At 45.1% G+C, this 126502-nt stretch overlaps 3 protein-coding genes across 11 annotated transcripts; all 3 read right to left on the bottom strand.

The window, feature by feature from the left end:
- Positions 1-3935: 3935 nt before the first annotated feature.
- On the bottom strand, positions 3936-4906 carry LOC132348449 (large ribosomal subunit protein uL18). The gene has a single exon (XM_059895914.1). The coding sequence runs from the start codon at positions 4849-4851 to the stop codon at positions 3958-3960; it is 894 nt and encodes a 297-aa protein (XP_059751897.1). The 5' UTR covers positions 4852-4906; the 3' UTR covers positions 3936-3957.
- A 6409-nt stretch (positions 4907-11315) lies between these two features.
- Positions 11316-21638, bottom strand: PIGV (phosphatidylinositol glycan anchor biosynthesis class V). 7 transcript variants are annotated; one of them, XM_059916166.1, is made up of 5 exons: positions 21586-21638; positions 20490-20574; positions 18274-18408; positions 13952-15073; positions 11316-12142 (listed from the first exon to the last, which is right to left on the bottom strand). In XM_059916166.1, exons 3-5 carry the CDS (start codon positions 18349-18351, stop codon positions 11861-11863), a joined length of 1482 nt encoding a protein of 493 aa, XP_059772149.1. In that variant the 5' UTR covers positions 18352-18408; positions 20490-20574; positions 21586-21638; the 3' UTR covers positions 11316-11860. The 7 variants fall into 7 exon arrangements, with proteins under 7 accessions (XP_059772149.1, XP_059772166.1, XP_059772140.1 ...); XM_059916183.1 differs by having other exon boundaries at positions 20490-20579; positions 21586-21630; XM_059916157.1 differs by lacking the exon at positions 21586-21638 and adding an exon at positions 21105-21561 and having other exon boundaries at positions 20490-20579.
- A 6753-nt stretch (positions 21639-28391) lies between these two features.
- Positions 28392-97513, bottom strand: ARID1A (AT-rich interaction domain 1A). 3 transcript variants are annotated; one of them, XM_059916146.1, is made up of 20 exons: positions 96297-97512; positions 71799-72011; positions 70047-70499; positions 68922-69038; positions 46340-46580; positions 45985-46074; positions 45271-45438; positions 44231-44543; positions 42378-42523; positions 42181-42290; positions 40779-40988; positions 37925-38132; positions 36296-36428; positions 35946-36121; positions 35479-35629; positions 35246-35392; positions 35065-35161; positions 33698-34589; positions 33202-33332; positions 28392-31447 (listed from the first exon to the last, which is right to left on the bottom strand). In XM_059916146.1, exons 1-20 carry the CDS (start codon positions 97431-97433, stop codon positions 29717-29719), a joined length of 6864 nt encoding a protein of 2287 aa, XP_059772129.1. In that variant the 5' UTR covers positions 97434-97512; the 3' UTR covers positions 28392-29716. The 3 variants fall into 3 exon arrangements, with proteins under 3 accessions (XP_059772129.1, XP_059772138.1, XP_059772139.1); XM_059916155.1 differs by having other exon boundaries at positions 35946-36118; XM_059916156.1 differs by lacking the exon at positions 40779-40988 and having other exon boundaries at positions 96297-97513.
- Positions 97514-126502: the final 28989 nt, after the last annotated feature.

Here is a 126502-nt window from a genome sequence, read left to right as displayed (position 1 = left end):
CTGATGACCTACTGGACAGGCATTTTGGGGGGCCAGCAGGGGTGGGGATGGGGACACAATCTGCTTTGAAAGCCAGGGGCCTGTTAATTACTGTCTTGAAGTTCAAAGTGTCCAAGGGGTATGTGTGGCACATCCTCTGTCCTCCCTCACCCAGCTCTGTGACCTGGACCCAGACCCAAGCTTCCTATCACCTAATGCAAGGTTGATGCCACAGGGCCCCAGTGGTTTTTTGTTTGTTTGTTTGTTTTTTAATTTATTTTATTGATTTATTTTTGGCTGTGTTGGGTCTTTGCTGCGCGTGGGCTTTTTCTAGTTGCAGCGAGCGGGGGCTACTCTTTGTTGCAGTGCGCGGGCTTCTCATTGCGGTGGCTTCTCTTGTTGGGGAGCACGGGCTCTAGGCGCGCCGGCTCAGTAGTTGTGGCACACGGGCTTAGTTGCTCCACAGCATGTGGGATCTTCCCGGACCAGGGATTGAACCTCTGTCCCCTGCATTGGCAGGCGGACTCTTAACCACTGAGCCACCAGGGAAGCCCCAGCCCCAGTGTTTTTCAGGAATTCTGGGTGTATTAGTTTTCTATTGCTGTGTAACAAATCACCACAAATTTAGTGACTTAAAACAACACACGTTATATCGCGCAGGTTCCAGTTTAGGAGCACTGGGACTGCTTAGCTGAGCCCTTTGCTTAGTCTCAGAAGGCTGCAATCAAGATGTCAGCAAGGCTGCATGCTCGTCTGGGGACTCAACTGGGGAAGAAAATACCTGCAAACCCACTCAGGCTTTGTGGGCAGAACTTATTTCCTTGTGACTGTCTGACTGAGGGCCTGGCTGTCACCTGGAGGCCTCCCTGAGTTTTCAGAGGCCATCTGCAGTTCCTTGAGGTTACCACAGTTTCTTGCCACATGGGCTTCTACAACATGGCCTCTTACTTCATCAAGCCCACAAGGAAAATCTCTAGCCCCAGTCTGCTAACACAGAGTTTTACATAACGTAACATATATGTAACGGGAGTGGCAGTCCAACACCTTCACCATATTTTATAGGTTAGAAGCAAATCACAGGTCCCACTTGAACTCAAGAGGATCACACAAAGGTGTGAATACCAGGAGGCAGGAATCACTGAGGCTCACTTTAGGGTCTGTCCACCACACTGAGGTTACTGGAAAACCTAAGGAAAAGTATAGGAAAAGAGAGAGCTGGAGACTAGGATAGGAGAGAGTAAGAAAAGAAGTCAGAATACACGATGCAGAGGGGTAGAAAGACAGCAACAATGACCTCAAGGTTCTGTAATTTTTACACATGACAAAGGCCACAGAACCATGCCCTTGGTGCCAAAGATTCTGGATTTGATGAGCCCCACCTTGGAATGAACCATATTGTGGACCTCCTCCCCTCTTGCTCTTTGGCTGTGGAACAAATCCACAAAACTGGACATACTGGTTCAAATACAGATTCCTGCCCCACCTCAACTGGATCTTCTTGCAACCCTAATTCTTGCTCCTTGTCACTTTATAGAAACCAAAACTATCCTACTTGACTGTTAGCTACCCTCCTCTTGACCTCATAATTTCTCTCTATTTGTATCAATCCTTTCCTCTCATCTTAAAGATGTGGGCCTCATTCTGTCCATGGCCAACCCTCCACTCATGTCCTATCTCTCTTCCTGTTCTCTGAGACTACAAATGCATCTCAATTCTCCTCTGTCAATTAAAATGCAAAACTAAACTAAAAAACCAACAACAGAAACTGCTTTCCGTGTTTGGCTACCTCCTCACTCTAGCTTCAGGTTTATCTTTTTCTCTCTCATTAGCCACTCTTATTAAAAAGTAGCTACCACTTCCCTGTCACTTAATCATTTCTTAACTTTTTACAACTTGGCCTCTGTCTACGTCACTCCCTTAAGAATTCTATCTTAAATGTCACTAGTGACCCATTTAGTGTGGCATACACAACCCATTCTCACCAAAACCCACAGTTACCAGCCTCTCTTACAGAGAGGTACTGAATCCTGGCTAATGGAATGTGAGTGGAAGTGACAGACTGTCCCATAAAACTCTCAAGTGCTGATCTCCACTCTCCTTTCCATCTGCTGGCGGAATGGAGGAGACTCTGAGAACCTAGAAAAGAGTCAAACCACATGTCTCCATTCCAAGTTTTAGGGTCCCACTTCTTCTCAATCACAGGAAAGGCTTAGTTAGACTGAATTCAACTGATGAAATTCTACCACATGCACCATATTTTTGTTTTATTTGTAGCAAATAAGGCTGGTGGCCACAAGAAATAAGAGATTCTTTTATGGCTATCATGGAAGCTCTGTGACTCTCTGACCATGTCTTGAGCCGAGAGTTTAAAGACCCAAGCTTGGGACTTCCGTGGCAGCCCAGTGGTTAAGCCTTCGCCTTCCAATGCAAGGGGTGTGGGTTTGATCCCTGGTCGGGGAGCTAAGATCCCACATGCCTCGCAGCCAAAAAAACCCAAAACATAAGACAGAAGCAATATTGTAACAAATTCAATAAAGACTTTAAAAAAATTGTCCACATCAAAAAAATCTAAAGACCCAAGCTTGTCATTTTCTTTCTGCAAGGACTCTGATGCACTCAGAAGGATCCCTCCCATACAAAGCCCCTGTAGTCATCATCACTGCCATAACAGTCAAGTGCAACAACCACCTGGGCCCCCAAGGCACTTGCTTTAGCTGGCACTTCATCACAAATAACCACAGGTGATAATTTAATTAATCCTGTCGCCACGGCATGCCGTGGCCTAGCAGCATCACGCTTCTCATTGACAAGCAGCTTTAGCACATTCAAACCCAATGACACAACCGAACCAGTTCCCTAATCCCATCTTTTGAGGTCTGTTTCCTGGGATCCCTCCTAGCGCCAATTTCTGTGTCAGTCAGTGTCCCGCCAATGAGACAGAAACCACACCAGTCATTGGAGGAAATTTAACATAGAGAATGGTTAGAATGGTTAACTAGGTATAAAGTTGTTAACTAGACAACTGAAAGGGTGAAAAGAAAACTGAGATACCATGGAGGCAGCAACAGCAGGAAGCATCTGTAACTCCTAGGGCTAGGAGAACAAAGGAAAGAGTTTGGAATTACTAAAACTTAGAAACTTAGAAGACGGGCCCTGGACTTCCCTGGCGGTCCAGTGGTTAAGACTCTGCTTCCACTGCAGGGGGTGCAGGTTTGATCCCTGGTTGGGGAACTAAGATCCCGCATGCTGTGTGGCGCGGCCAAAAAAAAGAAGAAGAAGAAGAAGAAGAGGGGCCCTACAGAGCTGAAACTCAGACCTCTAAGTCTAGTGCTGGTGTCTGGTGTCTCTGAACTTAGAGGAGCGACCAACACTTCTGAGAAAAAGGTGCTATCCAGATGGTGCTGGTGTCTCTGACTGGGACACCATGAAGCTGGGTTTGTAATTTTTGGAAAAAACTGCAAAGTGGATTCAGCTGTTGCTATAAAGGCGCTGCTGCTGCTGGGGTGAAGGAGCATTGCTAGGGTGACCTCACACGAACAGGAAGCAGAAGAAAGGAGTCCTTTCTTCCTCCTGTGACCTCACTATCTCCCTCTAGTGGCCCCTATTGGCAGAGCCAAAAGTAGAGTCAGCTGACAGCAGAAAAGTGATTTGCAGAGTCCCAGCTCCACTATCTCATAGTAGAAAGTAGAAGGGTGGATTTGGAGCTGAGACAATAACTTAATAACTAGCACAGGTGTCTTTATAAAGTATTAGAAGAAAGAGGTGAAATTAGGTGAGAATTAGCTGATTTTCAAGCAGAGGTGGAAGGGAAATGGAGAAAGTCCAAAAATGATAGGCCTTTCAGGGTCAGAAAAGATGACTGCTTCTTTTTTTTTTTTTTTTTTTTGGTTTTTGTTTGTTTGTTTGTTTTTTACTTGTTCAATAAGTTTATTACTGTCGTTATCTGAAAAATCTTCATATAAATTGTGGTTTGGTTTATTAACTCTCAGCAGCCCGTTCCTGAGCTCTAAGGAAGCTTGCCTTCTTCTGAGCTACCCGATCTTTCTTCTGGGCAAGTGACATTTTGGCACGGTTCCACCTCTTCTTTTTAACTTCTCTCTTAGGCTTCTTCTCATACACTGGATTCTCTCGTATTGCAGCATGAGCTTTCTTATACATCTCCTCCATCATGTCTGCAGTTACGTTGTTCTTTATGTATTGAGAGAATTGTTTTTTGTAAGCATATTCATCTTCGTCAATCAGGTAACGCATATAATCTGCAACGTTCTGCCCCATGATGTGCTTTCGGTGTACCTCAGCATTAAATTCTTTGCTTTCTGAATCATAACCAGGGAACCGTTTTGTACTGTGAGGGATAGACAAGCCTCCATCGACAGCTCCCTTCAGGACCCCAAAAACTTTATTCCCAGTAGTAGTCCTGGCAAGCCCTGCATCCAAGTAACAGGTGAAGGCACCAGGTTGACCATCAATGCTTTCCACATTGTATTCATCTCCAGTCACCTCGACTTGGCCTTCATAAATTTTGTCCATACCAGACCTATTAAGAAGCCTGCGTGCCAGCAGCAGGCCAGTACAATATGCTGCAGCATAATTTGTCAGGCCAACCTTCACACCATACTTCGGGAGTTCGTGAGCATAAGCTGCACAAACTATCATATCTCCTTCTATACGGGCATAAGCAATCTGACAAATGATATCTCTGTTAGTTACACGAACTATCATTCTGTATTTGGGTGTGTTGTACTTATTTTTATCTTGAATTACCAATCGTTTCCGAGCATAGTAGTCAGTTTTGCCCTCTCGCCGTCTTCTAAATTTCACTTGGTATCTCTTGAAGTAGGCCTTATTCTTGACAACTTTAACAAACCCCATCCTGCAGAACAGAAGCTCTAGCCGCCACTGAGCTGCAGAACCAGCACGGCTCCGGGGGTGGGTGGGCGGGGAAAGCAGATGACTGCTTCTTGACTACAAATTGTATAAGATCGAAAAAGGTCTTGAACAACATGAGGTGAAAGATGTGATCACCTCTAAGGCAAATAGCAGGTGAAGAGTGTGGCCTTTCCACTTACTTCATATGACTTCAATGTAGCCACCATTACGTTGAGAGTGAGGCAAGGGGGTGATGAGGATATAAATATATCAGCTTGAGAATTCTATCTATGAAAGAACTTGAGTGTGGTTAGTGTCACATGGATCTGACTAGAAGCAAATAGAGCAGAAATCTGTTGTGTTAATTATGTGTGTCAACTCAGCTAGGCCATAGTACACAGATACTTGGTCAAATAATCTAGATGTTTCTGTGAAGGTTTTTCTTCAGATGAGAGTAACATTTAAAACAGTAGACTTGAGTAAAAGCAGATTATCCTCCATAAATTGAGTGGGTCTCATCCAATCAGTTGAAGGCCTTAATAGAAAAAAGACTGACTTTCCCTGAGAAAGAGGTAATTCTGCCAGTAGACTGCCTTCAGACTCAAATTATAACATCAGCTCTTCCACTGGGTCTCCAGCTGCTGGCCTATTCGGCAGATTGTGGACTTGCCAGCCTCCACAATCATATGAGCCAATTCATTAAAATCTCTCTCTCTCTCTCTCTCTGTACGTATATAGATACATACATACATATAGATATAGATACACACACATGTACATCCTATTGGTTATGTTTCTCTGGAGAATTCTGACTTATATACCAAAAATATATATATATATATTTTTAAAGCTTGTGTCTCATTACTTCTTTTTTTTTTTAATTTAATGTTTATTTTTTATACATTTATTTATTTTTGGCTGCGTTGGGTCTCTGTTGCTGCACGTGGGCTTTCTCTAGTTGCGGGCTTTCTCTAGTTGCGGCGAGCAGGGGCTACTCTTTGTTGCAGTGTGTGGGCTTCTCATTGTGGTGGCTTCTCTTCTTGCGGAGCACGGACTCTAGGTGCGTGGGCTTCAGTAGATGTGGCGCTCAGGCTCAGTAGTTGTGGCTCGTGGGCTCTAGAGAGCAGGCTCAGTAGTTGTGGTGCACGGGCTTAGTTGCTCCGTGACATGTGGGATCTTCCTGGTCCAGGGCTTGAACCCGTATCCCCTGCATTGGCAGGTGGATTCTTAACCACTGCGCCACCAGGGAAGTCCCTACTGTCTATTTTTTATTGAAGTAAAGTTCATTTACAATGTTGGCTCTTTTTAAAAAATATTTTTATTATTTATTTATTTATTTATTTGGTTGCGCCGGGTCTTAGTTGCAGCGGGGGGCTCCTTAGTTGTGGCATGCGAACTCTTAGTTGTGGCATGCCTGTGGTATCTAGTGCCCTGACCAGGGATCGAACCCGGGCCCTCTGCATTGGGAGTGCGGAGCCTGAACAACTGCGCCACCAGGGAAGCCCCTCCAAAAATACTTTGAGGTAATTGTATTGCCAAAGAAATTATGAGCCCAAAATAAAAAAGAAAAAAGCTTTGACTACCTAAATTTAATATGAAATCTCAAGGGACCCTGAATAGCCAAAACAGTTTTGTACAAGAAGAATAAAATTGGAGGTCTCATACCTCCTGTTTTCAAAACTTACTACAAACCTACAGTAATCAAAACAGTGTAGTATTGGCATAAAGAAAGGCATATAGATCAATGGAATAGAATAGAGAGCCTAGAAATAAACCCTTGCATATACAGTCAAAAGATTCTGACAAGACCTCCAAGACCTTTCAATGGGGAAAGGACAGTCTTTTCAATAAATGGTGCTGGGAAAACTGGATATTCACATGTATAAGAATGTTAGACCTTTACCTTACACCACATAGAAAATTTACCCCAAATGGATAAAAGACATGAGCATAAGAGCTAAAACTATAAAACTCTTGGAAGAAAACATAAGGCAAAATCTTCATGATTGGATTTGGTGATGATTTCTTGCATATGACACTGAAGGCATAGGCAACAAGAGAAAAATAGATAAATTGGACTTCAAAATTAAAAACTTTTGTGCATTGAAGGGCACTATCAACAGAGTGAAAAGGCAACACATGAAATGGGAGAAAATATCTGTAAATCATATATCTGATTAATATCCAAAATATATAAGGAACTCCAACAATTCAACAACAAACAACCCAATTTAAAAATGGGCAGGGACTTCCCTGGTGGCACAGTGGTTAAGAATCCACCTGCCAATGCAGGGGACATGGGTTCGATCCCTGGTCTGGGAAGATCCCACATGACACAGAGCAACTAAGCCCGTGCACCACAACTACTGAGCCCGCGCCCTAGAGCCCGTGAGCCACAACTACTGAGCCCATGAGCCACAACTACTGACCCCACGTGCCACAACTACTGAAGCCCAAGCGCCTAGAGCCCACGCTCCGCAACAAGAGAAGCCACCGCAATGAGAAGCCTGCGCACCGCAATGAAGAGTAGCCCCTGCTTACCACAACTAGAGAAAGCCTGCGTGCAGCAGTGAAGACCCAAAGCAGCCAAAAATACAAAGGGCAAAGGGGGACTTCCCTGGCAGTCCAGTGGTTAAGGTTCCGCACTTCCACTGCAGGGGGCGCAGGTTCATCCCGACCAGGGAACTAAGCTCCTGCATGTCACGTGGTGCGGCCAAAATAAATAAATAAAGGGCAAAGGATCTGAATAGACATTTCTCCAAAGGTATACAAATGGCCAATAAGCACATAAAAAGATGCTCAACATCACTAATCATTAGGGAAATGGAAGTCAAAACCACAGTGAGATACAACTTCACACCCACTAGGGTGGCTAGTATTTAAAAAAAAGACAAGAAGAAGAAAAAAAAAGGAAAATAAGTGTTGGTGAGGATGTGGAGAAATTTGGATCCTTGTGCATTGCTACTGGGAATACAAAATGATGCAAATGCTGTGGAAAACAATATAGCAGTTCCTAAAAAACAACAACAACATAGAATTAACATATGATCCAGCAATATATACTTCTGGGTATATACCCCAAAGAATTGAAAACAGGGACTTGAACAGGTATTTGTACACCAATGTTCATAGCAGCATTATTCGCAATAGCCAAAAGGTGGAGCTATCCAAGTATATCCCTCAACAGATGAATGGATAAACAAAATGTGGTGTATACATACAATGGAATATTATTCAGCCTTAAAAAGAAAGGCAATTAAAAAAAATTTTTTTTTATTGAAGTATAGTTGGTTTACAATGTTGTGTACAGCAGATAATATTTGTTTCTGGTTTTTTAATGATGACAATTAACGATGATGATGATGATAAAAAATAGCTACCATTCATTAAGTTCTTACTATGTACTACATGCTATGCTAGTGTTTTATCTAGTGCTTTATCTCATTTAATCTTCATAACTACTCTGTGTGGTAAGTGATGTCACCCCCCCATTTTAGAGATGAGAAAACAGGTTTAGAGAAGTTGAGTCACTTGCCCAAGGTTTTACAGGCCCTCCTTCTCTCTCTACATTTTTTTTTTGACAATCCCATCCAATATCATGGCTGCTATAATTATCATGTCTGTGTGGATGGCTCCCTGACCCCTCTCCTTGTCTCCTGGTCCACATTTCCTGGCATATGAATGTGCTGATGGCATGGTAAACTCAACATGTCCAAAATGCAGCTATTCTTGTGTTAGTACTGTTCTAAACATTTTTCATTTAATTCACATAACTCTGAGAGAGATAATATTATTATTCATATCTATGAGGTAGATAGTGTTATCCATGTTTAACAGATGAGTAAACAGAGGCCTAGAGATTCAGTATCTGGCTCACCTTTACACAGCTAGTACACAGTGGAGCTGGGCTTGGGGCTGATTTCAATGCTTAGACCACAATAATGACAATACCTCAGTTCCACTCAAACTGAGCTCTCCCTGTCCTGTTCTGTTTCCTGCTTCCTATATTCATTCTCTGCCCTTAACTTCAAATCCTACTGTTCTTCAAAGTCCAACTCAAAGGCCATTCCCTACAAAGTCTTTTCAAGTATTCCAAGCTGGGAGGGATCTCCATCTTGTGTGAATTTACAGAGAACTTACTCTGTACCACACTTACCTTTTCCCAAGCATACAAGTAAAATTTTAATTCATCCTCACCATAAAAAGTTCAAGTAGAGAATATTGAGCAAGAAGTTTAAGTATTTCTTCATTCCCCAGAATTTATTAGTTTTTTCCTTGACTAACGTTCCCGTGTTTCTGCTAGAAACTCTTATCAGGCAGCTATTTGAGGACAGGAGGCAGGGCGAGTCTTCTTTAGTCCCCTAAAACAGGCCTTACTAAACAATTGCTGAAAGAATCAATCAGTTGCAAATCCCATGAGCCTGCACACACTACATTTTTTGGATGAGGGTGAGAGGGTCTGTTTAAGAAAAGTGATTTTTTTTTTCAGGGGGACTGGTAAAGCCATGTCAAAGGCTCCCTCTCCTCCCACCTTCATTAAAGAACAAAAAAGCATCTACTTCTAGGTACATAAAGCGTCTGGTTTCTGTTTTAGCTGGGTCTCAGAAGGAAATGACTTTTCTCTGAAATTGTAGCCGCCCAACCCAGCTGCAGCATTGTTAGACCTCAGGGTAAACAGGAAGCTTCCTGCCTTGGGCCCTTCATATCCCTCTCGCAGGCTATTAAAGACTGTTAATAGGATAGTAAAAGGACAGCTGCTGGCCATAAAATCAGCCCATTCCTTAGATCCTTAGAGAACTAGATCCCTCCAAGGTCAGAGAGAAAACTGTGTCCATCTCCAGGTCACACCAGGTATGTCCACCTAGCTGGGTGCCTCACTTAACTCCTCTATTATCAGCTGTAACTGATCTTTGCAAAATACCAGAGTGATTTAGTTCCTTGGTATTCGTTGAGAAATGAGAGGTTCGCATTTATAGGGTTTCCGGTCCTTGAAATCATTCGTTTCTGGGGGTGACGAGGTCTAGTGTGAACGTTAAGCTGAGACTGCCAAAGCAGTGAAATCACCCCCTACCCTGCGGAGTTTGAGTCACCTCTTCCAGTAGGGAAACAATCAGTCCTGATTATCCCCCCAAAAGAGGCAAAGAGGTCAATCCATGAGAGCAAACAGTCTAGTACTCCTACCTCTGCAATAAAGAGCTGAATCAGGCTCTCAACTCTTCCTGCACACAGGGTGGAAGTCCCCAGATTTGCAGCTGTGGGTGAGGAGGGAGGGAACAGTTTCTGCCAACTGGAGGGACACTAGGGCAGGGGTGATCATCTTTTGCCAAGAAGGGCACTCGGGTGTCTTGGCAGAAGGCAGAGGGCTGTCCCGATCTGTGTGTACATTTTCAGAAGCATTTGACTCTGGACCAAATTCTCTCAGCTGTGCTAAAGCTGGGGCGATGGATGGGAAATGCTTATTGGCCAGGCTGACTAGGAGCTCCAACAGAGGGTGCTGGGGCTCAGCCAGGAGCTTCCCTTCAGCTGGCAAGTTTAGCTTTCAGTCATGGTCAGAGGGAGCGTGTCAATCCATCTATTTCCAAGTTTCTGCTTGTTGGAATTTTTGGCTCAAACGGGGAAAGAGTGGTGATGATGCAGAGCCTCTTACCTGGCTCAAAGAATGAGAAAAAATCGCTCAGCAGGGGTCAAGATTTCACTACAATTATAGAGACAAGCCCATTACCAAATGGGGACCAGGAAGATACCATTTCATTCAACCCTGGACTTACCTACAATTTATCAATTCCTGCTGCTGTGTTGGCTCATCTGACCCTTACCTACCAATCAAGAAAGCACAGGCACTCGGGCAGGGCAGGAAAACCAGTCACTGCTCACACATTGAACATTTAGTTGCCCCTGGGCAGGCTTACTTACACAGGACAGGGAGCCTTATTTGCCAAGTGTCACTGCTTTCCCTCATTCAAAGGAAACATCACTGAAGTTACTCCTCGGAGTGCTGAAAAGAGGGGAACTGGATATTTTTTCCAGTAGGATAATGTAATTTTCCCCTAGTTTCAGGAGAGGTAACTAAGGCTCTGAAAACTCTCCCAAGGTCACACAGCTGGTAAGTGGGGCTTTACGGGGAGGACCAGAATCCAGGCCTCCTGCCTCCTCATGCAATGTTCTTCTTACCATGACTTTTTTCCCCCAAGTAACTTGTATTAATTTTTTTTGCATCAATTGACCTTTAATATCCAAATGAAGTGTGGATGCAGAGTATGTGGCAGGGTCTCAGCCCTTAATTTGTATTATTTTTTTAAAAAGGTAATTTATGGGAATTCACTGGTGCTTGCTCCAGCTCGGTGCTTTCACTGCTGTGGACCGGGTTTAATCCCTGGTCAGGGAACTAAGCTCCTGCAAGCCGTGCAGCCAATAAAATAAAATAAAATAATTTAAAAAATAAAAATAAAAAGGTAATTAATCGCAGATATAATCAAAAGTTGTTTAATTTGCATATCTTTGTAAGGTTTTTCATATAAATAAGTGAACAAATCATGAAAAAAGTCATCAGAAACAATGTCCCATTTAGGAAAGATGGTCCCATCTTACTTATGCTACACTGTCCAGGCCTCCACCATCACTGTGTGGATGATGACCAGCTTGTCACCTAGAGCCTTTGATGAAATTCACATTTAAATAATTTACAATTAAATTTACGTGTGGGTAGGTGGTAAGTTTAAGACTATCTCTGCTATGGTTGATTGACGAGACAGATCCAGGTATGCTTTAGACCTGGAAGAATATTTCTTCATTTACAGAGAAAATAGTTACTACCTTAAAATCTGCCATAGCCAGGACCAGAAGGGGCTCTCTAGAGGCTCACACTTCTCCCATTCCTAACCAACCTTCAAGGAGAGAGAGGTTCTAACAGGGCAGAGTAAGGGCTCCAGGGCAGCTCAGGCAGCCCCAGCATGTATCTGTACTTTCAGACCCTGGTTAAGTCTGCTTCAAGCCTGTCCCCTAAGTCTCCAGGTCATGTCCAAGGTAGGAAGTTGCAATGCAGGAGTAGTCCCAGGAGCCAGTAAGTCAGGAAGTAGCCTAGAATGCATCGTGTGACCAGAGAACAAGTTTTCCACTTGTACAAGAGTCCCATGATAGAGTTTCTGGGGACCTTTTGTCCTGGTGGGGAGTCCCCTGAAAGAGGCTTCCAAGGCACAGTCTCTAGGGATCTCAGCAGCGGTTCTTGATCCTGAAGCAAGTGAGCTGAAAACCAGTACACGATAGGAGTGGAGGAGCATAAAAACCTGGTGAGAACCTGGAAATCATAAGAGGGGGAAAACCCACACAGTTACTGGAATGTCACTGCCTCAAACTGGATGAGCCTGGGACTTCCCTGCTGCTGGGTGAGCTATAGCTCTAAGACTAGAAATGTATTACACTGGAAAAGATATTCATTCAGCAGAGCTTAGGATCTGCCTTATAAAGCTGTGCATGACACCAGCCAGGTGCTGCAATGTTACAAATAAACATGGCTACACACTAATTACCACAATAATGGGCCAATTGATACTAAAAATTCTATGGGGGTTGTGGTCAGGGGACTTCTCTGGCGGTCCAGTGGTTAAGATTCCGCGCTTCCAACGCAGGGGGCGTGGATAAGATCCCTGGTTGGGGAACTAAGATCCCACATGCCACGCGGCACGGCCAAAAAAAAAAAAAGTCTGTGGGGTCCACTTTTAGCCCAGGGCCAGGACTCTTATCCCCTGCCCCGTGAAACGGTTCCCTCATCCCACGGGGATGGCAAAGCAGAGAGAAAGGGGGCAGGGGATCCTGTGGTTCAACACTGTCCCCCTAGGGAAAGTCAGAGCCAGGTCTCCAAATGGTCTCCCTCATCTATCCTTGAAACTCTAAGCTTCGCTGGCATTCACGCTAGTAGCTCATCCAGCTACAAACACAGAGTGCTCCTTTCTATTTCCCCTGTGCCTCTTAGTCACACAGCTCAGAGAACTTCACAAACAGCCAATGTGCGCCTCCAAGAGGCAGCAACTGCTGAGGGGTGGCCAGCATGGAGACAAAAAGACTTCCTCAGGGGCTTCCCTGGTGGTGCAGTGGTTGAGAATCTGCCTGCCAGTGCAGGGGACACGGGTTCGAGCCCTGGTCTGGGAAGATCCCACATGCCGCGGGGCAACTGGGCCCGTGAGCCACAACTGCTGAGACTGCGCGTCTGGAGCCTGTGCTCCACAACAAGAGAGGCCGCGACGGTGAGAGGCCCGCGCACCGCGATGAAGAGTGGCCCCCACTCGCCGCAACTAGAGAAAGCCCTCGCACAGAAACGAAGACCCAACACAGCCAAAAATAAATAAATTTAAAAAATAAATTAAAAAAAAAAAAAAAGACTTCCTCAGGGTTTATGGTGGACCTGGGGCCACAACCAGGAACCAAAAAAAATCGAATGTATGATCAAACCCTTCCCATCCCTCTCTATCCTCCCCACCAACCGAACATTGCACAAGATCGCTCCTCTGAAAATGGAGCACCTGCCAGAGCTCAGAGTACCTCAGAAAGTCGACATTCAAGTAGACATTCTGGGTATAGTTGTATGTTAGGGGAAGGTCCCAGAGATACCCTCTGTGCTATTCCTGTAACTTAGTCAGATCAGGTCCTTTCACAACTCTCGTTGTCTTCGCACATGCCCTTCCATTTGCCCAGAATGTTCTTCCTCTGCTTCTTAAATGGAATTCCTTCTTACTCTTCAGGACCCAGCCTAAATATGATGCCCTCCTCACCTCCTTCAGCCAGTTAGCCACTTATTCCTCTGTGCTTTCACAATACTTTACCTCAAAAATATCTCCAATTCCATCCCACTATACTATAATTTAAGCTGTTAAATGTCTGTCTCTCCATTTTGACCACAAGACCTACTAGGGCAGCAATCTTAACTTATTTATGTTCTACCCTCAGTGATCTGACCCAGGAACTCACACTAAAAACATCCCCAAATAGTTGTTGAATGAATAAATTAGGTACAGGTCACTCAAATGGGAGAAGTTAAATGCCCTCCCTGTCCCTGACTAAGGGGTTTGGCCTGTGTTCCCACCTTTTCCCAGCCAGGAGTCCACCTCACCTGAACATGCATGCACAGACTGCCGAACAGCAGCAGCACTGCGGCGTGGACTAGGTACACAAACACCCGAGGACTGAGGAATCCAGGACCAGGCTTCTCTGGGGTCTCTTTGTTCTTGCTCCTTTGCATCCCAAGTGTAAGGCAGAGCCAAGGATGGGTGGTCACATATGTCCAAGTTGCCCAGGCAACCAGTATAGCCATTGGTGCAGCCAGTAGAAAATTGGGCACCTGCTTGAGTTCATAGTATCTCAAAAAGCCAACATTCCAATAGATATCCTGGATGTAGCTGTATATTAGGGGAAGTTCCCAGGAGCACCAAGGCGGCTCATTTCCCTCTACGATTCGGTAGCCCTTGTCCACAGCTAACTGCAGCAAGGGCTCAGGAATGGGGTAGGCTGAGCCTGGCAGACAGAACTGGGTATAGGCGTAATATTGAAAGAGGGCAAAGGGAAGGCTAAGTGTGAGCACTGACAGGAACACAGAGCCCATCAGCTTCAAGAGCTGTCTCAGGGGATTCCGCACCACGAGAGAAGAGAAAAAGGCTCGGCACTGAGAATGCATGAGGAAGCCAACGTTGACCAGCCCGTTGGAGCGCACGCCAGTGGCAAGGGCAAAGAGGAGTCCACTAGTCCAGCTTCGGCCCCTTTCCAGCTGCCCCAGGGCGCTGAATGTCAGGAGGGCAAACAAAGCTTCTGAGTAGCCAGCCGCCAGGAAGACATTGGCGGGGCTGAGGCAGAAGAGCAGCGCTCCATAAAAAGCCTGGCGGGGACAGCGCAAAACCAGACAGCCCAGGTCATGAAGCGCAAGTGCGGCCAGCACGGAGAACAAGGAATTGAGCGATGCTACTGAGATTAGCAGGCAACTCCGTAGGCTCAGTAACCCCCACAGGGGTCTCAGCAATTCAGTCCCCACCAACAGGACCAGGGGGAAACCAGGGAAGAAGGCAAAGTTGTGCTCATACAGGTAGCCATGCTCAGCAATGAACAGGAAGTGTTCAGCATCCCAGTGAGATAGGCCGCCCAGGAGACTTTCCACAAGTTGGTCCACAGAGCCGGAGGGGGTGAGGCGAGGTGGAGAGAAGGCTTCTGCATGATGGTCTGGGATGATGGCATTGAAGAGAGCCTGTGGGATGAAGGAGAACTAGGATTTTGGTTGAGCCAGTGGAAGAATTACCATTTAATAAAATGAGGAGGAACAGACATGTTGGGGAAGAATCACAAGTTAAGTTTGAGATGGACATTCCAGTGCAGAGGTCAACGAGACAGTGAGATGAGTCTGAGGGTCAGGAGAGCAATCAGGGCTAGAGATACAAATTTGGGAGTCATAAGTGTATGGATGATATTAAAAGGTGTGAGACTGAATGAGATCACCCAGGGAAGAAGTGCAGATAGAGAAAAGAAGAGATCCGAGGACTGGGCCTCAGACATGTCAACATTTAGAGGCTCGAAAGAGAGTGAGGATCTAGCAATAAAGGTAAAGAAGGAAGGTCAGTGAGGTAGGGAGGAAACCAGGAGAGCATGGTGTCATAGAACCAAGTAAAGCAAAGGAGTGATCGGCTCTTAAATGTTGCTGATAGGTCAAGTAAGATGGGGACTGAAAACTGACCGCTGGCTTTAGCAATGGGAATGTCATTGGTGACTTTGACAAGAGCTACTTCAGTGGAGTGGAGGAGAGAGAAGACTGCCTGGACTGGGTTCAGCAGAGAAGGGGAGAAGTGAGACAGCAATACAGACAACCGTTTGGAGGAGTTTTCCTGTAAAGGGAAGCAGAGAAATGGGGTAGTAGGTGAATGACATTGTGGGGTCAAAAGAAATCTTGTTGTTTTTTTTCCAAAGGTGGGAGGTTAAGTATTTGTTTGCCAGTGGGAATATCCAGTGGAAAGGAAACCACTGAGTATGCAGGCGAGAAAGGGAAGAATTGCTGGAGCAGGCAAAAGGGGATGGAATCTGCTGTGGAGGTGGAACTGCCCTTAGAGAGGAGACAGACAGTTCATCCACCCTTCAGTAGTGAAGGCACAGAGGTGCAGATGTAGGTATGCTGATGGCTGTGGTGGAAGTATTCAGAAGGTTACTTCTTATTGCTTCTACTTTTCTGAATTTTCACTCAGGAAAACAAGCTGGGGAAAAGGTGCTAGAGACTTGAGAAAAGAGGAAAATGTGTAAAATAAGTCATCTATGACCCTAGTTCTCAAAATAGGCTGTGCACTGGAATCGCCCAAGGAGTTTCAAAAATACTGATGCCTGAGTTTCCCTCCTGCCACAACATTGATGACTTAACCAATATGGGGTACAGCCTGGGCGTTTAGATTGTTTTTAGCTCTCCCAGCTGATTCTGATGTGCAGAAAAATTTGAGAGAATGGGTGAGCAACTGGACCAGGGAAATACACGAAGATTGCCAGGTAGCACTAAGGACTCACTTGGGTTAATGATATTGAATACAAAGAGACTAGTTAACACAGTTGTGTGCTTTTCTCTGGGCAGATGCACGCGTGGAGTAGACACAGAATTGAATTTAACCAAGGTTGGGCTTTTGTCTTGTGATTAAGACATAGGGAGAAGGGAGCGAGTGAGTTGTACGTGTATGCATGGTGGACCATGGAATCTAAGCTGGGTAAGAAGTGGAGCTGAAGCCATGAGGTAGGTGAGGGACAGTGAAACCGTGGTAGAATCAATGGATAAGTCCCGAGGGAGTGGAAGAATCGTTAGAACTGGGGTAGTGGAGGGAGTGAACTGGAAAGATAGGAGATAGTGGTTAGATGTATCAGCTTTATTAATACTGAAACCACCAAGAAATATACAGTAGTGCTGGAAAGAGCAACAGTGAATCAGGAGCTAAAACCTTCAAGGAATGAGGAGGAATGAGTTGTAGCTAACAGAGATGACAGCAACAACAAAGGGTAACTGGGGTATAACCTGATGGCATGAGCTTTAAAGCTGGAAGGGGGGGAGGGGAGGATAATGAAATAGCATTATTATTAAATGTCTTTTTGCCCCATTAGATTTGGTCAGCTACTTAAGGGAAAAGAGATCGTGACTTTTTATACTCCCACCTAGCATAGTTCTTTGACCAGAGCAGGAACTTAATAAAATTTGGTTGTTGAGCAAACAGTATAGAGGAAACATATTTGTTTCCAAATCACCATCTGAATTAGAACCCAGCTGTCCTGGTACCCTATCCCAGATGCCGAGTCACAGTATTGCTCCCTTAGTTCTGTCAATCATTCAGCTGATGCTGGTTCAAAGACATCATCAAGTCAGTTTTCCAGCCTAGCAACAGGAGTATAACCTCATTTTTAAGGCTCTTTCCTTTTTCGGTCAGTTTCTTTATCAGGCCACTTCAAACAGTGAAAACAAGTGGGAAAGGAGTGACAGTCACAGGTAACACCCCTAGTCTCCAAGCTGAAGACACTTCTAACTAAACCTGGGACCCAGCAGAGGCTGTTATGCCTCATATAGTGGGGGAGGAGAGACAAAAGGAGTTTTCCACAAAGGAACCACCGATGAGCCTCAGAGAGAATGTGCTTGTGATGAAAGGCACGTATAATATGCTAATAGAACATCCCTAGGGTGTTGACATACATTCAACAATAACAGATACTGAAGACCTACTAAGCACTGGGCACTGTGCTAGGCACCATACATAGTTCATATATACCTGAAATTTGATTAAAATATGTATCAAGGGCAGCCTTGGAGGGGAAAGGGAGTTGTAAAATGCATTCTGGGGGTTGTGTGTGGGTGAGACAGCAAGGGGACACAGCTGGGGGAAGAGTAGGAGACATTGCTGACTAAACAAATATACACAGATGGTCTCAGGACAGTGCCACCTCTCTCCCACTCAACTGACTGATGCAACGCTCAGTCTCCTGGTCAGGGGACCCAGGGCAACGCTTTGAGCTGTCACACCCTAAACCAGAACACACCTGTTCTGGTTACAGAACATCATGGTCTGCTGGAAAGACCACTAGCCCAAGAGTAAGGAAACCTGGGGTCTGATTCTGGTCCTTCTCTAACTTGCCTTGTGACTTTAAGGAAGCCATTTATCCTTTCTGGGCCTCAGCTACTTCATGTGTAAAATAAGAGATTAATAAATCAAAATAAATAAATAAATAAATATAAAATAAGAGATTAATAGGTCATATCTAAGAGTCCTGTCCACTTTTCAGCTATGTGGTCTAGGTCTCTATAGTTCTAACCACATGGTCCGGGGGGCGGGGGGGGGGGGGCGCATCTGGGAAAGGGAAAGAAGATGAGGCCTATTCTTAACGTCTAGCCCAGTCATGTGGCAATGGCATGTTCAGGACAAAAGATCAGAGACTGACCTGCAGCACCAGAGTCAGGACACGGCAGCTGACTGCAAACCCCAGGACCTCTTTCCGGGATGTGTCCAGGGGCCACATCCTCTCACCACCAGGAATTCAGGGGGGCTGCTGCCAGGGCTGAACTCCCTCAGGCTTCTAAACTCCAAAACCCAAGGAGGAAATGTCACACATGGGCAGAAAGTAAATTCTTGAAAGCATTTTACATGAAAACATCACCCCTGCTTCAGGACTACTATGGCAAACTTAACCACCTTACTTTCCAGATGAGGGAAAAGCATCTTAAAGGCAGATGGAACCTCTTGGTGTCACTCTGAAGCACTGTATTCTTGTAGGGGAAGTTCCACACAGGTAGGCATGAAGCTGGAAAGCTAAGCTCACAGAAAACCTTTAAAAGCCTGTTGAGTGCCCCTATCCAGGAACTAAAGACCTGGGTTCAAGTCCTGACTTTGTCATTCATAAGTTCTCATTTTGTTCTTCTAAGCCTCAGTTCTCTGTGTATAAAATGAGATCGGGGGACTTTCCTGGTGGTACAGTGGTTAAGAATCCGCCTGCCAATGCAGAGGACACAGGTTCGAGCCCTGGTCCGGGAAGATCCCACATGCCGCGGAGCAACTAAGCCCACGCGCCCTAACTACTGAGCCTGCGCTCTAGAGCCCGTGAGCCACAGCTACTGAGCCCGCGTGCCACAACTACTGAAGCCCGTGTGCCACAACTACTGAAGCCCACGCGTCTAGAGCCCGTGCTCTGCAACATGAGAAGCCACCACAATGAGAAGCCCGCGCACTGCAAAGAAGAGTAGCCCCCGCTCACAGCAACTAGATAAAGCCCGCGCGCAGCAACAGAGACCAATGCAGCCAAAGATAAATAAATAAATTTATAATAAATAAATTAATTAATTAAAAAAAAATGAGATCGGACTATTTTGCCTGTCTCATGAAATTGTCACGGTGGTGAAATGGACTGAAGTGTGAAGAAGTACTACCAAATCTATATTGTGGTTGCTGTTATTTAGTGTGTGCCCGTTCTGTTGCCCAGAATAATAAACTAGGTCCCAAACCAGAGTCCCAAAAGTGGGGCATAGAACTGAACTGGAAGACCATAATGAATACACACTCTAGTTAAGCTCTCTGATGTGTGTTCAGCTGGTCTGTTAAATTAAGTGGAGAAGGAAAAGAAAACCACCACTCAGCAGGACTTCAGCCAGCTCACATTGCTAAAACAAACTTAGGGGGACGACAGAGTCTACTACTAGGGATGGGGAAAACTGTTATTTCCCATCTCTTTGTTGGAATGGCAGCAATGTATAAACAACTGCAAAGCCATTCTGAGGGAAGGAATGCACATTAAGGCTTTTTTTTTTTTTTTTTTTTTTTTAACAATTCCTTGTGCTAAAAGAAGTAGCAATGGCCCCTACGGAACCAGTTGGAAATCAGAAGGAAGGGCAAGAGCATCAGAGGCAGCTCCACAACTTGGGGTGAAGAACTAACCCTAAAGGAAAAAATACTAGAACTGAGAAATTAACAGGGAGGCCTGGAAGACTTTTCTTTCTTCTCTTATCTGGCTAACACCTATCAAACCTTTAGGTCATCACTTGTTTCTGGACTTCTCTGACTCTCACTAGACTATGTGATATGCTCTCATTACACTCTGCCTTGTCGTCTTTATTGCTATTGCTTATTTAGGTTGTTTGTGAGGGCAGGGCCTAGCACTACAAACAGGCATTTTAAGCCTGTGTTCTAATTGAGTGGAAGTAGCAAGCACTGGATATGGCTTCACCAGTTCATTGGCTCTGGATATAAAATCCCTGCTCCGGGTACTCCTCCCAGCATATCTCATGTTGAGACCAAAACGACAAAGTCACAGAAGCCACAGGAAAACACAGTTTCTCCAGAAAACTGGCCATAAGCAACAGTTCTCTTTCCTCTCAGCACAAGGGGGCGCCTGTTGCTTACTCCATCACCAGGAAGCCTGGAGGAAGGGAGGGGCCACAAACGCCACACCGGTTTGCTCATCAAAATTCAGTTCAAAGGCAAGCTTTTGAAATCCCCCCAACACTGCCAACATCTGACTCGCCGAATCGAGAGGAATCGTAGAAACAAGCACAGCCAACCTTACACGGCCGCTGGTTCTCCATCCTAGGGTGAATTCACTTTTTCCCTTCCTTCATTTCCCACCCACATGCAGAAGAGTTGGAAAAAGAAAAGCACGGAACCCACCTCTGCCTCTTCACCAGGCTTCCATTCTTCCTTTCCTTTCTCCAGAGTCACGCTCTAGACCCAGCGATCACAGAAGACTTGTAGCCTACACTTAGTTTACAGGTAAACCATGTGAAAACAAAAATAAAGCCAGTGAGCTCTCCCTCTCAGCTAATTGCGGGCTTCACTTCCCAACAACCCGTTTACGAAATCACAGACCCTCTGAACTGGCAGGACACTTACAGAGCAACTAGTTTTACTCTATTATCCCGTGAGATACATATGCCCCAGAGAGGTGAGTAATAAAATTCTCCAGAGTTTTTACATCAGAGATCTCATTAGACCCTGTGTAATTACCATCGCCATTTTATGGATGTGGAAACAGGCTCACTGGGGTCAAGTGGGACTCCCAAGGCTATATTTAAGGAGAATGTCTTTTTTTTGTTTTTTGTTTTTTGTCTGAAACATCAATCTTTCCACCAGCCGTCACTCCTGCCAAAAGGGATGCGCTCTTTCAGAGCCAGAATTACAACCAGGGTCTCCCAACTCCCAGCCCAGGACTTGTCCAATGACAGCGCATGCTCTTGCTGGCTATGCTTAGGTCAGGGAGGGCCCTATCTGAGCAGATAGGAAAACCTGTTGAATCGGAGCCCAGGACTCTCTGGGTAAGACTAACATCCTCGGGGGCGGGCGGGGGGTGGGTGGTGGTGTTCGGACCCAGGGTCCTCAGGACCAGAGGCCTTGCTGGCCGCCGCGAGGCAGGGGCCGCCTTCTGCCAGCCTAGCCGGGTCCGAAGCCCGTTCTAGCCCTTTCCTTTCGGACACAGTCCCAAGCGGGGATTGGGCATCTCCTCTCCCCAAAGGGGCCACGGCTCAGAGGTTACTCTCGAGGGGGCCAGCGAGGCCCGGCCCGGCCTAGGGCCGGAAGGCAGGGGAGGGCGGGAGGCTGTAACGGAAGAGGCGGCACTGGGAGGCCGCTCTGGTGGAGGGGCGGGGCTCCTCGCTTCTCGGCGGCCTCCGCCTCATTTCCCTCGGCCTCCGTTTGACAACTTCCCTCCCCCCCAGAACTCCGAGGCTCCCAAGCTGGCGCCGGATCCCCAGCGCCCGCCGGTCTCTACCTCCCAGGCGGGGCCCGAACCATAGTTCCTCCATCCGGGCCCCCGAGCGGCCGCGCCTGCGTACTGGCTCCGCTGATGGCGGCCCCGCCCCGCTCCTGCCGGGACTCGGAGCTGCCCCGCCCCCCGCCGCGGCGGCCATGTTGAGTCCTGGCGAGCGGGGTGTGGACGGCGTAACCTGGAGGCTCCGCACCCCTCCGCCTTGGCACTTTCCCGCTTTGGTGATACCAGGGGTTCCTCAGCGCCTTCCCCCCGCCTTCAGTTAGTCCGCTGGGACTGCTGTCTCCGAGTCGGTGCTCTTGCCCCAGTTGCACCCCACAAACATCCACTGAGTTCCCGTGTGGGCCAAGGCCCTGGGAGCTGGGGGCTGCCCCGCGGCCTCTTAACGGAAGGCAGAGCCGCACTTTCCCTGCTGTCAGGCAACAACAGCTCAGTACAGGGCCTGGCACACAATAGCTGTTCTCTGAAGGGAAAGAAAAGCCTGCTTGGGGCTTCTGTGGCCAGGAGCGGCCCCCTGCGTCCTGGGCGTGAAGAAAGTGGGGGTTCCCCCCGACTTTCCCCTCCTCCGGCTGCCCGGGACCTTCGCTCCCGCTGCAGCCCGCAGCCCCACCTCCCGTGGCTAACGAGGGCGATGAAGGAAACTTCAGAGAACGCCCCCCAGGACTCCTCTCTCCTTCCTTACTCAAGCAGTTTCTCTCTTGTAGAAAGTGGGCCCAAAAAAGCAGAAGAAAGAAAGAAGCTAACTCAACAGAACTGTCTGTTCGGGAGGAGCGGCCCGTTGGGACCCCTGTAACGGAAACTGTTAGAACAACTTTGCACCCTCCTTAAAGGAAATAGATAATAAATCCTTCTCCGTTGGTGGATTTCTCGTTTCTCAGGATTCCAAAGCCTTCTGTGGTTTCAGTTATCTGCCCTCCAAACGAAGCTAGGGTCTGGGTTAGCCTCTGGCCACAGCCCTGGCGGAGGGAGGGCTTTATCTTCCGCCAGAGCTACTACTGTGGGTGGGAACAAAAGAGGTGGTTGCTCTCGCTCCAGGCGAAGACAGCGAGCCCACAGCAGTTCTCTGGGGGCTGGGGACTGTGCCTTTTGATTCTTTATAGCTCATTTCAGGCCCTGGGGCCTGAACTGCCCTCAGGTATTTGTTGTGTGTAAGGTGGATAAATCACGTTTTAGTTGTGGTGTGTTGGAGGAGAAGGGGAAAAATGGAGTTTAGAACCCCAGGTTTTCCGGTGACACACCCTTGTTCTCAGCTCCGGAGGGATGTGAGTGAATCGGCAGAGCCGTGGGGCACACTCGTGCCTGGGGCCTAAGGTTGTGGCTTGAATCTCTAGGAGTCTGTGAGGCTCCAAGCAGTACTGTGTTTGCAGAGACAAAACTGAGAAATGAACTATCCTTCCTTTGTGAATTCACAAGGGAAAAAGACATGCATTCTTAAGGTTCCCTCTGTTCACAACAAATTCCCTCAAAAATCTGTTTGTAAAAAGGACAGGGGTCTCTTTTGACACATCAGAATGTTTTTTAAAAGCTCAACTGTCACCCTTTAGAGGTAGAACTTTGTCCAGCTCTTCAGCTCTACTTTCTTGCAATCTCTCCTTCCTTTCCTTCTCTACTACCCACCCCCCTTCTCTTCCGCTCTGTTTCCTGTTTCATTTTCTGGCTGCTGCTCCAACTGGAAAACAAGGAAGCTGAATCTTGTGCTCTCAAAGCTCTGGCTTGTCAGAATGGAAGAGGACTAGGTGGGATGGGAGGGGTTCTGGGCCTTCAAGGCTGTGAGTAAGTAGTGGAGGAGGCAGCTCTCTCCAGTCTGCTTTTAGAGTCTGCAGCTAAAATGGAGGCTGCATCTACACAGGGAGCCAGCTGAGCGGCCAGCACTGTGGGAGAGCCGGAGAGACAGGGACGTATCCCAGGGCTCCCAAAAGATTCTACACCGCCCAGCCACTTCCATAAAGAAGCAAATATGCCACACCACCAAGAAACGGTTTCATAATACAAATCCCAGACTAAATTAAACAATGTAAGCAGTGCATTGCTGTTTCTAGACTCCTAGAATGTGAGAGACTTACAGCATTTCTGTTTCTGAACTTGCCTGGCTCTGCTCTTGCTGTTTCCCCTGTTTGAAATGCTTCACTGCCGACGACTCTTTGGCCAACGCACTATATTCAGGTCTCAGCTGAAATGTCACCTCCTTGGAGAAGCTTTCTCTGTCTACCCAGCCACAACTGCCACCCTGTACTATTCCATCACCCTGTTCTGCTTTCTTCATAGCACTTATTATCACCTGGTTGTCCTGTCCATGAATTTTACTCATTTCATTGTTTTCCTCTTAGGGAATGTAAGCTCTATGAGAGCAGGGGCCTTGTTCACCAAAGTGTTACCAGCACCTAGAACAATGCCTTGCACATTGTGTGTACTCAATAAGGAACTAGTGAATAAATCCGTTTGTTTAACCTGATACCTGCACTTTATGGATGAGGGAACTAAGGCTCGGAAAGAAGTGACTGGCCTGAAGTTACACAGCTAGGGGCAGAGGTGGGATTTGAATTCAGGTCTTCAGCCTCCCTGGCTGTTTTGTTTTGTTTTGTTTTTTACCACCCCACAGTATTTTAATCTGTCTCAGGTTTACCTCTTTCCCTCTCTTCCTTTTTTTTCCACACAACTAAGAGTCTTTACGGGCTATGCTGAGAATTCTACATAAGGCACACCAAGTCTTAACAGCTCCTACCTACTCTTTCCTCCATTAAATTAGAGTTTTATCTTTTTGATTTATTCAACGAAATAGGAGTGCCTACTATGTGACGGGGATGAGGCTGTAACACCAAGCAAGACAGACACAGTCCTTGTCCTCATGGAGATGATAATATCATCCACCTTATGGATTTTATAGTGCTTGGCACTAAGTGCTTGATAAACATCAGCTGTTAGGGACTTCCCTGGTGGTCCAGTGGTTAAGAATCCGCCTTCCAATGCAAGGGACACGGGTTGAATCCCTGATTGGGGAACTAAGATCCCACATGCCGCGGGGCAACTAAGCCCGTGTGCCACAACTAGAGAGCCTGAGTGCCGCAACTACAGAGCCCACACGCTCTGAAGCATGCACGCCACAACAAGAGAGAAGCCTGTGCGCCGCAATGAAAGATCCGGCGTGCCACAACTAAGACCCGACGCAGCCAAAAATAAATAAATATTTAATTTTAAAAAAAGGTGGGCTGTTACAACTCCCTGAACAAAAAAGGGGAGCAAGTGATTTTCCCACTGAAGATGTGAAGGAAGTTTGGGAGTTCTCATGGAGCACTCACTTTCCCTGGAGCAACCTGACGACTCATTTTTTTCTGTAGCTGCCTTGCTCTGCTGCCACATCTGGAGATGGCCTTGGCCGTCTCTCAGTAACTCAGTTTCCAGACACCAAACTTTCCGTGGTCCTAATCCTAGGGGAATGACGGAGTAGCTGATCCTGATCTTGGCTTTGAGGCCAGGCCGTTATGGGACAAAAGTGAGCACACTGGCCTCTGATTCTGTCACTGCCAGCTGTTAGCAGGCAGGGCTAATGCCTGTGATGACAGGCAGCTGTACCTTACCCAAACTTTATGCTACTTCTTTTCGTGGGCATTCGTTGGCAGTTTCCAAGGATGCTAGATGACACTTAATCCATCCTGAAACTAGGGGTGGCACCAATCAGGTCTTGGACATTTACCAGAAGCATCCTTTTTGGCTCTGGCCATACATATCACTTGAGGATGCCCATCCACCCTGGGACAAGGACCCTGCCCTTCTTCCCAATTTCAGGAGCCAAATGCTGATCATTTAAAGGCCACGGATACTAGGTGTTTTTCACCCTTTCTTCGGTGTTTGCCTTTCGGTAGTTAGAAAACCTTGACCCCACCGAGAGGCCCAGTGGGAAGGGCCTTAGCCACTTGGGGGTGGTAGTGGCGGCAAGGCAAAAGAGCCAATGAGGTTGAGAGTATTGTTTAGGCTGGACTTGGCTGCTCTCCAGCCTTGAAAGAAGGTTACCGTCACTTGCGGGGCTGGGGAGGGAGGAGCCTGGGAAAAGAACTACTTACTGGCCACACCCCTGGGTTCTCTACTGGCGAGGTTCTATTTACTTCTCAAAAGCAAATTACTCACAGCTCAGTGGCCAGCAGCTCTTTCGGCCTGCGGTAACTCCAGTCAGAAACTGGACACCAGGCTAGGCTCCTCCTGCATTGCAGGAGAGCAGATGAAAAGAACCCAGGAAACCAAACTCCTAGGCAATGCTCCACACACAGCCCAGAAATGCAGTTTCTAGACTAGAAATTGGAGTTTCAGAAGCCCAGAGCAAAAATAGCCAATAGCAGTATTACTCACCAAAATATAGATATGAAAAGCTTGCCATTTAGCTTTTTCCAGAAGAGTCCTAGGAAGGCATCTTAGTTGACAAAGGTTAGCCAATTGTCTCTATTTCCCCCTCTCTCAATGGAGAAGTATGAATTATTCATTCCTGTCCCTGACCCAAATATTAACAACCACACTTAGTTTGATGAACACTTGACTGAAATTCCTGGGACAATTTTACCTCATGCTAAACACAGCAAAAAACCAATCTTGCCTGCTGTGCTCCACAGCTGTGTCCAGTTACTCCTGGTTGTCCTTCAACCCAGGAAGGAGGTGGAGTGTGGTGTATTAGGAAGAACACGGGCCTTGGAGTCAGGGGGACCTTTGTGTTTGAGCTCAAACAAGCTGCTTTCCTCAGCTGTAAAATGGGAGCCAGAATACTGACCTCACAGGCATGGGACTGTTGTGGAATTATTTGATGTACTATGTCTGGTACACAAGTAGGTACTTAATAGAAACCTTTTGTTTTGTTTTGCTTCTAAGTGTCCACAATAATAGCATTTTCTCTGTTACTGCTTCTGGTTTCTCCATTGTTTCCCTAAGGAAGGAGATGAATAGAGAAGCTATATATTGCAACATTAGCCTTATAAATGTAACTGCATCTGGCCAACATCTACCATTTCATTCAACAGCTACTTAGTAAGTGGCTACTATGTGCCAGGCTGTTCTGTAGGACAGGGATATAGCAGTGAACCAAACAAACCCCCTGCCCTCAGAGAACTTACATTAGTTACAGTGGAAGACAGTAGGTAAGTACAATATACAGTAAGCCAGATGGTAACAAGTGCTATAAAGAAAAATCAAGCAGAGAAGGGAAATGAGGCAGGGGAACAGATTGCTATTTTATTATTTTTTCTGGCCACACCACGCGGCATGCAGAGCTTCCCCAACCAGGGATCGGACCCGTGCCCCATGCAGTGGAAGGGCAGAGTCTCAACCACTGGACCGCCAGGGAAGTCCCAGATTGCTATTTTAAATAAGGTGGCCAGGGAAAGATTCACTGAGCTGATATTTGAGCAAAGACCTGAAGGAGATGAGGACTTGAGCCATGCCGTTATCTGGTGAAAGAGTATTCTGGACAGAGGGAACAATAAGTGCAAAGGTCTCAAGGTGGAAACAGCTCTGTATGGTGGAACAAGCAATGGGGAAGAGAGAAGACCAAAGAGGTAACAGTAAGATAGATAACTGAGGGCAATGTAGGTCATTACAAGGATCTGGACTTTTACTCAGAGTAAGGCTGAAGCACTGAACGATTCTGATCTTAGGTTTTAAAGGGAGCATTCTGGTTGCTATGTTGAAAATAGGTTCAAACACCAGGCAAAGCAGAAGCAGGGAGGCCAGTTTGGAGGATATTTTGAGTTCAAGAAAGATATGATGGTGTCTTGAATTACAGTGGTAGTAGCTGGACTGAGGATTATTTTTTGAAGAGAGCTAACAGACTGGATGTGGAAGTGAAAGGAGTCAAGGATGTTTTTGTCCAAGCGATGGAGTTGCCATTTCCTGAGAAAACTATGGGAGAAGCAGGTTTCTAGGGGAAGACAGGGCATCTTAGGCATATTCAAATTAAAAACTTTCAAGCAGGGATGTCAAGAAGGCAGCTGAGGGCTACCCTGGTGGCACAGTGGTTAGGAATCCGCCTGCCAATGCAGGGGACACGAATTCGAGCCCTGGTCCGGGAAGATCCCACATGCCATGGAGCAACTCGGCCCACACGCCACAACTACTGGGCCTGCACTCTAGAGCCCATGCGCCACAACTACTGAAGCCTGCGCGCCTACAGCCCATGCTGTGCAACAAGAGAAGCCACCGCAATGAGAAGCCCGCGCACCAAGATGAATAGTGGCCCCGGCCCCGCCGCAACTAGGCAACTAGTCCACACGCAGCAACAGACCCAACGCAGCCAAAAATAAATAAATAAGTATTTTAAAGATTAAGAAAAAAAAAAAAAAAGGGCAACTGAATGCTCTAATCTGGAATCAGGGAAGAGAGCTGGTCTGGAGAAATAAATGGTTAAGTTGGAGGCTGACTCCAGATAATAGTCTTTTTAAATATTTTTAAGAAAAACAGAGATCCTCCCTTTGCCAACTATTTCCAAAAGTTTTTTCCTAGAGTATCATCAATTTCTTTGGCTACTTAAACCCACTTTACTTCAAGAGGCTAACAAGCTTTTTATGCCTAGAACTTCTTCTTGCAGGTAAAATCATCTCTAGAGCTTTCTTAAAGTCAGACTTACACTGTGGAAGGTCAAGTGAATATGGTGCAGAAATGACAGGGTCCAGGATGCCACCATTTAGGGAAAGAGTATACCAAGGGGGACTCGCAAGAACAGGACTAGCTCCCCAACACCCCCAAAAGGGTCAAGATTTTAAACAGTTTAAAAATAAAAAGCTTCACAAACGTCTTACCAAGATTTAATGTACATTTATTCTTAACACGTGGAACATATAGTATAAAGATTTCATACTGAATAAATGATATTCATTAAGCCAAAAAAGGAAAAAAGGAGGAATTTACATCAAGTTTTAGCTACATTGTTTGAAATACAAATATGCAGATTTTATCACTGAAAAAATCTCAATTGTGTTTCTTCATCAGGAACTTCAACTGAACCTAGAACTTTTTCACACCTCGATTAGAAAGAAAACAAAACAAAACAAAAACCCAGAAAAAAATAAACTATAAGTTGATTGGCTGCTGAGACAGCAAGGACTTTTTACAGAGACCTGTACAGCATCGCACCAAGAGGGGCGATGTCTGGCAAGAGATTAAATAGCTGTGTCTCGCTTTGTGCAGGTCACCAACTTGTTAACTCGTCATACTATAAAGGGGTAGCTGGGAGGGGGACCAAACTGTGGGGATCCAAGGGTATGTGCAATGTACAACGTCATATATATACACACGTGGCAGCGCAGCCGCTGCAGCTAAAGGTTAAAACCAGTTCTAAGAGGTGATCTCAGGGTTATTCATACAATCAAGGAGGAGAGAAAGAGGTCAGGGTGTTGTAGGTTCACACATGATACTTTGGGGGAAAAGCCTTTTTTTTTTTTTCTCCTCAACGTTTAACTAAAAACATTTTTAAAAACTACAGCTTGCTGCTGACCCAGCGTTTTCTCTTGTTTCCATGTGAGACATTATTATTACAGTATGTTTACAGTATCAGGTGTACAGTACAGTACATGAAAGGGTCTACACTCTACTGCACAGGCCTCTCCAGTGAACAGGGTTTGTCCACAACTGCGAACTTCTCGGTTCCTGCAAGATTGTGAATGTACAACGATAAACCATACACAGTTCAGCAGTCACCATTTTTGTCCTTCAGGGTTTTTTTTGTTTTTTTTTTTCCTTTTTTTTTTGTTTTTTTTTTTTTGTTTTTTTTAACCATTAAAAACATTATGAAATGTGGCATCCCCTTGATGCAAGGACTGGGAAAGCCATTTTTATTTTTTTTTCCCCAAACTCACTGTAAACGACAGTAACTTTGGTTAAAATAAAAAAAGTCTTCTATGTAGGCAGAGCTTTGTCTTTTCAAATAGGGCAGGGTCCTGAGGGGAGTAAAGTGAGGACGGGGAATAGAAAGATGGGGAGGAAGAAGGGGCGAGAAGGAAGAGGAAAGAGAAATAGGAGAGACTTTTTTTCCAAGGGAGAAGCTGGACAGCACAGGGTAAACTGGATTCTGAGGTGGTTTTGCATAAATAAAGGGCAACAGTCAGTTTCTAAGTTCTCCACACACGCACACGCACACAGGGAGGGAGGTGTCCCACGGCTGTCATGACTGGCCAATCAAAAACAGTACATCGCAAATGACTTGTGAAACCAATGAGTTCATCAACGGTGATACCGAGATGTCCAACAGCCGTGACTCGTACAGCGTGAACTCCGAGTGGTTCTCGTCCACCTTGGCCAGGGCCAGCAGCGCACGGGCAGCCCGTCGCATCATGTCCACACTAGTTGGCTCAAAGGGCGGGTTCTGCATGTGGAGCAGGCTGGCCTGGCTCTGCTGGAACTGTGTGGCAGCAAGGCTATCCTCCAGGAAGCCCAGGAGGTTGCCGATGCTGCCTTTCTGCACTGCAATGGCACGGGCTGCCAGGCTGTCACCCTGTGCCAGGTTGGCTAGCAGTACTACAGCCATCTCCCGGCACACCGGGTTCTTTCGGTCACTGAGGAAGCGCACCATGGTGCTATACAACTTCTCCAGGCGGCTGAAGGGGGGTGTGGCCAGGATCAGGTCCACATTGTTGTCCTGGATGCTGAGTTTGCTGAGGGTTTCCAAGACCAGTCTCTGGGGGGAGAGGACGGCGTTGGGGCCCAGGGTGGAGAAGGGGTCCTGGGCTTCAGCTGAAGGGCAGACTGCCCAGTGTAGGAGTCCATCCAGGACAGGCAGGCAAATGCTCTCGGGGTATGGGGAGAGGTCCAACTGCCCCGAAATGTTGGCGAGCGTGACCAAGGTGTTTTCCCGAAGCATCTCCAAGCAGTCCCACCACCACTCCACTTTGTTGCAGCTCACCCCTTGGTCCTGCTCCTCCTCCTTCTCGTAAGTCAGTGGCGCCTGCTTCCGTTCTGGGTGCTTGTGGTGCAGAAGGATGAGCTTGCCCAGGATCAGCAGCAGCCCCGGGTGTTTGGACATCTCGAAGTCGTTGCCTGGTACAAATGACAGACTTCGGATGGTATTGGAGACACAGATGCAGCGTTTGGCAAGGGAATCCTGCCAGTCCAGAAGGGTACACAGTGGGGTCTCATCTTTACTGTGGGGTTCATCCTCTAGGATCTTGATGTTCCGATGGCTCTGTGCTGGGCTGATGCCAAATGGGAACTTGCTGCTTTCCTTGGTGGCCTCTACACTCTTAGCTCCCTCCTCGGTCAACGTGCTAGACCGGGTGGACAACACGTCATCCATAGTGGCTGTGATCCGTTTTTCTGGAGGGCCATCGGTCGGGGGGCCCTCCTGCTCTGTTGTCCCTGGTGTACCCGCTACTGCTGTGACATACTTCCGAGTGACTGGTGGGCAGGGTACATGAGGCCGGGAAGGCAGCAGCTCTGTTTTGCTCTCAAAGTGGGTCTGGATATGCTCAGTGGTGTCCCCCCCACCAATCCGCCAGTGCAGCAAGCCACTGTCAAACTCCTGCACGCGCCCAAGCTTATCTGAGCAGTCCACCACAAACGGGTCATTCTTTTGCACGATCTTTACTGGAAGCCTGTCAAACTTACTAATCAGTTTCTCCTCACTATTCTCTGAGGCGGCTTTGTCCTTGCCCGCAAAGGCCATCTCCTCATCATTTTCAATTACTTCCTCCTCTTCTTCCTCCTCTAGTTTAGGACCTAGAAGGTCTTCCTCCTCCTCCCCCTCCACAGGAGCTGGACTAGATGCTTTGCTGAATCTCCCAGGGTCCAGTAGTGTTCTCTGTCCTGGGTCACCCACCTCATACTCCTTTAAAATGCCAAAGATCTCAATCAGGCAACGTCGGAAATATTCCACAAGGAGCTCTAGCAACCCTGGGAGCTAGAAGAGAAAGAACAGGAAATAAATTAAGGGAGAAAAGTGGGCTAAGAAGAGAATCCTTGACTTGAGAGGCCTGCCAAGGTTTTCTATCTCATCTCCCCTCTTCCCTTCTAGGTCAGATGTCTGTATCACTGGGAGAGTCAGAGTTCTCCTTTCCCAAAGGCACTCCACAAAGCAAGTCACTTGAACTCTCCTCTGCTTAGCACAAAGTTCTTCCTTTTGCCCAAATAATCTTCACACAAGCCTGCCTCAGCAGATGGATCACTGACCAGCAACTCTGCACCTCACCTACCAGTGCCACCCACCTCTCAGCCTCACCTTTCTCAACCAATTTCTGCTTCTCTTCACCAGGCCCAGCTTCCTACCCGTTGGTCACTGCCATTGTCCCTCTTAGGACGCTCTCTACATTCCACTGCCAAGTGGAGCCCAAGCCTAGGCATGATGGGATAACACCTTCCAACACAATGCAGGGTGGACAGATGTTCATCTGCTCTCTTCCCCAAGCTCCCCAACTTTTCCAGGAGGCTGGATCTCTGTGCATCATGTAACATAATGAGTGGGATGAGGCTTATATTCTCTAAACACTGTTCCAAGCTGGTGCTAGACAGACCCAAATTTCAGCTTAGATCCTGTACAGGCCATTTACTACTCCTAGCAGAAAACATTAATCTCCAGTCAGATTAATCTCTTGGCTAAAGAGTATAGCAGAAAGGAAAAAACAGGGCTTTAGACTTAAAAAAAGATTCAGGTTTAAATTTTGGCTTTTCTAGGAACTATCTGTATGATTTAAACTCTCTGAGCTGTAGCTTTCCTATCTTTCCACTAAAAATGATGCACATTCCTAAAACTTTACAGGGTTGTTCTAACGTCTAAATGGAATATGTCAAGTGCCTGGCTTATGGAAATTGCTCAATCAATATTTGTTCCTTTTCCTTCTCATGGGAAGCAGGCTTTGGATTCAGAAAGACTGCTAACAGCTGTGTGAACCTGGGCAAAGATAAGACTCTGAGCCTATTTACTCATCTCTAAGAGGCCACATCTGCCTCAGAAGGCTGCAGTGAGGATAACACAAAAGAAAATATGAAGTACCTAGCACAAAGTGAGGGCACAGTAAATGGGAACTATTAATAACAATGCCCCCCTAGTCAACTCCTTAACAGATGGGCTGGTAGGTGCTGAGGATGATCAAAAGAAAGAGTAGGATATTGCAGCAGAAACTCTTCCCAGCTGAGAAAACTCCAGGTGCGTGTCTATGGAGAAAAGGTCTGGAAAACCACCTCTGCATTAACTGGCCCCCCCAGCCCCCGCCCAGCAGCGTGCACTTCTTTACACTTCCCATTCTACACCTTAGGAAAAATGGGATCAAGAAAGACCTCTTCTATTCGGAGTGGATGAAGAAAGAAAGGGAAAATAAAGAAACTGCTCTACTCGCTGACAGAGACCATAGGTTCTTCTTGGTAGTCTAGAAAATATGGTGTCCTTACTGACATCAACAGAATCTGCATTTCTTACCAACACCAACAAGTTTCTCTCTCTAAAGTCAATCCTGATTGACTAAATTACACAAATTATTATTGTTCTCAGTATTCTAGGCCCATGGCTGGTGGCAAAGTACTGGCAGAGAAGGTATCAGACAGCAAGTGAGAGAAAGGAGACCATGTTGGCCAGGGTGGCTTAATTCCCTGGTCACTTAGCATCATCTACTTCAAGAAGATCTCAGGCCCTCCCAGTCTTCCCCGGGCTCCTGTACTCACCTGACTGAGGTTGAAAGTCATGATGCTGTTGTCATCATACAGCAGGATGTTAATGGTGTCTAATGCCCACGTGCTCTCTGCCAGCAGCCCAGACTTGAGGGACATCATTACCCGCCATGCCTCCGGGGTTCCTGAAATAAACCTCCACGTCGTCCATCCACCAAGCCCAGGTTGGCAGGAGGCGCCCCCCACCCCAGAGCTGGCTCATCAGTCAGGCTACTCTGAAGAGAACACATGGTGAGAGGCAGTTCCAATCTGGGAGATGACACACATCTGCCCCTCATGCCTTCTAGGCTCTCTTAGGACATCACTGTGTGGCAATTCCTTTAGTAAAGCCTGACATCAGCTGATTTCTTCCTTACCCAAAGTTCTTTGGCTCTATTTTAGTCAACACTGGACCAGATTTTAATTCATCCAGAACATCAGGATGGAGACAGAACAATGAACAAGAGGTAAAGAGGCAGATTAAGCAACCCAATCAAGGAGGTCTCCTTACCGATGTCTTTCATCGTGAGCCGCCTCCTCTGCTTCAACACAGGCTGTGTGGCTTCAACAGAGCCAGGTGGGAAGGTGATGTCCCGCCGAATCATAGGGGGCTGCACAGGGGCAGGTGCTATGTGTGAGGCAGGTACTGGGGGACCCGCCTTCTGCATCTTCATCCCAGAGTGCAGGAATGGAGACTTGCTAGGAGAGGTGCGGTTCTCCATTGGCCGGGGCAGGGGAGCAGGGCTGGATACCTGAGGAATGTGATTCTGCATGCTTGGTGGGGGCTGGTAGTTGGATGGAGGGGGCCTTGTCATGGGGGGCACGGGGGCAGAAGGACCATATGGGGGCTGGCGTGTGCCATGGGAAGGCCATGGGCCTTCATGGTTGGCTCTCTGATCCGTGTGCAGCATTTCCTCTGTTCGGTTCACGCCATGATAGGCAGCGCCTTGCGGGGCAGAGCCCGTGCTCTGCCTGTTGGCGTAATTGTAGGTCATGTCATTACGCCCCTGCCACATGGTGCCTTGCTGAGCAACCTCAGCCGATGCCTGTATGGGGCCGCCCATCATCTGCGGTGGCATATTCTGTTGGGCACTGGAGCCAGGGGGTGCTGAGACACGGTCTCGGCCAAACTGGAATGGAAACTGGTTCTGGGGGCCGCCTGCTGGTCGGCGCTCAGTAGCAGCGGCGGCAGTGGCAGGATAGGCATTGCCATACTGGTTGTACACATCTTGCTGAGGGGAAGGCTGAGCAGCTTGTTGCTGGCTGGCAGGCTGGGGCTGGGCCGGGGGCAACTGCTGCTGCTGGGGCTGCCCCTGCCCCGTGCTGTATGGCACACTGTACATCTCCCCTTCGTGCCGCTTGGCAGGAGGGCCGTATGTGCCATCCATCGGCCGCTTGTAATTCTAAGACGGGGACAAGCAGAGGAAAGGTTAATACTCTGCACTCAGGGACACAAGACCCACCGCTGCCCAGATGCTACACCAGACACCTGCTGGGCTTACTTCTGCCCCTCTAGAAGAGAGGACACAGACTCCAAGGGAACAAAGGAATCACCTTTATGAGTTATCTTTTGAAGTTGTTTCTGAAAGCAAGAATCATTCTCTATTCCCTCTGGCTCTCCCTTGCTCTAAGTAGAAAAATGTGGAAAAGTTCAAAAATCAAAATAAGGCCTGTTTCTAACCCTTTTGGAGAACTAGAGACGGGACTAGACTCCAAACAGGGAAGAGACTGAGGGCCTGGCTCTTCAGACAGAACCGGCCGTCGGGGTGGGAGAAGAACACCAAAGAATCTAAAGTGGGCTTCACAGACTGCACAACTTAGCCTTCTAACTGGCTCTCGGGGGAACCTGTGTGTCAGCTCACCCGCTACCCTCCTCACCTGCTGCTGCTGCTGATACACTGTGGTCTGCTGGCTGGGGAAGGGGCTGCTGGAAGGGGTGCCTTGAGCGGAGAACTGATTGCCATAGGAATCATGTCTGGAGGAAGGAGAGAAACAGAGGATCAGGGTGGGAAGTGGGGAAGCCTGAGTCCCAGTGGCACTGAGACCAGGCTTTACTTACCGTTGCTGCTGAGGCTGCGGCTGCGGCTGCGGCTGCGCGGGGTAACGGCTAGGAGAATACATCCCCGAGTCTGGGTTGGAAGGCATGAGATTCGGCTGTGGGGCTGCAGTGCCCATGTTTCCCTCGGGTCCTATTCCGGGCTCCGTCCTAAACAAAATTGGAGAAGCAGGTTGAGTCCATGATAGCTGTGGGGTGCTGGTGCGGGATGGGGGTGGGAGGTGGGGCGTGCTTACCTCACTCTGTCATAAGGACCTCCATAGGGATAGTGCTGTCGCGGTCCCATTGCCACATTTCCCAGCCCAGGGCCGGCAGCTCGACTGTAGGGGTCCCCCATCCCGCCGTTAGGGCCCTGACCTGAGGACATGAAGGGATCACTCCCTGGAGCTAAGAGCAAAAGGGAAGACGGTGAGCAAACTGGTTGGTCAGTAGGTCTAGCAGCCTATACCTTGCCTGCCCCAAAGACCCAGGCCCTCTTCAGAGCTCAGGTTTGTTCCAACTAACAGGTCTTTAACAGAGATCTAAAAAGGCCCCAACCAGCAAAGAAGACATACTTATAAAGGGATGACAAGGTGAGGCCAGGGAAAGGGAGACAAGAAGAGAGGGTGGCTTGACAAGAAACCTTAAATCACTCTCAAGATTACCCCCCCCCACCCACAATTCCCCTGTCCTCAAGGACGTAAGGCCAACAGCAGTTGGTCACCTTTCCTCATGCTGCCATAAGGATCCTTATTTGGCTCGTAGGACATGCGCCCCATCATGTCAGAGGTATTCATACTGGGCTGGTACCCAGGGTTTGGAGTCATGGAATTCCGCTTTTGGAATGTGGGGTCACTTCCATCAGGAAAGGCATCCTGGATCCCGACCGAATTGCTCCTGCTCCAGAGTGAGGAAAGCCAATTAGACCCCAAATAAAGGAATTCCTCCGATAATGCAAGGCACATGGGAGTCACTGGTTGGACAGGCAGAGCGGGGACCGCCCTGGGCTGCACAGGAGCTCATGCACTTCTGTCCAGGGCCCCCCAAACCACCTGTCGCTGCTCCAGGCCTTACCTCATGCCTGGCAAGGGGGGGATCTGGCTGTGTGGTGTGGATGCTGGAGTTGGTGGCTTCAGGTCTCCCCCTTCTGCCATGGAACTGCTGGTTGACTGAGGTGTCTGTGGCCCCTGCATTGACCCTGATCCCGCTGTGGACAGAGATGCAGGGTGAGCAGGAAAGTGTTTAACTCTCACAGCAACACACAAATGCCCTAGGATCTCTTTGAAGCAGATCGTTATAAGGCTAGAACTAGGGTTCTTTAAGACCTAAATAACCCTTCTCAAGAGAGGATCTGCAAGACCAGTAATAAAGAAGGAAATCTGAGAGCGCTATCGCTTTTTGCGGCTGTTCACATTTGGAGACCAGGAGTGGTGTGGCGATGCCATCAACATGCTGGTGATTCCTTGAGTCTGTCAGCTTCCCTGACTACTTTTCTTTACTTCCCCCAAGGACCTTACCTAACCTATTACACCTTGTAATGCTGGTACACAAGCTCCCAGTAAGAGGCCCTGGAATGCTGGGTGGGGAGGTTCCATCTTGCCCCAAACCTGCAGAACACTGTAGGAGCCCAGGAACTCCTATTCTCAAGCATCTAACCCAGTGTCACTGTGCAGTTTCAAATGTTCCCTTAAGCTGATGAGCACAGAACTACCCATAATTAATGTTTCCATTAGCTACCATTCCCAGCAGCAGATATCCCACTGCTTAGGCCTCCCCAGCTGATGAGTCATCTCAGGCACTCACTATACCCTCAGAGGTCAACACCAGGGCGCATGTGTTTACACCCACCTTCTAGGAGCCCTGGCCTTCTTCCCTCCCCATGCTTGTCCAGGCCCCATCCTCCTCTCAGAAAGGAAGGTGGGCAGAGGCACTCCCAGCAGAGAGCTCCATTCATGTTCCCTCCCCACCCCCTCCTTCCCATTCATTACCATCTCAGCTCCCTGGGGAATTCAGGGCTCTAGTCTGAGCTGCATTCTAAGGCGCTGACATCAGTGAGCCAAAGCTCCCAGATGGCCCTGCCTCACTGCTATTTGTCAGATTTCCCGACTCCTTTGGTGTCCCTCCCACTCACTAGTTTACAAACATTTGGCAAGATGCCAGGTGCACAACGAAAATTAAAACTTAAGGGCTGCTGCAAACTATCTCCCAAGGGAGTCGCCACTGCCCGCTCTTTAGTCTGTCAACCTGTTAAGCTCTGTGGTAGGACAGGGCAAAGCACACATCCCTGGTGGCAGGCACTGGTGAATAAGGAACCTGGACCCTTGAATGCTACCCTTTTATTTTTTTTCATTTTTTTTAAACATCTTTATTGGAGTATAATTGCTTTACAATGTTGTGTTAGTTGCTGCTGTATAACAAAGTGAATCAGCTATACATATACATATATCCCCATATCCCCTCCCTCTTGCGTCTCCCTCCCACCCTCCCTCTCCCACCCCTCTAGGTGGTCACAAAGCACCGAGCTGATCTCCCTGTGCTATGCGGCTGCTTCCCACTAGCTATTTTACATTTGGTAGTGTATATATGTCCATGCCACTCTCTCACTTTGTCCCAGCTTACCCTTCCCACTCCCCACGTCCTCAAGTCCACTGAATGCTACCCTTGAAGGGTGAGCCTTGGTGAGGCTGCTCACCCAATCCTTACCAGGAGAGGGAGGCTGGATCTTGGGCTGGGACTTCTTGGAATCAGCAGCTGCAAAGATGTCTGGGGGAGGGTCTTCTCCCCGTTCGATCTTGCACTCAAAGGCATAGAGACACTGGATGTACTGCTTTTTCAAGGAGCTGGCAGCACTGCTTGAGGTGCCGACATTGAGGTTGGTCGCAAGTTCCCGCCATTTTTTGTTCTTGTTGACCTGTACAACCAACCAGAAGAGTTGGGGTACATCTTCCATCTGGTCTTCCTGCCCACATACCCCAAACCCCATCAGGCTACCAGGTACTCATCTTGTGATATCACAGTTCTCAGTTAACCACAAAAGTTAACCTTGCTTGGTGGAGAGTCCACAATAAACATTAAATCCATGGCTTCCCTCTACCCTCAGCAGGTTTTATCCACAGATCACTGCAACTGTCAGACAGTGCTTATTCAAAATAGGGCAAACTTTACATCACTATTAGAGAGAACGGAATTCAGAAGGTATGGGTTTTCCTTTACACAAGTGTACTGATGAGAAATGATGTGCAAATCACCATCAGATGCAAATCATATTTTAAATGCTCTGATAAAAACTAACATTTTATAAAATGGAGACGTGTGGCAGTATCAACGACCACCCTGCTTGACTTTTACTTTGTCAAACTGGGGGTTTTCATATCTGATTTTTTTTCTCAGTGTGGGGCTCCTTGCAAATTTGATATTCTTGTGTCACTGCTCCCTGCATCTCAATGACATAACTACAAGCCCCTTTCCCTCAGCACTGTCTTGATTGTCCGGGAGATGCTTCAGGCCCTATGACTTCTTTGCCCCTTCCCAGCGGCCGGCCTACAGTTCTGCCTCCTCTCCTCAGCTTCAGCACACACTGAGCAAGACCAGTCCCCCAGTCCCTACACTAGGTCTGTCTGCTTTAGCCAGGCAGGTCTCCTTCTTCACGTATTCTTTTTTTTTTGGCCGCGCTACGCGACATGCGGGATCTTAGTTCCCCAACCAGGGATGGATCCCATGCTCCCTGCAATGGAAGCACGGAGTCTTAACCACTGGACCGCCAGGGAAGTCCCCTTCATGTACTCTTATGTTTATTCATCCACCATGTGATAAGCCTGTCTCTCAAGGTTAGAAACACTGGCTTTCCAGTCCCAATCCACGAGGAGTTCGATATGTTTTGATACCTGCTGGTCTGGTACCTGTGACACCAGAGAAGAGTGATAAGGAAGCAAAGAAAGGAACAACCTAGATGAACACTTCCTAGAGCAGGCAATATCTGAGCAGAGTCTTGCAGGTTGGAGGTGGCACTGGTAGGGTATACTCCAGACTCTTTCCCATCAGCATGCCATCTGGGCCAGTCAACTGGAACGGCCCCCGCCTCTACCTAAACCCTACTGATCCTTCAGAAAAGCTCAGGGCTCATCTTTTGCCTTCTTGGAGCCTTCAGAAACTAACTTGTAACAGCACTCTTTCTCCTCTGAACTCTGTCTTTAGAGTTCAATCACATCACTGCATCTAAAAGGTTGGCAACCTTCTGCAAACTGGAAGACAGACCCAGGCTTTGGGATTCCCTCTATACCTCATCTTAGGTCCAGTGAATCCAGAAGCCCACACAATCAACAGTTTGCCAAACCTAACCCAATGCCCCCTTTCCCTACAGGTAGAAGAGCCCTGACTACAAGAGCTCAATACCAGGGAGAATGGCAGGAATGAACCCAGGGTCACCTCAGAAGCCTGCTGTGGCTCGGCTTCCCACGCTCGTTATGTGGTGGTGTGCACGTGTCTTGTTTTATTTTGTTTTCCTTTTGTGGGGGAGGGGAATAAAGCCTGAGGGAGAAGGAATTCATAACTGACTGTTGGTTGGCTTCATTCCAATCATTTTCTTTTCTGCTGGTGACAGCTGTTTTCTCTTCTGATTTAGAAGGTTTGGAATACACCCCTCCCCACGACGCCTCCCCCTGAGCTCAGCCACACACTCAGATCCAATAGCAGGCTCCTGGTATGATGACTACAGAACATACATAGGAGGAAAGTTTGCAAGGCACAGTGGGCTGTCTGCAAGCGTTGCCTCACCTGTTTGACTCCTGGGTTGAGTGTAAAACAAAGATATAAGTTATTAGGGCAGGCCCAAGGCTCAAGGTGGTGCTCAGTTCAGAGGCTTCGAGTGGAGATTAACCCAATCACTTAAGTCTCCCATACAGAGTGACTAAACACAATTTCCCACCTACTTCTTCCTTCATAAACTATTTCTATTTATTAGCTCCTGAAATTCCATCTCCATTGGGAAGCTTTCTAGAATGAAAGAATCAGCAACTACTCTGGCTTCCCTTGTACCATCTTGTAGACCAATTTATGTGGCAGAAATCTTGCTGAAAGTTTTGTTTGATTATCCCCAGCTTTCGACAGTCTTAACAGGATACACACTGTCCCTACATTACAAATAAGAAAAACGAGGGCTCAGAGTAGTTTTACACCTTGATTAAGGTCACATGTATCGTAAGTGGCTAAGAAAGAATTCAAAACCAGACCCATCTCTGAACCTTGCCCTTGTCTACTACTCCAAACTGCCTGCCATGGAATCAGAATGCCCCCAGACTTGCCCGATTTTTGCAACCCAGGGGGACTCCGGACACATGGTAAGTTAATGCTAATACTTTACACTACCCACGGAGGTCTCAGCCTCCTCCCTTTGCCTTATCTTCTGGAAGGCCCGAGCTCCCTGGTCTGTCAGTATGTGACTCAGAGAGCAGCAGGAGAGGGTGATGTGCCTGTGGGATGCATGGCACCAGTGATGCCACTGAGTACCTAGAGAGAGGCTTGTCGAAACCACAGGGGAAGCCAAGTGCCAGGCACTCACCTGAGTCAATCCACCAATTTCCTTCACAGACACATAGAGGCGGTACAGGTCCAGAGGTTTCCTACCCACAGCAGGCAGATTTGTCATGCCCATGGCCTTCTCCTCCGTGAAGGCCAGATAACGGTCCACCCACATCTTCCTCTCAGGCTCACCACCCAGTTCATACAACTTGGTGATCTTCTCATTGGTTGTAGTAGAAGAACTGGATTTCTGAAAGGGGCAGGTCAAGATTCTTAGGAACTGGTCAGATTCAAAGCCTATGCTAGGGGTCTTAGAAATCCCTTGATTAGGGCAGCGGTAAAGCTTCTCATTCCGGGGTGGTCACTAACATCTGCACTGCCTTCACAAAAACCAAAAGGGAGCTAGATGTTCCTGTAAAGAAAGAAAGCTAACACTGCTTATATATGTTATGTATTGAGTGCTGTGCTAGAGGCCTTTATACATTAGGTATTATAAATTATTCTTCTCTTAAAAGATAAGGTAGCAGGCACAAGGAGGCCATGCCTAAGATCTCATAGCTCTTAAGTAGCAGGACTGAGAGTCAAACCCTTGTCCACCTGACATCAATGTCACTACTCCCATACTACTACCCAGGAGCCTGGACACACTTTTACAGACTGTTTCAGAGAACTCAAGAAACACAAAACATGACCTTGAGACAGACAACTGACTAAACTGAAAATGAACTCTTCCTCCTCTCAAGAAAGGAAGGGTCCTGCTTGAATGGCTTTGGATATCCTATCCAAGACATGAGGATGACTAAAAGAGTCTGGAAGCCAGAGGTGAACGTCCACAAGAGGTGGCAGCTATGATTTTTATTTCCCCTACTTTATAAGCTGGGGAAAATGAGGTATGACAAAGGGCCGAAATATTTTAAATGACTTAAATACTGAGCAGGTCCCCAGAATGCCACACAGCCCAACCAATCGCACACTCAGGACCAACCTAAGAGAGGCCAAGGACCCAAACCCCACCTGCCTCGTCTCCCACTTTATAGAACGTAGGGCACCAACCATTCCTGCTGTTCTGAGTAAGGTCCAGGAAGAGAAGAACTAGTGCCCCATGACATACACCATCTATCAGCGCATAAGGACAGGGATCACAGTTTCAGAGAGCAGTGCAGAGAATTCTACTCTGCAGGTCTGGCACTTCCTCCATATCAGACAGCTGTGAGAACATGTTATTTACGTTAGGACCCCTTAGGCTAATTCAAACCTAATTCAGTGAACTATTATCCTGGGACCCTTCATGGTAAGAAGAGGCGACAGCACCCTTTTCCAAGATTATCTAGTTGGTGTCATAAAAGGCTGGAATCTAATCACCCTCTCTTCTTTTTCCTTCCTATCACTGAAAGGATGGGACAGAAAGTTGAGTCAAGTTGGGTCAAGATATAAATCATTACCTTGGATTTAGATTCCGTCTTGGGTGTCCCATCTGCCTTGTTGTTCATTTTGGTGGCTGGAGTTAACTTGACATCCCCAAGACCCATCATCTCTGGGCTGGCTGCCATCCCTATAAAAGAGAAAAAAGTCCAATAGGTTGGTGACATGAAGATCACTTTGGAAGAAATCCCTGGGGTGAACAATGACTAGGACTTACCTGCTGAATTGTTGGCCATGGTTCCACCCATGGGATATGGGGGTCCCTGAGGGTTGATCATGCCAGCCATACTATTAATCCCTTGTCCATAGGGAGGTCCAGTTCCCATTATGCCCCCTTGATTCATATTGGGGTAGCCTGGTGGCCTGAGGAAGAAGATGCAAAGCGTGAGAGAGAGACAGGAGTTAGAGACACTAAGCTTTCAGATTTGGACTTGAGCTAAATAGGGCTGTGTGAGCCAAGATCATCTAGTTAGGCTTACAAGGAAAAAGTTTATGGCTCCCGCAAACCACAAACATGCACAGAGATATTCTTATCTTCTACCACCCACAAACGGTTCTAAGAGGGTTCAAGCTCCCAAAAAGAAATCATAGCTCAATTTTAAAGGATACACTCCTTGAAGAATGGAGTCTTACGGTGTCTCTTAAATACTGCCTCCTTTTAAGGCATCTCCAAAGTCAAGCTGTGTTTGCATTTAAGGGCCCTCACTATGGCAAAAGGCCTAGATTAAATGCTCAATTTTATTACTCTGTCATGTCACTCCAACCAAACTCACAGCATGGCACCTGTAGGGGCTTTGCATTCTTTTTATTTTATTTTATTTTAAAAATTATACCTCAAAAAACCCTTATTTATTTATTTTTTGGCCGCGTTGCATGGCTTGCGGGATCTCAGTTCCCTGACCAGGGACTGAACCAGGGCCACGGCGGTGAAAGCCCAAAATCCTGAACACTAGGCCACCAGGGAACTCCCCTTTGTATTCTTTCTTGATGGGCCTACTGCAAACTTTGTGCTTCCCTCACTCTGAGGTACTACCAAATCCACCTTTTTATAGTCAATCACCCTATTCTACCGTGGTTCATCAACATCCCAGGAAGAGTCACTTTAAGAACTGTAGGCACCAACAATGGGGTACACAGACGGAGTCCTCAAAAACAGTAGAATCACAGTCACTGAAGTCAGCGGCCAAGGAAGAAGAGATGAATCTTGAAGTCATTAAACCAAATCACATGAGCCTTCTGCACTTTTGCACCAGAGTCAAACACACAGGACCACACATAAGAGTAGGAGAAATGGCAAACCACAACCTCACCATCCTCCATTTCTTACATTGTAGATCCAAATCACGTGAATCATTAAAAATCCTTTTGGAGGGCTTCCCTAGTGGCGCAGTGGTTAAGAATCCGCCTGCCAGTGCAGGGGGCACGGGTTCAAGCCCTGGTCCGGGAAGATCCCACATGCTGCGGAGCAACTAAGCCTGTGCACCACAACTACTGAGCCTGCACTCTAGAGCCCGCAAGCCACAACTACTGAGCCCACGTGCCACAACTACTGAAGCCCGCGTGCCTAGAGCCCATGCTCTGCAACAAGAGAAGCCACCACAATGAGAAGCCCGGGCACCGCAACGAAGAGTAGCCCCCATTCGTCGCAATTAGAGAAAGCCCGCGTGCAGCAACAAAGATCCAATGCAGCCAAAAATAAATAAACAAAGAAATAAATAAATAAAATTGCATTAAAAAAAAATCCTTTTGGAAACCAACAAGCTAGACTGGCAGAAGAAATAAACTCTGAAGGCTTATTTTACTAATCAAAATAATGTATACTTTATAAAGTTTTTTACATATGATATCTGGTCATGTGACATTTGATACCAATCTAAGATGCTTACGAATCAGCATCTCTGCTGTATTTTTCACTGTAAAGAAACCTGGTTTTCTAAAGAGCTCTCAATAAAATGCATATTTACCAAGATAACATGATTTAGGTCCAGAAGTATCTCAACAACCTAAATGACTCTACAATGAGTTTCCTAGCACTGATACCCTCCCTCTTCACTTCCCAGGCCTCCTTACCTGTTCTGGATAGAGTTGGCAGCAACGTGCATGGCGACAGCAGTTTCTTGAGTTTTCCGGTTCATGCCCCCTGGTGGGGGACACATCCCTGACCCAACCTGAGGTGGCATATTGGCCATGTTAGGGCCATAAGGCCGGTTGCCCATGGAGGCATGACTCATTCTCCCTGGAGGGAGTGTGCCATAAGGTGGGATGCCAGGCTGCCCATGCATCTGACCTCCAGCACCCATAGGGTTCATGCTTCCAGCCATGCCTGCACTGGGGTAGTTAGCATTGGGCAAGGCATTATAGTTTGGCTGCCTGGGGTAGCCTCCTGGGAGGGGAAGGAGAGAAGATGCAGAGACTTGGTTAGTGACTCACTAGCAACTCACTAATAACACTCAACTCTAAAACTCCAAAGATAACAAACAATGGGAATCGTTCAATATTTGGTCTGGAAAGAGACCGATTTCATGGTCTCTTTAAACAACAACAACAACACAAAACTTCATGATCCATTTAAAAACAAAAAAGTGGGGGGGTTGGGGCGTGGGGCCAGGAGTATTTAAAGGCAGGCCTCGGTCGTCCCCTCATCTTAGGAAAGGACAGCACAGCACAGAGCAAGGCTGTCTGGCAGGCAAGGCTGGCTATGCTGCTATCCAGGCCCTTCAACTCCCAGAATTCTCTCCTTTCTACATACTCGTCTTCCATGCTCTGTGTAAGAAATTCAGCTTTAGATCCATCTAGGGCTGATTTTGAGCAAAGATCTACTCTAGTAGGACTAATTTACTCAAAAAAGTTTAATAACCAATAATTACCATTTACTAAGTGTCTGTGCTCAGTCTTGGGCTAAATACCTTATCCCCATTTTACAGATGAAACAGAGGCTCAGAGATATTCAAGGACTTCCCCATGATGGCAGTCCTGCCCTACTTTAGGGCCTGGCCTTGGTGGATTTAAGGCAAAGGATAGTTCTACTCTAATAACCCAGATAGCAGCATATCAGACAAGGAACTCTTTTCTCGTCTCACCTCCATGTACTCCTACGGTAGTATACTCACCCTGTGGGCCGTACTGACTCCCCTGGGGACCATAGCTCCCCATGGAGTTCTGCTGGTAGGAGCCCATGCCTGTGTGCATCTGTCCTCCAGAAGGCTGACGTGGAGATAAGGCCGACCCGGGCTGGGGGGAACTGTACTGGGGCATCTGGGGGTTCCTCTGCATGTAACCTATTTGTGGGTAGTGTCCATACAGTTAGTACCTCAATACAATGGGAACAAATGCTCTCCCTTACCCTAGGACTTCACCATCTACGTTTTCTTTAGCAAATACTTGCACGGGGGCTCTTATTTGCTGTATAATTATGTGCTCTTTTAGGCACCCTCAAAAGTGACACAGCCATTAACCAGGGCATACCAACTGTTTCTACTAAATGGAGGTTTGAAAAAACAAACAGCAATGACCCCACTCTCCCCCCAAAAAGAGGTAGGATTTAAAGGGTAAAGATTCAGTGCTGAGTATTTAGTATTTGCTGACCAAATTAGGCACAATGTAGGGGGGAAATCCATCAAAACACATGACCAACAAAGAATGACTGTGGGGGCACATAATTCTGGAGGCACCAAGATGGCCAAGCCCATCCTAACTTCACAACCTGCTGCTGAGATTGTCCTAAGCTTCATGGTCATATAGTTCTCCAAAAGCTGTTGCACAGATAACCAATCAAAGGTCTGCCTCTGCCCTGCTCCCCCCTCCCTTGAAACCCAGCCTCTCACCTCGATCTTGGGCAATGCTTGATTGGTTCATAGAAGGATGCATGATGCTGTCCGACTGGCCACTGGGTGGCCGAGGTGGCATCTGGTTGCCTGCTCCAGACAGAGAAAGAAGTAAGCCAATTATGGCTAAGCCTGGAAATTCTAGCCAGAAGGTCAAGTTAGAACTGGAAATGGCTTCTGAGAAGGCCAAGAACCTCCCAGCATCCCATTCACAAAAGGATCCAGCAAAGGGGCTCCCATCTCCCTTCTTCAAATGCTGAAGGGAAACTCTCTGCCAGTGGAAGGCTGGGGCTCCCTAATACTGCTGGGGGCCAGTCCTCTTTCCCTCTCCCCGAAGGTCAGCATCCGAGGGTACCTGGCACTGCAGCAGGCGAGAGTGGTCCTGAGCGAGACTGAGCAACACTGGCAGGAGAGCCGACTGGGGACGGGGAGGGGCCTCGGATGCCAGGCAGGTGAGGGGAGGTATGGGGAGAAAAAGGAGACTGAGCTGGATTACTCTGCTCCCCTTGGCTGCTTGAAATCCCTGATGTGCTCACTCCAGGGCTCAGAGCTCCTTCTGTCCCCATGGGGAGATCGTCTATTGAACCAGACAGATCCTGGAACATACACACAAGGACATGGATTAGCAGTATTAGGCAGAAAGATTCTTTTTTCAACAATCCTACTACATGATCAACATTTTTCTTAAACAACCCAAAGTAAATATACTGCACACATTTATGCAGTCGTGATACTATAGCTTACATACAGCAAACTCTCTATTAAGGGCCAGAGAGAAAATACTTTAGACTCTAAAGGCCACACAGTCTTTGTCACAACTATTCGACTCTGCCACCAGAGTGCAGAAGCAGTCACAGACAACACATAAACAAATGGATGTGACTGTGTTCTAACAAAACATTATTTATAAAAACAAGTAACTAGGGACTTGCCCGGTGGCGCAGTGGTTAAGAATACACCCGCCAATGCAGGGGACACGGGTTCGAGCCCTGGTCCGGGAAGATCCCACATGCTGTGAAGCAACTGAGCCCACGTGCCACAACTACTGAAGCCCGCGCGCCCAGAGCCCGCGCTCCGCAACGAGAAGCCACCACAATGAGAAGCCTGCGCACCGCAACGAAGAGTAGCCCCGGCTCACCGCAACTAGAGAAAGCCCACGCGCAGCAACGAAGACCCACGCAGCCATTAATTAATTAATTAATTAATTTTAAAAAAGTAACTAGCCCACAAGCTATAGTTTGCTGACCCCTGGTCTATCTACCAGAAGCACATCTAGTACTTTCATCTTCTTTCCCAGCCCCAACTTGCACAGTCATAAGAGAGCAGCTCTTTCAGTGAGCCTTTAGTTCTTTTCCAACGGGGAAACTTAACAAAACACTGCCAGGACAGCATCAGGAGCTATAAGAAAATGTTAACAAGCTTGGGCAACGTTCACAGATCCCCTCTCCGTCAAATTATTATAACCTACATTTACCAAGAACTCACTCCAAGTTACCATACTTTAAAACATAAGGGGTAGGAGGTAAGAAAGGGATATATTGCACAGACAATTCTTTAACTGCCAAGAGGGTCTGGAACTACATTCCTAACACCTGGCCAACAACAGGGATGAACACATGTTTGCCAACTGAACAAACCCAGTTTTTTTCCCTAGTTTTAAGTGTTTCAATGAGAATTTGGTATTTATTTGGAGGTTGTGCTTGTCTTGAATTAATCGGTAAAGAGTTCACTCTAGGTCAGTAAACCCCAAGATTAGCAATCAGGAGCTCAATATGAAAAATATTTTAAAAAAGAAAAAGGGACTTCCCTGGCAGTCCAGTGGTTAAGATTCTGCACTTCCACTGCAGGGGGCGCGGGTTCGATCCCTGGTCAGGGAACTAAGATCCCCTTTGCCGCGTGACACGGCAAAAAAATTAAAAGAAAAAAAGAAAAGTATTCACCCCAGGAAATGCACCCCCAACCCACCCCCAGCCCCAAGTTCACTCTCTAGCAATACCATGGGCTCAACATCACGCATTAACTTCAGGCTGGGAACTAACTGTACCTTGAAGAAAGAATGAAAGCTTTGGGTACGGGCTCAGGTCTGTGAAAACCCTAATACTCAAATAGTTAAGAAAAGAGTTCTCTTAAAGAGACACATCTGAAGAGGAAGGAAATCCAAAATGGCCTGATTTGAGTCTATTCTTATTCCCACAACAAGCTCACCTTGGAAAGATCAGTTCGAGGTGATTCTGACCCTGGAGTCGGACAGTAACATTGGAGATCAAAGAGCACCTCTTAGGCTCTCCCCTAAGTATCCAGGTTGGTTGGACCTTTTGCAAACCGGTTCGTTATTTCGCTAGGCTGGGAGTATTTCTGCTGAGTTCTGTGGGAACAAAGCTTGCCTTGAAGGCAAGGCAGGTAGGTAGGTGTGCATTTGTGTCTGTGTTCAGCTCTCAGTGTTAGCTGAGAAGTCAGAAAATGCTAGCTTTCCTACAAGAAGCAGACCCAGTACACCCAGTACACATAGCATGCTTTCAAACTGCAACTAGAATTAGTCCCAGCATGGAAGAGAACTCAAGAAGCCCTCCTCTAGGTAACACCAGAGGGCCTCTTTCCTCTCAAAGGACTAAAGTACCTGGAGCTATGAAGAACCCTGAGTTCATCCCGAGAGAGGAGGATTCCTTCCCCACGTTGAGGGCTAAGCTGTACCAGGAACACCTAGCTTCTGAACCAAGGAGAGTAAACTCAAACAGGCAGCAAGATGACAAGAGGAGCCAACTGTGTAGGCCAGAAAAGGCCTTGAAAGCCACTTGTTAAGCCCTGGTTTATAACAGAAACCACAGCCCAATGCTCTGTTTTAGGGACCAGTAGCTTTCCTCAGCATTCCCTCCCGCTGTCTCCATTCCTTACCAAACCACCAGCTTCTAGTAATAAGAGCTACTTGCTTAGAGGAAAAAGAAATCAGCATATTTTGGAACAGAACAGGAATTGAAGGTCTATCCATAAGACAAGAACTCTTCAAATGGCCTTGAAAAATTAAGTGTTTTAAACATTTCTGTTTTTGATTAAACAAGTAAAACATGAACATTCTCATGGTAAAAACAGTTCAGATAGTATAGGTAAACTTAAAGTCCCCTTTGCTCTCTCTCTGCTGCCTTCAGTAGAGGAACCCCTATGCCATCTGGTGTACATCCTTGGAGACCTCCTGAGGAACTGAGGAAGAAAAAAAAAGAGGATGTTCAACCTCACTAACCATCAGGAAAATGCAATTCAAAACCACAATAAGCCTCACGTCTGTTAGGATGGCTATTAACAAAAAGACGAAAAGAAACAAGTATTGTCAAGGATGTGGAAAAAAGGGAACCCTCATGCACTGCTGGTGGGAATACAAATTGGTGCAGCCACTATGGAAAACAGTATGGCGGTCCCTCAAAAAAAAAAAAAAAAAAAAAAAGGAACTACCACATGATCCAGCAATTCCACTTCTGGGTATTTATCCGAAGAAAACCAAAACACTAACTCGAAAAGATACATGCACCCCCATGTTCACTGCAGCATTATTTACGATAGCCAAGGCATGAAAGCAACCTGAATGTCCACTGACAGATGAATGGATAAACAAAATGTGGTGTACACATACACACACACACACACACACACACAGACGAATATTATTATTCAGTCATAAAAAAGAATGAAATCTTGCCATTTGTGACAGCATGGATGAACCTTGAGTGCACTATGCTAAGTGAAATAAGTCAAACAGAGAAAGATAAGTACCGTATGATCTCACTTACATGTGGAATCTAAAACAAAACAGAACAAAAACCAAGCTCACAGAGAAGACTGGTGGTGGCCAGAGGTTGGGGGGAGAAATCAGAGAAGGGGGTTAAAAGGTACAAACTTCCTGTTATAAAATAACTAAGCCATGGGGGTGTAATGTACAGTATGGTGACTAAAGTTAATAATACTGTATATCTGAAATCTTTAAAAAGTTCCCATCACAAGAAAAAAAAATTCTGTAGCTATACAGGTGATGATGTTAACTAGACTCACTGTGTTCCTCATTTCGCAATATATACAAATACTGAATCGTTATACTGTACACCTGAAACTAATATCATGTTGTATATCGAATATATATCAATAAAAAAAAAAACAAAAGGAAAAAACCCCACCAACCCACCAACCACTGCTATGGGGTCAGGGCGGGGCCTACAGATGGCTCCTTCAGCCACACGTCTGTTAAAAACCAGGCTCTCCACAGATACACAAGCAAACGTCCTAGCCCAGCTGAGGGACCCCAGGAGCCTGAAAATAGCACTGGCAGCCCCTGGGGTTGGGCTTTCAGGACCCTGGAGGCACCTGTGGTGGCAATGTGGTAGCTTCCTTCACAGAGGCATTCTGAGGAGAGCTGTCAGTTTTGGAGAAGTGCCCTGAGCCTCATAGAGAAAAAGTACTAAGTAAACCACTGTCAACAGCAGTCCACGTGGGCTGGGATGCCGGGGCACAGAATAACCGGAGGGGAAGAATCAGCATTAATCTTCTTATCTCTCTCATTTGGTTGGTTTGAAGCCAGTCTCTCAAACTGTCATTTTCATCAGATGGCAACTGGTTAGCATGGGGGGAGTTGATTTAAAAAAATATTAAGAACCAGAATGTTAGCATAGGAAGTAACAGATCATTTATATTAATACTAACAGTACTATCATTTGAGCATCTACAATGTGTCAGGCATTTTATGGAGTTACCTAATTTTCTACAATTCTTGGAAGTAGGTACTACCACCACTAACATGTTGAAAAGGAGCAAGCGGATGCTGAGAGACGGGGTTACATGCCCAAGCCATCCAGCCAGTAAGTGGCAGAAATTAGACTTTGAACCCAGATCTGCTGAACCCCAAAGCCTATGTTCTTTCTCTTTCCACTATGCTGTGATACTATATAGACTGAGGAAAAAGCATCATAATCTTGAGTTAGGAGACCAAAGCCCAGCTCTTGGTACTTATCAGTTGTGACCTCGGGCAAGCTAGCAACAAGCTGGGCTTCAGTTTTCTCACTTATACGACAAAAGGACTGGACAAATCTGAGTCTGTTGACGCCCCTGTGGCATCTGCAAGAAACTCTACCAGCACCATATAGTCAGGGCCATATGGAAAATGCAATACCAGCAGCAATACCCCGAATGAGAGATACAACTGCACATAGCAGTATAAGATATAAGACATACCCATCAATTTGAGCGGCTAATCACAGTAAATGTTTTTATTGGGAAATGAGAGGGAGTGGTAAAGGCAGAAGACTCCAAAAGAAGTCTCCCTCCTCTATCTACATGAACAGATATTGCTCTGAACTACTCCACGTCCTTTTATTGCACAGGACACACCTCTGCTTTCTACCCTACAAAAAGCCAGTTTTTCAGGTCTTTTGTTCCACAAAAAGCCGGATGTCTGGTTGTTGAGTCAGACTTCAATGTGCCTAACAAGTACAGCTTTCTACAGCACACATATCACACAGACAAAGTTCAATCAATCCAAGCCCCTACTCTCTCTCCCTGGTGGGGCGACCTTTAGCATTTCAGGACTCAGGTTCTCAGTTCTCCCAAAAGAGCCCACCTAACAGGTGTCTTCTAGGAGGACTGCTGAAAGAATTGTAGCAATGCCCTGTAAGTGGAAAGATCTCTTTTCCCGGGCTTGCATTCCTCCAAGCATAATCCTGCTGAGAGATAGGAGGTGAGGATCAGCCCACTCAGTGCCCTGCCAGTTCCAAGGAAGCAGCAGGGCCAGGGAGAATTTCCTCACGTGTTTCCAACGTGTTTCATGCATTTTATTGCTCATCTACCATGCAGATCAAAAGCGCTGGAGCAGGTCCAACTATTTCACACAGAATCTCACACTCCAGGCTGGCTACAGCCCCAAAAGCCTTCGTTTCTTCACTTGAAATACTGCCCAATGTTATTTTGGGATGTGACCTGATAGAGGAAGCCCATAGGGATTCCATGACGATAACTGTTCCAGCTGTGATTGGTTGCCCAGCCCCAGCGAGTGCCAGCATGGGTCTGCCAGGCTCTGCTGACAAAGAGAACTCAGCAGCTAACACCTCTTCACACCACAACAAAACCATGCCCAAAATCACACAGTCCATACCTCACTGGGGGTGTGTGGGGTGGGGGGTGGGGGTGGGGGGTGTTTGTAGTGCTCTCACAGGAAGAGCTACAAATTCTAACATGAACTGGCTGCCTGATTAAGTACATTTTCAAGCAGGAAGATACCAGATCAGGGTTACAGAAGGGGGGGGGGGGGTGTTAAACAATCTTCTGACAGAGACTCACAAGGATGACATCAGCTCATTTTGCTGAGCAGATTAAGCAACATCAATAAGGAAGTCTAAAGAACGAGCTCATGGCGATGCTCAGATTCAGGGTTTTCTCATAAATTTGGCTGAATCCTCGAGAAATAGAGCTTTTGTTAACCCCCAGATGGAGTCCTCATATTCCTTCAGTTGTGAAGAGCTTTTGCAAAGTTGTGCTGACTACTGGCAGGGAAACCATCCACCCCAGGTAAATTCTACACACATACTTGCTTAGCCTAACAGATCCACGGTCACTGTGGGAGGCTGCTCCCAGGCTGGAGAATGGGAGGAAATCCTGAAGAACACAGAAGAGGTTGGGAAACTTAACCTTTGATGAAAGGCAGATGGTAGGAAAGGAGGCAACAGTTTTAACAAACTTCAAGGAAAAAGACAAACTTAATTACTTCAGAACTACTTAAGGCAAATAAATTTTGGGGAGAGCTGATTTTTTCATAAAGCCTTCTTTAAGCAACATATTTGTCAAGGGTCAGGGGAGGAAGAGGCTACCTCTATCAAACACTCACAAAAAATATTCAGTACAATAATTCTCTCTTTCTTCTCCTCAGTCTTTGCTAAATGGAAAGATGGGCGATCTGACCCACCCAGGCTAGAAGGGACTCCAGAGTTACAGGACTGCTGCTCTGTTGTTCTAATACGTGGTCTTAGTCCAAGAGACCAAATGCCATCCCTCCCTTGAGAGCAGGCTAGCGGTGCTGGCGGAAATGCCAAGAACGAATCAACACACAGAAGAGGCTGCCTCTTACTTCCAAGTCAGGATTTAAGCAGGTGGTAAGGAAGGGGAAAGAAAAGACACAGAGGCTGGCAACTATCCTTGCAGCTTCGGACCAAGCGCCATCTCCTGCCTGGACTACGGACTCACCGTGTGGGAGAGAAGAAACTGCTCTGGGAGAGGCTCAGAGAACTCGTATTTCTTAACCCCCCACCCCAAGTTCCCCAAAACCCCTCACCAAACTCCCACTTCTCTTTTTCTACAAGCTTTTATTTTGGCGATGATGAATCATTTCTTCTTGGTACCTTCTGGCTGCCTGGTGGGAAATGCACAGTAGAGAAAGGTCAGACTCTTCTTGTCTCTAGAATGCTTTTCAGGGGCCCACTTGCAAGACGAAATCCCCTACACATACGCATCAAATTTCATAAAGAAAGCTCTGGGAGACCAAATCTCCAAATTCAAAGGATGTTGGAAAGAGGAATAAAGCAAGTCCCTTCGTGTCTCCCTCTTTAAGGGACTCAGAACTGACACGAATACGTGACTATCATGTGTTCAACCCTAAGGTATGTGGCTGTCTCACATTTCATTCTCACCATCTTCTGAAGTAGGTATCATCCCCATTTTAACAAAGCAGAAAGAGGCTCAGAAGTTAAATGACTTACCCAAGGAGAGAAAGCTATTAAACAGAAGAACTGGGTCTAAACCCATATTTTTGATTCCAAAGCCTGCACTCTTTCCACCATAAGGTGGAAGTTTGCCACTATCAAAGGCGAGGCTCCATGCTCCAAACAAGGTGAGGCAACAGTCTGTCTCCAGACACAGCAGGTGATTAGCTACATGACTCTAAGAGGCTAACCTCACTAGGCATCACTTAGTTCTTCTGCAGAAGGAAAGAATAAAACTAGATAATCCAACTCTACAAGTCTACAATGCTATGGTGTTCCTCTCTTTCCTAGCCACTCTTCCTTATAAATCACTCTTCCTTTCTAAACTTTCTTTCATGGTTATTTCAAGTCAGCCCTGTCACCTATAACTCACTTAATCTAAACCTATTTTTTCTATACTAAAGGGTATAGTACTTTTCCTCACCTCTGGGTCCTTAGAAGGATACTTAATGTACAGGGGTGAGGAGGGAGGAGAGAGTGACTTAGAATCTAGGGAGATAAGCAGGAAGTTAAGTCCCATGAAAGTAGGTGTCTGATCTTTGCTGGTATTCCTGTGCCCTAATCCTATTACCAAGCATAAGGGTGTGGCCCAGAGAGAGAAGTCAAAACACTCTAGGCGGCCTCATCTCGGATAATTTCACACTTTCTTCCTCACCCAGCCCTGCAGCCACCGTTGCAAACTGCAGAACAACTGGGTCTTGTTTAGGAGCCCCAACTCCCGAACTACTCCTTTCCGGGGGCATGAGCCAAGCAAGCTTCAACCCCCTGCCCACAGCCGTGCTCCAACAATGGGGCAACAGAACTCTCCTCTAACACAACAGCGTAGCCCATTTCCCAGCTATCAAAGAGAACTGGGTGGGAAGAACAGTTGCTTGAAGTTGCACTATAGGTGTAGCAACTATAGATTAAAATTGTTTTCTGCCTTGGGATCTTCAAAGATGAGAACAGCTTTGTGGGGGCAAAGCCTCCACAATCACAGTATAACTACCCTGACCCCTCACCCTCGCTCCGCAGGCAGAGCCCAGAGTCCCTTCAAGATCCTCTAGACCCAATGTTCAGGACTGATGGTACTGTGCTGAATCTGCCTTTTTCCTCATTAGCCCGAGGAGCTATATTCTCCTATGTTGTTAGTGACCAGAAAAATGCTAGGCACACAAAAGACTATAAATGCTTGATAAATATTACTCAAAAGCATCCTCTTTAGACCCAATCTCTATTAGTCTCTTTCCTTTAATAGTCATTCCCCCACCCTAACCCTGCACACCTCCACTCTAGACCTCCACAATGAAGGAGGGACTCTTGGGTTTTGTCATCAAGGGAACTGACTCTCCTGCCTAGAACTGAGAAGTGCAATCCTGAAAGGGCCTCAGCCACTTGATAAGAGCTCTTGATAGAACTGCAGTGCAGGGAAGGAACGTCTGGCAAGGAGGCTGTCGGGAGGCGGGGCTCTGTGTCACTGGAGAAATTTCAATCTAATTACAAAAAACAAGAACCTGCTGTTCTAATCCACCTCAGCAAAATCTCTTGAGGTAGGTCTGACCCTTTGGGTGGAGGCTGAGGGCGCTGCTGAGGTAAAAAGCAGGGAGAAGAAAGAGTGCTGGGCTGCCGGCATTCCTGCAGTGGGCGCCCCTTCAAACAGCAGCTCGGCCACTGCAGCAGCCATTGATTTTCCAGGGGTCGATATTCTGCTCCCACAGATCTGCTCGGCTAGAGGTTTAATCACATTGAGTGCTTCTGCTCAACATCTCCCTTGCACTTCCCCCTCCCCAAGCCAATAAAACAAACACCAAAAACACAATAAGAGTTGGCAACAGATAGATGGTGTTTCCCACAGCTGGCCCCTAAACCCAGAAAAATTGTAAGCACCAGCTCAAGGGAACCAAAGCTACATGGGCAATCCACAAGAAGCTGCAGGGGCAGACCCACAAGCCTCAGAGAACCTTTTAATCCATTGCCCAGCATCCCCATAGAGACCTTTCTAATAATTCAGATGTTTTACATAAAAAAATCCAGATTCCCAACTTGTGAAAAGAATAGATCCTAGAACTCCCAGAGGCGCTGATCGATTGAAACCTTGCTTTCTAGTTTGTCACAAACCCCACCAGGTCTGTATAATACCCATGTTACCTACCTGACCAGCCTTCTGACACATACCCTTCCCCTGCCAAGGTTTCTCACGTAGGCATTTCTCATTAGAGAATGTCTCATTTAGCCAGAAACCACCTCTTGGCCAAAAGTGTACAGAGTGTTGTAAGGGTCACTAGCTGCTAAGACTCAAATCTGAAAAAAAATGAAACTAGGTCAGAGCTGGGCCTGAGTTAGAGCAGTCAAGATCAGTGCATATTTATGGAATAGGGCTATTCTAATCCCAGCAGGAAATGAGTACTGTAAAGCTAGAGAAGGCAAAGAAGTTAAGAACCCCCTACTTTCTCCAAGCTTGCATTCCCTGTCAGGAAGGCCAATCACACAGACCATGTTCCATCATGATCCTCAGCTTGGATCCTAGAACTTGAGTAAGGAGAATAGGAAAAGGGGGAGAGGAAAGGAACACAGAAAAGACGGCAAAATTCTAGATCTGAGAAGTGTAAGGGGGAGGGGTACTGCCTTAGGCTTCACCTCATTTGGCTGCTCCTCAGAAATACAGCAACCAGAAAGCAAGGAGGACGTAATGTGCACAAGTAGGGAAGGTAAAGTTGGCACTGTGCTGAACACAGCGTAGATCAAGGTCTAGGGGGCTGGATGGCCTCCTTGGTTTGATATTTAAAGCCCTAAATTTATATTTGCCAGTGGTCTTCCCTACCATGACCTATGGGTCTAGATAAAATCCAAAGACTTGGGGGGAGGGGGTGGGACAAACAAATCTGAGAGTGGGAAATGGATAGACCCCTAAACCAGAAAAGACAGCCCTGAAGGCCTTTAAAACCAAAAAAACAACAAAAACAACAACAACTCTGTACACAGGGAAAGACATAGTCAAGTCCTAAAAGCAAAAGACGAGGAGGGAAAAAAACGAATATTCTTGATGACAGTTCTTCTGAATACAGATGCAGTGAATTTATTTGGAACTTGGTTTCTCTCCTACCTTCCCTCAAATATCAGGAAATTACCTTCACTCATCTCAGTAAACAACAGTCAATATTCCTCCCACAACACAGCTGGCCTTAAGGGACAGATTTGCTCTCAGTCTGAACCTTCAACCTCTAGTTCCCACCTTCAACAAGGCATGGCTTCTTAGCTCCCTTGGGAAAGGTCAATGGGAAGCAAGCTAACAGCTTGGAGATGAGCTCCGCCTCACAGCAATCAGAGATGATATCACAATACCAGCCAATTCCATGCTGACACCAGGTGGGGAGGAGAAATAGGTTCTGGCCACGGAAGTAGATGGAGCAAGAGATCAAGCACTGGCCCCCAAAGGGACAGCACTAGATCACATACCAGTTTCATCACAACTTTCAGGTAGAACACCAAATATCTTAGAAATATGAGAAAAAGACAACAGAGCTGATTCCATGCTTGATTTACCAAGTATGTTAACATAGTTCACACCTATGGGCCCTCCTCTCTGGACCAAGATTCTCACTCTGGTGCAGGGGGGCCCTAGTGGTTTCTGTAAGTATAGCATTTCTGGGAGGACTTTGTTCAAAAAGCCCAAGCTACCCCTCACCCACCTTCCCCGGAAAGACAAGAAACAGCTGGGCAATCCCAAATCTAGGGGCTAGCTTTTGGATTTTGGTTGGTCTTCTTGGAGAAGGACAATGGCAGAACCAGGGCATGTACTTCACCAAGGTAGTCTCCCAGACAGCTCTGCAGGTTATAAAAGCACTAACAAGAGAGAAGGAGAAGGGGAGATAGATGGAGGAAAGCTACTGTCACCTAGGCAACTGAGTTCATCCATATGTTGACTCAGGAATTTCAAGAAATTCTAGCTTTTGAGGTTTCTTCCTTCCAGAGTAAATGCTTCCTACATCTTCCTATGGAAGAGACCCAAATCCAGAAGGTACAGTATCACTACCTTTGCCTAGAAGTCTCAACCCCACATCTCTCCATACCTCCTCCTTCCCTTTCCCCAAAGAGAAGAGAATATGGAAGACAAAGTCTGTTTTGTTTTTTTTCTTTAATTAATTAATTATTTATTTATTTATTTATTGGCTGCGTTGGGTCTTCGTTGCTGTCCGCGGGCTTTCTCTAGTTGCGGCGAGCGGGGTCTACTCTTCGTTGCGGTGTGCGGGCTTCTCATTGCGGTGGCTTCTTTTTGTTGCGGAGCACAGGCTCTAGACACGTGGGCTGCAGTAGCTGTGGCACGTGGGCTCAGTAGTTGTGGCTCATGGGCTCTAGAGCACAGGGTCAGTAGCTGTGGCGCACGGGCTTAGTTGCTCCGTGGCGTGTGGGATCTTCCCGGACCAGGGCTCGAACCCGTGTCCCCTGCATTGGCAGGCGGATTCTTAACCACTGTGCCACCAGGGAAGTCCCCAAAGTCTGTTTTCTGAATATGGCACTCTTCCTTCCCTTAAAGGAGCTTTTTACTCACCCTTTATAGGAGTTTGTCCTAGTAGTAAAAGCAATGGGCTTTCACTATTAGGGAAGCCCACGTTCTCATTTACTGAATGACCTTGGGCAAGTCCTTTAACCTTTCTGGGTCTTGGATTCCTCATATATGTAAAGAGTGGGGTGAGGGGGGATGGTGGTGTTTGTGTTAGTGTGGTGAATATGCTGTGGAGTAGCTCATGCTAACTTCATTCTACTCTTTTCCTAATTACAGAGGTTAAAAAGCTAAAAACTACATTTCCCAGAATCCCTGCAGATGGGTTTTGGCTATAATTCAGGTTCTGCTAATTAGAATCAGACTCAAGATTAGATCAAAGTATGGCAGTGATCATACTTCTATCTCCTTCACTTGTTTCTACAGGAGTATTTTGGTGTCATCTTCCAGTTAACTGGGTGCTGGTTCTGGTAGCAGCAGCTGCTGCTTCTTGATTCCAGCTTACTGACCCCTAGATAGCAGATTTAGAGCATTCAGTCTGATAGTGACTCCCAAGCAGGAGTTCCCTTGGTGGGTCAAATCTAGGTCTAGATCCCGATTCCTGGAGGATGAGCCTAGAGCATACTCCCCTCAATCCTCCTAACAATTTTTAAGTCCAATTCCCTATATTAAATCCTTCTCTATTAAACATACCTAGGGTTTAGCATGGCCTAGGTTCGGTGTAGAAACCACTCTATCTGACACAGTACTGTCAGATGATCCCAAGAGAGTAGTTGTGAAGGAGAAAGAAGAGAATTATTCACAAAGCATATTCCCTGAGTCAGAGTCTTCTGGGGAAAAATGGGCAAGATGGGGAAGCCTAGAACTTTAAAATACATTTGCCCAAGACAACCTCCTTCACTTCTTCCCTTTTTACAACCTTCCTGTACTTTCTCCCTCCCACTCTAAGCTCTGAGGGGTGTTGAACTGCTCACATAAGTAGGAAGGTTGAGTCAGCACATGCTTTCCTTTCCATCCCTATATTCTCTGTAAGCTTTTACTCTGCTGAGGATAGCATTACCTGCCCAAGCCCAAATAAGTATTCTCTGGGCTTGGGCTAGAAAGGGTACCAACTGTCTTCCTCAGCAGCAGGAAATATGTTTACATACTCCAGGTGGTAAAGAACCAGGGCACAACAGTCCTGACAGCCCTGCACTGCTAATGAGTGAAGACACATTTGGCCTACAAGATCCCAGTTTATCTTCTTATACCAATTTCTGGTTGAAGTAACGAACCACCAGCTTCCTGTAGCAGGACTGGGGACAAACTGAAAAACAAGGTCAAATCCAAATGACATGCTTGGTGGGAATGGGGTACTTCCCACCAGTCCTCAGTAACATTAACTGAGCCCAGGAGCCATCACACTAGACATAAGGCTCAGTTAGTTTTCAGAATGAAGTTGTTCCGAAGAAAACAAAAGGTTCCAGCGAGAGGAATCTGTGTGAGACACACAGGCAGGAAGCAGAGCTGAGCCACCAGCAACTAGAATAGAAACAGGAAACGGGCCCAGGAACAAGCATACAGTAATCTGCTGCAAGCAGCACAGGCTCCAGCAGGCGCCAGGCAGTATCAGGGCCAAAGCAGCGTGACTAAGATGGAGAAGCAGATTGGCTAGTCCTGCCAGAGAACCGGCGTTCTAGAGAAGGGACAGCTACTTGCACAGGGTACAAGCTGCTCTGAGCAGTCTGGGCAGATATGTGAGAGGGGGTGGGGATTTCCTTTCTGAGACTTTCTAAGAGCACCTGGATTACAGTTCAAGGGGAGCAAGCATAGATACACAGTCAGATTTAAAGAAAACAGGTCACCAACCTCAGAATGGCCCAGCTTCTCTGGGTACCAAAATTGCTAGTGACATTTTCTGTTATCCCTTTAAAAATAAGCCATCGAAAACCTAGGCAAAAACCGTTGGTCCTGCCTCCTCTTACCATGAAATGTGACGAAAGGAAACATTAACAGTGTAAAATTAAAATCCTTCAAACATTCCAGTTTTTTAAGCCTTTAGAGAATTTCTGTCACCTCCCCCGCCCCTCACCAATAAACCTAGACAACAAAAAGCTGGTGCCCAAGATCAGGTAGGTAGCAAGAACCTAGGGGCTAGTCAACAAAGGTTTACTAAGTATTTGCCTAACACAGGTATTAGACACAGGCCTGAGTGCTCAAGCAGAAGTACCAGCATAATGCTACGCCAACATGAAGAAAATGGGAAGAAGTCCCAGAGAAGGTATTTCACAGCTAGGTTTTGAAGCCAAAGTAGGAGTTTGCTGGGCATTAAAAAAAAAAAAAAAAAAAAAGTGGGGCGAGGGGGTGGGAAGCAGAGATCACACACACACCTTAAGCAAAAGGACAATGGCAGGAAGGACCATGGCTTGTGAGGAGCTTAAGGCACACCCGAGTGGCCAGAGATGAGGTTGCAGAGGTATGCTGGGAGCTGCAGATGGCCCCATAATAGGGTCTGGACTGTAGGCACAGAGAGTCAGGGCCCCAGAGCACCCACAAAACAACTGGTTTACTAGACACGGTAAAATTTATTGTATTCCAAAGTCTCTGGCATGATATTTTATTTGAAAATATTACTCTCAGCTTTCAGGGCCTAACTCCTCCTTGCTTCAGAACCATAAGACACATGAATCACCTGGAGATCCTGTTAACAGTGTTGGATTCAATAAAGCTAGTGTGGGGCCCAAGAATCTGCAGTTCTTGCAAGCTCCCAGGTGATATCTGTGCTGCTAGATAATGGACCACATTTTCCCCAGTACCAAGGATCTAACTGATTAAAGTTTTAGCATTAATCAGGACACTGTTTTTATAAAAAGGCACAGGGACTTCCCTGGTGGCGCAGTGCTTAAGAATCCACCTGCCAATGCAGGGAACACGGGTTCTATCCCTGTTCCGGGAAGATCCCACATGCCGAGGAGCAACTAAGCCCATGAACCACAACTACTGAGCCTGCGCTCTAGAGCCCGTGAACCACAACTACTGAGCCTGCGTGCCTCAACTACTGAAGCCCACGTGCCTAGAGCCCGTGCTCCGCAACAAGAGAAGCCACCGCAATGAGAAGCCCACGCACCACAACGAAGAGTAGCCCCCGCTGGCCGCAACTAGAGAAAGCCCGTGCATAGCAACGAAGACCCAACGCAGCCAAAAATAAATAAATAAATAAATATTTTTAAAAAATAGATTTAAAAAAAATTTTAAAAGGCACAGAACAGGCTCCCATACAACACAAGGAAACTGAAGAACCACTTTTGTCAACTTTTCATTGAGGTGATTCCCTAGTTGGTTAGTTCCTCCAGCAGGCCTGACCTATAGATTTGGCCATCTTCCCTCCCCCACTCCTCCCTGTGCCTTCAGTTCACAATTCATCTATGCCTCCATCACAGGCAGGTCTGGGCAAAAAAGGGAAATGGAAATCCACTTATACTCTTCTTTTAGGACAAATCTAGTAAATGTTAAATGACAAAGGGTTGAGGCTTTTGGCTAAACATTAAGAGAGAATCAGATTGTCCATGCCTTTCCTCTGCTGGGTGGGATGCTAAAGGAAATATTTCATCTAAAATATCAGAGAAAGCTGGATTCAAATCCCAATTCTGAGCCTTAGTTTCTTCTTATGTAAAATAGAAGTGATTATTCAACTTAATACATTTCAATTCCTGCCCTTCCAGGAAGATTCGTTTTGGCTGTAGATCCTTTCCTGGCTTCACTCCTGCCCTCTAAGATTCAGATTCTACAAGAGTTTCCTCCCATTTCCTCTTTCCAGATCACTATAACCCAAGCTCTCAAGATTTGAGAACATCACAGTAGTAAAGCATGAGTGCTAATAGCTACTTTGTTGTTAAGTAGAAATCTAAAGAAGGGCTTGGAAATCCAAGCGATACAACAATATCTTTAGATAATTTAACAGACATTAAAAATCCTACTCCTGTTCACCTCACTCCTGGCATCAACAACTTCCACTCCTATCTAACCAGAGCAAACAAATATGGTTGAGATCTTCAATGGCAGCCTCCGAGACTTTTTCAGTCAAGGATATAGTGTCCCTTTTAAGCTAACCCAGTGTCCCTGATTCCCTTCTCTCGCAACTCCTGGAAGACGTGCCTGTTTATACCTTCCTCATGTTCTGCCAGCAACTTCACCATTCTATACCTATCTGCTTTATACACATGTGGGTCTTGAGATGAAGCTGAGGAATTCAGGCCGATTCAGCTGCCTCCTCCTTCCATGCCTTTCAAGAGTGCTCGCCACCCTTACACCTTTCCCTTGCTCATTTCCTTCCCTCCAGCCCTCAGAAATCAGGTCTTCTCCCTACCTCAGAAGGATCCCAATAACCTGCTTCATGACAAATCTAACTTTATATTCCTTGAAAATACTTTAGATGCACACCATCTTTGTCCCTTCCTTGGCTTCCAGAAATATGGAAATATGACACAATCCTGGTCCCCCTCCAATCTCTCCAGCTACGTGTTGGGCGCTTCTACTCAGTGACCGCAGGCATTGTCCAGGGCTCCATCTGGCTCCTCTCTCCATGCTGCATGGTCTGGGAGGTTTAACTATTCCATGGTTTAACTTCATTCCGTGGTTTAACTATTAACCACTATGCAGACAACTCTCAAGTTCTATCCAGACTCAGCTCTTACCCAAGTTTCAGTCTCCTATCTCCAACTAGTAACTAAGCATTTGTTTTTCGATATCTCACTATATGGAACTTAACTTCTCCTCAAAAATGAGTTTTCCCATTAACCTTTCTATTTCTGTCAATGAGATCCCCCCACCCCCGCCCCAACCCAGTATACCAACACTGTTAAATTTTCCAGCCAGTAGAATGCACTTATTCTCAGTTCTATAGATTCTTTCCCGTGCATCTCACAACTAAGACTAGGTGATTATGTAAATGAGACAGAGGGGTAGAACTCCACTGAACACCAGAACTATTTCAACGGTTTAACTTATCCCCTTGCTTGCAGACTATCCCCTTTTCAAACTATGCTACACACCAATGGATCATTTTTGTAAAACATTAATTTCATCATGTTATTGCCCTAATTACATATCTGCAGGCCTATGAGATCAGATCCAAATGGCTCACTTATCCTACCAGGGCTCCAGCCCCTGTGATCTACCTTTCCATCCTGTTTGTTACTCCCCACCCCAGGAAGCCTGATCCTGACCAGCCCCCCTAAGTGTTATCCACACTGCATCCCACCCCCACCTAGCCTCTGCTCAGGCTGTACTTTCCTTTCCAACCACCCCAATACATCTATACCTAGTTCATTCTAACTGAACTTCTGCCATGATGTCTTCCCTCTACTATTTAGACATAAATGGATCACTGAGTTCACCAAGCCCTGATAGCACTCATTGTAACATTCAGGCACACATTCTTCCATCTATTTTACTAATGAAACAGAGGAGGATCCTTGAGGGTTGCAACCATGTCATATTCAGAATCACCAACTTAAGAGTTCAGGTTACCTCAGAGGTCATCGAAGTTCAACCCTTGTCTAATGCTTATTCTGCCTCCTCTATGACAACCACAGCAAACAGGGTGCCAGGTTTTACAGGTAAGACAGGGAACTTACCTACTTTTTTCTTTTTAAAATATCCTCAATCCTCCAGATCACAAAGGAACTTGTATGTCACACTTGGGCTTAAACCTATAGGCAACAAGTACCCAGAGGTTTTAAAACAAAGGTGTAACTTGCCAAGGTTGATTTTTTAAGATGATCACTCTGGTGATTATGTTGAGGACAGACTTGGAAGGAAAAGAAACAGGTCAGGACTCTAGCAAAACACCTGGTGAGAGATAATGGGGGCCTGAAAGAAAGGCAACGAGGAAGGACAAGGGATTTAAAAGCCATTTCTGAGGTAGACTAGGATTTGGTGAACAACTTATACAAGGGATCCAGCAATGAGTGCCACAGAGCTGAGAGCTCCCAGGGTGTGCTGGCAACGCAAGGGCTGCCCTAACCTCGGAATAAACTGCAGGGGGCACAGCTGCAGGCAGTTTGTCTCTCCCAAGTCTCTCTTCCTTCATTTTCAACCCACAGTCTTCCCTCCAGATCATCAAGAGTCAGTGTAAGTCACCACTATTATTCAAGTTGCCACTGTGGCTTCCTAGTCTAGCCATTTTTTTCTTCCCTTTTCAAAGGACTACCAAAGCTCATTGTTATTCAAGTATGGTCTTTAGAACTACAGCACCAGCTGAGAGCTTCTTAGAAATGCAAATTCTTGGGTCCTACCCCACAACTACTGAATCAGAATCTCTCTGGGTAGAGGTCAGTAATCTTGTTCTAATTGATCTCCAGATGATTCCTAATGCATGCTGAAGTTTGAGAAGCAGTGATATAGCTAACCTCTACCACATCAAGGCTTTTAATCCTATATCCATTTTGCACCACTGAATGGAAACTCTATCCCAGGTACACTTTCAAGACTAACATGTAAATTTACAAATGCGCTGCAGTAAGAAAAATTTGGGAAGCAGTCATTACTCCAAGGGAACCACATACACTTGAATGAATCACTTAAATAGAAGCTTTTCAAGATGCAACTCCGAGTCATTCTCAAAAATGACTATAATCAAAAGTCAGAAACCAATTTACAGATGACTCCCTTACAGATTTTGACCCAAAATAAAGAAAACTGAAGACTTAATGAAACACCTAGAGATTTGCTCACCCACCCCTTACAAGAACCTTCTTCCTTTCTTTCTTTCTTTTTTTTTGGCTGCACCGTGTGGCATGCAGGATCTTACTTCCCCTGACCAGGGACTGAACCGTGCCCCCTGCAATGGAAACACAGAGTCTTGACCACTGGACTGCCAGCAGGGAAGTCCCAAGAACCTTCTTAACATAAGGTGAAGTGGTAGCTATAAGATAATGACAAACCCCAACCCCACTTCTTCCTAAGGCCACTGTCAGGAAGCACAAATAAATTAATCTATCCTCTAAAATGAAGTTTGGGCATTCCCATAACAGTCTGTGATAACCGCCTTGCACTAGCAGTGAAAACAACAATCTGGCAATATGGTCATGCTGTCCCCTGTCAGCCATACACTTTTTGGATGATCAATGAATCTGCTCAGGTTTATTTGCTCAATGAGTTGGAACCTACTATATGCCAGGCACTATGATGGCACTGAGCAAGACAAAGCAAGTCTACCCTCACTAAGCTTGGAATAAGTAATTGAAATTACCCTTGAGATAAGCACTGACAAGAAGCATGGGCACTAAGATGGTCTATTACAGTAAAGGAACCTGACATAGTTTGGACTAGTGGATCTCTACAGGGGCTGTAAATCAGAATCACCCAGGACAGCTTCTAAGCATACCAAAGCCCAAGCCTCACCCCATATCAAACAAATCAGAACTCTGTGAACCCTTGCCATTTGTTTTAAAGATCATTTGCTTCCCAGGTAATTCTAACATGCAGCCAAGGTAGAGAACCACTGGTTTTGGGTATAATGCGATAGGTGTTATGGGCACAGAGGTCAATAATACAATGCCTACCCTCCAGGAGCTTTCTGTCTAGCGGAAAAGACCCAACAACGTAGAAGTATCAGCAAAATACTCTAGCAAGATGGAGCAAAAAACGCTCAGATACAGGATAGTGCTTCTCGGGGCACAAGGGTGGGGAAGTGATCCCATTGGGCTATATAAGGTGCTTTTACCTGTGTCAGCAAGGTTTGGTTTCTAAAGATGGGTACTCAGGCAACTAATTATTTTTTATACCTTTTCATATATCTTAAATATTGCAGGCTTTTAAAAAAATAAAATAAAAACTGCCTTTAGGGACTTCGCTGGTGGCACAGTGGTTAAGACTCGGTGCTCCCATTGCAGGGGGCCCAGATTCGATCCCTGGTCAGGGAACTAGATCTCACATGCATGCTGCAACTAAGAGTTCACATGCCACAACGAAGGAGCCTGCCTGCCACAACTAAGACCCAGCACAACCAAATTAATTAATTAATTAATTTTTAAAAAACTGTCTTTAGTCAGTGAAGGCATCATAGAAGTTATTTAAGCTGAGTTTTGAAGCTTGATTAGGAAGGAGTTTTCTGAGGAAATTATCTTGAAGATGTAGTCTGAAATATGAACGGGAAAAGTTAGGAGGAAAAGTGTATTAGGCAAAGGGAAGATTGTGTGCAAGGGGCTGGAAGCAGAAAAGGCATGGGGCCTTACAGAAACTGAGAGAGGGCAGACAGCAAAAAAGGATGAAGCAGAGGTTCTCAAAGTGCCATCCTTGGTCTAGCAGCATCAAGAATTTGTTAGAAATGCAAATTCTGAGACCTCACTCCAGACCTACTAAACCAGAAAGGGGGGGCGGGGAGGGGGGCGGAGAATAGCCTTCGTAATAATAAGGATTTTGGATTTTATTCTAAGATTAATGAAAAATAATTGAGGGGTTTTAATAGAGGGATAACATAATCAGGATAACAGTAGCTAAATGGTTTGGCATTAATAGCTGAGCAAAAACTCCTCAAAATCTAATTTTTGTAATAATCAGGATCAGAAACCATGCTGAGCCTTTAAGTCAAGGGTCACAATCGTAATGCCTTTAGGGCTAAGCCGGAAAGGCGAATGAGTGAAAAGAGGGATGTGGAACACTGATGGGGCTGCCCTCCAGTCAGCATAGCATCTGCTCTGGAGTCAAACAAACACGTGCTGAGTGGAGGGATTCACTGGCGAACTTAGGGCTCCCTTAACACACTTGCTTAAGAAAGGAGTGGGCCCCTTGCAGGGAATCCAGCCTTCTCCCTTCTTCAGATGTGACTATTTCCCCAGCCTGGTTAGGCAAATCTGGCATCAAACCAAAATTTCGAAGAGTAAACCACCTTTTGTTTCTTTGTCCAAGTAGCAGAGGGATAAAAAGCAGTTCAACAAACAAGATGCCAATAACCCAGCCAGCTCACCTCTCACACGGAGCTTCTACTACAAAGCAAATGAACCATTTGTATGAATCTACAGTAGAAGCCTGAACCTGGGAATGCTCCTTGTGACAGGCTAACCCAGGAACAACCCTCTCCTGGGCCCAAGAGGCTACCAGTGTCTTCACTTCGGAAGGTCAAATCAAGCTCTTGGATTCAACAGTATAAGGCTCTCAACCCTTAAAAGACACACTACATGTTTGTAGGCTAGGTTTCTCAGGACTGAAAACTATCAAATACAGTTCAATCAAAAGGTCACTAGAAACAAGCAGAAACTTTTTGATGAGGAGCAACTTACAGCACTGGTAGAAATCCACCGATCTGGATTCTTGCCACAATAGTACCTCACCCAGATTCAGCCACAGACCATAGATGATGAGGGAGTGGTTACACAGTTCTGACTGAATCAGGTTAAAAAGCACATTCCAGTGAAGTTCAGGATGCAGAAAAGGATTGCAACAGACATTAATGAGAAGGGAACAAAGAGTGATTGCCTTATTCAGACACTTCCTCCCCCAATTCCTCAGCTGAGAAAGTCAACAGTCTCAGAAGTCCCATCTGACAATAGCTATTCATCCTGGCCTGGGAAGCCTGAATTACAGGTGCTGAGGGACTCCACAGACCTTGCCCTACCAAGGTTATGGCTCACAGATCTTCAGGGGAAGCCATGGAGGCTTCATGATGAAGTGAGTTCCTGCCTCCCACCTATTCCTTAAAGATCCCAAAACCATTTTCTCCAAGGTCAGGATAAATGAAGAGACAAGCTTCAAATCCAAGTAGAATCAAAATTTCAAAAGAATCTTATTTGCACCTGTGGCTGAATTTCCATTTCCTAAACTGAAGTCAGATTTGTAATGAAGGGTTTGCTACCTGCAGTCTTACTAGATTTCAGAACATCCCATTTTATTCCTGTGCCCAGCCTAAGTGACTTGCCCACGTGTAGTGGCAGAGCTAAGACCAAAGGTAAAATGTTCCCAGAACCAGCCTACTATTAAATAGTTGGTGTTAACTGCCTCTGAGTATCAAGTATAGTCCCTCTAAGATGATGATGATAACAGCTGACATTTATGGAGCACCTACAAGCACCAGTACTCTCTTTATATTAACTTATTTAATATTAACCTCTCCATGAAGTGGGTACTTAAGAGTTTCATTTTACAGATGCAAAAACTAAGGCATGGAGAGGTTAACTGACTTGCTCAAGGATCCAGAGTTAGCGGCAGAGTCAAAATGCAGACCCAGGAACTCTGACTCTAGAGCCCAAGCTCTTAATCAGCAGACCACACGGTCTTTCTCAGGATACTGTCAGTCCATTCTGTAAACACTAATCAAACATCTGGGCACCAAAAACTCTACTGGACAAAAGCACCTATTCACACAAAACAACTAGAAAATTTGCTTTTACTCCGCCATGCTCAATGTGACAATCCATGCTGAATGCACCCCAGATCCTACCTCCTAGCTTACCGCTCAGACAAACACCTAAAAATTAAGCCCTCAAAAGTAAGATGAACAAACAAAAAAACTTTAAAACAGTGTTTAGATCTCTAAACAGAGATCACACACATATTCTTCCCTGGGCAGGCAACCAAAACAGACATTCTATAAGGTCAGACCATAAATTCCTATTCAGAATTTTGAGCCTGAATTCAAGGAATAGCTCGTCATTCATTTAGCTCAATACCACCAAAACATCCAATCAGAAACTGGTTTTCTTTGCTTTTCTCTCTGCCCCCATCATCTTTTAGAGGGTGGCAGAAATACTCACAGGCAAGCTTGAAGGTCTTGACTGAAGACTCAGGTTCATATCTTCTTGCCCTCCCTTACTGGAGGTCATTGAGGGGGCTGAGGATGCCTGAGACCCAAATGAATCTTGAGATAACTCCTAAAACAAGAAAAACAAAAGCCGTGAGAGCCTGGTATTGATAAACCAGGCAAGCTTGCTTCATGATGAAAGGCCTATGGGACTCTCTCAAACAGGGGAAGCTAGGTGTGAGAGACTGCCCAATCACACACAATATTATCCAAAGGCAGAAAAAAACAAGTTGTGGCTCTTAAGAATGTCAACAGTGGACATAAGACTCTCTGATGGCACTCTTGACCATTTATCACCACCCACAGAAAGCTGTTACTTGGGGATAAATGCTAAAGTCTAGCTAACTACAAGTTATATCTAACAAGGAATGAGACCACCTGATTCAAAAACACCAACAAAACACTCACACTAGGACCTCTGCATTAAAATGAGTACTGCTTCCTTTAAAGAAATTTATTCCAACAATGCCACCAATGCACAAAATCTTTAATGGACCTGTCATCACTCAGTCATTCTCCTTTTTTTGCTCCTTAAAGAATAAAGCCCAAATTGTTATTTTTAGACTTTATCACCTACCTTGCTCATAGACATGGCTACAAATGAATTTTAGCTATTTCCCAAAATCAAATCCACTCTCAAAAAAATAAAAGGATTTGCTATCACTGAGAATATTCTAAAGAATGTGATGTCAGCTCTGACAGCAATTTCAAATGAAGGGCTCCAAAATATTCTGAGCAATAGCAGAATGGAACGGCAGTTGGATGAATGTACAGTACAGCCTCCCAAAGCGACTGTTTTAAAAAAGACCAAACTAACTTGGATGCTCAAGTTCTGAATTCTGAGTTTAAAAAAAAAGAAAAAAAAAAAAAAAATCAGTCCCGTTATCTTTATTTCTTTTCTGCCTATGCAACTTTCCATTGCCCTATTTCATGAGTATGGAGAGCTTCAGGTTTTTATGCAGTTATATCTTAATTAGTTCAATCAGAGAACCAATTCTGTACGGCAAAGTTCTCATGACACCAACCCCCAAAGTCTGCGGTCACACGTAGGGAAGGGCATGAGGAAGAGGCATCTTACCTGTGGTGGAGGGAAGCGCTGCTGAGAATAGGCAGTTTGCTGTGACTGCTGAGACTGGGGCTGAGGGTACGCAGCCTGCTGGGAAAGCGTCGAGGATGCTGGCTGCTGAGGTGGCGGCTGCTGGTAAGGAGACTGTGCCTGCGGCTGTGAGTAGGGGGGCTGGCTCTGGGGGTGCTGCTGGGTGGTGGACTGCTGGGTGGGGTACGGGGTTGGGGACTGCTGATGGGGGGGCTGGGATGGCTGCTGGGAATACGGAGGCTGAGAGGACTGGAGCTGCGGTGGCTGAGACTGAGGCTGCTGCTGATATGAAGGCTGGGCGTGAGGGGTCTGGGATGGTGGCTGCTGGGAGTAGGGCTGCTGCTGCTGCTGGGGGTGAGGGCTTTGCTGGTTGTAATACGGAGCCTGGCCCTGCTGACCATACCCGCTGGGGCCTGGCTGTCCATAAGGTGGAATCTGTAAAAGGAAAGGATACTTTTAGCACTGACCCTTCTGGATGAAGAAAGGTGATTATGTCAGAAGCCATGCCCTGAAAGTGGGTATACAAAGCCAGCAAGCCAAGCCTCACAGTTAGAAGGCCCAGGGTTTTTCTACCAACCCTGTTAAACTGAGCCAGGAAGGACAGCCAGGCTGAGTTCCTAGTTGGTTTGTTCTGAAGTGGACTACATTCATTCGCAGAAAATTTACACTATTTAATAAAAATCTGGTCAACTTACAAGAGTTCAAGAACAGCTGTTTTCACCAATGAGTCTACTCCTTTTATCATGGCCTAGACTGTTTTTATAAGCGCTAGGAATCTGTATCCCAGCCCCAACGAAGAGTCAAGAGCAGGCTGGCTCAGCCGACTGAAAACCTAGGGTTTAGAATCCAGGTGGTATGCCAATCACTAAACTACCCTGGTGCTCTTTTTCATTTAGTCTTCATTCAAAAAGTATCTGACAGCCTACTTGCTTACTTACTTGTACCAGGCACTACTCTAGGCACCAGGGATACATCTGGCAAGGAGGGGGGAAAAAAAGACCAATAATATCCTTCCCAACTCTCCTCCATTTTCTCATTGAAAAAAAAAAGTGATTTTATATAAGGGCATACTTTGCTTTCAAGTATTAGAAGTAAAGTTCCGTCTTATATTCTATCCCTCACCATTTTCAGTATGAATATCACTCACACATAAATGGTAGAAAATGCTGTCAAAACAAAAAATGGCCATAAAAAGATGATGGTGTGGATGGTCAGATAAAAGGAGATGAGTAAAATCTTAACATCTGCAACAGCACTGTTAGCATCTTTACTGCTCAATCTTCCCTTTTCCTGCTACTCCCAGTCCCTTCTAAACATTCACTTTAAACCAGACAGCTGTATGTTGAAGGCCTTGAGAACATGAAGGGCCTCTTCTCTCCCCAGGGCACATGGTATGAGTGGTTTTTCTTGGTAGCAGTGGATTGGTGCTCAGCCACTGCCTTTTGCTTTCTTCCCACTTCCTTCAGAGATCGCCATTCAGTGGGTACAAGCAGGCCAGCCAGGTCAAAGAAGACAGATACGTATAGCAGGTGGCCAGGGAGCAGTTTTCCTTCAAGCATACATGCGATGGTGACCACAACCTTGGCCTTATACGTAGCAGAGTGAAACTAACTGAGTCAGTTGGCCTATGTTCCTTTCAAGAGGTTTGGAAACCAAAGACACATTCTGATTCTACAGCTGAAGACCACATCTTGGACAGCAACAAGGATTAAGGTAATCGGAGTCAACATCTACCTGCTGTGCGTAAGAGAGGCCGCCCATGGTACTCTGCGCTCGGCCCTGCATGGTCATCGGGTACCGCTGCGGGGTCTGGGACCCATATGGCTGCCCTGGGTACCCATGTCCTTGCTGCGGTCCTGATGGAGGTCCCTGTTGTTGCGAGTATGGGTTAGTCCCGCCGTATGGCTGAGGTCTCATCTTGCCCATCTGATCCATTGGACTGGATGGCTACAAAATAAAGAGCATTTCATTAACCTGAAGCTTTGATGTCCTCTAGCCAATATGAACACAAACCTTGGCATACAGGTCTGTATGCCATAAAGGAAAACAGTTACTATGAAATAAAGTAATGGTACAGACCTAGTAACCCTTGAGCAAGTCATTTAACCTTCCTCAGAACCTTGATTTTGTCATATGTAAAATGGAAACACCACCAGTTTGTGAAAGCATCTTCTAAGCTATATACTACTTTATAAGTGTGGTACTACTTGAGATCCAAGGAACGGGCCAGGTGTGGAGCAATGAATACACGTACTCTATGGTACAGAAAAATGACAACAAAGGCCCTTCAGTTGGGAGGGGATGGTGCTGCTATACTCTGCCATGATCCTGTTCAATAACACCAAAACTGATGCTTTAATACTGTGGTAGGGAATTCAAATACACAAGCATCTAGATGTTTTTATTCTTTAAATAGTGGAAACTTATTTCCTTGCACATCCAGAGCCCAGTTGTGCTATGGCACGAGGACTTAAATTTATGCTTTCTTCCAATTGGGTATCATAGCTAAGTTACAGTTGTTGAGGGAATTGTGACCTTGAATTTATTTAGAGCCTTGTACAACTCAACTGAAAAGTTCACCTCCTTTAATAGTCAAGAACTTGAGGGTGTAAGGCGGGTAGAGATTATGTCTCTCTAAAAGACAAGATACAGAAGTACCAATAATGGAACCTCAAAGCTCATAGGTATTTGGCTACAAACATAACTTCCAGCTCTTTGTGGTGCAACAGGATCAGTCAACTCATTCACTTTCTGACATAATTTTATCTTATTGGAGCTACGTAGAACAGAGGCCCAGCACACTTTCCCCTCCCAGAGATGCCTACCTATATCTATTGGTGGTGAGAAGGGAAGGAGGGAGTATCTCTAAGTACTTAGATAGATACACCCAAGTTGCCGAGTAGGCCTGGACCTCACGTAAAACTTGAAAACTGAATTTTAAATTGGGGATGGGGAGTAGATATTAAGGAATTCAGTGGTTCTCAAGCTTCAGAATACATCAGAATCAGCCGGAAGGCTTGTTAAAACGCACACTGCTGGGACCCATCCCCAGAATATGACTCTGTAGGTTGAGGGGGGTGCCTAAGATATGCGTTTACAGCAGTTCCCAGGTGATGTTGATGCTGCTGGTCCAGGGACCACCATACTTTAAGAACCACTGGCCTCGGTTACACCTAGGGTCCCTTCTGGTTCTATCATTCTGTAATTAATAAATTATTCTAACCTTAAAAAAACAACAACACAAACCCCTCCAAAATAAGGGGAGGGGGACACTCAAATTGGTTCTCTGTATGTGTGTGTGTGTGTGTGTGTGTGTGTGTGTGTGTGTATATATATATATATATATACACACACACACACACTTTTTTTTTTTTTTTTTTGCAGCACACTACCTAAGTGTTTTATAATAATGAGGAAGTCGAGCTGTCATGAGGAAAATGGATAAGATAAAAAGCCACAGAGACTATTCTTCTAAATACTAACAGAAAAAAAGCAGAAACGAAGTTCTCTCTTAGGTTGCAGCTGAAATCTCACCTTAAAAGGTTAACACTGAAACCTCGAAGTTTCTAAACTACGAGAATCATAGTAAAACCGTGTCCCAAATCACTACTACATGTCAATATTATTAAAGTGCTATTTCCAACAATCATAACTAAACAATTTTTGCCCAGACCTGCCTCTGTATCAGAAGCTCCAATAACATTCCCGATCATAACTTTGGAGTCACGTGGATTCTTTTGGGCCTGTTTAGGAAGTTCAAATTCAACAACCGAACTAGTGAGTAATAAATAGCATGTGGTCTTCCCCAGATACACCTGGCAATGGAGCCAAAACATCACCATTCTCTCCTACAAAAAACTCAGGGGCTTACACGGCCACATCATGCCGCAAATAACAAGGAGATTCTCATCTTGTCCTAGACTGCAGCTGCTGTCCATGTGGCCCCCCGGTGAAGAGACTACATTTGCTGAACAGAGACCAGCCCACTCTGGGTATCTCTGTCAGTCTAGATCTCCTCAACACACAAGGGGCAGTCATTACCATGGTTACTACGGAGCTTCTAGAGCAGCAGCTATTAACCACGGCTACAGACCAGATGTGAGAAGCTTCACAAATGCCCAGGCCTCTCCCTAGAGATTCCAATTTAGTGGGTCTAGAAAGGCTTGGGCTCCCTCCCCCTAAACCCCTTAAGATCCTTGGATGATTCGTTTGTGTGTGTGTGTGTGGCAATGCATGGCTTGCGGGATCTTAGTTCTTAGTTCCCCAACCAGGGATTGAACCCAGGCCACGGCAGTGAAAGCGCCGAGTCCTAACCACTGGACCACCAGGGAATTCCCTAGTTCTAATGTATATTACTAGCTGAGAACCAGTGATCTAGAGAAACACTGCCCAATAAAATTTTCTGTGTTGTGTGACTATTAAGTACTTGAAATATGGCTAGTGTGACTGAGGAACTGAATTCTTTTTATTTACTTTTAATTAAATTCAAATAACCACATGTAGCTGGTGGTTATATTGGACTGCACAGTTCTAGAGCAATACTCACAAATCATTTTCACCTCTCCCTGCTCAACAACAGCCCCAAACTTCGTACCTACTACATCATGTACAGTATCAAACAGAAAGAGCAAAGAAAGTAATAAATCGATAGACTTGGGTTCAAATCCTAACTGTCTGACCTTGAGCACATCAATTCTTTAACTAAAATGCACATAACTGGGGCTTCCCAGGTGACGCAGTGGTTAAGAATCCACCTGCCAATGCAGGGGACACGGGTTCGAGCCCTGGTCCAGGAAGATCCCACATGCTGCGGAGCAACTAAGCCCGTGCACCACAACTACTGAGCCTGTGCTCTAGAGCCCGTGTGCCACAACTACTGAAGCCCGCGCGCCTAGAGCCCGTGCTCTGCAACAAGAGAAGCCACCACAATGAGAAGCCCACGCACTGCGACGAAGAGTAACCCCCGCTCACCGCAACTAGAGAAAGCCCACGCACACCATCAAAGACCCAACGCAGCCAAAAAACAAAAACAAAAAAAACATAAAGCGCACATAACACACTTCACACAGTGCCTGGTACTTAAACGCCCAATGAATAGTAGCTATTATCAATAATGATAAATAGTGCTTCTGCCTGGCTCTAAAGTCTGCCACAGTGCTCCGGTTCTACGCATTTTTCAGCCTCATGCCAGACTTCCCACATGTCCAGCTCTATGCAATAGTACCCTGCCCTGCCCTCCTGTCCACAATGGCTTCCACCAGCAGAAACCCAACCCTTCAACATGAAGCCACTTCCCACTTCTTTAGCACATTCTGTTCTTTCACACTTCTAAATGTCCTATTGTAAAATCAGTCAGAATCATAGGTTTAGCACTTAGTTGTCCAGCTAACTGACTGCATCTCTCGAGACCAAGTTCTCGGAAATCGGAGATCAGGTATTTTATCTTCAAAGTGCCCCCAAAGACCCCAAGTGCAGAACTAGGGCTCAGGAACTTCACTGTGCCAGGCTGCCCTACTTTAAGAAGTGGGTAGGGGATACTATGGGAAGAAAGCCTAGATTAAACCACCTAGCCAAAGGGCCAGGGACACCCCTAAACCAGGTTATGACTTTGAGGGTAGAAAAAAATGGGGACTGAACTGAAAATGCAAAGGGGAGGGTAGAACAAACAGTCAAGGAAGAATGAGCACACCTCTGAGGAGAATCTTAAGCGCCATCCTTAAGTGGCTCTCTCCTATAACCAGAGAGGTCGTCAAACCACACAGGCATCCACAAACACACTGCTTAAAAACAAAAGGCTAAAGGCAAGTTACTCCCCCCTACCAGCCACCCCCGCCCCATCTCTCACATCAGGATGCCTGCACTCCCAATTGAGGACAGCTACTAAAGGGTTCAAGGATTCTTCCATTAACTTTAGAAACTCCTTGCAGACTAAAAATAAACGCAAGTTAAAAAAATTCTTATTCTAAAAAATGAAATTAAGACATTTCCCTTTCCTGGACATTAGATTTCTGACCCCTTCCCTTCACTAAAGGGTTATAATAAACGGAATACACAGCTTAGCAACTAAAATATATTCAGTTCAACCAGATTACTCTGGTCTCATGTCAAAGTTAAACATCTGCTCATATCAGAAGGGGAGGTAGGCAGGGACTGAACTCACACTTCTGACACTTAAAAGCACTGTGAAAGATTTGTGATTTGCAGTTATAGATGAAATGTCATCTTCCAATCTTTCATAACAGAGAAGGGGCCTTAAATCTTCACTAATCAGTTTTTTTGGAAAGTAGCAATTTCAGACCAGAAAAATCCCTACTACATACAAGATAGAAAAACCAGTATCAGCAGTCTGCAGGCACCAAGGAAGAGGCAGAGGATGGGAAACACCAAAGAGCCAGAGATTCCACTCTGGGAAAGACAGAGAGGAAATCCCTTCAATGGGAAACCACAGGCGTAGATTACTGTGATTACACTTCAAAAGCAAAGGCTCTGCCACAAAGACACATAATTGAGAGGAAAATGCTGCCCCCTTGATCAGGGAAGTCGGGCCCCCTGCTATATACTCTCCTGCATTCATAAAAAATAAAAATAAAAAAGAGGAAAAGAGCCATAAGAAAACCCCCATCTCTATTCACCACTTATCTCTTTCCAGATCACTGGACGTGTTACAAACTGCCTGCCAAATGAAATGCATCAAAAGTTGCAGTTTCCCTAGGCATCAAAGGCAAGGACGCCTAGCAGGCTGGTCCCTTTGAATATATTCAGAACAAACAGCTTACAGACTAGCCACTTGCACAGAGTTTCCCTGCTCTAAGCAAATGGAATTAAAAGCCCCTCCAGATCAGAGGGCTAATGGAATCCCTTACAACTTCTTATTGCACCAAGGAAAGCCATAACGACCTAAGGGGTTGCTGAGATATAACACACTGGACTTCAAATTCTCCAACGTCTGATCACAACTGATTGAGAAGAGAGCAGAGAAGGCGGGGCCAGGGACTCCAACCTCAAAATGAGAGATACTGTTCACCAAAACGCACCACACCACATGCAGTGGCACCAGGAAAGAGAAACTTCTTAATTTTCTTGAAATAAAAGTCCAACTGAGGAAAGTTCCAGGCTTCAGTCCCAATCCAAAGATGCAGAAAGGAAGTGACCGTGTAGCAAACCAAAGGAGCCAGATTTGGTACCCAAGGACCAGCAAGAACATGACTGGAGAGAGATGGACTGGGCTGCCAAAAATGTGTCCATCAGAAAGCAGAAGTCTTGACTACCACTTGTCCTGTCACCCTAAATGCCAACTAGTTGAGGCCAGTAGAAACCTAGAATATTATTTCTTACTCATTGCGCTTTCAATTTATTCCTGGCCAGATTTGTTGTATGACTTTTAATAATAACAATTAAAAAAAGCAACCCTGGCTCTTTAACCAAAAGAACCACCTAATTGATTCCCACAGTAATTAACCTGCATTTTACCTCAGAGAGCGGTAGTTAAGGAAGTCGGCACTGCTATTTATAACTCATCTCAAATTGAGGGCAGACTGCCTAAAATCTAACACATCCCAGCTGTACTCCTGTTTGAACTGGGGCCAAGGGAATTTTTTAAAGCAATCTTGGCACCGAATGAATGACACCAACAGTATGAGAGCTCGAGCGGTTGTGTTGTGGTGACGTAGCACTGGAGGTGGAATGGGAGGGGGCCAGTGTACTGTGATCCCTCTCGTGCACGCCTGCTGCTTGCTGAGTCCCAGTACAGTAAGCTGGGAACCGCCCACTGAGAGCCAAACACAGGAAAAGGCTTTTCCTGTGGAACGCCTTGAAGTGAGAAACACATGGCTAATCTGCATAAACGCGAAGCCACACCACCCCTGCCAGGAAGGTTAGTGCTCGTAATCTCTGGCCATGAAGCTGGCTGCCTGGGAGGACTTGGACTGGCGCCTGATAACCCAGAAAGAGCCGAAAGAACAGATGGGTAAGGACCCCGGCAGAAAACAGCCCCAGGTCACGTGACTCGCCACATGGCCCCGCCAGCACAAACTATTGTCTGGCTGTGGAGCTCCCATACAAAGGCACCCGGCCTTGGCTTCCTGTGATTACAGGGACAGGCGGCAGCTGTTGATCCAGTTCCCCTATGGGACGCTCCCCTATTGAGGAGCATTCCAGGGAGGGATAAATACAAAAGTTAAGGCCTCTCCCAACCAACGTGCTCTCAGCTTCCTGCAAGCTCCACGTGGCCCCACACTCAGTCTGAGGAAGGACAGAGTAGATTCCATAGAGAGAACCACCCTTTGCACCCCGATACACGTGAGCTGACCAGCATAAATCATTCTCATAGTGCCCCCCTCCCCAGCCACACAGACATCTGTATCCTCATCCTGTTTTTTCTCACTCCTCCAGTACACTTCATGGCTTTGAAGACTGGTCTAGGGGCCCAACCCCAATCAAGGAAAAACTGCCCAGAAACCTGTGTTTAGTTCTATCCCAGACCCTGCCTCCTAAAATAAGGAGACTCCTTCCCTTCATTTTGTTTTGCATTTAAACAGTCATGTGCCCACACTGTTTATGTGACCCAGGATAATAAGAGATTCTTCACTTCCTATTTGGCCTCACCAGAGACATCACTAACGATCTCCTGAAGCTATACTAATGATAAGAAAATAAAAATCTCTCATCAGATGTACCAACACCTGACCCAGGAGATCAACCCACTCAGCCTATGTTTCTTATCATTCATAACCTGAGAATAACACCCCATTTTTCTACTTCACAAGAGACTGAAAACAATTCTTTCATTTTAGTTCTAGTTCATTCCAGTTCTCAACAAACTGGTCATATGCCTGTGGTGAGAGAGGAATTACCAACAACTAGTTTACAACTACCACCCGAAAGAGTTTTTTAAAAAATTCTTTCAATGTTCCGTAAGTGTCCAAGTTGAATATAAATAAAAAATCCAAAGTCAATTAAAAGTTCTTTCTACCCCATTCTGTTTACAGAAATGATTCTTGAAGATCAGGGCACATTCCCCTTTGCAGCCTTAAGTAAGAGCCCATTTCAAAGACATTACCTGAAGCATCAAGCTGACCGAACTCCTAGGAGGGGCTGCAACCTGACAACAGACTCAGGACCTTCCAACCCACACTGTCTCTAAAGTGATAGAGAACAAGACAAGATGCCTGGCTCTCTCCCTGGCTCAGAGATACTTAGGCTACTGTGCTCCATCCTTCCAGACCACAGAGTCAGAAAAAAACTCACTAAGGGTAGAAAAAAGAGACCAAAGGGGGAAAAGTCACTGAATCGTCCACAAAACTCAAACAAATGATGAGAGCCAACCGTAATAACCACCTCGCAGCTGTCCGCCCAGAAGAGGCGTGACAGAAAAACCACAACCAGGTGGCTGGCATTTCTTTATTTCTTCGTTGGGTCCTGAAAGAGCTCTTCAAATAAAGCAAGTAGAGCACTAAAGTAATAAATTCCCCAACAAATGATAAAGTTCTTCTCATCCAGAGCACTTTCATTAGCCACCTTTCAAAGAGAAAGTGCTCTTCCAAAAATGATGATCACTTTTTTGGAAGACCAAACTTAGCTAACCAATTTTTCCCGATTTCCAATGAATTACAAAAGCCTCTAAAAAAGACACATACCTTCTTGAGAAAGAATTCTTCAGGTACTACTTAAAACCCAGGGATATAATATATAAAACAGTAAGGCCCCAAGACAATGATTAAACAAGAATGAAATGCCACTTGATAAAATTAAACATCCCCTTGTTTACAGCTTTTTAATCTCAAGAGTAAGGCCGCATTACAACACGGTGAAAAGAGTACACTAGACTGAGAGAATGCCTGGGTTTCAATCCCAGTTCTCTGACCAGCTGGGGAGAGAGGGGTAGGCACTAACCAGGTTGTACCTTAACCTCCTCAGCTACACACTTGAATCCCGCCCTCTAGATTCTGAATCAGCAGCTCTGGGATGGGGCCAGGAATCTCCTCAGGCAATTCTCATGTCCAGTCTGGGAGCATTTGGGCTGCATGGCCTCCCTCCAAATCTCCTCCCATCTCCAGCACAGAATGACTCTAGAACTCAGATGCACGTTCAGCTTCCTTAGCCAAACTATGGTCTGAAGAGGGCAGTGCCTGGCCAATAGAGAAAAACCAGGAATGGACCTCAGATTCCCAAATAAGCAGCATTCTCAAAGCCAAGATTTCCCAAATTCTTATACTTAATCCCCGACTGTCTTGTTGTTCACCTGACCACCTATTGCTAACAATACTATATGCTTTACTTATTTACCTTGTTCACTGTCTGTATCCTAGACTAGAACATAAACTCCGGGAAGGTAGACATCCGTGTGTAAAACAAACTTTCCTACTTTAAAAGAGGAAAAGAAAGGGGACTGTGAAAGAGAAAGTGGAATTCTGGAGGTCTTGGCAATTCCTAACCTCTTTCATGCTGAGAGGAAATGCTCTGGTTCAACACAGTTAAGTCCTAAGAGCTCTGCCTCCACAATGCCTTCAACTTCTCTGTCCCTCAGTTTCTACATCAACAGAATAGACACGGCAGTAGTAGCACCCTCAGGGTTGAATGAAGTAAGTTAATACATTAAAACGAAACAAAACATTGTTCTTCAAACCAGCTGGACATGCTCCAGCCTCAGACTCTTTGTGTTCACTGATCTCTCCACCTGGAATACTCTTTCTTCTCTCAGGTATTAGTATAGCTCTCTCACATCAAATATCACTTCAATTTGGCCTCCCCTGGTGTACCCATTTAAGATTTCAATCCTGCACACTTCTTACAGTTGATCCCTGATTAACTTTGCTCCTGAGCACGTATCACTAAGCATACTATATGCTAAAGTTTACCTATTTATCTTATTTAATGTCTATATCCTAGACTAGAATACATAAGCTGCAAGGCTAGAATACAAGGTATGTGTCTGTGTTTGATTGCTATATCCTCCAGCACCCACAATGTTAGCTATTATCATCCTACACAAGTCCCAAATGTCTAAGCAATAAAGCTTAGAAACCAGACCAAGGTCTGGTCCCACACACTCAAGACCAGAAACCCAAAGTGGTCAACTAGAAGTTAACTAACAAATAAATTACTTCCCCCTCTCCATACTCAATAGGAGAAAAAGCAGAATGGAGCTGAAAGAAGTTTCAAAATACCCACTTAAAAAACAAGAATACAGGACTTCCCTGGTGGCGCAGTGGTTAAGAATCCGCCTGCCAATGCAGGGGACATGGGTTCGAGCCCTGGTCCAGGAAGATCCCACATGCCGCGGAGCAACGAAGCCTGTGTGCCACAACTACTGAGCCCGTGTGCCTAGAGCCTGTGCTCTGCAACAAAGAGAAGCCACCACAATGAGAAGACCGTGCACTGCAACGAAGAGTAGCCTCCATGTGCAGCAACGAAGACCCAACGCAGCCAAAAATAAATAAATATTTTTTAAAAATAAAGAAGACTTAAACACACACTCACACACACACATGTTAGACACCAAAAGGGTTGACTAGTCCAGTTCTCAAGCTCTACCTACTTTCAGTCTGTTCTCCCAAAGGAATCTGTTCAATAGCTCCTTCCAAGAATCCTGGCAGTAAAGCCCAATGGTTTTCAACCAGGGCAATACTAGCCCTGAAAAGTGTTTGGAAACAAAGTACGAAAGTGCCTTTTTGGTTATCACAGTGATTCTGTGGTATTACTGGCATTTATTACCTGGGGAGCAGGATGCCAAATTTCCTGCCATGCATCTCCACACAAAGAAGAGCCTCACTGAGAAACAATGGACTCTAGCCCATTACAAGTCCAATCTGAGATGGAGAATTTCCTGTAACACTTGACCCTGGAGCAGTGATGGGAAAGGGAATCAGAACTGACTGGTACCTATCCCAGGAGCCCAACAGTACAAAGTCACCCACTAGCCAAGGTAACCATAAATAAAAATTTACTTTATAAAATAGTTGGAAAATAATTTACTGAAGGCAGTACTTCCCCAGTGCATTAATTACAATTATAATTATATAGTTATTTGTAATTATTTATTTATATCTTTCCCTACTAGAAAGTACTCCATGGCATTATGAATCCTGTTGCCTGATACATTGTAGAAGCTCATTAAGTAGCTGTTACATTACTGTAAGCAACTGCCAAATGGTAGGTAGGTACTCACGTGTTTTTCAAAAAAAGTTTTGCCACAAGACTTCTTACCAGACTGGCAAGTCCCAACTATTGTATGCTTTAAATTAGACAATATTTCAGTAACAGGACTGGACAATTAAGTGAGCTAAAAAAAAGTTCTTATCCTGAAAATTCTTGAGAAATGGGGCATATGATCAAAGTCCAAGAAAACTTGATGGTATACAAGGAAAATAGGTTGGTATACTGCCTTCCAGTATATGCTTAATAATTAAAAACTTAACAATATACAGACCTTACTACCCACACGAGGTGTTACAGGTTGACATCAGAAAAAAGTATTTCCTCCCACAAACCATCCTTTGGTGCTTCTACTAGGGAAAGGACCTTATTGTGGATGGACCACAGCCCAACTGAGTAGGTTAAGAATGAAGCACTAAGTAGGTTTAGACATTTTCTTCCCTACCTATTTGTCATTAATCAGGAATTGATACGGTACACTTAAGGGATACATGGAGAAGCAAGGGTCACATAGCCTTTCAAACAGAGCTTTACCCAGGAGAGTATATACCAACTTTTCAGTAAAGACAACACTTCTAAATCACACCTAGTTCTTTTGACCTGGTTTCTAAAATACTACTCCCTCTTCCATATGTTAAATTGCTTTACAGATAACTGCTCAAAAATAGACAAAAAAGGCAAAGGCAAAGGCAAAAACTGCTTCCAGCCAAAAAACTTTAAGGCCTCCTTGCCTTCTCCTTTAAAAAGCTCTCTTTTCCCCCATTCCTTTTACTTTATCTATAATTCCAAACTTGGTCTGGCATGGGTCATATAAAAAGGTTCTAAATTTCTCTAAGTGCACAGTTCTACATTCTGCCAAAGTTTTTCCTTCTATACTAAAAAAGGTATCTGTGACACATCACTTAGCTGTAGGAACTTGATTTACATGCAGTAGGGGAATCTGTTTGCCATCATGCTTTGATTGTAATCAATCCAATCAAGTACTATATTTTGATAAAGACACTGAGAAGCAGCAGCCATGGCACTTTCAATAATTCCTAGGTCTGCCCTGGACCACTTTCCAAAAATGCCAGCCTTTCCCTTGGTCCCCCTATGTCCACTATAACAGGCACAATAAAATAAGTTAAAGAATGGCCAAGGGCACAGCCAACCTTGTTAAGATTATAGATGCTTCCAAATCCTCAGGCTTTTTTAAAGTCAGCAGTTCCCTGAATGAAAAGCCATAGAGTACTATAGATTCTCCTATTCTTTTCAGAGCTCCAAAAGTACATTGGTACCAACCTCCTCTACACCACTGTCCACACAAATGTGTACAGAAGAGCCTGGCTTCATCATTTATACCAGAAATGCATGAGACTAGACCAAAGTTACCAGCTGTCTTTCCTGCTATCTCTGGCCAGTATAATCAAATTGGGATGAATACTTGGCACGCTAAGCTACGGAAATCTAGCTAATATTTATCCGTACCCCCCCCACCAAGTCTGTTTTGGCTCATACACTCTTCTGAGATTGCTGTGTTCACTCACCCAGACACATTTACCAAAGGGAAATTCTGTGTGCCTTGAATAAGGCAATCTCAATCTCATTTTATTTTAACCCAAAATACCATAATGAGACCACATATTGGTCACTTGAGGTTTTATGTAGGGGTTTTAAAGAAGCCAATTCAAAGCTGCACTGGGAAAGCAGAAGATTCAAATCACAGACTAGAAAGAAAAACAAGAATGTTACAAATCTGTCTTAGACCAACAGAACCCCCAAAACAGATTAAGGAGGGCTAAGAAAGTCTCCAGACCAAAGGCAATAAGGTGAGAAAAGAGAAGAGGGAGAGATCATCTAGGAAACTTGTTTCTTAGTTTATTAGATAAAGACACATCCTGCCTCTAGTTAGCCAGGCCATTCCAACAGAGGTAAGCAGATACCAGGAATCTTCACTGAAACGATGTTGATCTGAAAGTGGTATAAATTGCCTCTCCGGTTCTCTGAAGACATTTTATCAGCTCTGGTGTGTTAAAGTTACTGAAGTCTCCATGTGCTTTGCATTCTACTAACAGAGTTAGAAACCAAAGGAAAGAATGAAAAAGGAAAAAAACAAGAACAGAGAGAAAATAAAGCTGAATGGCAGAGGGATGATAAAGTGAGTCTAGAACACAAAAACACACACACGGAACATATGACTACCAGAGTATTGTCTGTACATACAAATATCAAATCACAGATCAAACTGTCAGCATCCTGCCTCCTGGAAGCCTCTGCCTTCATCGCAGCCAGGTCACAGTGATCACAGCTTCCCTTCTCAGGCAGGAGGGAAAAGAGGTCTGGTACAGGAAACATGTTTTCAATGGGAAGGATTCAGAAACCACATCAGGTTTTCAGAAAGCCCCCATGAACTACAACACTGGTTCTCCACTTGGTCTTTGCATTATTAATGTTTATTACCTGACCATTTCTGTAACTTCCATTTCTGTGCCAAGCACAATCCTTATTAACTCATACAACTAGGGACAGGTTTTGGCTCAAATGTCCATTCCTCAAAGAGACCTCATCCACTTGAGAGATGGGGTAACTTGTCAGGAGTCTTCTTAGAGGGTTTATTTACTAGGACTTCACAACAAGGGACACAAGGAAAGGAATCACAGCAAAACTCAAGGTGGCCACTGGGGCACTGAGGGGTGGGGGATGAGAGATAGAGGGAAGTCATTAAGAATGGTCTACTCAGAGACCACCAGATTCTCAGATCAGCTGGCCATCAACGAGCAGAAAGGATATCATGGCATTTAATTAAGGTTTCCAATCCTAGCCTCTGAGGAGCATTTTCAAGAATGACTTTTTGGGCAGTTTTCTCAACTGGTCATACTTGGAGGCCACCATAGGCCATCATCCTAAAATGAGCTAAAAATGCTATGGGCCCAAGTAAAAACTATGGGATAGGGCTTCCCTGGTGTCGCAGTGGTTGAGAATCTGCCTGCCAATGCAGGGGACATGGGTTAGAGCCCTGGTCTGGGAAGATCCCACAAGCCGCGGAGCAACTAAGCCCGTGAGCCACAACTACTGAGCCTGTGCATCTGGAGCCTGTGCTCCGCAACGGCAGAGGCTGCAACAGTGAGAGGCCCGCGCACCGCAACTGGAGAAAGCCCTCGCACAGAAACGAAGACCCAACACGACAACCAAAAATAAATAAATTATTTATTTATTTAAAAAACAAAGAAAACAAAACTATGGGATAGCTTTTAATTCAGCACAGACTAATGTTGTCTGTCTTTAACCACTCAATTCTATCCCCCTCTCAAGCAGGGGCCTCTACCAACTAGGAGCTGTGTTCGAATTTTATTGGATAACAAGTAATACTTTCATGTATGTTATTTAACGTTTACTACAGCTGCAAGTAGATATTTTTCCTTATTATACAGTTGAGGATACAGATTCAGAGAAGTGACTTGCCTGAAGTCACACAGCCTAAGGGAACTTTAAACCTCGCTTTTAGAGCTGACTCTGACATGAAACTGTGTGAGGCACTTAACCTTTACGTGTTCACTTCCCTGAAGCGGAAAATTAAGACAATAATTCTCATCTCTCCAGTGAGTGCTCCAAGTTCTAGAAAGTAAAATCACTCTGCAAATATTTTCATAATGCAAGTTACTCTCATTTAGGCCACAGTGAAGGGCTCTATCTTTGAGCCTGAATCCTACCTCTATCCCCATTCTCAAAGAGAAAAGGGCCTAAGGACCAAATCCTGCCAATTCTTACCATTGGGCTCATACAGACATTCATCAAAAACCTAAATAAAATTCTAAATGGAAGAGATGGATGGGACAGAAATCTAGGCATAATGTCAAACTGTAACTAAAGGCTTTTCAGTCTTTCACCCCATTTAAGAGTTCTAGGGACTTCCTTCGTGGTCCAGTGGCTAAGAATCTGAGCTCCCAATGCAGGGGGCCCGGGTTCCATCCCTGGTCGGGGAACTAGATCCCACATGCACGCTGCAACTAAAGATCTCGCATGCCGCAACGAAGACCCGGCACGGCCTAAATAAATAAATAAATAGTTTTTTAAAAAAAGAGTTCTAGACTATTGCAAAAAATAATGTCCCAACGAGGTCTAGTGCTTGAATAATTTATTTTGGAGAAGCAAACTTAGTATTGTATAATGTTTCACAGCTCTGGAGAATCAGACAAACCTTGATTCAAATCTGAACTCTACCTTTTACTAGTTTTTTGTCCTAGGGCGAATTTCTCATTCTTACTCTACTTCCTCATCTGTAAAGTGGGAGGAATAATTCTAGAACCCATCTCTCATGATTGTGAAGATTAAATAAAGAAATTCCTGGAGAGACCCAAGCTTAGTGCTTGGCACATAGCAAGTACTCAACTACATGGTAATTATCATTAATATTCACCCCCAACACACCATCACTTGAAAACAGGGAACTCAGTGAGGTCCTTGGCCTACCCCTGGCCCAGGACAAAGTTGTGGACAAACTACCTACAGAATTGATCCCCAAATCCTTATTAATATCTTTGGCAGCCCAGATTCCTAAACAGGTAAAAAGTTAGAAGTCTGGAAACGAAAGGCAGGTTATCCAAATCTGAATCAAGAGTTTCACACTCCTAAACTAATGCCATGAAACTCCATCACCTTCCGACCAGAACAGAATCTTGTCCAAAAGGCAAGAGAGAAAGCCATCTGTATTCACCAGAAAAGATGTAGTAACAAAGAGCAACCAATTCCCAGCATTCTGCTCAGGTGATTTGTTCTCTAAGAACAACAGAAAGCTGTAATAAGGTCTACCCCAGAGAGAGGGGAAATCACTGGGCAAGAAGAGCCCAAAGACATATCTGTTTCCTCTAAAAGGAAGCACCCAGCACGATGTAGCCTTTAATCCTCTACCACGTGGCTGAACTCACACTCTTCTTAAAGTCAAAGTACACCAGGCACCAGTCAGTTGAGAATAAACAGCTGGACCCAGATGCACTCATGCAAGTTGTGACCTCAAGGAAAACAGGAGGCAAAATAAAAACACTAAGCACACAGCAAATGGGTTTTCAAATATCACACCAATCCCTAAACTCCCCTGCTGCCGTCATGCTGGTGCTAGATCTTGAGGGGGGAGTTCCTTTTAACAGAGATGTCTATAAACAAGCAAGCTGAAAGCTAACAAGTTTAAGAGGGAAAAGCATACAAAAATCTTGGCTGCTGGTGATGAGCCACAAAAAAATCATGAATGTGCCAGTGCCAAGGGAGGAGGAAGTCTAATACCTAACATTGCAGACTTAGGAACCCAGAAGCAGTGAAGCCATAAGGAAGCCCAAATGCAAAAGAGAGAAAAAAAAGCACATGGCACATTTCCTCTTCATATTCAAGCAGCACTCTGGGCCTGCAGAGCACACAGCCCAGTGCCCAAAGCCCCTTCGTATTTCATACCAACATTAACTTCCTGGAGGACGACAAAAATCTGTCCTGGATTACTGAGTGATTTCTAATATGTACCATAACCAACACTAAGTCAACATTTTAGGGATCAAATTTCCTACTCTGCAGCATGTTGGAATGCATTCTTGGCATTAGACTTCTTCCCACTGCAGTCCACCCTTAGAAAATGCAGAAGCCACTGGGAAATACAGACTCAACCTGTCCCAAGACCATCTTCTAGTATGCACAAATGACTAACAAAAATAAAAGTTCACTCAGATGTCCCTTCAAATTCAATAAATACTAATGCCATCCATTTAAATAGGGGGAAGAGCAAGTTCAGGGAAGAATACTCAAGGCAGTTAAGTCAACATTCACCCCAACTTGGATTCTTAAAACCTGGACTGACTAAGGAGTTCATCTCAAGCCCCTACACACTTGCTGGTGAACCACTGTGCCCAATTCTGAGTTACTGGAAACTCACTTTCGCAAAAATGCCAGAATGGCAAGGTAAAGATGGTGGAAGAGACATTTCCAAACTAGAATCTGCATTCAAGACTCCATATGTTTATACTGGAACAGTGCAACCCACCCTCCTCTTCCAGGTGGAAGCGCTGCAGTAGCCTGGTACTGGACACTCCATGCATCTTCAGCTGTTAAGCATCCACTTACCATTTGAAAAGGGCCAGAAACCACATGTGATCCAATCACACATGGACTAGCAGGTAAAGAGAAACCAAAATCACTACATTTCAGAGGCTCCCATAAGGAATAAGCATGTGTTTGCAGCATTTATGAGCTTCTTGGCCACAGGCAACCTAATCAAAAACAATATTAAAGGCCATTTCTGTGAACAGATGGGCAAACTGCATATGTGCAGGCTTACCCACCCAACAACCCTCAATATAAGGTCTGATCCAAGCAACTCAGCTTGAGCACAGCTCCCAAACCTTCAGAAACAGCAGCAGCCTGAGTCCAGACAGGTACCTCATGGCTCCTGTTTTAAGAAAGGTCAATTAACTTTGCCGGAAAAGAAAAAACTCAGGCTCTCTAACCAAAGTTGAACAACTGTCACTGTAGAGTTGTCCAGGGCACACAACTCTGAAGGTGACACAACCTTCCAAACCCAAAATTACTACAAAAGAGCCTCTGAACTAGCCAAGAACTTGGCAGGTTGTACTAAAGGCCCCACATAACCACAGGAACCACTAAGACCCTGAAACCACTCTCTTTCATGGAACTGGTTACAGTCCAAATTCTCAAAGTCACCAGAATGAGACAACTACAGGTCTGGGGGTGGATGTGTAATTTGAATTCTGTAAAGCCCATGAAACTCAGAGTAGCATTATGAAAAAGCAAATTAATATTTTAACTTTCCCCTTCTTGGACATTTAACTTCACAAATCACTGCCTCTGAAAAGCTGTCCCAGGTTTACTCTGCCCAAATGTGATTGCTCCTTATTCTCAGATTCCTTCAGCCCATACACTTAGTTTGGTCTGTATCCATTTGTAAAACCCTGCTTTGCAAGTTTTCCAAATGTGTACACATAAGCATGCTTCCCAAGAAAACTAAATTCCTCTGAAGCAGATATTGCCTCTTTTAAGTCCCTCCCTAGTATCTAGTAGGTATGTTCACAAAGAGCTACTACTTCCCACCCCCCTTTGAATCTCCAGATCCCCCTGAGCAAGAAATCATGCTCTCAGCAACAAGCTTGAAATTCTAATACCCTCCCTACCACCATACTGGGGAAAGGCCTGGGCAATCAATGTCAGTGTCAACCCAAGTTTTTGTATCTTGTTTTAAAACAAGCTGATAGCCTTTGGTAAGTTAGCTGAACCTAACTAAAAATTATGGTCAGAGCCATAATTACATTCATACTCCCTGCTACTATGTTGAGTCAAAAAGGCACTTCCAGGACTCTGGTCTAAAAGACATTTCTTGTGAAGAACACTGGTGTCAGAGTCAGTGGATTACGTTTAAAAAGAGACTTTGAGAAAGTAAATCCGGTCGTCTCACAAGGCTACCAAGGGAGAGTATGATAGGCAGACAGATAAAACACTTCTAAAATACCTCCTCCTCCATAAAAAGAATGTTTCACCAGAAGAACCAGAAACGTTTTTAATCCTAAAATGGCAATTTTAAAAACAAAGATTGAATCTACCCACATAACCCTTCAGGCAGGACTTAGCGAGTCCGCAAACACTGTACTGACCCAGGAACCTGGGGCATTAATTTTAATATAAAATTAAGTGATGCACAGGAGTCCAGTAAAAGCTATATAAATTAAACCCAGCCCAGGCTTCCCTGGTGGCACAGTGGTTAAAAATCGCCTGCCAATGAAGGAGGGGACACGGGTTCGAGCCCTGGTCCAGGATGATCCCACATGCCGCGGAGCAACTAAGCCCGTGCCACAACTACTAAAGCCCGCGTGCCTAGAGCCCATGCTCCCCAACAAGAGAAGCCGGCGCACCACAACGAAGAGTAGCCCCCTCTCACCACAACTAGAGAAAGCCCGCATGCAGCAACGGAGACCCAACGCAGCCAAAAATAAATAAATTAATTATTTTTTTAAAAAAATTAAACCTGGCCCTTGGAGGAGTGGGCTTATAATCCTGAGAGCCAAAGCAGAACAGAGGCTGAGGACAGCACTGAAGTTGTAGTATCTTTTTTTTCCTTTTTGGTATTCCAAAAATGCAAACCCAACCCTAAAAACATCTCACCGAACTACAGAAACGTTCTGAAAGAACAATGCTTTAAATTTAAAACTCACAGTCTCATAAACCAAGCTTTAGGAACACACTTACTTCACTAACTGAAACTTAGGAGCTTCTTTCCAAACTTCTGTTTATTTTCACTCTGAAACTGCAACCGATTTTAAACAGGGCTCCACGTGCCCTGAACTCAGCATGGAGCCAGAACCAGGGAGGTTTCCCTTCCAGGGCATCATCTTTTCACTTCAAACCTCTTTTAGATCATATCTTCTCATCTCCATGCTCTCCACCCCCACCTCTACCCCCCAGCGTTACCCTCTCTTCCCTACCCCCAAGTCTTTTTCTCCAATGTTATTTTATTCCACCACGTGAGAAGAAACGAGCATTATCTTTGCTTGAAAACTGTTTATTAATTTGCCTGTCAAACATTCTATAGAGCCATTTACATCTTACTATAGAAACCTCCTGGGTACATATTGACAGCTCAGCAAGTATTTACACAAAGCTCTGAAACACTTGGTTCCTTCAGAGAGAAGAAGCTGCTGTGTCAAGCAGAGAATTATCAAACACCTTTCCCTCTACCTTTTTCCCTCTTTCATAAAGGGAAGCTTCCTTCTAACACACCTCTAAGAGATGCCTAAATTACACTTTTTAACTACTAAACCAGGAGGAGAAAAATTGGAAATTCTGGTATACTGGAGAACAGCTGAAAGAACAGCATTTCCAGAACCAACTGCAAACCACACAACATAGTTTAAAAAAAACAACAGGGGTATGAGAAATGGCCATACACCTATGAAGTTGACCCTGAGACGCTTAGCTTTTCCTGTTCCTGTTCCAGTCTCAGGAAATTTTGCTCCTCTCTCAGCAAAACTTACAGGGCAAGTTCAGGCACTCAGGTTACAACCAACTGCCCAAACCAGACCTAGACCTGCCCAAACACCAGAAGAGTCTGGAGAGCTTAATACTACCTCTCCCCACCTTCCTATTCACCCCCCACCAAAGAAACAGTGTTAATGTTGAATTTATGAATATCCACTCCTCACCCCATCCCTAATCTACCCAAAATCCCCTCATGGAGATTCTGAAGGAACTATTTTTCAAGTCTTGCTCTAATGAAGTCTAATTTTTCAATTACTGTTTAGTGTATTAATACCACCAGCCAGGTGAAATGACTAATGACAAACAGACTAACAGTCTCAAAGCAAAACAATCTGGTAGGGCTTTTTCTGTGAAGGACCACAGACCACAGTGGCACCCAACTATTTAGAGCTTGTTCTTGTAAATCCTCAAGAGAAAACAGCCTTGAGTTCCTTGAGCCCAGGGAAAGAAAGATGGTCTCAGGATCCCTATTGAAGAAGGTACAGGAAGAAGCTGCCCTCCTAACAAGCCAGATATGGAAGCACAGACAGATGTGTAGCATCAGAGAAGGTTATGCAGTTCACCAGCTTCACTTTACCAACGAAGAGAAAATGAAACAGAGGAGGCAAATGCCCTGCCCAAAGTCACACAGCTTAATCCAGAGCTGCATGTGGAACCAAAGCTCCTCTTCCTTCTGAGTTCTGTGCTCTTTAGTGCTCACTACTATACCACACACAACTCGATGTACATCAGTAATGATAATGACCAATCTAAACAGGGAAAAACCCAGAAATGAAAGCCAAGGGAATCAGTACTCCATTTCAGAGACCAAAGTATCATCCCATCTCACTGGCAGGAAAGAACTATTCAGTGCCAATTTATTTTGAATACCATATTTTAGCCATATTTGCATGCTTCAGTTGCTTCTAGAATTTTGGGATTTGAAGCCAATCAATACAAACTTTTAGGGGATGGGAATGGGAAAAGACCCGGACCATTACTTTGTTAGCTTATTTCCACATTTTAAAAAAGGTTCACTGGGACTTCCCTGGGGCGCAGTGGTTAAGAATCCGCCTGCCAATGCAGGAGACATGGCTTCAATCCCTGGTCCAGGAAGATCCCACATGCCATGGGGCAACTAAGCCTGTGAGCCACAACTACCGAGCCTGCACTCTAGAGCCTGCGTGCTGCAACTACTGAAGACCGAGCACCTAGAGCGTGTGCTCCACAACAAGAGACGCCACCGAAATGAGAAGCCCACACACCACAAGGAAGTGTAGCCCTTGCTTGCCACAACTAGAGAAAGACCGCACGCAGACCCACGCAGCCATAAATAAATAAATACATACATACATACATACAATAAGGTTCGCTAACTTTGCAAAAGGGTGACTGTAGACTTCACACCCTACAGGAGTCAATCTAACATATGAATATTTAATGCAATCCAAATCATCTTGTTACAGCAGGTGCCACTTGTCATGGTTACTCTGTGTCACACACAAGGGAAGGAACCTTAAAAAGTCCCCACAGGGCCCAATACAAAGAAGCCAGCCTTGGTCCTGACTGCTTTCTCTCTTCTCTCACCATCATCCCAACCTTCATCACAGCAGTTCTCTCATGGAAAGCAGAGAAACATGAAGCCCTCACAACTAAGTGCCATCTCAGTGTGGTTTTCCTGATCCCTCCTACTTGAGAGAGCTCCAAGAGTCCTGTGTTTCAGCCAGCCCAGAATTTCTGCCAGTAGGCATTCCCATAAGCCCAGGATTCCTGTATTTGTTTCCCAGGAGTCAGAAATATCATTTGATATTTCCATAGCAGGAACTAACAGCCAAGCTTCTACAATCAAATCCACCTTGATCCTGAACTACATATTCTATTGGATTTTTTACTTTGATGAGCATAGTCTACCAGCTCAAGGTACTACAGCTAAAAAAAAAAAAGCTTTACACGAGGTTCAAGAACATAGGTGACTGAAAAGTATTTCATCAGTAGCAGGATTCAACACCTTGAGATACAATACTACTTATGGAAAGGCATAAAGAAAAAGTTTGTTTGATGGGATCCAACCAGCTCCTGTGAAAAAGACAGAGCCACAATACACACACATACCTAATCTTTATTCCATAAAGATTCAGAATCAAATGAACATTACCACCTTAGCTGTGTTAATCAAGTCCCTGCAAAAAACTTTTTTTTTAACATCTTTATTAGAGTATAATTGCTTTACAATGGTGTGTTAGTTTCTGCTTTATAACAAAGTGACACTTGCAAAAAACTCTCAATTCAAGACTGAGTTAGGGAAAGAAGAGGACAAAGCAAGATCTTATTATTTAAGAATGCTTAAGAATAGGGCATCATGGTCTGACAAGTAGTTTATCCTTAAGTAACAAAAAGGAATTCAGAACGAAATTTACCCACCTACAACCTTCATCTAGATGACACACCTGAAGCAACCCACAAAACTGGAAGTTGCACTGTCTCTTCTACAAGTGAATGCTCACCAGCCCATGCTCTGGGTCTCAGGAGAACAGGCAACTGAACTGAAATCCAACAGGAATCTATGTTGTGTGAAGTGCTAGGCCTGTTAACGTTAAAAGGGAATAAGAAAATTTGCACAAAGGCAGCACAGACAAGCTTCCAAACAGGGACTGTATCTACTTTCCTACCATTTATCCAGCACAGAACATAGTGCCTAGTACATAGAAAGTGCTCAAATATTTGTTTAATGACTGAAAAACAGAAATTACTATATGGCAAAAATTGGTTTTACCGAAAAAAAAAAAAAAAAAAAAAAAGAATTTGCTTGAATATCTCCAAGCTGAAAGAATTCAAATTAATTTTTGTTTTTAAATGAGCCATGACTTACCCCAAATTATTTCCTCTAATGGGTTAAGAAAAGTAAATTTCTTAGCCTCCTTTCCCCCTCACCCCCAAAAGGGAAAAAATGAGGGGAAAGAGATAAACTATAGAATGACCCAGAAAGAAGATGTTCTAAGACAAAATTTCTCCTCCAGACACTAGGAATCTAATTTAAAATTCCCCTATTTCTTGCCCAGATGTAGAACATCATGGAAGACATGGAGTCAAGGCACAGACCTCTAAACCTGCTACCTGACATAAATATTTTCAAAATTCCCAGCTCAATGTAAGAGTAGAAAAGCAGTTCTAAGATGGGGAGGGACTACATCTAATTAGGCCACCGAAGTGAACAAAATGTGAACAAAATCTCATAGGACAAAGGTACAACTGGGTACTGCTGGGAGAGGGGCAGACATGAAGGAAGACTTTTTCCTGCTTTGAAAAGATAGCTGACTCCAAAGAATACCCAATATTCCTGACCAAAGCACTGAACACAGAACATGATGAAGAGGAAGAGCAAAATAAAACAGAATGCATAAAAACACACCTAAAAGTTGTAATTTCTAAGCAAGTCTTAAGTATCATTGTAGGTCATATCTTTGTTATCCTGGAAGATAGAAATAAATGGAACTTAAAATGCAAAGAAAAAAACTGGTTGACCTCTATTTCAAAGCTGTAAAATGAATGACGACAAAATAGAAAACTAGGCTTTTTGATATTTCCGGGAACAAATGATAAATTTCACCAAGCCAAGCCTTTACAAAACAGCCCCTCTCAAGATCAAGAAAGATGTCCTTCCCTTTAAATTGAGCTGCTCTCCCAAAGTTCAATTAACAAAAGTGTTAACATGTAAACAAAGAATGAGGCCAGCCTTCCTTAAAACAGAACACCTAAATATGAAATTCTCTTTCAGAAAGCTTCCAGTTCTCAGAAAGTTTTTTCCTACCCCCTCTGATAAAGATCCCACATTTGCCACTCAATAAAAAGGTCAGTAAAATAATTTCAATTCTGCAAAGCAAACAGGGTCAAAATTACTCAAGACAAACGCATCTTCAGAGCCATCAAAGAAGTCATTTATACCATCAGGAAAGTCACAAAACCAAAACAAACAGCAAACCCATTGTAGAGAAAAACTCAGCTACTGTTCTGACAACACAGAATCTATTTCAGTCTGCATAAAACATAACAAGCAAAATAAATCCAAGGTACAAGCAAAATGCCACTGCCTCCTCTTTTGTTTCGGACACAATGTAACAAGGGCAGCCTGTCTTGGGCTCTGCTCCTGCTGATACAGTATTGCTGCTTAAACCTCCCTCCTCAAGGTCACAGCCAATTTCAGCTCTGGAATAAAAGGCAGATAGTGGCAGCGATGGTTTGGGTTATCACTGGCAGAAAAGCAGAGTGTAAAAGTTTATGAGCTCATCAGGATTGTTGTACCATTACATCAGAGGCAATTATAAATGGCCAAGAGCAGGAGATGGGGAGCCAATCAGATCACAGATAGGATGTCAACCTAAGACCAACTGTCTCCTGGCTTTGACAGAAGGATTTTACCTCCATAATTCAAATCCCAAACCAAAGCAATCTGCACTTACTACTCCAATCACTCAGCTGTTTACCAGCACTTCCAGGGAGAAGCCCAGGCCACTGGGCCGACGGAGACTAAGACAGGAGACGGCCCGGGCTGCCCTGGGTGGACCGCAGCCGGCCTCTAGCTGCTCCCAAGCAGGCCCCGGCCCTCCCTCGAGGTGCCCCCGAGCCCGAGGGGCCCCTCCTTGAAAACACAGATGGGGACCGGCCTAGAAGAAAGTGGGCGGGGGGGGGTGGAGCAGAGAGGAGCGGCAGGTGAGCAAAGAACTGTTCACTCAACTCCAGACCTCCTAGCACTGCCTATACCCCTAACCTGACCCCCCAGCACCCCGTCACCCTGGGCCGGGCCCTTTCCCGCACACTCTGCTCCGCACCCCCTGGAAGACTCCCAGGGCTGGAAGGGACCAGGTTAAAGGGAGAAGGGGAGCATACACCTCAGGGAAAGCCCCACACAAAGGCTGAAGGAGGGAAAGAGAGGAAGGCAGACAGGCAGCCATTTTAAGAGGGAAGAGCGAGACAATGGCAGCTCCCCAGCAGTGGGGGCCCCGGACTGGGGGTAGCCCACGGCTGTGGCCTGCTCCCCGCCACCGCCCCCCACTCCCAGGACCCCGCTCGCCCCAGCCCCCTCCCCACTCAGCCGTGTACCTGCGGGGTCCGGGCGAGCGGCTGACCCCCGCCGCCGCTGCTCCCGGGGCTCATGGGCGCGTGGTGGCTCCTTTGTTGGGCTCCTCCCGAGGCGGCCGCCGCCGCCGCCGCCGCCGCCGCAGCAGCCCCCCAGCACTGCGAGGCCATGTCCGCCGGGCCCTTGCCGGCGCCCCCGTCCTGGGGCCCGCCGCCGTAGTCGCCCCCGGGGTAGCCCTGGTAGCCCCGGGCCGAGCTGGGCGACGTGAGCAGTTGGTTGAGGGTGGGGGTGGCGGTGGGCTGGGGGGTTCCCCCTCCGGCCGCTGTGGGGCCGCCTCCCCCCATGGCCCCGAAGCGCTGCTGAGCGAAGGACGAAGACGACGAGGAGGCGGAGGCGCTGGAGGAGGGAGGCGGCTTGGAGCCGGCGGCCGCCGCCGCGCCGGACCCCGGAGTGCCACCTCTCGGGGAGCTCAGCGCGTAGGCCTGGGGGGGCGGGGGGTAGGCGCTGCGGTTGGGGTAGTAGGAGTTGTACTGGTGGTTGGGGAAGCCGTGGTCGTGCGAGTTCTGCTGGGGCCCCGCGTAGGGCTCCAGGCCCCCGCCGCCGCCGCCGCTCTGCAGCGCTGCCAGGCCAGGGCTTTGTTGTCCGCCATGTTGTTGGTGGAAGACGGCGGCCGCCGCGGCGGCGACGGCAGACGGGCTCCGGCCGTAGGGTTGCCCGAAGCCGTAGGCTGGGGGCGGCAAGGCGGCCGCGGCTGAGTGAGGAGGCGCCCCCACCCCGTCGCTGCTGCCGCCACCACCGCCGCCGGGCGGCTCCGTGAGGTTATTGTTCAGGGCGGGCCTAGGGCCCGCGTTCCCGTTCGAGTTCTTCAGGTCCGGCTCCGCGCCGGGCCCGCCACCGCCGCCGGCTCCGCCGCCGCCGCCACCCCCATTGCTCTCAGCCCCGTCCTGCAGCTCCTTTCCCAGTGGCTGCGGCGGCCCCACGGCGGGGCCCTCGCTTTCCTGCCCGGCGGCTGCCTTCATTTCCCCGCGCTCGGCCGCTACCGCCGCCGCCTCGCCCCCCGCCTCCTCCCGCTGCTGCTGCTCCGCTTTCTTCAGCTCCGAGGGCGGCGGCGGCGGGTTGCCCAGGCTGCTGGCGGCGGCGGGGGCGACCTGCGCGGCCATGATCCCCGCTGTCTCGTCCGCGGAGAGACCCGGCCCTGTCTTCGTCTTCTTCCCCCCTCCCACCCCGCCCCGGGGCCGAATCCCCCGGGCTGCCCTCCCCTCTCGCCCGGGCGGGCCTCGCGGGGCTCCGCTGCTGCGCTGCGCTCGCTCGCTCCTCTCCCCCCCGCCCCGCCGGCTCAGGCTCCGGGCTGGCGGCGGCGGAGGAGGAGGAGGCGGCGGCGGCCGAGGCGCCGGCGGCTCAGCTGCTCCCGGCTCTGTAGGCTCGGGACCCGGCTCTCCCGGCTCATTCCCCCCAAGCCCTTGCCTGGGAATGAGGGGGGCGGTGGAGGCTCCGCTCCCCAGGGCCTGGCCCCGCTGTGACTCTCCGCTTTCTGCTGCCGGAGAAAGGAGGAGGGAGGGAGGGAGGGAGGGAGGGAGGCAGGCGAGGGGGAGGGGGCGGGGAGGGAGGGAGGGAGCGGGGGGAGGGGGACCCGGGACGGGCGGGCTGGAGGGCGCGCGGCAGCAGCCCAGGCGCCGGGAGGTAGAGTCGGAGCGTAGGCCGGGCCGGGCGCCCTGCCTCCCTTCCCCGGCCGCGGCGCGGGCTGAGGTTGCTGCGCGGCAGCGGGCGGGCGAGCGGGCGGGCGGCCGGACTGAGCGGCTAGAGCGCCCCACTCTCCTCCGAGTCCCCCTCACTCCGACACGAGGCTCAGCACTGCCATTTTACCCAGCGCCGTCGCGGCCGCCTGGCAAACCCGGAGCGGAGTGCGGAGCGGGCGCAGGCCGTGGAACGGACTCGCTCCCGTCCCTTCACAAAGGAGGAGGGGAGAGAACCAGCCGCGGCGGCGGCAGGCCCTCTGCCGCTTTCGCTCGGCAGCGCCGCCGCCGAAGGCTTCGGGGAAAACCCGGCCCGGAGCTCGCGCCTCTCCGGAGCCTGCGCCGCCTCCCTCCTGGCGTTCCTACGCAGGTCGGTCCCCTCCAGGCCGCGCGTAGGGGAGCGGGCAACCGTGAAGTTTACTCGGGGCTGCAAAATTGGCCTGAGCCCGAGACCGCGGCCGCCTCGGCCCAAGCCTGACCCCCTGGCAGCGGGCCTGGTCTCTTGGCTGCTACTTAGCACCTCTACAGCACTTTTCTTCTTCAAAACCTTTTACAAACCCGCTCCAAAGAACCAGCTGAGCCTTACAGTTTATCCCTTTGCAAGCTGCAAGGAATGACAGATCATTGTTTTAGACTTTCCGTTTTCCCACCCTTCTGCCCTCATTAGCCAGTCTTCACAAGGCCCTGGGGGCATGAGGTCTATTATCTCTATTTTACAGAATCAAGACAGAGTGTTAGGGGACTTGCCCTGTCATTTAAAGTCAGAGCAGAGGAGGGTGGCTTTAAAAAGCAGCAGAGTCCCCACAGCTGCCCCTAACTACTTAGCATTAAAAACAAACAAAAAACAGTGGTCAAGGGCTTCCCTGGTGGCACAGTGGTTAAGAATCCGCCTGCCAATGCAGGGGACACAGGTTTGAGCCCTGACCCGGGAAGATCCCACATGCCGCGGAGCAACTACCCCCGTGAGCTACAACTACTGAAGCCCGTGTGCCTAGAACCCATGCTCCACAACAGGAGAAGCCACAGCAATGAGAAGCCCGCGCACCGCAACAAAGAGTAGCTCCCACTCACGGCAACTAGAGAAAGCCCGCGCACAGCAACGAAGACCCAATGCAGACAAAAATTTAAAAATTAATTAATTAATTTTAAAAAAACAGTGGTCAAGTTGTGCCATATTCAACAATGTGATCAGAACATCAGAATGGGTTTGCGATCAAAGCTGGTCATCTCAACACTGACTTAAAATAGTCACCACTGAAGCTACTTTGAGGGCATATGACAGACAGCCTTCTAGTGGGAGAACACAAGCCCCACCTTTGCCCTCAATGACCAAGAGCCCCAGTCTCCAAAGACAGTACCTGTAAGACTGTAAACAGATCACAGAAGAGGCTTCAGGGACTGGAGGAATCTAAGTGTTCAAAGAAACCACTGCAGAAGAGGGATGACCAAATGGAGGAAACTGTTTTCTCCTTAAAGAGAGAAAAGATGCAGTCTAACAGGTCACTTAGAAAATAGATGCAACCCAAATTTGTTTTCTGTCCTACACTGTAAAGAATCATCAAAGTTTACCATTACATTCTAAGAGATGCTGATTGAGCTGGAGGCATACATAGAAAATTCTAGATCCACAGGCCCCAAATCCCAGCAGCAGCCTTTTCCTCCCCTGGCTGACTTGGAATGCTCTGACATGACAGGCTTCAAAAGCCAGAGAGGATCCCAGCTCCTCACCAAGCCCAAGGCTGCCTTGGGAGAGGCCAAGCCAGCTAGTCACTAGACACCAGGGCCTTTTTCCCCCTTAGATTCTGTAAATGGAGACTTCATGGCCACAGAACCATTACCTTAGAACTTCCAGATTTTGCAGGCCCCTGGAGTTTTGGCCATGCCACTGGTCACTGTGAATAATTCCAAAAACCTGAACTCATTCTTACCCCCAAGAAAACCTAAGAGCATCTTACACTAAAAAAGCAAAAACTTCCTACTGGTGTTTTCTTTCCCCCCAAGCCAAGAACCAAACCGGCCTACCAGGATCTGACTGACTGGAATGGACCAGTGCCCTCCTTTCACTCACAGTCCTCAGGGGCAACAACTCGCCGGGTGCATTAGGTCCTAGAAACCAGATTATAGGCTGCCTCTTAACTGGAGCTTGGCTATTTAATCAACTGCCTCTGAGCTGGCAAACAGTCTTGAGTCCTGCGCACAAATGAGGAATTTTTTACATGCAATTACCCTGCCATTTCCCTCAGAGGTGGAGTATAATGAGAAACCTGGAGCCCAGTGAAAATCTGGAAGCCAGAATGAATTTGTCTCCAGAGGAAGCCCTCATCCCCTTTCTTCAATGGCTGTGAAATTTGGAAAGTGCCAATATCCCTGTCCGACACGTGGGCAGGCTGTTTTGAAAACAGCCACCATTTTTGTCTAGCAATAAAGTGCACAAAAAATCTCTCCACCTGGGTTGAAGGAGGTAGTAATGTCGGATTTCTCCTTTCCCACTTTTTTTTTTTTTTTTTTTAATCTCAAATCCTTTAGGGTCCTCTTCCACCCCTACCCTTAGAGCCCCACATCACTATCCCGAGTTGACGGGAACTTTCTCAGAAACTGGCCCATCAGCTTTCCCTAGGGGTAATGGCTGCGGGAAAGGGGGGGAGGGGAGGAACTGGGCACGTGGCTGGCCCGAGCTCCGAGACCCGGGTTTGGGGCTGTGGGTCCTCCCGTTGGTGGAGTTTTCTCCCCCACGGCCCCTGCCTTTTAACCCCACACCTAGGCAGCTCAGGAATCCCGGCGCCGATTGGAGAACTAGGACTAGGACAGCGCTACCCGCACGAAAGCTCCTTTGCCACCAACAGCCTGATGGCAAATATGGACTGAATCGTTGACATGGAAACCGGACTAAAGTCTCGCTCGCTCCGTCACAAGAGAGTTCTTATCGCCGTCCCCGACCGCACGGCACTTGGCAAACGTGGACTGGATCCCCGGCCCGGAGGATCAGGCGGAGTTTTCTGCGCGCAGCATTAACTCCCGCGGCTGCCGCAGCCAAGGAAGGGGGCAGGGCTGCCAGGACAAACCGACTGAAAATGGCAGAGAATGTGCTCTCATTTTATCTGGCTACACAGTGTGCATGGATTGGGCCCCAGAGTAAGGGAACAGCCTATTAAAATCCACGCAGTCAACTGCAAAATGTGGAACCGGGGCCTGGAGGGTTTGCTAAGAGAGGGAAACGTTTGCAGGGAGGACAGCCCTTCCTCTCTGGCAATTTGCTTCCCCTAAGTGTCCGAAATACAAAATTCAACAAACAAACAAAAGATCGGGCCCGGCTCCTTCCTTTCCCCACTCTTTTTGAAGGAAGACGTTTAAGCCCAGGGACCCAAGTGAAGGTTTGCCTCGGTTCTGCACTAGGGCGCGGCGAAATAGGTGGAGCGCCGGCTTGTAGCCTCACACGCGTCCCCGCCGCGCCGAAGCAAGCAGATACCCAGCGGAGCTCTCCGGAGTGCGAACTGGAGCTGCGAGTTTGAGCAAAAGGGCAACTATGTCAGTTGACGGAAGCCAGAAGCAGAGCTCAAAGCCTGGCGTGGATTTCCGTCTGGAGCTGTCTGTTTCTTAAAGTTTGTAACTCCGTGTTCTGAAACAGCCCCAGCGGAGGCTTTGGGAGCAGTGTGAAAGTCTAGCAGTACCATCTGACAGCGAGCTGCAAAACTTTGGACTGTATATTAAGCGAGGGAAGTGGATTGAAGCAAGAGTCAAGGCAATTCATTACATTACCGGCTTCCAGGCGGGAGCTGTAAGATACGAACTGGATCGCCACGGAGAAAAATGGAATGGAGTCCGAATGGCGCTCAACAGCCCTGGTAAAATTGCGCTTGCCCAGCACCTAGAATTCCAAAGGAGCAACCCCAGAGGTATCAAGCATGGTGGGCGCTCAACAACTGCTTGTCTAGATCCTTCTTCCACTCATCTCAGAGTTTTAAAATAAACAATTTGAAGGAATTTACATTTCAGAATAATAAGGAACACATTTTGAGAAATGTTAATTTCTGAATGAGGCTTTTTTTTTTCTTCACCAGAAGAGTAGCTCTGCAAAAAATCCCTTAGGTATAAGTCAACTTGCTTTTTTTGTACCAAAATAAAATAAGAACTACCCTCACCATCACCTACCCCAAAACTGAAATCTAAAATAAAATTAAATAAATAAAGGTCCAGGCTAGTTTGGTTTGTGGTGGGTTTCAAACAAAGCAAGCACCCAGAGTCAATCTAACATGAGGGAAAAGGCACAAACTCTCTCACACTAATACACACATTTTCCTTATCCACTTATCTCATTGGTGAACTTGTTGACGATTCTTTTGTAGAAGATAGAGTAAAACTATTAATAATATTTTAGAGACAAACAAACCAACCAAGACTGGAGTTTTATAAAACCACTGGGCAGATCAGGAATTTGGCATTTCTGCTGAGCCTCACTGAAGGTTTGTGTTCACCAACTGACACAAAAATAGTGCAGATATGAAAAACCTACTTACAAAGAAGCTTGAAAGCCACTTTACAGTCCATCAGAAGAGACATGACAATTTTGTGTTTGGTACTTATTACACAAAGCTGTTTTTAGATTTGAAGAGCTAAACACTAACAACACTACCAAGGAAAGATAAGGTCACCAATCTTAATACTGAAGGTATTGCTCAGGAACAGTAAAAGTCTGTTTTCTTTGACTTCCCATATTAAACCAATACAGGCTGCTTTTGTTCTGCTTTATTCTTTAAAACCAATCTAGAAAATTTCACACATGTAAAATGATTGTAGGGGAAATTTTTGAAAGTTGAGAGTAGAGAGGAAAATCAGAAGGAAAATCAAATATTCTAGGTGGGTATTTCTTTCAGCCCTGATTGCATAGAGCTTTCTTACACTGCCATTTTACTGAGATAGGAAAAAAAGTCAGAGAGTGGGGAAGTTTCTCATAGTAACTCTGGAATGGATCTGGAATGGAGTCTTTTGCTCCAACACAAGTCTGTAGAAGAGAGGTGGAAAGAGAAGGAAAAACCCAGTGAGCACTGACAAAATGGAGGGAGGTAGGCATGCAGTCCTGTGAAACAGGATAGGAGCCTAAAACAGCAAGTGTGCAACACAGCTGCCTCAAGAGAATACTCCAGCATGATCATCCCAGGCTTTTTATGTAAGCATCAAGGAAAATCCAAAGGAACTTATTAAGCATAAGGCAGGAAGTGAATGACCGTTAAGGGAAAGCATTCTGACTAGCTTTAATAGAGTGTAAATCCGTCTATCCCTACTGAAAAACGGCTTCTTCCAAAGATGAAAGTGGACCAAATGAAAAAGTCTGCTGAGGGGTACTGTAGTAGTAGTGGTGAGGTACTCCAGTGAAATGCAGAACTTACCAATGACACCAAGGGAAAGCTGCCAGGAAAAATTACAGTGGGTTTTGGCACTTTTCCAAATTATCACTTTCTGCACTGAAATTTAACAACACTGAAACTGGATTCAGAAGCTACCAGAGTGGCTGGGGGTGGGGACCAGCAGGTTGGTTCTAATTGGCCTACCCTTCCAAAGAGACTACTGGAGGCCTGGGTATAAGTGTGTTGTTCTTCCAGTCTTACTGTGGAGGGAGAGAACAGGAGACAAAGGTGAAATAACCTAACACATTTCATCAAGCCTACCCAACAGGCCATTTAAAAACAGCACTGAAACACACACACACACACACACACACACACACACACACACATTCCTCTCTACCACAGTGTGTTTTCATTAATAGAGTCCATCTACAAACTATGTTCAAACAAAAGAATACACAATATCACACTACATTAGGTACTATTTTTGCCCCAAACACCAAGATCAGGATATAGAATACACTTTTTTTTTTTTTTTAGAATACACATTTTTTAATGCGGTCCCTTTTGACCTCAGAACAAAGTCCAAGAGCCCATTTAAGTATTTTTTTTCCCCATAGTCAATCACGGTTACTTAAAAATATGGCACTCTGTCCAGAAAAACCTGGAGTTCATGGCTGATGTTGTTCCACTTTAGCCCAGCTAAAGTTGGAAGTCCAAAGTATCTAGAAAAGAAGGATGCTAGTTGACTCCGCACGTACTCTCTGGTTTTTTATGAACTAGCAGCCAGTATTTCCAAGATGCAATCATAGGAGAATTGAGATACTACATAGCCTTCATAAGATATTCTCTAGGAAGATGCTTAGAAGTAAGGAGGTCGCAACCTGATTGGCTACTGAGGATTTTTAGTAATCCATTATTAGCACAGTTGGTAGCTATTACAGAGAGTTTAGGCAGAAACTGTTTTATAAACTTAACCAATGGCGCACAGTCTCCACGTTGAATATTCACCTTTCATGATGAAGCAACTTTATGCACCCGCTCTTCTTCAGCAATCCTTGAGTTGCATGTGCTGTTCTAACCCAATTTCCACCAAAATGAGTCTTCTACTTAGGCTCAGTACTCCTGTGAGCATGTTATTCTTTCAACTAGAAATTAATAGTATGACTATTGCCAATAAGATCAGTCCAAAGCCATATTTATAAACTTAATTAAGTAACTTGTTCCTTGCTCTAACTATCAACTGGAATACTTATTAATGCTATCCTTGGCAGTAGACATTTCTAAAGTCCCACAATAAAATTCATAGGGGAGCCCTGCAGTAGCAATAGTGCTAGGAGTAAATACAGTAGCAAACAGAAGCAGTCATGCTGAGCCATAACCATTCACTGACATCACCTTTTGACTGCCAGTGAGTGATTCATATCCTCAGTGATCTTCTAATTGAAGATTAATTAAATTTAGTAAATTCTTCACCACTGCACACATTGTACTATCTAACCTAGTCTTTCCCTCACCTCTACCTGCTCACCCCCCCACACACACCTCTGACATCATGTTTTGGTGTGTGATGCCAAAATATGAGAAATGCTTAACAGGAACAATACAAGAAACATTTTCTTTTTTTATTTTTAATTTATTTATTTATCTATTTTTGGCCGCGTTGGGTCTTCGTTGCCGTGCGCGGGCTTTCTCTGGTTGCGGCAAGTGGGGACTGCTCTTCGTTGCGGTGCGCGGGCTTCTCATTGCAGTGGCTTCTCTTGTTGTGGAGCACAGGCTCTAGGCATGTGGGCTTCAGTAGTTGTGGCTCACGGGCTCTAGAGCGCAGGCTCAGTAGTTGTGGCGCACGGGCTTAGTTGCTCCACAGCATGTGGGATCTTCCTGGACCAGGGATCGAACCCGTGTCCCCTGAATTGTCAGGCCATTCTTAACCACTGTGCCACCAGGGAAGCCCTCTATTTTATTTAAAGTTTTTACTTCTAGGGAATTCCCTGGTGGTCCAGTGGTTAGGACTCTGTGCTTCCACTGCAGGGGGCAAAGGTTTGGTCCCTGGTCGGGGAGCTAAGATCCTGCATGCTGCACGGTGTGGCCTAAATAAATAAATAAATAAATAAAGTTTTTAGTTCTATACTTTCAACCGCAGAACACACACACACACACACCCGTGTGTGTATATATATATATATATATATATATATTTTTAATATATTTATTTATATATATATATATATATATATATATATTTTTTTTTTTTTTTTTTAAAGGGATGAAAAATGCTGGCCAGGACTAGGGTTATACCAAACATATCCTACACTGTCATTTTCCAAACTACATGAAACAGAACAAAAACATGGAGGAGAAGGAATTTACAGGAATGAGGTACTACAAAGACATTGCAAACTCTGTTAGAGATGTTCTTCTTGGGAGTGATTGGGGGTGGAGGATGAAGAAACGGAAGACAAGAGTTAAAGGAGGATAACCTACCTAATATTCAAGGCAAAGAGCCTACAATTTGATAGTCTCTCAACCTTTGAGACAAAGGTCCAGGCTTTCATTCTAAGTCAGACTTCCAAATGGCTATATCCATTTATAGACTGTAATGATCAAGATTTCAGATTTACAAAATCTAATCATATGGACTATGTATGCTCTGAAGCATCAGAGCAGAGGTTCTCCATGAGTCAAATGACTGTCCTTTCACTGTGATGCTTTGAAACCAGTCTAGAAGTTTCCACTTTTTGATTTTGGATGTCAATCCTGTCATTCAGTTTACTGTAAATGGAAGGTTCTCTGACAATTACCCTGCTGTGATGTACAACATTGTAATATACACTACTTTTGTACCTCCTATAAAGTACAGTGTAGGATGATGTCTAACTAACAGGAAAGATAGGCCTTTTTCCTTCAAAATTGATAAGTTCCTAACTCTCAGGGCAAGATCCCTCATTTTCTAAGAAAGTTGATGAATAAAGAGGAAAGAGGAACAGGGAAAAACTTAAGACATGGCAATTCCCATTCTATGGGACCTTAAAGAAATTTTGGTGAGTACAAAGAAAATAATGGATGTTAAAAGTACTTTGAGATCACTGGCCTAATTATCAAAGATATTATTATTAATATTACTAATGCTCTTACACTCAGGTTATATTTTAGTCATTTTCCCCCCTTGGGGAGAATAGAATTAAGATAACTTCTCTCCTCCTGTTCATCTTCTCCTACTCTCTTTCTGTTTGTGTCACATAGGCTCTCACGATGGGTAATTGTACTTGGACTAAATGGCACAAAAATGTCCACAAGGCACAATCTATGCCACACCGGCTGCTCTCAAAGCTCAGGCTCCTGCACATAACAGTGCTCATGCCAGGGATTCCTGCATAGACTAGAACCCAGTCCTCCTAAGGCAGCTATGTGGAATTATGAGATATTTGTTTTACCTATTTGGCTGACTCTGGGTTTAGAATGGTCTTTGGTCTTTATAACAAGAGAAACAACTGTCCACCAAAATGAATGGCTAAGATGCACCAAATGAAATAATGTCCTTAATTGGTCGGATAAGAAAGGAAAGAGCAAGCCGACTTAAGAGTCCACTTCATTGCAACTCTTCACCAGAATCCTGGTGCTAGATGAGGAGACAGGATACAGCCTTCCAACCTTTTGATCCTTGCTGTTGAAGAGAAGAATTTGATCTTTAAGATCAGTGTTTAGGGGGTTTTTCAAAATTAGTGACCTGGGAAGTCCCCAGCCAGCAGCTAGCACTTCCTCACTCCATAAACACGTGACTGTCCCTTTCAGGGGGCTGGTGTTTCCAGTCCAGCCTTTCTGAGGCCCTCATGCAGCAGTGACACAAAACAGAACAGTTAACAGAAGAAATCCTAAATATTCAAAGCTGCACTGAAGACATAGAACCTCTTGTTTCCTTCTTCAAATTTCAAAATATGTCTTCAACACAATTCTCCCTAAAACAAAATTTTTGATTTGTTTTTGCATCTCCAAAACCAGTTTTCTATTACAGTGTTTACAAAAGTTAGAGTGATGTTTACCTTAAATTCTAAACATTTACCAGCTGACAGCATTACAGTCTTCTATAATCTAAAAAACAAATAGAGAAGAAAACAAGTTCTTAAGTCTCCATACTGCTTAGGCCTTCATATAGCTAATGCTGAGTACACAGTGATAGAAAGGTGTTGGCAAGGGGTTAAATTTACAAAAGTGTTAAAAAAAAAATTTAAAAAAAACACAAGAATGATTTAACAAGAAGGAAGAAATGAATTTCACTAATGCTGTATGCCAGGAACTTGCCAGTAACAATTAGTATTCGCTACATATTCTTCCAGAAACTAGGAAAATCAAGGAGATAAAGTCAGCCTAAAAGTCGAAAGAATATAGAAACAAAAGGAAGCAAATACATTGAGCAGCCCCTTGCAAGTCTACAACATTCAGACTGTAGCCCAAGTATAACATGGAGGAACAAGGCACCTGGGTGCTTGCCTAACACTGTAGTCCATGGACCTCCCAGGTCAGAGCACCACAAGAAGGAAGAAGCAGCAGTCCTCACTCTAATCCAAGCTGTGTGCCTGTGATGTCTTGTCATTTGTGGCAGGAATCCCTCTTCCATGGGGAGCTATTGAGGAGTAGCCTTGTTCCAAAACAGGGTTTTCCAAATTGCCTCTCTCTGTAGGCTTCCCTGAGGGCCAGGCATTAGAAGAACTTGCCTGCTGTACCTGTAAAGGAAAAGGAAAATAGCAGAGGCCCTAAAGTGAAATTGAGTAACTCAGTTTGAAAATTTTTTTCAACAAAAATAAGTCATTGATGTTGAATTATTCCAGCTTAACACTAGAGAATCAGGGAGACCAAAATTCCTTATTAAATATCCTGAACTTTTTCTTTGAATCTCTTAATAAAAGAACAAATCCTCCCACAAAAAAGAAAGCACACATCTACGTATTAAAAATTATATTCCATATGGATTTTACTAGAGCTCCAAACAATGCCTTCTTTAGGCAGATAAAGAAAAATAATCTTAGAGAAGCATCTCCCACACAACCAAAATTTCAAGATCTAGGAGATTTTAAAGAAAATATGGAGCGATGCAGATGCGAGAAGGAAAGTGTGGTAGCTCTCCCACCTCACACAAATATGATGACAATGATAGTAGTTATCTCAAGAGTGAGTATAATGTGTGTGCCATGGTCTCCAGCACTCACAAAAATCCGCTGAGATAGGTATTAGTATCTCCATTCTATACACAAAGAAACTGAAACTCAGATAGTCCAAGGCCATGACATTGGTTAATGATAGAGCCAGGATTCAAACCCAGTTCTCTTACAATTCCAAATCCTGAACTTTTCAATAAAAATGGATAATAAATCCCATAATGTTAGTAATGTACTTTTTCAAGATACCTGTATTAACTGTTGTTAATAGAAGTTGTTGTTAATAGAACTGTTGTATATGGAAGCATCATATATATGTTAAGCCACTAGCAAGTCAAAACAAAAATATTTACTTGGCATTTTAACTTCAGTACAGAGCTGACATAATACTAATCCCAATCAAAGAATAAATATAATTTCAATGAGTCTCTTAGAGTCTCTCTATTCAAAGTGTAATTCTAGGACCAGCAGCTTCAAGATCACCTAGGAGTTTCTTAGAAATGCACAGTCTGGGCTTCCCTGGTGGAGCAGGGGTTGAGAATCCGCCTGCCAGTGCAGGGGACACGGGTTCGAGCCCTGGTCTGGGAAGATCCCACATGCCGCGGAGCAACTAGGCCCGTGAGCCACAACTACTGAGCCTGCGCGTCTGGAGCCTGTGCTCCGCAACAAGAGAGGCCGCGATAGTGAGAAGCCTGCGCATCACGATGAAGAGTGGTGCCCGCTAGCCAAAAATAAATAATAAATAAATAATAATAATTTTTAAAAAAGAAATGCACAGTCTTAGGCTCCACTTTAGACCTTCTGAAACAGAGTCTGCATTTTGACAAGATCCACAGGTGATCTGCATACAAATTAAAGTTTAAGAGGCATTGGCTTAGAGACGGGTGATTCCAGGAAAAGGCATGCCTCTCATCCCTATTGAAACCATCGGTATTCAGAGGACCAGGGAGGGAGAGAAGGGTTAAGAATGCACTCACGTTATAACCTTTCCTCTCTGGTTTTAACTGAATATTCATTTTTTAAAAAGTAACAGCTTTATTGAGGTTTCATTGCAATTCCTCCATTAAAGTGCAAAATTCAATGGTTTTTAGCTTATTCAGAGTTGTGCAACCATCACCACAACAAATTTTAGAACATTTCATCAACCTAAAGAGAAACCCCATACACTTTAGCAGTCACCCCCTCTTTGTCCCCAGTCTCAAGCCCTAGGCAACCACTCACCTACGTTCTGTCTCTATAGATTTGCCTGTGCTGGACATTTCACGTAAGCAGAATTGTACAGTACACGTCTTTTGTGATTGGCTTCTTTCACTTACCATGTTTTCAAGATTCATCCATGTCGTTCATCTGTCCATCTTAATCCTTCCTCATAAGTGGCAGTTATTCCTTTAACAGACGTATGGGTGCCAGGCAATGTGACCTCATCACCCATTCCTCCCAGTGGAGCTCCTGGTGCCACTGCTCCCCCAGGAGAAGCGTTTTTCCTTCCATCACTAACTACCCTAATAAGGAGGTCTTTAACAGAGTTCCCCTTTTCCGTCTTTTCCCTGGGACTTAGTAGCTCAAGTACAGCTGGCCCTTGGCCAAGTTTCTCTCCACAACACCTGCAGGCACTACCAGTGCTGCCACCTCATGCCCGTTTCTTGAAGTAGTGGACACTGGGTCAGGCACTGTCTTCCTCCCCGAGAGCCCAGCTCTTTGCTGTTTCCACAGCACTCAAGGTTGTGACTCATGACAGAGTGTGACCAGGAGAGGTCGAGGGTGTGCCATGTGGCAACGCATGCCTGGCACCTCCAAACAACCAAAAGGCAGAGAAAGAGGCAAATGCAAATGCACTTGGGGCTAAAGGGGGCATGTTTTGCAATCTCTCTTCCTGATTCTTGGCTGTTTCTTCAGCTCCCATTTCTCTTCCTCTCCTCAGTTCACTTTCATTTCCCTACGTTACTCTTCACAGAACAGGGAACCTAAACATCTTTTCCTGTTCATTTCTACCTGGATTGTTTTCTCTTGCCACCTCCAGCAGCATAACAGTTGTGTACTTAGACATCTGGGTATGCTAAGTTACTTCTATAAAAAAGAGAGTCGGTCTAAACATTCTGCCCTACTGAACAGCAAAACAAGGAAAACGGTTTTCCGTTCTCCAAAATCATGATGTTCTTCTTTAATAAATGAAGCTGCCCAAAGCCAAATTTCTGTTATGAAACATAAATTATCAGTCCCAAAGAAAAACTAGCATGGTAACAAAAACATTTTCCCTAGATGCCTGTGCCTGGATTTGGGACCTTGTCTGAGTTCATTTGGGGGCATATAGTTCCATTACAGACTGTTGTACACTGCACTGTACTCCTTGAGTAGCTTATATATCCCCAGGTCATGCCGTTATGCCTGGGAAATGCTTTCCAAATTAAGGCTCCAGTTACCTCAAGTTCTCATTGCCACTCTATCATGTTCATTTAGGAAATGGTTGGATACTACTACATGCCAGCCCCGTGCTGTACGCTGTACATAAGACAGACAAGGTTCAGCTCTCGTGGGGTTTTGCCCTGGAGGGGATGGGAGGGAAGATATATAATGGTAGACTGCAGCCCTAACCAACCTGTCATGTGCTTGGCTGATTCTCTCAGTGTGTCTTGAAGAGTCCTGCTCTTCCTGAGTGAATCAGGCAAGAAAGACCCTGCTGTCTTGGACAGTAAGGAAGAAAAGCAGATAGATTCATGTGTTCCTGGCTGGTAGTCTTGCAGAACCTTCTGCTTTCAACTTACTTTGACCCTTGAATAACAAACAACCCCCTAAGAGCCACAGAGGTATCTCAAAAGGTGAGAACAATAGCATTAATGGACTTCAAGATATTATTGAATTCTTAAACAATAGCTTATATGTATTAGGAATTGCTTAGAAATTGTTCTTATATATAATCTTTGTTCATTTATATAATTTCATATTATTCAACAGTATAAATAATTTACACTGTGGGTTTGTTCATATGATCATCCTTTAATCCTTGGGAACTCAGAACAAGGTGTTACATACCTTTCCTATTTTCTACTCTTTTTCTCTTCCACAGGGCTGGACATACCAATGGGAACTTGTTACACTTTTACCATTAGTCAGCTTGTAGAGGAATGTATTATTTATTCTCTCTTGCTTGAGGGTCAAAGCAACCAACCAGATCTAAAGACACATTTAGAAGACTTGTCAACATAAACAGGTGTGTATTTATTCTGACTTTGCTATTACAATTTAGAAAATCTTCATTTATCTAACATTTTTGAAGGACGTGAAAATTCTGAATTAGTTTTCTAATTAATTTAAACTAATCCCCTTAAGTATAAGATGTTTAAAAATCTGCCTTTAATGAAATATTATTTTAGGGACTTCCCTAGTGGTCCAATGGTTAAGACTCCACGCTTCCAATGCAGGGAACATGGGTTTGATCCCTGGTCAGGGAAATAGGAGTCCACATGCCGCGCAGCGCGGTCCCCCCCCCCCCAAAAAAAGTATTTTAAATAAAATAGATCCCTGCCTTCTTGAAACATATAGCAAATATACTTTAAACTCTTCTTATTTTCTTGGTCATTGTTAGCATTAAGAAATAGAGTGCAAAGTAATGCATTTGGGGAAATATCAAAATATACTAGGGACTTGCCTGGTGGAGCACTGGTTGAGAATCCGCCTGCCAATGCAGGGGACATGAGTTCGAGCCCTGGTCCAGGAAGATCCCACATGCCGCGGAGCAACTAAGCCCGTGTGCCACAACTACTGAGCCTGCGTTCTAGAGGCCGCGAGCCACAACTACTGAAGCCTACGTGCCTAGAGCCCGTACTCCGCAACAAGAGAAGCCACCGCAATGAGAAGCCCACGCACCACAACGAAGAGTAGCCCCCGCTCAATGCAACTAGAGAAAGCCCGCGTGCAGCAACGAAGACCCAATGCAGCCAAAAATAAATTTAAAAAAAAAGTTTTAAATTAAAAAATAAATAAATAAATAAAAATAAAATTGAGTGTCCACTATACGCCAGGTGTACATATTTTCTTTCCTATACCTTGAACAGTGCTGTGAAATATATAACAATCTTACTTTACACCTATGGAAAACTGAAGCTAATAGTTATTAAAGGAACTTAACTGGGTCACAGGAGTGTTAAGTTTAAGAGCTGATATTCAAATCCAACCCTTAATCAAGAGTCTGTATTCTGACTAATAAGAACCTCCTGTATAAAAAAATAAATAAAATAAAATTTAAAAATTCAAAAAAAAAAAGGAGTCTGTACTCTTTTTTTCTTTTTTAAAATGAGAAAACAGAAGTTTATTTCTCAAATAACAGTGTGGAAGATGCTGAGCAGCAGGCAGCTCTGCTGCACCTGGTCAATCAGAGACTTGGGTTCCTTTCATATTTTTGCTTTGACCTCTCTTAGGATTTCACCTCAATTGCATGGTCAAAACTCAGTCACATGCACATCTGGTCCAGCTTGCTCTGGAATGGTGGAGGTCAGACTGGAGTGGGTAAGGGACCCTTCAAGTCCTGTGTATTGAGGGAAAGGAGAGATAGGGAATCTGGGTGCCCCTGGGTAAATAAGGAGGGTTAAGGACTAGGGGTGCCCATCTCTCCACCTCCACTCACCTCCCTCTCTCTGGTTCCCAGATCTAGAAAGCTACTCTCAAATTCTGCATCCTTTCTATTAAGTCAGGTTGTATTCCTTATACTGTTGCTAAGAGGTAATAATAGAGTATTCAGCATGTATTCAGCAGGGTAATTGAGGCCAACTTGACCATGGACCTACTGGTAATAAATGTAACCAACCAGCTGTGTTTGTAATCATCAGTTATCATTAGAAGATAAAGTGGAAGTGGTTCTTCCCAGTTGCTAGAATCTCCCTCTGAGGGAGGGGTCAGGAGACCTGGACTAGCCCAGCTGGGTCCAAAGGCCAACTTGTTTAAAGGCCAAGGTTGGGTTCCATAAGAGCAGATCTAAAGCCACCTGATGGGGGACTTCACTGGTGGTCCACTGGGTAAGACTCTGGGCTCCCAATGCAGGGGGGCCGGGTTTGAACCCTAGTCGGGGAACTAGATCCTGCATGCATGCCACGCAACTAAGAGTCGGAGAGCCGCAACTGAGATCCCTGGTGCTGCAGCCTAAATAAATAAATAAGTAAATAAATTTTAAAAAGCCACTTGATAAAAACCAAATGGCCAAATATTAGGCAGTTAGGGATATGAACACCCCATCCAGAGTGCAAAGGCAAATGTTGAACTGATATAGTACAGCGTTGAGACTTTGGTGAGAACAAGTACAAGCGTAGTTCAATAAGAGGAAATCTTAGGCGATTTCCTAAAACAATTGTTATTGAAAGATATGTAGAGGGGTCAACCTTGCTTAAAGGGGACAAAATCTTCTGTGATGATACTAAGAGATGATTTGAATCGTAGGAGCTATTTACAAGCTTTGTCAGTCGGTCAGTGGCATAGTCCATAATGAATGAATGACAATGAGAACTGTGCTTTTCTGAGTTCTTATTTAATATTTACAGCAACTTTTAAAGTCTTTAATTCTTTAGTTTTTCTTCCTTTTTTCCCTTTAATTGTGACAAACACCAATTCTAGTGTGCCTCAATTAATTCATGGTCTTTCTTCCATTTTCTGTTTCTGCTTTAGGTTAGTTTTATGCTATAATTAGTTATCTATCAATATATATCTATGTCTACTGTATTAGAGTTTCTGCTCAAACTGCTTCTACCCAGTTGGCTATGCCATTCCATGATTCTCTGGCCAACTCCATCCTTGGGTGGGTTTTTTTACTACATTGGGTTCTTCTGAAAAGTCTGATTTCAGCAAGCTTGCATTTGAAGATTCATACATGTGGTAGTCAGCCTCCAAGATGGCCTTCAATGGTCCTTACCTCCTGGTATTCGTGCCCCCCTCATGCTGATAGGGATGACCTCTGGAACCAGTAGGGTAGTGTGGAAATAAAGATATATGAGTTCTTTTTAAAAAAATATTAATTAATTAATTAATTTACTTATTTGGCTGCACTGGGTCTTAGTTGTGGTGTGGGGGATCTTCACTGCCACGTGTGGGATCTTCGTTGCGCATGAGGAATCTTCAGTTGTGGCTTGTGAACTCTTAGTTGCAGCATGTGGGATCTAGTTCCCTGACCAGGGATCAAACCCTGGCCCCCTGCATTGAGAGTGCAGAGTCTTAACCATTGGACCACCAGGGAAATCCCAGGTATACGATTTCTGAGGCATAAAAGACTTGTGGCTTCTGCATTACTCTCTCGGATCACTCTCTTTAGAGGAAACTAGTGGCTATGTCTTGAAGACAAGCAACCCTATAAAGTAGTCCATGAGACAAAGAACTGAGGCCTCCTGCCAACAGCCAGGTGAATAAGCCATCTTGGAATTGGCTTTTTCTGCCTCAGTTAAGTCTCAGATGACTGCAGTCCCGACCGACACTTTGACTACAAAACTCATGAAAGTCTCAGAACCACAACATTTAGACATTCCTGAACTCCTGACCCGTAGAAACTATATGGAATAATAAATGTTTATTGTTGTCTGAAGCTTCTAATTTTGGAAATTATTTGTTATATAGCAATAGATAACATACAATATGCTTGGTGGCTTTCCTTCTTTTTTTAAAAAAATATTTATTTATTTATTTATTTATTTATTTGGATGTGCCAGGTCTTAGTTGCAGCATGCGGGATCTTTAGTTTCGGCATGTGGGATCTAGTTCCCTAACCAGGTACCAAACCTGGGCCCCCTGCATTGCGAGCACTAAGTCTTAGCCACTGGACCACCAGGGAAGTTCCGTTAGTGGCTTTCCTTCTATCTAAATTCCTTGTAGTTTTGCAGGACACCTTGAACTTCTCTTCTTAGCTTTGAAAAGATCGAATTCTACATTTTAAAATGTCTGTCTATCTCCTTCATTGGGGCAGAGACCACATGTAATTTTTCATCAAGCACCACTCCCAGCATACAGAAGGCATTAAAATATGTTTTAGTAAATATCTAATAACAAACAAAATAAGGAATCCTAAACCCAAGAATGATTTGTTCCCAACATTTTGTATCCCTAAATATATTATAGTGGTCTTTCCCCAAATCATTTTTCACATAATATTAAAACATTTATGTGCCTCTATTGTAGCATTATCACACATAGTAATAGTTGGCAGTCTGTGAGTTCCATGAGGGCAAGGACCTTAGCTTATTGCCTTTGTATTTCCAGCATTTGCAAGTGCCCGCCACAAGGGTGTTCAATAAATGCTACTGAGTGATAAATTAAGAGAAGCAAACGTGGACTTCCTTGGTGGTGCAGTGGTTAAGAATTCGCCTGCCAATGCTGGGGACACGGGTTCGAGCCCTGGTCCGGGAAGACCCCACATGCCGCGGAGCAACTAAGCCCGTGCGCCACAACTACTGAGCCTGCGCTCTAGAGCCAGCAAGTCACAACTACTGAGCCCATGCGCTACAACTACTGAAGTCCGCGCACCTAGAGCCCGTGCTTCACAATGAGAGAAGCCACCGCAATGAGAAGCCTGTGCATCGCAACGAAGATTAGCCCCCGCTCGCCGCAACTAGAGAAAGCCCGCACACAGCAACAAAAACCCAACACTGCCAAAAATAAATAAATAATAAAATAAATACATTTTTAAAAAATTTAAAAAAAAAAAGAGAAGTGATCAATCTGTGGGATGACTAAAGATGGACTTCCCATGATACTATTCAAGATTTGAAGGTATGCCATCTCACTCAATATTGCAGTTTTGGGGATTCTTTGCTTTGTTGTGGAATCATCACTTATACTGAATTTTTTCAAAAGCCTTATTGGAAAAAAAAAAGTCTTCTAATAATGCCCCTTGACCAAACCAAATTTAAGTAAGAGGTTCTATTCAGAGAGACAGTAAATCAGAGGAAGGATAGTAACATCTTCTGGTCCAAATGCTGCTCCAATTTGGCAGATGGCGAACACAGGAAATACACATTCCATAAGACATGTGGATCCATAGACTAATCAATTCATGTTCATGCTGAACCAGCAAATCCAAGGATACTAGGCACAGATTCTGCAATTAGAAGGCCTCCCTCGAGAGAGATTGCCATTCAAAATACTAGAAAGTCCAAGCGATAACCGGGGAGTTGGATGATTCATGATACATGGAATAGTAAAGCCCAGAGCAAAATGCCTTGAAACTGTATAGTATTTACAGTAATACTCATAAACAGCTATGGGTGCAAATACCATTATTACGGTGTCAACAAGTCAGCAGACACTTTTTAAACTAATTTTTATTTTATGTTGCTGTGGAAATTTACAGTAGAACTGTTAAAGTCATTCTCAGTGGAAAAAGTACATCTAGGACTTCCCTGGTGGTGCAGTGGTTAAGAATCCGCCTGCCACTGCAAGGGACACGGGTTCGAGCCCTGGTCCGGGAAGATCCCACATGCTGCGGAGGAACTAAGCCCGTGCGCCACAACTACTGAGCTTGCGCTCTAGAGCCCGCGAGCGCCAACTACTGAGCCCGCACGCCACAACTACTGAAGCCCGTGCGCCTAGAGCCCGTGCTCCGCAACAAGAGAAGCCACGGCAATGAGAAGCCCGGGCACCACAACGAAGAGCAGCCCCTGCTTGCCGCAACTAGAGAAAGCCCACGCACAGCAATGAAGACCCAATGCAGCCAAATAAATAAATAAAATAAATTAATTAATTAAAAAAAAAAAAGAAAGCCATTAAGAAAAGTTAAAAAAAAAAATGTACATCTAACGTATCATGTTAGGGACTTCCCTGGTGGTCCAGTAGCTAAGACTCTGTGCTCCCAACACAGGGGGCCTGGGTTCGATCTCTGGTCAGGGAACTAGATCCCACAGGCCACAACTAAGAGTTCACAAGCCGCAACTAAAGATTCCACATGCCGCAACAAAGATCCCGCACACCACAACTAAGACACAGCACAGCCAAATAAATATTAAGAAAGAAAGAAAGAAAGAAAAATAAAGCATCATGTTATACTAGAACATATCAAACATGATCTGTCCTGACTGCAACCAAAGCTGCTTATACAAATTATACAATAAGTATACTCACTAATTAAAACTAGCAAGAGTATCAGTTGATTTAGGGATGACTGAGAGTTGAAACAGTTAATTTTCTTCTGTTGCTTACAGTTCCTATTGCAATGACTACTAATATAACTTATTCATACTAATGTATCCATGTAGAGTTCTCATCAAAATAATGAGGTCGGGGCTTCCCTGGTGGCAAAGTGGTTGAGAATCTGCCTGCTAATGCAGGAGACACGGGTTCGAGCCCTGGTCTGGGAAGATCCCACATGTCGCGGAGCAACTAGGCCCGTGAGTCACAACTACTGAGCCTGCGCGTCTGGAGCCTGTGCTCCGCAACAAGAGAGGCCATGATAGTGAGAGGCCCGCGCACCGCGATGAAGAGTGGCCCCCGCTTGCTGCAGCTAGAGGAAGCCCTCGCACAGAAATGAAAACCCAACACAGCCAAAAAATAAATAAATAAATAAATAATAATTAAAAAAAAAAATGAGGTCATGTTTTTCACTAGTGGTCTTTCTTACTATTGATGACCTTCTCATCCCATGTACAAAGAATTGCCATAAAGCAATAACAAAAACAAATCTATCTTATATTGCCAAAGTATAATGACCAGCATGAAACACAGATCTTGGTTAAAAAAAAAAAAAAAAAAAGCAAAGATAACATTTAAGCTGGTACTCCCATATTCAAACATTTTCGTTTAGATCATATTGTATTTAGCCAAAAAGAAGAGGCCATAGTAATGCCAGCAATGGATCACACAACTTTGAAGAGGATCTCTCAGCAAAGTCAGAGGAGCCACCAATGTACACATGGTGTTTAATGAAACATAAAAGCACTAGCACTGGGCTATGTTTACACGGTGTTGATATAAAGACCACCTCAGCTCCAATTATGGCTTGCTCACCAAGAGTCTTTCGTTGCAATGGTCATGAGGGAAGGAATTTTGTTAGCTGATAAAGCTGACAAAGCTGTTAATTAACAGTTCCTGAGAGGTAGCAACCATGAAGGCCTAAATTCTAACTTTCACAGAAGTAGCCAAGTTGATAATATCCCAATTTAATATATCTAATTTCATTATATATTCTCAAACTACAATGGCAATCGTTCATTCATATATTTTTTAAAAGCCTATGATTTGCCTGGCAGTATTCTACGTATTAGGGAAACAGAGGTGAACAAAGTGGACAAAAGTCTCTACCCTTAAAAACTTACATTTTAGTGATGGGAGCTAGACAGTAAAAAATAATTAAAATATAGGTATAATACGCCAGATGATTTACTGGAGAAAAATAAAGCAGGAAAGGGGGAAAGAGAATGCCAGGGTTAGGCAGGATTGCAACGTTAAATAGGATAGAGAGGAAATACCTCAGTGAGAAGGGAACATCTGAGCAAAAACCTGAATGTGGAGTGTGATAGTCAATTCCGGCTGCCTAACAAAATCCCATAGGCTGGGTGGCTTAAACAATAGACATTCATTTTCTCAGAGTTCTGGAGGCTGGAAATCAGAGATCAGGTAGTCAGCATGGTCCGGTTCTGAGGAGAGCTCTTCCTGGCTTCCAGAGGTAGCCTTCTTGTTCTGTGTGCACATGGAGACAAAGAAGGAGAGAGAGAAGGAGGTGGGTAGAGGGAAGGAGAGAGCTCTCAGGTATCTCTTCTCACATAGACATTAATCCTGTTAGATCAGGTCCTACCTTCATGATCTCATTCAACCTTAATTACCTTCAATAAGGCCCTATCTCCAAATAGTTATATTGGGGGTTAGAGCTTCAACATATAAATGGGGGGGGGGGGGAGCGTGGGAACAAAACAATTCAGTCCATAGCAGGTCATTAGTAATACATATATCTGGGGGAAGAATGTTTTAGGCAGAGAGTTTGGGCCAGAGATACAACCTAGGGAGTTGTCAGCATATAGATGATATTTGAAGCCCTCAGGCTGGATGAAATCACCACTAGAGTAAAAGTAGAGAAGGAAAACAAAGCCAAGGGCTGAATCTTAGACTGAAAGGAGCAACCAGTGAGTGAGTTAGGAGAAAACTAAGAGAGTGTAGTGTCCTGGAAGCCTAGTGGATAAAGCATAGTATTTCAAGAAGGAGGAGGTAAGAGCTCTGTCAAATAAGAATGAAGGCTGAGTCTTGACCGTTGGATTAACAACATGGAGGTCACAGGTGACCATACCAAGAGCAATTTTGGTGGCGTGGTAAGGGCAAAAGCCCGGCTGGAGTAGGTTCAAGAGAGACTGAGAGAGGGACTGCCCTGTTTGGCCCAGTGGTTAAGACTCCACGCTCCCAATGCAGGGGGCACATGTTCGATCCCTGGTCAGGGAACTAAGATCCCACATGCTGCATGGTGCGGCCAAAAAAAAAAAAAAAAGAGAGAGACTGAGAGGAGAGGAATTCAAAACATTGAGTAGACAAGCAACAAAAGAAAATAATAGATAAATTGGACTATATCACAATTAAAAATCTTTTGCTATGAATGATACCATCAAGAAAATGAAAAGACAACCTACCATATGGGAGAAAAATTTTTACAAGTCTAATAAGAGACTTGTATCCAGAATATATATTTTTAAAATTTTGTAACTCAACAATATAAAACCAAATGACCCATTTTTTTCAAATGGACAAAGGACTTGAATAAACATTTCTCCCAGGAAGATATGTAAATGGTCAATAAGGACACGAAAAGGAGTTCAGTATCATTAGCCATTAGAGAATTGCAAATCAAAACCACAATGAGGTACCACTTCATACCCACTAGGATGCCTATAATAAAAAAGACAGATAATGTTGGGGAGGTTGCAGAGAAATTGGAACTCTCATATGTTGCAGGTAGGAATATAAAATGGTCCAGCATTTTGGAAAACAGTTTGGCAGTTCCTCAAAAAGTTAAACATAGGATTACTCTATGACCTAGCAATTCCACTTCCAGATATATATCCAAGAGAAATAAAAATATATGTCCACACAAAAACTCGTATGCAAAAAGATGTACATGAATGTTCACAGCAGCATTATTCATAATAGCCAAAAAGTGGAAACAATCCAAATGTTCATCAACTGATGAGATCAATGAAAGTGGTATATTCAAACAATGGAATTCTTATTGAGCAATCAAAAGGACTCAAGCACTGATACATGCTACAACTTGGATGAACTTCAAAACATTGTGCTAAATGCAAGGATCCAGTTTAAAAAAATCGTGTAGTATAATTCCTTTATATGAAAAGTCCAGAATAGGCAAATCCATAAAGACAAAAAGATTAGTGTTTGTGTAGGGTTTTATAGGATAGGAGTGATTAATGGATGGGGGGTTCTTTTTGAAATTATGAAGATATTCCAAAATTGATTGTTGTTGCACAACTCTGTGAATATGTTAAAATCATTAAATTGTACACTTTAAATGAGCAAATTTTACGGTATGTGAATTACATCCCCATGAAGATGTGGTGGTTTTTTTTTTTTTTTTAATTGCATAGTGATGACTTCAGGAACAGAGAAATAAAACTCTAGTAGATACTTAGCATCACCATTTGGGATCCAATTCTAAGTGTATCTGACTCCAAAGACTGTGTGTTCTTAAGCACTCTGCTATACTGCAGATAACCTAAGGGTTATTTCCTTAGGTTAGATTCCCAGAAGCAGAATTAATTACTGAGACAAAGGATCTGAACAATTTATTGTTAAGGGCTGAAGGAGTCCATGCAGCCATCTGGGCTTGCCAGGTACATGGACCCCTTCTAGGCAAAGTGATCCAAACTGTTCTTTCCTGCTCAGTTGTAGGACTCAAACAACCTGTTTTGAATGAAATAAACCCTACTATCACAGCTGATTAACCAGTGGCTAAGACACAAGCCAAAGGCAACTACATACAGGCTAGTCAACTGCTACTGAGGCAGTAGCAGTAGCTTAGAAGCTTAGTAGCTTAGTTCAAAAGCAGCACTTGGGACTTCCCTGGTGGTCCAGTGGTTAAGAATCCGCCTTCCAATGCAGGGGGCTTGGGCTCGATCCCTGGTAGGGGAACTAAGATCCCACGTGCCTCAGGGCAATTAAGCCCCCAAGCCACAACTACAGAGCCCGTTGCCACAACTAGAGAGAAGCCCAGACGCCACAACGAAATATCCCGCATGCCACAACTAAGACCCAATGCAGCCAAATAAATAAATAAATATTAAAAACAAACAAACAAAAGCAGCACTCAATACTGAGTAATGGCAAATCAACCCAATCAAATTATCTCTTTAGGGATGTGCCAGGTGAACAAAGAGAAGGCAAATAACTCAAGCCCAAGGTGTTAAGCTTTTAGCAGCTGTGTGCTAAGTATAGAAAATGAATTATTTGTGGAGAGTTTTCAGTTGTTGTCCAAAGAGTGAGCCCAAACACCTCTTGAAGAGAATCTTACCCCACTAGGAACCCATGCAAAGCACACTGATACCAAGTTAATTTTACTAATATAATTATATGAAGTATTTTCTAAGGATAAAGGAGTTTTCAAAGGGAAACAAAGTCATTCCATCAGATTGAATCATTATATCAATAAGAATTTTAAATAATAAATAAATTATCTTTTGTTCCAAGGTGGGGAAAACGAACATAAGCTAGAACATCTAATCCAACAAGGCCTCTAAACCTTCTATATCTTCATCTGTCCTCAAACCTTAACACCCCTTTCTGCCCTGCACTCAGCTAATAAGTTTGCCTTTATGCCACTGGAAAATATAGGCAACCAGATAAGACTTTTTCACCCTCTCACCACAAATCCACCAACCTATCTGCATCAGCACATATATTCTCTGTTTTCTCTCCCACGACAAAGGGAGGAGTGTCCCAGTTCTTATTAAAGGCCAATTATCCCATTTAAGCTTTGTATCCCATTCCCTCTAGCCTAGTCATAGACTTTGCTCCTAAAATTTTCCTTAATAGCTCCTGCATCATCAATTCCTCCCTTTCTATTGAAAACATGCAAACATGCTCTAGTATCTCCTACCCCATACTTTAAAAACTCTCCTGGGAAATAAAAAAAAAACTTTTGGAGTGGGGACGGTTTTCAAAGTATGACACAAAACTCAGAAAAATTCAACTATGTAAAAATTTAAAAATTTCTGCAGAGAAAAATCAACATAAAGTGAAAAGACATATTTGCAATTCATATCACAAAGTGAAGCCTAATGTGCTTGATATATTAAAAGCTCCTACAAATCAATAAGAAAAAGACCAATAACCCATTAGAAAGAGGAACAAAAGTTAAGAAGAGACAATTCAAAGAAAAAGAAATACAAATAGCTTTTAAACTTTTGAGAATATATTCAACCTCACTGGAAGTAAAAGAAATAAATGAAAATTTAAAATACACCAAGAGGGGGACTTCCCTGGTGGCGCAGTGGTTAAGAACCAGGACACGGGTTCAAGCCCTGGTCCAGGAAGATCCCACATGCCACAGAGCAACTAAGCCCGTGCGCCACAACTACTGAGCCTGCGCTCTAGAGCCCACGAGCCACAACTACTGAAGCCCGCGTGCCTAGAGCCTGTGCTCTGCAACAAGAGAAGCCACCGCAATGAGAAGCCTGTTCACTTCAACGAAGAGTAGCCCCCGCTCACCGCAACTAGAGAAAGCCCGCGCGCAGCAATGAAGACCCAACACAGCCTCCAAAGAACACCAAGAAACCATTTTTCACTTACTAGATTGGCAAACATAAAAAAAAAATTAATAACATGATATGGGGAAACAGGTCTTCTCATCATTGCTGGTGGGAGAGATATTGGTACAAATTATATTGACGCATTCTGGAACCATATCTATCAAACTCACAAATGTACTTACTCTTTGACTCAACAATTAATAATATTACCCTACAGATATGTTGCCACACATGTGAAAAGACTTATGTATAAAATTATTCATTGCAGCTTTGTTTGTAATAGCAAAAGATTGAAAACAACCTAATATTCATCAACAGGAATCACTAGGGGGTTGAATAAATAAATTATGGTATAACAACACAATGCAACCATCAATAAACTGGAAGACCTTTTTGTATACCTATACGGAACAATCTCCAAAATATGTTGATAGTAGAAAAGTAGGGGGCAGAAACAGTGTGTACAATGAGCTACCATTTGTGTATCTGTTTAAAAGGAGGGAAAGTGGAAGAATATACATATATTTGCTTGTACATACACAGATTATTTCCAGAAGGATTCTTAAGAGACTGGAAACATTGGAATGAAGGAGGAAAACACTGTGACTGGGGGAAAGGTGTGGGAGTGAGACTTTTCACTATATACCCTTTTGTACCTTTACAATTTTGTACCATGTAATGTAACCTATTCAGAATTTGCTTCTATTAAAAAAAAATTTTTAAAGTTTTCCCTGACCTACCTCCCCTCCCAACTATCATCCTAATTCTTTACAGAACCACTCAAAGGGTTTGTCTATATTTGCTGTCTCTACTTTCTCAACTTTATTCTCTCTTCAATCCGTGCAAACCTAGGTTTTGTCCCCACCATTCTACTGAAACTGCCTTCTTCAGGGCATTATAACCTCCATCTCTACCTTCATCTTAGCCTCTCAACAGTATTCAACACTGTTGACTACTCCCTGCTTGAAGTAATTTCTATTTATCTATTTATTTTTAAATTTATTTATTTATTTTTAATTTGGCTATGCCGGATCTTAGTTGCAGCACGCGGGATCTTCATTACCACGTGCGGGGTCTTCCTTGTGGCATGTGGGATCTTTATTTATTTTTTATTTTTTTGCTTTTGCTGTGTATAGGTTTTTTTTTTTTTTGACATCTTTATTGGAGTATAATTGCTTTACAATGTTGTGTTAGTTTCTGCTGTATAACAAAGTGGATCAGCTATATGCATACATATATCCCCATATCCCCTCCCTCTTGCATCTCCCTCTCACCCTCCCTATCCCACCCCTCTAGGTGGTCACAAAGCACCGAGTTGATCTCCCTATGCTATGCGGCTGCTTCCCACTAGCTATCTATTTTACATTTGGTAGTGTATATATGTCAGTGCTACTCTCTCACTTTGTCCCAGCTTACCCTTCCCCCTCCCTGTGTCCTCAAGTCCATTCTCTATGTCTGTGTCTTTATTCCTGTCCTGCCCCTAGTTTCGTCAGAACCATTTTTTTTTTTTAGATTCCATATATATGTGTTAGCATACGGTATTTGTTTTTTTCTTTCTAACTTACTTCACTCTGTATGACAGACTCTAGGTCCATCCACCTCACTACAAAGAACTCAATTTCGTTTCTTTTTATGGCTGAGTAATATTTCATTGTATATATGTGCCACATCTTCTTTATCCATTCATCTGTCGATGGACACCTAGGTTGCTTCCATGTCCTGGCTATTGTAAATAATGCTGCAATGAACATTGTGGTACATGCGGGATCTTTAGTTGAGGCATGCAGGATCTTTTTTAGTTGGGGCATGCAGAATCTTTAGTTGCTGAAGTAATTTCTTTTCTCAGCTTCTAGGACACTTCTTTCTCCTAGTTTTCTTCTTGCTTCCTTGGCCACCCCTCAGTCATCTTGGTGGGATCCTCCTCTTCCTCTATCTAATTTCTAAAGATTGGTTCTTTCTTTGGCTCTTTTCTTTTTTTTTTTGAATTTTTGAATTTTATTTATTTTTTTATACAGCAGGTTCTTATTAGTTATCCATTTTACACATATTAGTGTATACATGTCAATCCCAATCTCCCAATTCATCCCACCACCCCCTCCACCCCCACCCCTGCCACTTTCCCCCCTTGGTGTCCATCCGTTCTCTTTGGTTCTTTTCTACTCCATCCACAGTCTGCCCTAAGTGATCCCATCCAGTCTAATAGCTTTAAATACTACTATTGACCACCTAATTTATAATCCAGTCTCACCTGTCTCCCTGAGCTCCCAGGCTCACATATTAAATATACACTTGAAAATTCACTGGGATGTCTAGTAGACATCTCAAACTTAACATATGGGGATTCCCTGCTGATCCAGTGGTTAGGACTCGGCGCTTTCACTGCTGGGGCCGGGTTCGATCCGATATTGCAAGTTGCATGGTGTGGCCAAAAAAAAAAAAAATAGGACTTTACTCCCTCAAACCTCTGTCTACTCAGTCTCCTCCAGCTCAGTAAAAGCCTCTTCTGGATATTCACAGTTACTCAGATTCAAAACCTAGAATCATCTTTGATTCCTCTTTCCCTGATACCTATATCCAATCATCAATAAGTTCTTTCAGTTTTACCTTTAAAACTTAACCCAAATTCATTCACTTCTTTTGTCTACAGCTTCCTAGCCTGAGGCACCATCATCTTTCTAGTGTGTTACTCATCTTTTTGCTACTATTGTTAATTTAACATTTCTACCTCCTCAAATACAGCATGAGCCTCTCAAAAGTAGGACTCACATCTTAGTTATTTTTGTATTCTGTTATAATGCAGTGCTTGGTACATTACAGCTGCTTAATAAACGTTTGTTGAATGAATAAATAGATGACTGGAGGAACTAATGAGTGAATGGTGACAAGTAAACCATGACTCAGGTAACTAACAACACCCACATCTAGTGCCTCCTGTCATTTCCTTGCAGTTCTTTGCTGGAAAGGCCACATCTTTATAAAATTTCATATAGTAGGCATCCATTAGGTTTTCTGTCCAGCATCATATTTTCTGTGAACTGCTTTCCCCACCTCCCACAGCACTAAATTCACCTTATAATGGTAGTGGGTCCTTGGTACCATTTTGTGAGATCTTTATACACCAAAAGACACCATAAACTAAATCAAATGGAAGAAAAACCACTGTAGACAAAAGGCTAATACTATTAGTGTAAAAAGAACTCATATAAATTAATAACAAAATGATAAACAACACAGCAGGAAAAATACTGGGCAAAGAATAAGAACAGGCAATTTATTAAAGATGAAATACAAACGTC

Source organism: Balaenoptera ricei, chromosome 1 (assembly GCF_028023285.1).
Source record: "Balaenoptera ricei isolate mBalRic1 chromosome 1, mBalRic1.hap2, whole genome shotgun sequence".
Lineage (NCBI taxonomy): Eukaryota > Metazoa > Chordata > Mammalia > Artiodactyla > Balaenopteridae > Balaenoptera > Balaenoptera ricei.
This window is presented reverse-complemented; position numbering and strand designations above follow the sequence as displayed.

Bases quoted from the DNA above. Each gene is read 5' to 3' on its own strand.
- LOC132348449 (XM_059895914.1), bottom strand. From the start codon at position 4,851: ATGGGGTTTGTTAAAGTTGTCAAGAATAAGGCCTACTTCAAGAGATAC.
- PIGV (XM_059916166.1), bottom strand. From the start codon at position 18,351: ATGTGGCCCCTGGACACATCCCGGAAAGAGGTCCTGGGGTTTGCAGTC. The intron at 15,074-18,273 runs GTCAGTCTCTGA...TTCATCCCACAG, and splicing joins TCCTGACTCTGGTGCTGCAG to GCTCTCTTCAATGCCATCAT. The intron at 12,143-13,951 runs GTGAGGTGGACT...TATGATTTCCAG, and splicing joins GTCTGTGCATGCATGTTCAG to GTTCTCACCAGGTTTTTATG.
- ARID1A (XM_059916146.1), bottom strand. From the start codon at position 97,433: ATGGCCGCGCAGGTCGCCCCCGCCGCCGCCAGCAGCCTGGGCAACCCG. The intron at 70,500-71,798 runs GTAGATGTTGAC...TTCCTTTTACAG, and splicing joins GCCTCTCTTACGCACAGCAG to ATTCCACCTTATGGACAGCC. The intron at 35,630-35,945 runs GTGACCAACTGC...TTTTGCTCTTAG, and splicing joins TTATGGCAGCATGAGGAAAG to CTCCAGGGAGTGATCCCTTC.